Source organism: Pagrus major, chromosome 9 (genome assembly GCF_040436345.1).
Source record: "Pagrus major chromosome 9, Pma_NU_1.0".
Taxonomy (NCBI): Eukaryota; Metazoa; Chordata; class Actinopteri; order Spariformes; family Sparidae; genus Pagrus; species Pagrus major.
In genome coordinates, this window is record NC_133223.1 from 30,825,558 (window position 1) to 30,969,736 (window position 144,179).

Below are 144,179 nucleotides of genomic sequence, written 5' to 3' on the forward strand. Positions count from 1 at the left end.
TTATCCTCTATTTTACTATAATAAACATCATGCTGCATTGAGGAAGACTTGAAACTAGCGATCGAGACCATAAACTCATCAGGAAACTGTTCACTGAGGTCGTAAATCGGCCAAGAAGAAGGGTCATTTTTTCATAAGCTCATATAGAATCAGACTTCTGTTTGAAACCAGTGGTGTTGCCCCCTGCTGGCCGTTAGAAAGAATGCAGGTTTTAAGGACCTTAACTTCACGAGCTACGTTAGCATTTAGCTCTTGGCATTGCCGTGCATTCGTACCTCCTGACAGAGCAGCTAGTATGACCATAAACCAGTGGTTCCCATAGATCCTTGAGGACGGGGCAGCAGCGCCAAAAGATTTATCATATTATTGCTCATGTATTTTATTTTATTTTAATAAAAAATGGCCACATTAAAAAGAAAAGGCTGCATTTCTATCAACTATACTGCAATAAATATCAGTAGCATTTGAATGAGCTTTGATTGTTTAATTCAAAGTATTTGCATTGTGTTTGTTGGGTTGATGTCAAAGCTCAGGTTGAACGCTTTCACTCTAATTTGTAGTATTAAAAGCGTATCAATGCAACAGTAGCACTAGAAAAGGTTGAACAGGAAACTAAAGTGCGCTAAACTCAACTAAAATGCTTTGCTTTGCTGTGTCTTTCAGTTTAAGTTGCTGCTCTGCAGTTGCTGCGCAGCCACAGCAAATCAGATGAAGATTCAGGTATGAAGCCGAGAGGCCACGTCACTGTGATGTCCACCAGTGTGGATCATCTGGACTGCCTGGTGTCATTCCAGCATATCAGTGTTTAATCCCGATAAGAGTGAGGGAAATCAAAGGAAATGGGATCACTGACGGATGGTACGCAGCTGCGCTCCTCATGTGTGCAACACATTTCCATTTTATAACTCCTCGTGGGCCTAAAACATTTTTGCTTTTGCTTTTTTTTTTTTTTTTCCCCCTTCTTGGCCAGCTGTTGGGCCTGTCTGCTTCCTATTTAGGTTTTGTCTTTCAAAATTTCTTTATTTTGTAGTGGTCCCTCAGAGGGTGTCAAGATTAATAGCAAAATCATTATTTAATGCAACAAATTCTCTTTTGTTTCTCAACATCACATAAATAATGTTCTGCATTTTAATATTTAATTCTCAGCTATAACGTTTTCCTTTCATCCTACTCGCTTTATGACCGAAACTAATCTATGATTTAGTCGGTTAATGAATGATTAGCAGCTCAGTGCAGATGATGGATTACTCACATATATCCAACAGCATGTTTTTCCAATTATGGTTGCCATTGTTTATTTCACAAACAAAACAACATGCCGAAATAAAAGACTTTAGAGCCCAGATACAGAGGTAGGTGGGAGCCTCCCACTGAGTAGAAACAGCTAAATAAAAGACTGTTGTATACCTTCCTCCCACCTCAGTGACGATGACATGCTTCAGTTGTTTGTCTATAACCTCCTCAGATGTTGAAATGCGGAGCGTTAAAGTTTGAGATGACGAAGCAGAAAAAGAGGACAAGCCACGTGCCTCTCCGCCTCTCCCTGATCATCGCTGCTGATCTGGAGAACTACAAATAAACGGAGATGAAGTGCAATTTTGGAGGATTTGAGATTAAACAGATGCACAATGTGAAGAGTTCATCTACAACAGAATGTCAAGTCTTTGGCAGATTTAAGGGGCTGGGTTCATCCCTGTAGAGGAAATGGTCTGTATAAATAGTTTTGGGTCTTTTTTTTCTGGGTTCGTCCCCTAGCAACCCTGACAAACACCGCAGAGAATGCAGAAACCTGATCCACAAACAGAGTTTCACACACACAGGTTTCTACTTCTACACTTGTAGAGAAGACCGTGACAAAATAGGGAGACACAAGACGAGTTGGCAGCGAAGACAACTCATTTATTTACAAAAGAAACATAACATCAATCAAGACAACAAAAGATCTCACCAACTAAAGGATTCACAGCTGCAGACGGGTCATCGGAGGAGCGGGAATCTCCCCCAGACAGAGACGGGCTGCAGAGCGACGGTGATATTTATTAGCCGAGCACACCGGTCCAGCTGACGACCCATCATTCAGCACCTGCAGCACCAAAACAAGCAGAGCAGCGAGGAGAGACAGATACACCCCATTTGAACCTGGTATTAAAAAACCCAATCTGATCTCGCCTTTGCATTTAAACCTGATATTTTTAATTAGTTCTCGTTATCTCTGTTGAGATCAGACCTTTGTCCTCTGTCAGTATTTTTAAGTGGCTGCAAATCAGCCCCAGACTCCCCTGAGAAATCACCACTTCATGGATTGCTGAGTTAAGGGAAACTTTATAAACTTTTTGAAACAATGTCTGCAATAAATTCTCAATTATCTGTTCCTTCTTGTTAGTTCGTCACATGTAATATATTACGTATTTCCAGCAAAAATATGGTGTTGGAGAACTGGTGTGTATTTTCTACTCTGTGACTAGATAAAATATTTGCTATGTTAACAGCAGATCAGCTGCATGGATGAGTCGCACACGCAATTATATGATATTGTTTGTATATGATTCGTTTTCCACCTGCATCACTTGAATTTTTTTACTGAGAGTTATATTGTTACCACTCTCGTGCCTTTACGGTAAAATATGACGCTATCGCCAGCAGCTGATTGGACTATCTTAGCGCAAAGATGGGAAACAGGAGGAAGCAGCTAGCCTGGCTCTGTCCAAAGGCAGCAAAATCCACCTACCGCTCTCGTACCTTTACAGTAAAATATGACGCTATCGCCAGCAGCTGATTGGACTATCTTAGCGCAAAGATGGGAAACAGGAGGAAGCAGCTAGCCTGGCTCTGTCCAAAGGCAGCATAATCTACCTACCAGCACCTAAAATACTTGCTAGTTTATAGTGTGAGTTACGCCCCCTGCCATGCAGCTAGATGTCAGTAGCAGACTCTGTCCAATACAGTATCAAGGTGGTTTTCTTGCCAGGAGCCAAACCCAGGGCCTGATGTTAGTCAGCTGATAGGACCGCTAATGTTAGCTGTATGAATAAACAAGCAAGTGGTAACCGCCTAACAGCATCTAAACTGAGTTAACGACTGCAGAACTGGATTCCCAGTCGTCACGCTGGTCGCAGTTGGCCGGACTCTGCGTCCGGTCCCGACGCTGGCCGTGTTCACTTAGGTCCTGGTACAGTTAGCCTCTGTTAGCGGTTACGTTGGCAACAAGCACAGCCATGTGTTCATCAGGGAAGGTCTTTAAATCACCCAGAGTTCAGGCAGAGCAGCCAGAGGACACTCTGGAAAAAAAAACAGAAAACATTGTCTTCATAAAGCATGATCCAGTTTCACCCAAAACAGCGTGTAATCAGTGAGGAAATGAAATGTTAGCTGTGTGCCACTCGCTCACCGCTCAAAGTTAAAAGACTGATTGATGGGTTGATGGCATGATGTTGTTTTACAGGAAGAAAACATGGCTGGGGTTGGATTTAAAAGAAATTCGTTGATGTGATCTAAATGGGTTGAATCCATCATTGTTATACAACAGCTCATTACATCATTGCACATCCGATCACATTTAAACTATTAAAGTATTCAGGCGGTATAATCAAGAACATTTTAGATAAGAGTTTGTATCAATAAAACTCAGAGAATGCTACTGTTGACCCTTGATAAGTCTTATTATAAATCTATTTTCAATCCTAAGACGAAGCCAACGCTCGCTGTCTGGCCGGGATGACCTCACTTGACAAAAATGCTGTTGTTTTAACGGCCTAAAACCCAAATTGGTTTACACAAGGAGAGCAAAACACTCATATGCTCTAGTGCAGCCTGTGCACAAACACAAATACGGAGCTCACAAGCACAAATGACCTTTTAGAGAGAGAAGAAACACTGCAGACTGTGAAAAGTTTTTAAGAAATGCCCGAAGAGATAAGTTTCTGTTTCCTAACTCACGGAGGACCAATGAGCTTCCCCTCTGCTGCCTTCCGCTCTCAATCCCCACTCTGCTCTCCCTACAATGTCATCTGCAAGCAGTTTGTTTTAACACCTGAACACACACACACACACACACACACACACACACTGGTGCACATCTGCTGCATCTGTCAGAGTTAAGAGCTGCGTCCAGTTCTGAATCTTCTGCCTAATGGAGATCACAGCCACAAGTAACAGCATCAGGGTAAACTTAGTAAGAGATGATTGAGTTTCTGCTGTGTTCATTATGTTTGTCCTGAATGAGATGAACTGACAACACAATGTGTATATACATTAGTTCATACAGTCAGTCGTGCAACATTAAATGGAATAAGTGCAGATAAGATGTTCAATGTGTATTGTGGGTTTTTGGGTGTGACGTGTGCCAGGAAGTTTGGGGTTTTTCTGTGACTAATCAGTTGATTACATTGTGACCGTGTTAGATAAACTGCAGGGGGTTTTCTCACTGACTGGTGAGTGTCTCCACCTCTGTGGAAAGCCTTGATAAGATAAATATGTTGATTATCTGGTCTGGAAAGCAGTAACTTTTGGCTCAATTATTTCTTCAGAATCAGAAGCAAATAAAACAATGTTATAAGTTATAAGTTGAAAATCTCTGTTAAACCTCCTCATACCAAACAAAAAGGATGGAAACTATTAAAAGTATTCAAGCAGATTCATAAGTTACCATTTGAAGTGATGGCACAAACCCCCCAAAACAGGATAAAATGATCTTCACCTCGTGTGTTTTGGTCCCACACATTCAATCACAAGCAGCCACTGCCATTTGAATAATGAGGTCCGAGCTGTACTGCTCGCTTTCTCAAGATAGTATACCTCAGTCACTTTCATTTTTGGCAGCTCTTCAAAGCATCGAGATTAATTAAGAGCCATAGAGAGCCGAAGTCAAGACAAACTTTGTATGAGAGTGAATGGAGAGAGACAAATAACTCCTCTATTGTGCTTGAATTGTGTCATGAATCACACATGTGATGTTTGTCAATTTAAAAGATCATTTTTCAAGTCAAGAAAGTCTCAGTTTGTCATAAATAAAGTAAAATATCATGTAGTTTTCTACATCGTCTCTCTCAACACACATCATCAACACCAACATGGAGCCAACTGGGCTCAGAAAAGGTGCTAAAAAAGATGAAAATCACAATAAATCTGCTCATATTGACGACTGCAGTTGTGTGAAAGGAGAGATCTGATGACCTTTCAGCGAGACGACGTCACTAACGAGACTGTTGGCTGTCGTCTTTATAATGACGTATTTTCACAGTCTGATGTTTCATTAGTTTGATGACAGACTGAGACTTTATTGACTTCATCTACATCTTATGTGTGATTCATGACACAATTCAAACGGGATCAGTAAATTATTTGTCTCTTCATTCACCACCACACAAAGTGCTTCTGAGATAAAGTCCCATGAGTGAAACCAGAACGGGCGTGACTTCAGCTCTCTATTGTGTTTTTAAAGATTAATTTTCAAAGTTTATACATCTAATTAATCTAAAATGCATGTTTGATGCCGTCATATCTTGTTAGTACAGTGATTCTGTCTATTGTATTTGAATAATGGCATTTGATTTTTATGTTGTTATTATTGTATCATTTGTGTTTCCAACTCAGCTGAGTTTGCAGTTACTTCTAAAGAGTGAAGTCACTGAAGATCAGCTGACTCACAACTTATCTCTGCGTAACACACGGTGGTGACAGGAATGAAAAATAAAGAAACTCCAGCTCTCACAGAGAACAGGATCCTATGAAGCAGGATTTGTGGTTATCAAGGTAACTTCAGGGTTATCTGTGTGTTTTCAGTGTTTCGGTGTCATACACACAGCGAAGGAATACATCGAAGCAACATATTTATTTTATGGGAGACACAAACATAGCTGTAGTCAGATCTGCTCTTGGCTTAATGAATGGACAGTGATGTTATAAGCCTTTAATTTACACATTCACACAGGCTGTGATTTTTTTGTCAGCTGCCCTTCCTGCTGTTTTTAGCCTGGATGATGTTTAACATCCTCTTCTGTCTAATAGTTTGCTCCTCTTCATGAAGTGTCCTGCTCTGTTGCCAGTTCTCCCAATTCATGTGAAAGCACTCATGGCAAGATGAGGAAAGCAGGGTTGGCTATTCGAGTTGATAACCAGCTTCGTGTGACTGCTTAGTGTGATTGCGATTGAGGCGAGTGAAGCTGAAGAAATGCATCCTGGGTATGTTGGCCTCAGGTCTTCTGAGTTGTTGTGGGCAAAAAACCAAATGTGTTTCAGTTTAAGCCATGATGTCGACAATAAATCAGAAGACCAGTTCTCTGAGTTTTGTTTATTTTTTCCTGGTTAAACTTTCAGATCCATATATTCTCATGAAGCAATATTTGTTACAATGTTGCCATGTGCTCTTTTTAGGCCTGAAGTCAGACACTATCTCAGAATCCAGATTGAACGGAGATCAGAAACAATGGCACAAATTTGCAAGGTAAAACACAATTATTACACTTAAAAGTTTTCATTTGGTTTGTCTTGACTCTACCCTTGTGACCTTTCAGTGTGAAAGTCTATGATAATCCGTTTATATTTGTAGAAAAAACATACAAAAACCTCTGTGAGGGGAGATTACTGCTCTAACACCACGCTCAAATTGCTCCTCAAACAACAAAAAGCTTCCTAAGCACTAGCTTGGCCTCCATCACCCTGTCAAGGAAAGCAGGAGCGATTACTCAGCATTTTACTCCAGCGAATGAAGCCTATAATCTAACCACTTATTCGAGTCAGGGCTCATAAGAATTGTCTTTAGATAAGTTCCATATTTAGACTGATGCCTCGGCTTGTATGGCCAGATGTGATCGCTATATCCCCCTTCAGGAAATGAACAGTAGCTCGGTTTCTGGATGCGGCCACCTGCTGCAAGCACAAAGAGTGACTCACTCCAGCGCGAGCGTCGCTTCTTCAGTTCATCGTGCTACACGGTGGACTTGAAGTGGTCGCACATCCTTGTGAGTGAAATGACAAAAAAAAAAAATGCTTGTTTCATATTTTTATGAGTCACTGGGTGTTACTGAGTCAAAGTCATTGAGACAGTGGAAAGTACAGCACATGTGCCAGTCAGTATTATACCATACAGGAACATAAAAAAAACCCACAGAAAAGATTTGACTATGATGATTATGACTTTGCGTTTCAACTATCCGTGTTTCTGGTGTTTTGTCAAACACAACACACCATTACGACGATTATTACAGACTATTCTGTCGAAGTGAAGCAGACGAGAGACGGCGCGGCTGCTCGTGTGCCACATGCTCGCGCTGTCACCCCATCGGGGACTGGACTGTAATGCTCGTATGATCCGGCTCTGAAGGAGAAGCAGACCACCTCACCAGGCATATCGCTGGCTTTGATTTAAATTCTCTGGAGCTCTGGCGTACTTTTGAACCTGGCCAAGTGTAAAACGGAATATTTGGCATCTGACCTCTTATACTGAACTCCGTTAACTCGCTCCTGCTGGAGGGCAGTGAGCGCTCGTTTCTCAGTTTTTCATCACATGCTGACTTTTATTCACTCATGTTGCCAAGTGGATCTCAGATTACAGGAGTCTTATCTCTATTTCTGAGCTGACAGTGCATAAGCTGTGAGGCCTTCAACATAAACTGTTTTCAAATACAAATGCATCATTTGCCACCGTAACAATTTAAAGTATTGTTATATTAGTCGTTTAGTTTAAGAACCTAGTAACAAGTGATTATTACTTTCCTCACCTCAACTTAAAGCAGAAACTTTTCAGCTTTCCTCCCTGCTAGTGTTTCCCTGAGGTTATACTGTCGGCCCCACTGTCGCAAAGAAAGCATTAGCAACATGGCTACCGCTAGCTATCAGCCTGGGCAAAGCAAAAAACTTAAGAATCAGTGAGCTTTCTTTTTCTTTCCAGTTATTCCAGTTGTTCCACCGTTATCTGAGGATAGCGACCGGGTAAAACAATGCCTCTTCCTGTTGTGGCTGCTCAATGGCAGACACACTTCCTTTGTAATTCAACATATATCCAGGAAAAAATGGAGCCCAGTGGCAAACAAAAGGCTTATAGGGACCCAATCCATATGAAGTCAGGTGAAGTTTTCCCATCTAGCTTGGTTCTTTTGGGCTGATGTCAAAGCTCTCAATCCATCTCTGATCAGGAGGAAACAACCGGACCAAGACAGAATAATGGCAGAATAAGCCACAGATGTATATGAGAGTAGAAGCATGAAATAAAAAGTTAAAGGGCTGATCATGAACTGGTTTGTTTGTAAGAAGTCCTGGTGAACATGGACCCAAGCTAAAAGCCACCGAGAGCTTAGGAGAAAAATCGAAAATAATGTTGCCAGTGTAATGTTTCTATGCAGATTATCCTTATATGCATTATACATTACTATTGGGACTTTAGGCTTGAGCTGGATAAAGTGATGCAGCTTTAAAAAAGTTAAAAATGATGACTGCTTAATGTTATTCTCGCCTATTCGCACCTCCTTCTGTTGAACGTTTACCGTTGCTGTGGAGTATTAATACTTTCCTCATCAGACACGGGTGGAGTGAGGTAAGGCCGAGCATCTCCACCCATTTATTTGCTTATGCTCCAATGGAAATAAGTGTGTTGGTGGAATCAACACATGCCTTTTTCCCGGTGAACAGTTTGTTCCTAATGGTAACGTCTTCACAGGCAAGAAAAAGCAACTTCAAGAATACTCCAGTTATGTGCAGGGGAGTCTCCTGCTTTCATTTGAGAAAAGAATAAACACTGACAGTGTGTTCAATGTTTTACAGCGCTTCAGGACACATTTCCTTTTGCTTTTTCATAATTTCCACAAACTGTAGAAAACTCGTGACATTACAGCCAACACCCAAAAACATCATCGAGATGCTGAAGAAAACGTCCGTTAGTTCAAGTTTCTTCTGTGTAAAGTTGAACGATTCTGTCTCGTGTCACGTACCTGTCTGTATTATGAAAGCTGACAGTTATTAATGAGAAACAATCTGTACTTTCATCCACCCGCATGAAGTCACCTTGGTGGCATGCATCAAAGGATCACCTTAACACAGATGTCAGCTCTGCCCCGCTTCGGCAATCGTTTAAAGCTGTGAGCAGGATACTAACAACACCCAGCAACTTCATTATCAGTCCTTGTGACACTGCGACTGGGAAAGGTTTTAATTTTGAAGGGTCTGTGTCGGGTTAGAGCTCGCTCACGAGGGAATGTATGTAAGACATGTTTCCTTAAGCGATGAGGGAATATTTGGATCGAGTCGATCAGTCAGCCTCTCGCTTTGATCTTAACTCTGAACATCCTGCAGACGAACGCCTAAAAAAGCACAAATTAATAGTGACCGAGTTTAAAAAAAGTTGAATCGTTCATAATTTTGGGGCACTTTTCTGCTTATCAGATCTTCGTGTTCTCTCAGAACATGCAACAGCTTGTTACTCAATGACTATTACACCAGTGGTTGCCTAGCACCATCATAACAGCGCACCGCTTTGCAGGAAATATTGGTGGCGTGAGTAATGACCTACAGACAACAGAACATGGATGCAATTGGCCAGTGTTGTAAATACTTCCATATGGTGCTCGTAGGAGTCGGTCGTTCTGCATCTGATGACTAAAGAAATACAGTATAACTGCAGATGGTTCAGTGGGGCAGCAGAGATTAATACTCACCTGCTGTTTGTGCTCAGCTTTCAGCTTTAATTCACACGGATACAACTAGAGTTAATTTCACAGCACACTGTCCTCTGGGAACGACGTCTGTTTTAGCTCACTGACAGAAAAATGCAGCAGCAGTCCTCCCTTAATTAATAATGCTGCCAAGGTTTCTTTTCCTGTTGACGTTAGTGTATTGTGCAGCGAGCTGTGTTTATTCCAAAGCATTCCATGCTGCTCTATACTGATGTTTTGTATACCGTACATATGATTGGACAATAACAGCAGTCAAAAAAAACACTGTCAGTTAAAGAAATAATGTAGAACTTCAAAATAATAAGCTGAAATGTTTAAAGGTCCAGTGTGTAGGATTTAGTGGCCTCTAGCAGCGTGGTTGCAGATTACAACCCTCCCCTGCAGTGGCCACTAAAAACACGAAAGGCCCTCTCCAGATGTTTGGTTTGTCTGCTCTGGGCTACAGTAGAAACACGGCAGTGCACCTCTGCTGACCCAAGCCCTCAGTTATAAGTGCTGGACTTTGAAGCCAATTTGAACCAGTGGACAAAATGGTTGGATAGATTTTTTTTGAGCTTCACAACCCTGTAAAAAGTATTTGATTCCTTCAGCTCCAATAACTGTGGAAAGTTTAGAAGAGTCCCACCATTACATTCTTTTATTCTTATTCAAGTTAACTAGAAGTTAGTCACTTGGCTGGCTGAAGTCTCTAGTGTGCGTCCTCCACGGACCACAGGATCCGGTTAGTTTTATACCGAGGAAGTTGAACTTTTTTGGCTTCAAACGCAACTGAGTAACTTTCCTGAATGAATCCGTGGGTGAACTTGGAGAGGACTTACTCCCTCTTCAGATATAAAAGGCTCAGGTCAAGGCAACAAAACATAACGATTGTTAGTTTCAGGTGATATTTGAATATCTAAGTGTTTTCTTTTTACACTAATGAAAAAGTATTATATAATATTATATGATTTATTTATTTTTATTAAATTTGCTGCATATTATCACCCTATTAAGGATACAATGACATTTTTTGCTCTGCACCAACTTTAAACTAAAATGTCTCTTTAGCTGCTTTACTATGTTCACCAGCTAATTTTTAACTGTCTGTCGTTTATTGCTGGGTAGCATGATTATTAAAAAATATACAAAACAGCATCAAACTTGGGCTGAAAACAAGGTTTGATTAAAGCAAAGTCGCAGGAGGGAAAACCGAAAGAATGAGCTAAAAGAGGCTGAAAGGCTTCCTTTAGTCGCGTCGGGTGATAATTCCCCGAGAGGTCATCACCATGAGAGACGTCTGTCACTTTACAGTCATGTGATCCATCGTAAATATAGAAATATTGATTCGTGCAGCTAAGACTTCCACTCAAAACTGAGCAAGTCTGGATTTTTTAAATATACTTTCTTTAGTCCCACTTATGAATTTTATGAATTCATAAGTGATGTCATCGGCTGCATTTGCTGATTTTATTTTGTTGTTGTGGGACAGTCACATTCATGGCACTGCATCGCTGCTTTTCCTTTACAGCATTCACATTTTGATTGAGTGAGACTTGTTGTCAAATTGGCCGACAGACAATACGTCAAATTATAGTAAATCAGTCATTATCGACAAACATGCATGTCCTCGATCATTTTATCATAAAATGCTAGTTAGTTAAACCACAGTAAGTGTAATTTCAATCCAACTACAAGAGGGTGGAAGAAGGTTTTCTGCCACAACTTGAATTTTTTTCTTGGGTTTTTAAAACAAAAACCAAAAAGAAACTCAAACTAGCTGACATGTAAGAAAAAGGGCCCCACAGAGGTGGATGGAGAAATGGCAAAATGTAGGAAAAGGTAAAGAGAAAATCCCGCTCCGGATTTGTGACATCATCCTCCCCACTGCTCACGTCCAGACCAAACAGGGCTATGTGTCTGGTTTTCATTTACGTCTTTTCTTCCCCCCCGCTCACCCTCTTCTCTCCCTCCTCTTTTCTCTTTTTTTCCCTTTCTTCAGAGAAGTGGGAGGAGGAAGAGAGAGGTGGCAGAACTCCAGGAGTTTGGAAGTTTGTCCCATCCCAGCCTTGAACTCAGCACCACAGCTCCTCTGGTTTGAGACCGGGCGGGTGTCTGTCTCTTTCTCTCTCAGCCGTTTCCCCCCTTCACTCAGGACCCCTCTTTCTGCACATCTCTCATCAGTGACCTTATCACTGCTTTGCTCGGCAGCCTTCCTCTGGAAGGTGCTGGAAAAGCCAGCAAGGGGAATTTACCAGGAGGATAATGATCATAAGTCCAGCTTGCAGTCAATTTACATAACTGAATTTTCTTTTTTCTTCAAAAACAAAAACAGTGGAGTACAGCTACTTCAGCTCAGGGTAAGTTTGAAATCTTCTACTTCTTGCAAAAAGAGGTTTCCGCTTGCATTTTTACAGACTTGCTCCATTTCTCAGTTTTTACTCCTTCAAGGATTCACCTTGTTTGCACTGTATTTTAAAAATAATGCACTGACCTTAGCGCAACTTCTGCTCACAACATGATGAGTGTCATAATCACAAGGTTGCGCAGAGTTTTTGGCTTATAGCTTATAAATATCAGACAGCATGCGTTTAGCAGCATGGCTGCAACCTATACTTTAGTGGTGAGAGTGCTGCAAGGGCAAGAGGTGAGCCGCAGTTAGGGAGAGGAAGGAGACCTCAGCAATGTTATGTACGCTCCATGTGAGTTTAGAGGGGCGTGTGTGCTCTCTTTTCCCTTTCTTAAAACGCTAGCCTTTCTGTTTGACATTCTTGGTTTGTGCAAAAGTTTAATTTACTGCACAGGTGTCAGGTAGAAAAATGTAAAATCCCTAAATTGCTCTGAAGTGTCAAGCTGTCATCTCAGATCAGCGTTACAGCTGCGAACCAGCTGCTTTGCACTGAGTAACTGATTAGTGGTTTGTAATGTACTTTGTACGCTAGAATGCAGTTTTTCATGCAGTGATCATCAAAAACAGCAGATATGGAACAGACCGTATTTAATGCTTATATCAAAACCCGCCAAAAATGCTGTATCTTACGTTAAAAAGTGTCATTGATCGTCTTTCAAGAGCTCATTTTTTAGTTAGTTAGTTTTCTGGAATTGCTCATTCAATTACGCTAAATAGGGAATTTGTTAGTAATGGTGCAGCCACATCCAAATGTTTAAAATCTCCACACCCACATGTGAGCTGTAAAGAAGAGTAGTTGGTTGGGAAGATGTTTCCACTGCAGCAGTAGCCCAAAACCACACCCTCTATGAAACTAGTACAGGAGTGGAAAAGTGTGAAGAAAGTGTTTTCCACACTTCTGGCCAGATGAACCAGGAGAACCAGAGAGGGGTTTGGTCCACTGGACTGAGGAGGTGGGAGTGGGTGGTGGTGGTGGTGGTGGTAGACTGCAGGGTTTAGTGGACCAGGTGTGAGCTGTTAATCTTCCACTTCTCCTCCAAAGACTGTCTAAGTAGAGACAGAGGAATTCAGTGCCTTCACTGCAGTGTTTCACTGCGAGCAATGTGGGATTTGACGGGCAAATTAAGTTAGTTTAGTCTTCCACGTCACAACTAATGACATTAAATTGGACATTTGTCATAAATACATCTCATGAGCTACTGCTTCCACGTATTTTTATGTTTGCATGTCACCCGTTGCTACGACACAGGGAGGAAGAACTTGGTCGTCGTTCAAAAGCAGGAGGAAACTTTGTGCTCGCTCCAGATTTGGTTTTATGTGCTTTTTACATAATTTACTAGCTGCATTATGACGATGCTTCAGCTCCCCTTTGGAAGCTTATGTCTTAAAATCTTATTGGCAGGTCTTCATCAGGAGGAATCTTAATAACAAAGGATTTTTTAAATATACATTATAAATCAGCATCAGTGTGTTTTATGACTTGCTCCGCTCTCTCCAGCTTTTAGTCTTTTTCCATGATGCAGCACAGATGTCTGGAAGGTCGGAACATTTTTCAGAGAGGTCTCTGGTCTCAGTGAGCTGCTGCTGCTCCAATGTGCTCTTTTAATGGAAGCTGCCACCTTTAAATTGCAAGGATCAAATCAGGAGTATCTCTGTAACATTATGTATTGATTAGTGAGGTCTGTGGGCGGTGATGGCATCAATTTTCTGTCGTCTTTGTCCTTTTTATGGTCATTTTGAGGTGTTGATTGATTGATTGATTGACTGAGATCACAGGACCCCAAATTGAGGAAAAAATAGATTTTAGTGATGACCTCACCTTACTATCTGATCTTACCGACTTCAGCACTTGAACTCAGGCCTCAACCTCGCAGGCTTACATTGGCCATGTGTGCTCGAACACACATCTGCTAGGTGTCAGACGAGCTAATACGCTCCAGCTGTGTGGAACTGCCCGCCCCAACCTGCCGCCCCCCTCCCTCTTTTAAAGTCATCATCGATCCTCCTCCTCATCTGCACCACACATGTCACATCAGCATCCTTCCAGCTGAAGGGTGGGTCGGGCCGTGCAGCTCCACACGGATTGATTCATACATGTGGAGGCTCACTAGAGCAAAGTCAGACATGCTGTATGAACAAGTTCCCTCGCAACGCTGCCAGTAAGTGGCAGTGTAGAGTTGTCTCGCCCTCAGAAGCTGCATCAGTAGAAATGACTCACGTCCCTCGTGCCTTCACTTATTTTTTACTGATCTCTCAGCTTGGATTTATGCATATTGCCTTCAATAAGTGCTGCTGACAGTATAATTGATATGTACAAGGGTTCAGTCTGTAATAAAGTATTCGACAGTTTGACCAATTAGGCTCAGAGGCAAAACTTGTGGTTTGCATTTTGGATGAATTCCAGTTACTGAATATAAACTGTGTCGTTTCATCTGTATATGTTTGTGTGTGTAAGCTCGACCTGTAACATCTTTTATAGTTAATGACATAATTTAAACAAATAACAGCATCTGCAAGTCAAAGAGAGGGCTCAACTGTGACATCTTTAATGACTGATGATGAACTTTGTAGGTGTTGATCAGGCTTTAATATAATCACTTATGCGGAGTAGTTACATTTTAATTCAGTGTATGGAGAATGCATTGGTCTGTTCAGCGTGTATGGGACAGGTCTGTATTTAATTTGGAGTTAAATCTGATTTATTGGCCACTCGGGGGCAGTGGAAACAAAAAAAAGTGACTCATCACACTTTAGGTTGATATGGCGAACGTGTTAGCAAATAACAGTTTTTTCACACTCAGAGCTTCATTAAAATTAATTTAGATGTATGATTCTGATCAGCTGATGAATCTGAGCCCAATAATCACTCTACTTTCAGCTCTGTGTTAGTCTCTACTCACTCCTGAAGTAAATATCTGGCTCTTGAGCTGCAAAATGCTCCACTATGTTCACCATCTAGCTGCTAACTTTGTCAGTCTTGCTGCTGGTTATAAAGTGTTTTTTTTAAAAATATATATTTTTCACTTTTTGGCTGCATGTTGCATATTGATGAGAGAGGTGAGAAGTGAACCAAAACAGTGAAGCTGCAGGCCTGAACATTTAAAGACACTGACACAAGTACAAGTAGTCCTGTGGTCCACTGCTAATATAATGCTGAGGGTATTTTCCAGTTGTAAAACACTTTTGGCTTTGCTTTTGCAGCCACTTTTTTGTTTTGTTTAAACCTGTTATGTGTCAGAAAATCATCTTGATGTTTGATTGTGAAGTCAAGCTTCTCTATCTTGTAACTTTAGTCCGCTGTCATCTAAGGCGGGGTGCTCTGCATGTTTGTGTGAGGTGACTGAGCCACGTTCCTCCGCCTTTCCTTGGAGGTCTGCTTTCGCAATTAATAACAGCGCTATCTGTCTGAAACCGATGGAGTTTTGTGCTGCTCTGCACTGTAAGCTTGTCTGAGTGTGTTTATGTGTGCATGCCTGTGTGTGTGCGTGTTTATGTGGTATTTGCTATAAATGAGTGTGTGAGGTCCAGCTGCAAACGTGCTTGCAGCGTCTATCTTGCTCTGTAGATGCAAAGTGACACCGGCAACTATAAATAATACCACTGAGCAAGATCTACTGCTGTATACAGTGTCAGAGCCGTATCTCCTGCTCACTGTATAATATAAACTGCTCATTACTTCTACTGCTACTCTGCTAAGCATGTCAATTTATGGTGGTGACTGGATAACACAAAGATTAACTGGTGACTCAGCATGTCGAGTCACAGCTAAGTCGACCTCAGCACTCTCTCTGCTGTGATAGCAGCTCAGTAACAAAAAACCACACATGGATCTCACTGAGGGGCAGTGATATGAAGCAGCACATAGATTGAACTACGTGTGATCGTCATTGTCTCAGTCCTCTCCGATAAAAACTAAATCCTTAAGTTGCTCATCACACAGAGGGATCTGAGTCTGGAGGGATGGCAGTTTCGAGGCCCTGATCTGTTGTGTGGTTAACATGTGCATGCAGTGAGAGAGTGAGAGTATAACTGACACACAGGTTTGTCCAGAAAAAGAGGAACGGCTTTAAAATGGAGTTACTGAGTTCACTGTGAATTCCAGACTGCATGTTTGGTGCAGATGATTTGTCATTTTGTGAAGCTTAAAGGAAGTAAGACTCATACCAGAGAGCTTCCAGCGTTACATAATGAAATTAAAGAGCAAATCACAATTTATTTTGTCCTTTATTTCTAATATTTCTACCTTTTTTCTTTCATTGCACTGCTTTTATCAATATTTTATATTAACAATAGGTTCAATGACAATACATAATGGTAGGTTGTGTAGGTTACAGATTATCAGTTACCCTGTTGAAAATAACTGTTTTAATCCCTTCATCAAAGTCATGTAACTAATTACCTTTAATTACTTTGTATTACTTTTCTAACAAATGCTTTAAACTGAGCGATAAAGAGTGATAAAAAAAAGCCTTCTGGATGGACACTGACAAAATATAAAGAGCTAAATTAAATGCTGAACACATGAATATCAATCAAATCCACCAATTTCATCAATGCAAAATTGATTTTTATTGGTAAACGAGCGAGTGTAAATTCAAATGAGGGAACCAATCAAAACCCTCGATGGTGCTGGAGAACAAACAGTGTACAGTTTAGTTACATGTAACTAGTTACATGTCCTCATAGTGACAAACCAACACACAGCTTTTAACCAGCTCAGCAGGTGATATTTGTTAAAACAGTCCTGTTGCATCTTTTAGCTCATTCTTCAGATTTTTTTTGGCAAGTTTATGGTTTTGGTTCAGTATCACCGCTCTCATTAATCTCAATTAATGATCAATTAATAAACCCCACGACATCCCCAGCACCAAACAGCAGACAGACACAGGTAGAGACTAGCTGGTGAACACAGTGGAGCATTTAGCAGCTACAGAGGCAGATGTTTCCTCAGGAGTTAGTGGAGACCAAATGGTTGCCATAAACACAGTCCACAACAAATGCTGTTGTTGCTCCGTGTCTGTAAAAGTAGTGAACAACATGTCAGCCATGTGTGTGATTTAGAGTTCTGCCCTCCCAAAATTACCAATGCAGTTTTAAGATATTAAAGTGATCTGGAGACTGTGTATTTTACATTCTTGTTATCTTCCCTCTCCAACCGCATGCTGCCATTGTTTTGGCTGCTCATATCAGTGAAAACAGGACTCCACTGTGCTACTATGTTTTCCTCTGTGGCGGTGAGGGGAACCCATAGTGTTGACACACTGGCCAGGCCTGGCAGACTCTGCAGAGAAGTGGCTTTTGAGTGACCTGAAATCACATGACCATGAGTGGAGAGCACAAACATCTGTTGCAGTGTCCAAGATAGCTTCGATTTCCTTGAAGTAGAGGAACTTGGTGATTTAGGCCCTATATCTGGACAGTGACAGCAGGGGATGAACATTTCTCACTGCAAGTGGCAGTTCTGTTCAAAGGAGACTTTTTAAACGTTCCTGAAACATATTCTCAAAACACTTCACATGTTTGTTTTATGATGAAAAGATCATCACGTCATGTAATTATCACCATCCTGTAGGGCACCGTAGGATGACCCCACCCGGGTCTGAGCACTTATATTTTGTGCGAGACGACTCTACAGATGTCCAATAACTCCTGCAGTTATTAAGTTTTGTCTGGTCAGTGTGTTTTGATGACAGCAACAGGCCTGTAAAAAGTGACTACCAATGCAATTTTTTATTCTCCGACTAATTCATCATTCTCATCTGCACAGAGCAGTCTGCATAAACAGTGGACCCAGCGTAGTCTAAATACGGTGACTCAAACGAAAGAAACTCGCTGCAGCTTCACGCTAAGTACGACAGCCATGTGTTTATAATTAATTATCGCTGTGTATTGTGGCGTTGATTCAAGCCGAGCTGACCCACAGTTTCCTATCCTTGTGAAAGGGTCTCTTTTTTTACTCCACAGCAAAAAATCATTTGATTTAAAAAAGGACTGAAGTGCACATTTGGTCAAGATCAGAGGGTTCAGGTCAACAAAAGTGACTTTAGTGTGATCTGTTCTGCATTTCTAAGACCTGCACAGCCCGTGCCTTGTCTCAGTTCTGACTCATTCTGATTTACTCTTAGTTTTTGTTCTTAATTGCTGCAATTTGAAGCTCAATTAGCAATTGGAAAAAACACTTAAATGAAAACGATCTATGTGCCCAAATACATTTTGTTGTATTCGTATGATTGTCAAGGTTTTCTCCGGGGCACTGATGGAAGTAACCTAAAGTTTATGGAAGCATTCTTATGACTGGAGGGTTGCCAGTTGGATTCCTGGACCGCCAGGATACATCTGAGCAAGAACCTGAACCCACAACTGCTCAGTGGTTAAACAGATCGGGCTGTGGTTGTGACAATATATGCATGGGTGGTTCAACACACACCCACTGCACTCGTAGATAAATCAGGATCTATCGCTCCCTGTAATGCCTACTTTCTCCACCAGAGGGCATTATTAATTGCCTCCACAGCCTCAGTATCCATGAAGGACTCCTCCGTCATCATAAAAACTCACTGGATAAACAAAACACAACATTGTTTACATTGTCGGGCACTGGAAAATGAAAAACTTGTTGCACATTCTAGAAGAAGTTCTCCTCGTCTGCTCTCATTAAAGTAGTAAATCTCTAATTACCAACATACCACTTTACTTACAGTGCACATTAAAGCTGCCCTTAATGCTTGGCTTTTATTGTGTGCGTGTGTGTGTGTGTGTGTGTGTGTGTGTGTGTGTGTGTCAGCAGGCACAGAGGCTGTTAAAGACTCTGGGACACAAGTTTTCTACCTTCACTCCATCATTAGTTTAATGGTGACTCCACTTAGTTTAAGGACTCCACTGGTTACTGGATGTCTGCGCCATCTCAGGCCTTTTTTATTCTTTTTCTGTACAAGTGAAAATTATTCCTCATTGCAGAGTGGTAGGTTGGAAGTTTGGGTTCATTTCGGTGCCATTTGTTTTTCTCAGATCTTTGCTTCAGTGTGTTAAATGTACTTTTTTCCCTTTTCTAATAATTGCTTGGGTGGTCCTGCTCTGACTGCTCTTGTGTCTTTTTGGATCTATTTTATTACCTCTGGGTGGTCTGAAAGTTGAATAGGTTATATGTGGCTGTTCTCTTGGCGGTCCACTATTGTGAAGACCATTGTGACTTTCATACCGAGAGAGTGAGGAAAGTGAAAGCAGCCTTCAACTCTCAAAGGGCTGTTTGAGGTTTAAGACTTGGTTTAGATTGAGGATATAGTTACACCTTGTGAGTAAGTGAGTCAGCCCGAAGGCCATTCATTCCTATGGTCTCTTCCATCCATCCGTCCATCCATCCACCCCACATCTGGGGTCAGGTTGCAGTGGCAGAAGGCTAAGCAGGGTTTTCCAAACATCCCTTTCACCAACAATACAAGAGGTTCCCGGGCCAGATGAGTTATGTAATCCCTCCAGCAAGTTGGTTGTGCCCAGAAAACCTCCAAAGGGAGATGCTGAGGAAGCATCCTAATCAGAATCAGAGCTTTAGCTGGCAACACACCTGGCGGGCCAACCTCCTCACCTGCCTCGACGATGCTCCATTAATATATAAAAACAGAGAAAATTAGCTTCTCTATATAACAAGTGGTTGTGTAAGGGCTGGTGTATACCTGTGATGGTTAACTTTTAGGACACATGGAAGGGATAATGTAGAAAAGAGTCCTCACAAGTATAAAAGTGCGACAAGGACATTTAAGGCTCTCAATAGGACTTGATTTTAGGATTATCTCTGCTGTGGCTGCAGAACAAAACAAGTGTCTCTGTGGTTCAGACATTATTTATTTATGGATAGCAAAGGATTGATGGACAACTGTGTTGTGTGTGCTCTATCGGCTGAATAAGTACATATACCATGCACACTTGATGAGCTAAACCTTTTAGGTCAGTGATGGTGACCTTTCTTTAATTTCCTGTGACATTGCTTAACATCACAATGGGGGAAAATCTGACTAAATAGAAAACACACACCCCTGCTGTGGAACCAGACTTTCCAGTCCAACACTCCTCCTGAGAACACATTATTTTGTGAGTTGGAAAATAGAGTCCTTGCCAAGCAGAGTCAATTGCTAAAGCACACTGGCTGGTAGTTTTAACAGGTGGTTCTGATCATTACCACTCTGCAGGTCTGCTACTGATACCAGCGCACACTGCAGCTCCCTCACTTACAAAAGCAAAAGGTTAGAAAAGGGACGCTGATTCAATTTAAATTTTTATTGAAACATAACTGCATTTAAAACCAGATACCATGCCTGCTTTTTAAAGTTTGCTAATGCCTAATGTGAAAAATGAAAAAATGCTCATCCCAGTGTTACGTAACTGGAACATGGTGACACTTCAGCAGCAGAAGCAACGAGGATTTCTGATATTCTGGCGCACGCTGAGAAAAAAGGCGTATTTTCCTCTTGTGTGTTGTGTCGAAGATTAAATGTTGCGCTCTTGGCCAATAAGACGAGCTTATGTAATGCTATGTGATATATTTAGAGAGGCAGTGCAATAGAAATAGGGAAAGACAGGACATTAAAAGCCTTAAAGGAGGCCTAGCTTGTACTGGAGTATACAATGTATACTGTGTAAACTCACAGTGAGAACATTTTACTTGAATTGAAATTTACTCATCATGAAGTGAGGTTTCATGAGACAAGGACTAAAATGGAGGGTTCAGACAGAGGGTGAATAGAGGTGCTGCAGCAATAGACAGTATGAGAAGGTGTTTTTTAACATTAAAGCATGTAAACATTTTCTATTAGACACCCAAAATAAAAGTATTTTCCTAAAAACTATCACAATATGGGACCTTTACATTTTGTTTGTACTTTCTGGTTCATATTGATATCTGTTTCTGGTTTTACAGGTGTCCCCTTTGCTGTTTCGGTGTTAGAAGATGAGGCGGCATCGGTTGTTACCGCTGTGTGCCCTCCTGGGCGTCCTGTTCGCAGGACTCCTCCCTAACCTTGATGCTCAGGAAGGTAAGTTGAACTGAATCAATCTCAGCTGCAGTCAGCAGTGTGTGCTCATTTAGCAGATCGATCTGTTTGGAAACACTTTTTGTCCGGTTTTCAGCAATGCTCAATGAGGTGTTTTTTCGTGTTTTGCTCTCCTGAAATTATATAATCTACATCTGAAGGAAAGTGAGCTTATGTGCTTATGACATCCTAATAAAAAACACACTCATATCGATAAAGTAACAAGATATTTCACCTCTAATGTACATTGTTGGTAAACTGGATATTTTTCAATTATTGTTATTTTGTTTTTCAATCTGGATTTAAACTGTGTGTCTCAGCATGGGACAAAAAAATAAAACAGAGGCGTCAGGAGTGTCCAGTCTGATGCTCTTGACAAACAAAGCAGAATGATGCTGTCAAGCTACCTAAAACATTTCAGTTGTATTGTGCAACTGCATTATTGTTTGGCACCAAAACAAAGCATCGTTTTACTGGTCTTCACTTCTGTCCTCCAAACACTCTCTTTTAAAGATTGTGCACACGGGTTGGCAGCTGATATATACTTTCTAGTGGATTCATCCTGGAGTATTGGAGAGGAGAACTTTGAGCATGTCAGACAATTTCTGTACAGCTTGACACAAGCGCTTCACCAGGTTGGAGGGGGCAGGTTCAAATTTGCCCTCGTGCAGTACAATAACAAGCCCACGACTGAGTTCCAGCTCAACAGCTACCCGACAACACAGGGAGTCCTGGCACACATCAAGGTTATGTCGTACCGCGGTGGGGGCACCCGGACTGGCCTGGGCCTGGATTTCCTGACTCGTACACACATGACCACTGCTTCGGGCAGCCGTGCTGTTGAAGGAGTTGCCCAGGTGGTGGTGGTGCTAACCGACGGGCGATCTCAGGATGACGTGGCCATGCCAGCTCAGGTGCTGCGGCTGGCGGGCGTGGAAGTCTTTGCGGTTGGAGTTCAGGATGCGGTGGACTCTGAGCTCAGGGAGATGGCTAGCCAGCCCTATGACACTCATGTTTTCAGTGTAGACACTTTCCTGTCGTTGCGGGATGTAATTCAAGATTTAGTAGTGGGGCTTTGCGGCGCCGTGACCCAGTCAGGGGGGGCTCCTGTGGCAAACGAGGCCCCCGTGGCTGGAGGAGGGACAGGTAATGAAATGGGACCAGTGTCACTACCATACTAATGTGGCTACATGTGCAGGGAGGAGTTGCTGCATATGTGGCCGTGACTGGATTTTATTATTAACACAATCAAGTATTTTTTTAACCATAATAACCTTTCACTATCTACCTGCAAAATTAACATCACTTGTTTTGTCTTAATATACCCCTAATGCTTTGAAATCACAATGAGATCTGCATGTGATTGACACCCTTACAGCATCTTATGGTGCTAAGTAGGGTGGGATATGCTTGTGCAAGGTCAGAACAAATCCAACGAGTTGGGACTGAGAGAACTATTCTGTACCAGGTGCCTTTGAATTTGGTAGATTTGAGTTCTGCGTCAGTAACCTCAGTCATAATCTATTACACAGTGTTCAGATGATGCATGTTTGTATTACAGCCACAACAACAGAATAAAATCTATATAGCGACACCTCAGATTAACAACACTCCTGTGGGAAGCCTTTGGAGAAGAACTTGCCTCCAAGATGGCTTCCCCTTTAAAACACCACATTGTAAAATCAATAGGCTTTTAACAATAGCTAACCATGCACAACTGCTTATGTGTCTTGCATTTTGTATGTTTGTCTTTATCAGTCACAATGTCTATCTGTGTAAAATATGTGCAATATTCTGTATTTGAAACAGTGATGAACCTGCCTGATCCCATCCTTGACCTGCAGAGGAAGTGCTTTGAGAATGTTTTCATATGTAGATGTCCGTGAATTGCGTGCAATATGTTATAATAAGTTACTGGAAGTTATTGGAATGATGAAATACATTCCTATGAAACTCAAAAGTAAAAAGACATCACATTTGCAAACGCGATTCGCTTCAAAAACTAATTGGAAACATAACTAATATACAAAATTTTACATGTCCTTACATGTAATACATTCTCAAGTACTTTAGCTTGTGGGCACCAAGGATGGGACACAGGATCATGACTGGTCACTTTATCTGAGGTCCGTAACAAGAGTCTGCATTGGAAGGCTGAACTCAATGGAGCTTAAATACAAGAAACATGTCACACAGATTTAAAAAGGGACTTTTTAAACAATTGTAACAATTATGAACAGTTAAAATTATATTTTTTCACAAGTTTTTATAAAAAAATAATTGTTCATGCAACAGTCACTCCGATCATTTTTTTGGGCTATTTAGAACAAATTTTCACTTTTTCCTGTAACAATTAAAATAATGTCAAATTCAGCCCCTGTATTGTATTGTAATGTATTCTGCCCCTGATGTGGAAAAACATTAGTTTTTTGAGAATTGGAATATATTTTTGGTTCCCAGAGAATTAGCTTAATCATTCGGTAACACGTTCTATAAATACCACATCAGTAGCGCATTATGGGAACATTTAAAGTGTACCACAGTGCATTCATAATGCTTAGTGACCACAGTCACAAAACACAAATAATGCTTCCTGATGCACTATATCAACATTATAGATGGGACTAATCAATTCCAAGTTCCAGTGTTTGATACTCATAATCACCTGAACATACCTCAACAATCAACAGTAGGAATTACTCACAGTGTGCTATAATGGCCCACACAGTATCATAAGTTATCATTGTATGTTTTAGGGTAAAGTATTGGCTAATGCTACGTTTAGAGGGGAAATAAATCTAATCACATCACTTTAGGACATCTCCTTGGTTCAGCCTACATGCAGTATGATGTGTTTTGCAATGTTGTAATTGATGTGTTCACTTGAATGTCACTTGACACATGCAGTGATATGCTAGCACGAGTTCTTGTCTCTGTCTCACGATGTTAACGCTTTCACACGTTCCATTTTGTTTTGTTTTCTCTCTCTCTCCTTAAAGCGGAAGATGCAGCTGACCTAGTACTCTTAATTGATGGATCAGAGAACGTTGGAGCAGCAAACTTCCCCTATGTGCGTGATTTGGTTTTGAGAATCATTGAGCGCCTTGATGTGGGCAGGGACACTGTTCGGGTGGCAGTGGCCCTGTACGGCGCAGACCCAGCGATAGCGTTCTATCTAAATAGCTATGAGAGCAAATCATCGGTCCTGGAGGCTGTGAAGGGCCTGGCCTACCCAGGGGGCGACACAGCTAACCTGGGTGCTGCGCTGGAGGAAGTGGCCCAGAGCCTTTTGAGCGAAACAGCTGGGGGCAGAGCAGAAGAGGGTGTGCCCCAGATGTTGGTGGTTATCAGTGCTGGGCAAGCCAATGATGATTATGGCGCCGGTGACCGGGCCCTTAAGAGGGCCAGCGTTATCACATTCGGCGTGGTGATTGGTGACTCTGCCACTGCAGATCTGGAAACGATTGCTACAGATAGAAGTTTTGTCCTGTCAGCCCCTGATTTCAGAGCAGTGGCAAACATGGGTGACCAGCTGCTCCCATACATTAACGGGGTGATCCAGCGCACCATTATAGTTCAGAATGAGTTCACAGAAGGTATGTAACTTTTCTGTAAATGTTGGCGGTGCATTGTGCTTGTTTAAGGGCCCTAAAAAGCTCACAATGAATGTAATGTAGCATGCAAGGTAAGATATGCTTGTGCTAAACTTAAAATTACATATTCTCAATCATAATACAGACTTTTGACAGAGGTGGCAAAAACACAGTGAAAGTGAAGCGTAAATATAAAATCTTAATGTTCTGAACTAAACTGCTGCAAATGTATAGATCCACAAAGTTTCATTAAGACACTGTAGAGGTAAACAGCCTCATGGTTAACAGATATTACACGAACGGAAGGAGGTTTTTCATCCATTTGTCTTGGTTACCAGGGTGACTAGTAAATCCCACCCTATCCAATGTATGGCCTGAAAAACAGCAGCAGTTAAAACACCAGCACCTTTCTGAAAAGTCAGAGGTTTTCAACTTGAAGTGCTCAGAGGGGCTGCACAAAAACGGCGCAGTGCTCTGAAAAAAGATCCTGGGTTCTTTACCACTTGTCCAAAAATATCTGATTCAAATTGCCGTGATAAATGTGATCTTCTAATCCAAATCCAAATACACTGTCAACTTACTACAAGCTACTACTACTACTAGCTACAGCGGCAAACTTTGAAGCATTGGGCCACTGACCAGGTGGCTGTATTTGATGTGTTGGGAGTGAGAACGGGCTGGATCTGTATGAGCAACTTAGTCATAAGTCATAAAACTAACACTTTGTTTCATGGCCGAGTGCTGAGGATGATAAAGAAGTCTCCGAAGCTGCTCTGTAGTCTGGTGGTGCGGCACTTAAAGTTGTTTCACCGCTGTCATCTTTTGTCACCAGTGGCCGCCAATTAAAGTTCCTTGGAGTAGCTTTAAATACATGACCTACCTTTGTAAAATGAAGTTAAATGATTTTATGAATCTTATAAAAGACCAAGACATAAAAAGCAACTGTCTCCAACAGCTGTTCATAATGAGCCAGAGTCTGTTACAGACTTGTCTCTGCTCTGCAGAGTATTTTTATTTCAAATTTCGTGTATTAATTATTAATGTTATTGAGTTTTTTAATTCATATTCTAAGCATAATTGATACCTTCTAGGGTACCATATGTTGCGTCCATATGCAGCTGTTAAAACAATTAAATATCAATTCTGATCTGAAATCGTACATATGAGAATCCAACATCAAGACAAAACATTAAGAAAGCGTCCCTCTTTGTCTAGTATGTCAATTAGTTAACAAATAACACAAATAATTCAATATAAATATAAAATGTGAATTTAATCATAGCGTATCATTGGTTGTCTCTGTAGGTTGATTATTAGAACCTCACTTAAAATCAGCTGTTAATGTTTTTTCTTGTCTTTTCAGTCTTGACAGTTGGAAACCGAGACGTCATTTTCCTAATCGACAATACAATGGGTACACAGAGCATTGCAGCCGTGCGTGAATTCATCAAGCGGTTTGTCGACGCCATGCCAATCGGTCCAGACCAAGTTCAAGTGGGTGTGGCCCAGTTCAGCACTGCCCCACGACTAGTGATGGATCTCAACACTTACGGAACCAGGGATGAGATAAATGCTGCTTTGGGTGGCATCAAACCACGACCCGGGCAGACAGTCAACATTGGAGCAGCCTTGGACTTTGTGCGGACGAACATGCTGCGAGCTGACAGAGGCAGTCGTATTCAACAGGGGGTACCCCAGCTTATACTGTTATTGACCAGTAAAAAGTCCAGTGACGGTGTGGAAGAACCTGCGAGGGCCCTGCTGAGAATGGGCGCACTGACTTTAGCTGCAGGTGCCAGGACTGCAGATGGAGATGAACTGAAGCAGGTTGCCTTTTCCGAAAATGTTGTGTTCATTCTGAAGGACTTCCGCGCAATTCATCGTAGCCAAAAGCCAATTTTGGATTCACTCTCAACACTAGCTGGGGTGGTGGTGACCGAAGTACCTACCGAGCCAGGTAACTAACCACATTCATTACATTTCAAGGGTAATTCAGTTAATGAATTGTCTGATCTTTGATGAAATAGAAAAATACATCTGAGTGACAAATTAAATGAGATCTTTAATGAGTAAGCGGAAAAACAACAAACGCAGATTCTCCTGAACAACGGTGTCGCATCTTAACCCAACTGAACGTGTAAGGAAAATTTCCAGGAACATGTTAGACAGCACTCTCCACCACTACCATCACACCACAAGAAGAGGAAAGGTCTTTTGCAGGAGTGGTGTCCCATAAAAAGATGAGACATTAAATACCACATGGATGTTTTGGGCAAGAAGCCCTTCTGCAGCATGTTCTGGCAATTGCCAGAAATTTAGCTTGAGTAACAACTCTTAAGGTCTGAAGGCTTCTTAGATGCCAGAACAATACACAGCAGAGTAGACTACCCAGACAGCATAACTCTTTAGAGTTATGATGGTGGCAAATATTTTGTATCTGTAGCGATACTTGCTATACGTATATCTGGGTATTTTCTACAAAGTGGGCTAAATGAGAGAGAGAGAGATGCATTTTCAAAAAACAAATCTGTCATCTGCATCCAAGCATTGTCTGACTGTCAGATGATAGAACACAAGCAAACACAAAAACACTCGCCTCACATAAACAAGGAGCTCTGTTATACTGACTTGTGCTCAACGAACATTTTATTCAGATACCTCATGTTTTTCTTTTTATTATGTTTTATATTTATGTTTTTATTTGTCACCCATTTGCAAAGTGAGGACTCTCACTACTAGCGGCAGGTTGGGGTGTGGCTACATGTTGTTCACATGGGGAGAGACCATCACCTTGACTTTCAGCTTGCAGTGAGAGTAACTTGTATCAAAGAATCAACTTTATAGCACGTTTGGATAATAGTTTCAGAGGGCATCATTTTAATCTATAAATGTGTTACTAATGAGTACATACGTGTGGTATATCACAGAAAATAATTGTTTGTTTTTGTGCTTCTTTCTTAGTGGTGGAGATAACCACAGTGCAGACTCAAAAAGTGGTTAGAGACATTGTCTTCCTTGTGGATGGCTCAAACTACATTGGCAGCAGCTTTCCCTATGTGAGAGACTTCATCATCAACGTGGTCAACCAGCTAGAAGTACGACCTGACAGGGTCCAGATTGGTCTCCTGCAGTTTGCTGAGCGCCCCAGAATTGAATTTTATCTGAACAGCTACAGCAACAGGCAAGATGTTGTGAATAAAATCTCTCAACTGAGGCTAACTGGAGGCACAGTTTTGAATACAGGAGCTGCCATGAATTATGCCCTTTCCAACATGTTCCAGCCATCAACTGGGTCACGCAGAAGGCAGGGAGTCCAGCAGGTGTTGGTTCTGATCACAGGTGGCCCAGCCCAGGATGAGCTTAAAACTGTAGCCGATCGATTGGCTCTGGCTGGGGTTTTGACCTTCACAGTCAGTTCTGGGCAAGCAGATCAAGCCCTACTGCAATCCGTTGCCTTTGTTCCAGATTTGGCTTACCATGACGCACAATTCTCTAATTTACCAGCTATGGCTGAACTCGTCATGCCAAAGTTGATAACAGTGGTTGGCGATACGGATGTGACAACATCAACTTTCCCTGAGGAAACTGGTGAGTTTGGTATTTCTCTTTTTCTGTTAATGAAATAAATGTGACAAACAGAAAAGGTTGGTTCGTAACAATACATTTTGTTTTTTTGCTCTTGTTGTTTTCCCTCAGCTGCTGGAGGTGAAAGGGATGTTGCCTTCCTCATTGATGGCACAGACAATGTCCGAGCAGATTTTCCCTACATCCGGGATTTTATCATTAAAGTAATTGAACCACTCGACATTGGGATCGACAGGGTACGAGTTTCAGTGGTTCAACACAGCGAGAGGCCAACTGCAAGCTTCTACCTTAACAGTTATCAAACCAAAGATGAGGTGATAAGAGCTGTTAACGGACTGACAGTGGCTGGTGGACGTAGTCTGAACACAGGATCTGCTCTCAGATTCATGAAGGACACTATCTTCTCTGAAAGGCATGGCAGCCGGACTGGGCAAAATGTCCCTCAGTTTCTGATCGTTTTGAGTGGAAGCAGGTCCAGGGATAACGTGAAGGAACCTGCTGGTTCACTGAAGACAGAGGGAGTCGTTCCATTTGGCGTTGGTGTCAAGGATGCAGACCCAAGGCAGATTGAGGCCATTTCACACAACCCTTCGTTTGCCTTCACCGTGAAGGAATTCAGTGAGCTCAGCACCATACCACAAAAGCTCAACACCTATGTGAGCCTTCCAAAGGAACAGCTGGAGGTCGTCATACGGCAAGGTAGGAACAATCTCTTTTGTTTTTGGCGTGTGGATTTGCTTTCAGAAAAGTGTTTCTGCTGATGTTTTTGGTGTTTTATTAGAATGACTGAATCTTATTTGTTGTGTCTCAGTCCAAAGCAATGCTGTAAAAAGAGATATTGTCTTCCTACTGGATGGCTCTGATAACACAAGAGATGGATTCGAAGAGATAAAACTCTTTGTAAAGAGCATTGTGGAGACCCTCTCTGTCAGCGAGAGCCAAGACAGAGTGTCTGTGGTTCAGTTTGCTGATAAAACTGAGGTCAACTTTGATCTGAATTCTCACAAGGCAAAGAACGACACCCTAAATGCCATAGATAACTTAAGACACAAGGGTGGGAGGCGCCTTAATGTCGGGGCAGCTCTCCAGTTTGTAAGGCACAGTGTCTTCACTTCCTCAACGGGCAGTAGGAGACTAGAAGGAGTGCCCCAGATTTTAATTCTTCTAAGTTCAAAACCGTCCACTGATAATGTGAGAGGCCCAGCTTTTGCACTTAAAGAGCATGAAATTGTGTCAGTGGGGATTGGAGTGGGAAATGCCAGCCCCTCAGAGTTGGAAATGATTGCCTTCAAACCTGGTTTCACACACAAGGTCACTGATTTCTCAAAGTTGCGCTCAATCCAATCACAACTTGTTGCTACACTGAACATGAACAAAGACACTGAGGAAACCCTGAATGGAATCTCTGATTTAGTAGGTAAGAATTCAAAGAGTGCAATATTTCATTATTTTTTCTCAGAATGTTTTACTCTCACTTGTTTTACTCTGTGATGAACAATTATGAAATGTTTTGGCACAGATCTGCTGCATGACATTCATGACATTACCCTTGCTAGAAAATCTATTCTGTTGAAAAATAAACAACTGTTCTATATATCTTAGGCTTTCAATAATGTAGCCCTCTTTTACACCTCTTTCCAGTTGTCCACTTCAGTGTTGAAGACGAGTCGACAAATTCTTTCATACATCTTTTTGATAAAAAAGATGGTTCTTTAGCAGTTCTGCTTGAAATAACACTTTCAGAGCCATGGCTCGTCTTTCTTTTCACGCTCAGTTCATTCCTCTGAACTTGCTCATGCAATAAATATGCATGGACGTAGAAAAGACGTGAACGTGCAGTTCGTGAATTCTCTCTTTATCCATGTATCACCTTGTTGACACAGGGAGCAACAAGAGGGACATAGTGTTTCTCCTTGATGGGTCGGATGAGTCCAGAAATGGACTTCCAGCTATTCGAGAGTTCATCAGAAGAATGGCAGATGAGCTGGACGTTGAAGAAGATAAAGTTCGAGTGGCTGTCGTACAGTATAGTGATGACACCAAAGTTTACTTCAACCTTAAAACTCACCGATCCAAAAAGGCTATTATCTATGCTGTAAGAAGTCTTCGCCATAAAGGTGGAAGACCTCGGAACACTGGAGCTGCTCTACAGTTTGTTCAAGACCATGTTTTTACGGCTTCATCTGGGAGTAGACGTCTGGAGGGAGTCCCTCAGATTCTGTTTTTACTGACTGGTGGCAAATCCCATGATGATGTTTCAGGAGCTGCCTTAAGCCTGAAACAAATCGGTGTTCTGTCTTTCGCCATTGGAATGAAAAACGCTAAACAGGAAGAACTTAAGAAAATTGCCTTCTCCTCCAGATTTATTTTCAACCTTCCTGTCTTTGGTGAACTTTTGTCCATTCAACCAGAGATAGCTGCATTTGTCCAAGCGGAAATACAAATTGAGCCTCCCACTGTTGTAGGTAAGAAGTGTCACTGATTAGTAGTTGAGAATCAAACTTTCTCCTCCCTTATATTTGATTACATTTGATCCTTCATAGTTTGAATTGCAATGAAACTGCATCATCTTCTCGAGGATATCAGTTGATCAGTTTCATGTTTCTCAAACTGACTCCACTTGCTAGAGGCAACTTCATGGTTATGCTGTCTCTTGTTTGGCTCTCGTTCCTTTTTTGTCTTGTGCCCTGGAGAATCTTTCCTTGACTGATCCACATCAGCAATTAGCCTTTCTTTCTATTCTTTAGCTCTTCCTTGAGCCAATGATAATCAAATCATTGACCGCATTGGAGTTGAAGATTATTGAAGTCTTTTTTTTCCAGCTTTCTCCAACTTTCATTTGTGAAAGTGGAATATGCTCCTATTTCCAAGTTTCTCAATATTTCTTCATCTACCAGTTTTCTTAATTGCTCTGACATCTATCTTGTTTATTGCATTTATTAGTGTAAATTCTGATTACCAGCTCTTATGGCTTTACCAACCATCCAATGTGTAATAATTGCACCACTGTATCTTTTAGCTTGTGTAGTATATGTCTGACTCTAAAACAAAGTTTTCCTGTTCTTTTTTAGTTGAATTAGAGTCCCCTCAAAGAGACATAGTGTTTCTATTGGATGGGTCAGATGATACACGGAGTGACTTTCCAGCAATGAAAAGTTTTGTCCAAAGAGTGGTAGATGCACTCAATGTTGGTGAGAACAAAGACCGTGTTTCTGTGGTGCAGTATAATAGAGACCCACAGACAGATTTCAGTTTGAACACCTACACAGAAAAACAAGATGTTCTTGCTGCTGTCCAGCAGTTGAACCATAAAGGGGGCAGCCTGCGCAACACAGGGGCAGCTCTCAACTATGTGAGGAATAATGCTTTCGCTGAATCCTCTGGGAGTCGGCATCAAGAAGGTGTCCCTCAGATATTGATTCTGTTGAGTGGGGGAAGATCTCAAGATGATGTTGCAAGCGCTGCTGCAGCTCTAAAACGGGACAAAGTTGTTCCGTTCTGTGTTGGCACAAGAAATGCAGACATACTCGAGCAACAAATGATTGCACATAACCCTTCCTATGCTTTCTCTGTGATTCGATTTGACAATGTTGGGAGCATCTATCCACAGCTTGTGTCATTTGTGAAAAGGGTGCCTCGACAGCAGCCAAGACTGAAAGCACAGAATGGTCTAGGTAAGACTATCTATCTATCTATCTATCTATCTATCTATCTATCTATCTATCTATCTATCCTAATCTTTTTCTTATATATCACTTCATGTCTCACTGTAATTGAGTATGATCTTTGTGTCAGTTTCTGCAGTTCAAACTGAATCCATTCAGCATGATATTGTATTTTTACTGGATTCTTCGGATGAAATGCAAAATGACTTCAAAGCAATGCTTGGCTTTGTTGAGAGAATGGTGGAGAAACTCAATGTGGATGAGGACAAAGATCGTGTTTCAGTGGTGCAGTACAGCAGAGAACCCAACGTTGAATTTTTACTGAACACATTTCAAACACAGCAGAGCGTTGCTGGCAATGTGGGAAATCTGAGGCATAAAGGAGGCAGACCCCGTAATACTGGTGCAGCGCTCCAGTATGTCAAGGATAATGTTTATACAGCCTCTTCTGGAAGTAGGCGCCAACAGGGTGTCCCACAAGTTTTGGTTCTCTTTACTGGCGGACGGTCCAGTGATGATATCAGAAATGCTATTGAAGGCTTGAAACAAATGGGTGTGATGGTATTTGTTGTGGGAGCAAAGAATGCAGATACCCTTGAGATTCAGTCTATGCCACAGGAAGCCAGTCATGCCTTCTTTGCGGCAGACTCCAGTGATCTGCCAGACATTGAAGAACAAATACTTTCTGCCATCCAAAAGAGTGAAACCCCTGTTATCAAACAAGCATCGTATGGTAAGACTGTAATGACAGTAATGACTTCATGTTGTATGCTATATACACAACTTAATGTATTGTCATAATAATAATAACCAAACTCCTTGCTGTAACCAGACAGTCTGTACAACTGTGAGTTGCAAGTGAAAATGGGAGCTCCATTGTAAATTAAATATTTTGGCTTTATTCAAGCAAAAGATAATTATTTTGAGTTTTTTCGAGTGACATTTTTGATTATGATTGATTATGATTGATTGATTGTGCAGAGCATGTGCACTCAAGGTTACCAACATTTGTGGCAATAAAACCCTTTTCATCACACTTTTTATCATCAACTTATATGTGTAAATGCCTGTGTTGTTACAGATCCCACCAGGAAGGATGTTGTTTTTTTGCTTGATGGTTCTGATGAGTCTCAGCGAAGATTCCCAGATATAAAAGATTTTGTGCAGAGAGTAGTGGCGGACCTAAATGTTAGTGCCAACAGAGATCGTGTGGCAGTGGTCCAGTACAGCAACACGGCAGAGACTAGTTTTACCTTGAGACGTTACTCAACAGAAGATGATGTTCTTGATGCAGTAAGAGGCCTACGTCACAAAGGAGGTTATCCTCACAACATTGGAGCTGCTCTCCAGTATGTGAGGGACCATGTATTTACTTCTGACTCAGGAAGTAGACTCCTTGAGGGAGTTCCACAGATACTAATACTGTTGAGTGGTGGAAGATCTGGAGATGACATAAGAACCCCGGTCAGAATGCTGAAAGAGATGGGCGTCATTTCGATTGCCATTGGAACAACTGACGCGGACACCCTGGAACTGCAGACAATATCTCATGAGCCCAATTATGCTTTGTCAATTAATGATTACGAGGAGCTTCCAACTGCTAAGCAGGATGTGTTTTCATTGTTAAGCGAGACTTCCCACCATGTAGAGCAAACTGCTCCCTCTGAGAGCTTTGGTAAGATGTCATGTTCTTACGTTTTAGCTAAAAAAATGTTGATGATTTGTATTTAGGTCTATGGCTCAATTATAGGGGGCTGCCATAAGTTACCAGCAGAAAATCATATTGCCTTTGTTTCTACATCTTTTGTCTTTGTTGCAGATTCTAAGAAACAAGATGTTGTGTTTCTTATTGATGGATCATATGACTCACGAAATGCTTTTGAAGAGATCCGAGGCTTTATTGGAAAAATTGTTGAAAGTTTAAATCTAGATGAGAACAGAGACCGAGTGGCTGTTGTCCAATACAACCGTGACGCCACAGTCAATTTCTACTTGAATTCCTATTCATCCAAGAACGATGTGCTCAACTCCATCGGAACAATGAGGCATAAGTTTGGAAGACCCCTCAATATTGGCAAAGCACTTGAATTTGTCAGAGACAGTGTCTTTGCTGCTTCAGTGGGAGGCAGACGTGCAGAATCAGTCCCTCAATATCTGTATTTATTTAGCGGTGGGAGATCTGGGGATGATGTCAGAGGACCAGCACAGTCACTCAAGGAAAATGGAATTAAGACTTTCAGTATTGGAACAAACAATGCTGATACCTTGGAAATGCAAACCACCTCCTTCACGCCAGCTCATTATTTTCATGTCACAAACTTTAACAATCTGCAAAGCATACATCCATCTGTGGAAGCCACATTGAGGGGTGTTAAAGAAACAACTGAATTTCCAACTGTTATTGGTAAGAAATAGAAACATAATTTGCATTTAAAAATTCTTGAGACGTCTTCTGCATCAACATAAAAGTTGTATGATTTCCATGGTTATATTGGTTTTGTAAAATGTTTGTTTTTATCCATTTCAGACTCTTCCACAATTTCAGATTTAAAACTCCAGAGTGCCGATATTGTTTTTCTTCTCGATGGATCTAATGATATGAGAGCAAGTGAAAGACACATTTTGGATTTTGTCAGAGAGATTGTAAAGCAAATAGAAATTGGGCCAAGCAAAGTACAAATTGCTTTGACTCAGTACAGCACAAAGCCCACCACTGATTTTCTCCTGAACACATACTCACAGAAAGACGATGTCTTGAGTCATTTGAGCAATGTGAAACTGAAAGGAGGGTTCAGTTTAAACACCGGTGTTGCCCTTGATTATGTGAAAAACAATGTGTTCAATGCTTCAGCTGGAAGCAGAGCCCAACAGGGAGTCCCACAGATACTGATTCTGTTGAGTGGGAGAAAGTCAGAAGATGATGTCTCAGGTGCAGTGGACAGACTGAGAAATGCTGGAATCATCATTTACAGCATTGGAGTCAATAACGCAGATAGGTTGGAGATAGAGCAGTTAGCACACAGTCCACGAGCCAAGTATTTTATCAAGGAGATTTCTGACTTTCCTCTTGTGAGAGAACAGTTACTATCAACCATTACATCTCACAAAGATACTGTCACCCCTGGTGTAGGTGAGTGAAAACAACTATTAATAAATTGTACTTTATCGTAAATAAATCTAATTAATAGATACATTCCGTAATCTCTACATTTATTCAAATCCTGTCCATGCATTTATTTCAATTACATTACCAGTGATGAGATTTCTATTGGATTGTAAACTAACACAATTTATATGATTGTGGACTTTTCTAGGTTCAAGCTCCAGTGTGAGTAGAGATATTGTCTTTCTCATTGATGGATCTGATGATGTCAGGAATAGATTCTCTGCTATAAGAGAATTTGTTGCAAAAATGGTTGACAACTTTGACCTGAACCAAGGAAAAGATAAAGTTGCTGTTGTACAGTATAGCAACAATGCTGAACTCAGTTTCAATCTGAATACTTACAACACAAGAGATGATGTTCTTAAGCATGTTGCAAGCCTACAACCAAAAGGTGGAAGGCCGCAGAATATTGGAGCAGCACTGCAGTTTGTGAAGGATAAAGTCTTTGTTTCAAATGCTGGAGGTCGACGTCATGAAGGTGCCAAGCAGATACTTGTCATGTTGGCTGGTGGAAGATCTAGAGATTCTCCTAGAGGTCCAGCAAGTATGCTTAAGGCTGCAGGGGTTGTCGCATTTGCAATTGGATCAAGAATGGCAAATTCAGCTGAGATGCAAGTCATTTCATCAGACCCAAATTATGCTTACTCAGTCCCTGACTTTGTAAATCTCTCTCGTATTCAACAAAGTTTGATGGGTCATCTTACACAAATGGGAGTTGAGGAAGAAACTAAAGCAGGTAAGAATTTAGATTATTTGAATAATTATTTAAATTAGCTGTGATTACTTATAATGATTGTGATTAATATAATAAGAATTATATCTATTTTTGTTAACAGAGCAAAGTGATGAAAAAGGAAGGGACATAGTTTTTCTTTTGGATGGATCTGATAATACAAGAAATGGATTTTCAGCCATTCAAGATTTCCTTTACAAAGTGATAGAAAGACTTGACATTGGACCAAACAAAGACAGAACTGCTGTGATTCAGTTCAGCAATGAAGCAGTTGCCAATTTCTTTTTGAATTCATTCATGAGGAAGGAAGATGTCCTAACAGCTGTCAGAAGACTCTCCCACAAAGGGGGGAGACCTGTCAAAATGGGTGCAGCTCTAAAATATGTAAAAGAAAATGTATTCACAGCTGCCTCGGGAAGCAGATACACTGCCAATGTGCCACAAATTCTTGTTGTTTTAAGTAGTGGTGCATCAAGTGACAGTGTGGACTTGCCTGTCGCTTCTCTTAAAGAAAGCGGTGTTACAATATTAACCATTGGCACAAAAAACTCTGACCACAAGGAAATGGAGAAGATATCACATGCTCCAGGTTACACTTTATCAGTTGCTGAAATGGCTGAACTTCCAAGTATACAAGAGCAAGTTGTTGCTGCAATTTCAGAAACAGAAGTGATTGGTAAGAATAATGCATAAATGTTTCATGATTCAGTTTATACACTTTCTAACAACAGTTAGGACCACTTCCATCTCCAACATTGTCTAAATACATGGTTCCCGAGTAAAACTCACTATTGGATATTGCTTATGTCCCTTACTCTGATATGTAGAATAGGGGTAGGTGATAAAAGGGCCAGAATCACCAACTTGGATTCAGACAAATATTGCAGTATGATTTGCCAAATATTAAGCATTTCTTTTTACTGTCCTTTGCCAAACCTAATTAAACACAGGACCATTTGTAAAAGTGTAAAAGTGTTAGATGTGTGAATTCTCAGAACTAATTCGATCACAGATGCAAATGCACCCAACTGCAGCAGAGAAGTTTCTAGTTTTAATACTGAAGACTTATTGTTTTGTATTGCCAAGTACTTATACCCTTAACAGAAACAGAGTGTGAATTATATTTACCTTGACTCAAAAAATATTTCAATTGGAACATTAAATAATTTAAAACATATTTACTAACTACAAATATAAACGACGATAAAGGGACACAGTCATCCTTAAATGGGCCAATAAAAGTATTTTACAATATTCTGTCTTACAAAAGTAAGACATATTTCACTGTACCTTCCTTTGTTATCCTATCTCTAAATTACCGTGTCTCAAATTATTTTTGAGTGTTTAATTTTGTCAAGATTTCGGGAAAAAAACATGTCTTTCAGTAACTTAACCTTTACATGGGCTAGCCACTGTATCAATCTTTAAAAAACTAAAATCTGACGAAATGACAGTAACAGGCTCCAATTGTGCAGCTAGCAAAGCTTTTTGTTGATTCAGATGAAATTAAAAATGAAAAGACATATATAAAAAAATGATAAAAATAAAATACAACATAATTTAGAAAAAAACCTGGAAATGGATAGTTTCCGCATTGTAAATAGAACTATTAGGTTATTGTTATTAGTTATCAATGATTACTCTCACTTGTTCTTATATAACATTTTAGCTTTATAATAACATCAAATATTATTAAATATGATTAAATCTACATTTATATCATACTGTTGATGTTAAACTTTCTGCTGATGGCTGGTGTAACACACTATCTACATAGAAAAAAAAATATGGGAATGCTCACTGCGGTTAAGAAACGTCAAGTCATTATTAATTTCTTGTGTGTTATGATAGATACCAGTTATGTTTGCAATTTCTGAGGCAAGCAGAAATACTTGTCTTGGCACAAATTAGGTAAATGTACTTTTCATGAAGTTTAATCTCTATTGTTGAAAACCATATGTAAACCCATGACAAACAATGCTAGGAAGGAAGTGACTGATCTCATGTCCCATCAGGACGCAAAATTGAACTGTAAAATTTTTTTAATTTAAATGAGATGGGGTAAACCAGTATCAGCTTGACACAACAGGTCGAGACTGGCTTTAATTCTCTAAATTTATCATGTAACATGTAATGTGACACATCAACCTAAATATGTCTCAAATGTTATGTTCCCTAGTGGAGAGACAGCCAGCAGGAAAGGATGTTGTGTTCTTGTTGGATGGATCTGATGGTACCAGACGTGGATTCCCAGCTATGCGAGACTTTGTCCAAAAGGCAGTAGAGAAACTCAGTGTGGATGACAACAAAGACCGTGTCTCAGTGGTTCAGTACAGCAGTGATCCAGCTGTCCAGTTCTATCTGAACACGTACACAACAAAAGGCGATATCCTTGACACTGTCAGAGGTTTGAGGCACAAAGGCGGAAGCCCCCTCAAGACTGGAGAAGCTCTCCAGTACTTGAAGGATAATGTCTTCACGACTTCTGCCGGGAGCAGGCGCCTGGAAGGCGTTCCACAAGTCCTAATATTGTTAACTGGCGGAAGGTCTTATGACAGTGTTGATGCCCCAGCCTCGGCTCTGAAGCAGATGGGTGTCTTGATGTTTGCAGTTGGAACCAGGGGCTCTGATTTGAGGGAACTGCAGAAGTTATCCCACGATTCCCGTAATGCTGTATCTGTACCTGAATTCACTGACCTTGCCCGTGTCCAAGATCAAATTCAGTCCTCTGTGGAGGCTGTGGTTATTGATGTCACCCCAGAAACACCAACTGAACCTGGTATGTTAACTGGCTTGAAAGGCTACCTGACTTATTCCACCCACACCGAAGGAAAGATATGTAGTGTGATGCTTGATTAGCTTTACGTTTGCATTTAAGGAGAGGTTGTGGTCTGCTTTCCTACTGTTTAAAATTGACGTAGGCTGCCTTAGGTGCTTTGAAACTAATAGTCCACAACTTGATGAGTATTCCCCCAGCTTACTTTTTGCAAAGGTTTTAAACTGTTTGTCTCAATGTCTTTTCTCAGTTGGCACCGGTAAAAAGGATGTTGTCTTCCTTCTGGATGGCTCTGATGGCACACGGAATGGCTTCCCTGCCATGCGTGATTTTGTCGAGAGAGCTGTTGAGAAACTCAATGTGGGACAAAACAACGACCGTGTCTCTGTGGTGCAGTACAGCAGAGATCCAGAGGTTAATTTCTATCTGAACACATACACCACAAAAGAGGATATTGTGGATTCAGTCAGAGGACTGAAACACAGAGGGGGCAGTCCCCTCAATACCGGGGCAGCCCTCCAATACGTTAGGGACAACGTCTTTACAAACTCCTCCGGGAGTAGGCGCCTGCAAGGTGTCCCACAAATGTTGATCCTGCTGAATGGTGGAAAGTCTTCTGACAATGTAGATACCCCAGCCTCTGCTCTCAAACAGCAAGGCATCTTTGTGATTGGCATTGGAACAAGGAACTCTGACAGAAATGAGCTGCGGAAGATTTCACATGAGCCTAGTTATGCTCTTTCGGTGTCTGAGTTCACTGACCTGCCCGGTGTCCAGGAACAGCTCTCCACTGTAATGAGCACAGTGCGAGTGAGGGGCACACCCATGACACCAACAGTAACTGGTAAGAAAGTGACTGACTTTTACACACCAATGTCACTGTAGCACGCACATCGAACTGCATTCAGTTGTATTTTACCACGTTAAAGTTAGGCAGTGCCACTCTGACAGAACAGGTGTGCTAGCATCGATAGACTCATATGTAAACACTGAGGTTAGCTTTCGTTGTCTAACTTTCATATGGGACACATTGGTCACATCAACCTAAATATGTCTCAAATGTTATGTTCCCTAGTGGAGAGACAGCCAGCAGGAAAGGATGTTGTGTTCTTGTTGGATGGATCTGATGGTACCAGACGTGGATTCCCAGCTATGCAAGACTTTGTCCAAAAGGCAGTAGAGAAACTCAGTGTGGATGACAACAAAGACCGTGTCTCAGTGGTTCAGTACAGCAGTGATCCAGCTGTCCAGTTCTATCTGAACACGTACACAACAAAAGGCGATATCCTTGACACTGTCAGAGGTTTGAGGCACAAAGGCGGAAGCCCCCTCAAGACTGGAGAAGCTCTCCAGTACTTGAAGGATAATGTCTTCACGACTTCTGCCGGGAGCAGGCGCCTGGAAGGCGTTCCACAAGTCCTAATATTGTTAACTGGCGGAAGGTCTTATGACAGTGTTGATGCCCCAGCCTCGGCTCTGAAGCAGATGGGTGTCTTGATGTTTGCAGTTGGAACCAGGGGCTCTGATTTGAGGGAACTGCAGAAGTTATCCCACGATTCCCGTAATGCTGTATCTGTACCTGAATTCACTGACCTTGCCCGTGTCCAAGATCAAATTCAGTCCTCTGTGGAGGCTGTGGTTATTGATGTCACCCCAGAAACACCAACTGAACCTGGTATGTTAACTGGCTTGAAAGGCTACCTGACTTATTCCACCCACACCGAAGGAAAGAAATGTAGTGTGATGCTTGATTAGCTCTACGTTTGCATTTAAGGAGAGGTTGTGGTCTGCTTTCCTACTGTTTAAAATTGAAATAGGCTGCCTTAGGTGCTTTGAAACTAATAGTCCACAACTTGATGAGTATTCCCCCAGCTTACTTTTTGCAAAGGTTTTAAACTGTTTGTCTCAATGTCTTTTCTCAGTTGGCACCGGCAAAAAGGATGTTGTCTTCCTTCTGGATGGCTCTGATGGCACACGGAATGGCTTCCCTGCCATGCGTGATTTTGTCGAGAGAGCTGTTGAGAAACTCAATGTGGGACAAAACAACGACCGTGTCTCTGTGGTGCAGTACAGCAGAGATCCAGAGGTTAATTTCTATCTGAACACATACACCACAAAAGAGGATGTTGTGGATTCAGTCAGAGGACTGAAACACAGAGGGGGCAGTCCCCTCAATACCGGGGCAGCCCTCCAATACGTTAGGGACAACGTCTTTACAAACTCCTCCGGGAGTAGGCGCCTGCAAGGTGTCCCACAAATGTTGATCCTGCTAAATGGTGGAAAGTCCTCTGACAATGTAGATACCCCAGCCTCTGCTCTCAAACAGCAAGGCATCTTTGTGATTGGCATTGGAACAAGGAACTCTGACAGAAATGAGCTGCGGAAGATATCACATGAGCCTAATTATGCTCTTTCGGTGTCTGAGTTCACTGACCTGCCCGGTGTCCAGGAACAGCTCTCCACTGTAATGAGTACAGTGCGAGTGAGGGGCACACCCATGACACCAACAGTAACTGGTAAGAAAGTGACTGACTTTTACACACCAATGTCACTGTAGCACGCACATCGAACTGCATTCAGTTGTATTTTACCACGTTAAAGTTAGGCAGTGCCACTCTGACAGAACAGGTGTGCTAGCATCGATAGACTCATATGTAAACACTGAGGTTAGCTTTCGTTGTCTAACTTTCATATGGGACACATTGGTCACATCAACCTAAATATGTCTCAAATGTTATGTTCCCTAGTGGAGAGACAGCCAGCAGGAAAGGATGTTGTGTTCTTGTTGGATGGATCTGATGGTACCAGACGTGGATTCCCAGCTATGCGAGACTTTGTCCAAAAGGCAGTAGAGAAACTCAGTGTGGATGACAACAAAGACCGTGTCTCAGTGGTTCAGTACAGCAGTGATCCAGCTGTCCAGTTCTATCTGAACACGTACACAACAAAAGGCGATATCCTTGACACTGTCAGAGGTTTGAGGCACAAAGGCGGAAGCCCCCTCAAGACTGGAGAAGCTCTCCAGTACTTGAAGGATAATGTCTTCACGACTTCTGCCGGGAGCAGGCGCCTGGAAGGCGTTCCACAAGTCCTAATATTGTTAACTGGCGGAAGGTCTTATGACAGTGTTGATGCCCCAGCCTCGGCTCTGAAGCAGATGGGTGTCTTGATGTTTGCAGTTGGAACCAGGGGCTCTGATTTGAGGGAACTGCAGAAGTTATCCCACGATTCCCGTAATGCTGTATCTGTACCTGAATTCACTGACCTTGCCCGTGTCCAAGATCAAATTCAGTCCTCTGTGGAGGCTGTGGTTATTGATGTCACCCCAGAAACACCAACTGAACCTGGTATGTTAACTGGCTTGAAAGGCTACCTGACTTATTCCACCCACACCGAAGGAAAGAAATGTAGTGTGATGCTTGATTAGCTCTACGTTTGCATTTAAGGAGAGGTTGTGGTCTGCTTTCCTACTGTTTAAAATTGAAATAGGCTGCCTTAGGTGCTTTGAAACTAATAGTCCACAACTTGATGAGTATTCCCCCAGCTTACTTTTTGCAAAGGTTTTAAACTGTTTGTCTCAATGTCTTTTCTCAGTTGACACCGGCAAAAAGGACGTTGTCTTCCTTCTGGATGGCTCTGATGGCACACGGAATGGCTTCCCTGCCATGCGTGATTTTGTCGAGAGAGCTGTTGAGAAACTCAATGTGGGACAAAACAACGACCGTGTCTCTGTGGTGCAGTACAGCAGAGATCCAGAGGTTAATTTCTATCTGAACACATACACCACAAAAGAGGATGTTGTGGATTCAGTCAGAGGACTGAAACACAGAGGGGGCAGTCCCCTCAATACCGGGGCAGCCCTCCAATACGTTAGGGACAACGTCTTTACAAACTCCTCCGGGAGTAGGCGCCTGCAAGGTGTCCCACAAATGTTGATCCTGCTAAATGGTGGAAAGTCCTCTGACAATGTAGATACCCCAGCCTCTGCTCTCAAACAGCAAGGCATCTTTGTGATTGGCATTGGAACAAGGAACTCTGACAGAAATGAGCTGCGGAAGATATCACATGAGCCTAATTATGCTCTTTCGGTGTCTGAGTTCACTGACCTGCCCGGTGTCCAGGAACAGCTCTCCACTGTAATGAGTACAGTGCGAGTGAGGGGCACACCCATGACACCAACAGTAACTGGTAAGAAAGTGACTGACTTTTACACACCAATGTCACTGTAGCACGCACATCGAACTGCATTCAGTTGTATTTTACCACGTTAAGGTTAGGCAGTGCCACTCTGACAGAACAGGTGTGCTAGCATCGATAGACTCATATGTAAACACTGAGGTTAGCTTTCGTTGTCTAACTTTCATATGGGACACATTGGTCACATCAACCTAAATATGTCTCAAATGTTATGTTCCCTAGTGGAGAGACAGCCAGCAGGAAAGGATGTTGTGTTCTTGTTGGATGGATCTGATGGTACCAGACGTGGATTCCCAGCTATGCGAGATTTTGTCCAAAAGGCAGTAGAGAAACTCAGTGTGGATGACAACAAAGACCGTGTCTCAGTGGTTCAGTACAGCAGTGATCCAGCTGTCCAGTTCTATCTGAACACGTACACAACAAAAGGCGATATCCTTGACACTGTCAGAGGTTTGAGGCACAAAGGCGGAAGCCCCCTCAAGACTGGAGAAGCTCTCCAGTACTTGAAGGATAATGTCTTCACGACTTCTGCCGGGAGCAGGCGCCTGGAAGGCGTTCCACAAGTCCTAATATTGTTAACTGGCGGAAGGTCTTATGACAGTGTTGATGCCCCAGCCTCGGCTCTGAAGCAGATGGGTGTCTTGATGTTTGCCGTTGGAACCAGGGGCTCTGATTTGAGGGAACTGCAGAAGTTATCCCACGATTCCCGTAATGCTGTATCTGTACCTGAATTCACTGACCTTGCCCGTGTCCAAGATCAAATTCAGTCCTCTGTGGAGGCTGTGGTTATTGATGTCACCCCAGAAACACCAACTGAACCTGGTATGTTAACTGGCTTGAAAGGCTACCTGACTTATTCCACCCACACCGAAGGAAAGAAATGTAGTGTGATGCTTGATTAGCTCTACGTTTGCATTTAAGGAGAGGTTGTGGTCTGCTTTCCTACTGTTTAAAATTGAAATAGGCTGCCTTAGGTGCTTTGAAACTAATAGTCCACAACTTGATGAGTATTCCCCCAGCTTACTTTTTGCAAAGGTTTTAAACTGTTTGTCTCAATGTCTTTTCTCAGTTGGCACCGGCAAAAAGGATGTTGTCTTCCTTCTGGATGGCTCTGATGGCACACGGAATGGCTTCCCTGCCATGCGTGATTTTGTCGAGAGAGCTGTTGAGAAACTCAATGTGGGACAAAACAACGACCGTGTCTCTGTGGTGCAGTACAGCAGAGATCCAGAGGTTCATTTCTATCTGAACACATACACCACAAAAGAGGATATTGTGGATTCAGTCAGAGGACTGAGACACAGAGGGGGCAGTCCCCTCAATACCGGGGCAGCCCTCCAATACGTTAGGGACAACGTCTTTACAAACTCCTCCGGGAGTAGGCGCCTGCAAGGTGTCCCACAAATGTTGATCCTGCTAAATGGTGGAAAGTCCTCTGACAATGTAGATACCCCAGCCTCTGCTCTCAAACAGCAAGGCATCTTTGTGATTGGCATTGGAACAAGGAACTCTGACAGAAATGAGCTGCGGAAGATATCACATGAGCCTAATTATGCTCTTTCGGTGTCTGAGTTCACTGACCTGCCCGGTGTCCAGGAACAGCTCTCCACTGTAATGAGTACAGTGCGAGTGAGGGGCACACCCATGACACCAACAGTAACTGGTAAGAAAGTGACTGACTTTTACACACCAATGTCACTGTAGCACGCACATCGAACTGCATTCAGTTGTATTTTACCACGTTAAAGTTAGGCAGTGCCACTCTGACAGAACAGGTGTGCTAGCATCGATAGACTCATATGTAAACACTGAGGTTAGCTTTCGTTGTCTAACTTTCATATGGGACACATTGGTCACATCAACCTAAATATGTCTCAAATGTTATGTTCCCTAGTGGAGAGACAGCCAGCAGGAAAGGATGTTGTGTTCTTGTTGGATGGATCTGATGGTACAAGACGTGGATTCCCAGCTATGCGAGATTTTGTCCAAAAGGCAGTAGAGAAACTCAGTGTGGATGACAACAAAGACCGTGTCTCAGTGGTTCAGTACAGCAGTGATCCAGCTGTCCAGTTCTATCTGAACACGTACACAACAAAAGGCGATATCCTTGACACTGTCAGAGGTTTGAGGCACAAAGGCGGAAGCCCCCTCAAGACTGGAGAAGCTCTCCAGTACTTGAAGGATAATGTCTTCACGACTTCTGCCGGGAGCAGGCGCCTGGAAGGCGTTCCACAAGTCCTAATATTGTTAACTGGCGGAAGGTCTTATGACAGTGTTGATGCCCCAGCCTCGGCTCTGAAGCAGATGGGTGTCTTGATGTTTGCAGTTGGAACCAGGGGCTCTGATTTGAGGGAACTGCAGAAGTTATCCCACGATTCCCGTAATGCTGTATCTGTACCTGAATTCACTGACCTTGCCCGTGTCCAAGATCAAATTCAGTCCTCTGTGGAGGCTGTGGTTATTGATGTCACCCCAGAAACACCAACTGAACCTGGTATGTTAACTGGCTTGAAAGGCTACCTGACTTATTCCACCCACACCGAAGGAAAGAAATGTAGTGTGATGCTTGATTAGCTCTACGTTTGCATTTAAGGAGAGGTTGTGGTCTGCTTTCCTACTGTTTAAAATTGAAATAGGCTGCCTTAGGTGCTTTGAAACTAGTAGTCCACAACTTGATGAGTATTCCCCCAGCTTACTTTTTGCAAAGGTTTTAAACTGTTTGTCTCAATGTCTTTTCTCAGTTGGCACCGGCAAAAAGGATGTTGTCTTCCTTCTGGATGGCTCTGATGGCACACGGAATGGCTTCCCTGCCATGCGTGATTTTGTCGAGAGAGCTGTTGAGAAACTCAATGTGGGACAAAACAACGACCGTGTCTCTGTGGTGCAGTACAGCAGAGATCCAGAGGTTCATTTCTATCTGAACACATACACCACAAAAGAGGATATTGTGGATTCAGTCAGAGGACTGAAACACAGAGGGGGCAGTCCCCTCAATACCGGGGCAGCCCTCCAACACGTTAGGGACAACGTCTTTACAAACTCCTCCGGGAGTAGGCGCCTGCAAGGTGTCCCACAAATGTTGATCCTGCTAAATGGTGGAAAGTCCTCTGACAATGTAGATACCCCAGCCTCTGCTCTCAAACAGCAAGGCATCTTTGTGATTGGCATTGGAACAAGGAACTCTGACAGAAATGAGCTGCGGAAGATATCACATGAGCCTAATTATGCTCTTTCGGTGTCTGAGTTCACTGACCTGCCCGGTGTCCAGGAACAGCTCTCCACTGTAATGAGTACAGTGCGAGTGAGGGGCACACCCATGACACCAACAGTAACTGGTAAGAAAGTGACTGACTTTTACACACCAATGTCACTGTAGCACGCACATCGAACTGCATTCAGTTGTATTTTACCACGTTAAAGTTAGGCAGTGCCACTCTGACAGAACAGGTGTGCTAGCATCGATAGACTCATATGTAAACACTGAGGTTAGCTTTCGTTGTCTAACTTTCATATGGGACACATTGGTCACATCAACCTAAATATGTCTCAAATGTTATGTTCCCTAGTGGAGAGACAGCCAGCAGGAAAGGATGTTGTGTTCTTGTTGGATGGATCTGATGGTACCAGACGTGGATTCCCAGCTATGCGAGATTTTGTCCAAAAGGCAGTAGAGAAACTCAGTGTGGATGACAACAAAGACCGTGTCTCAGTGGTTCAGTACAGCAGTGATCCAGCTGTCCAGTTCTATCTGAACACGTACACAACAAAAGGCGATATCCTTGACACTGTCAGAGGTTTGAGGCACAAAGGCGGAAGCCCCCTCAAGACTGGAGAAGCTCTCCAGTACTTGAAGGATAATGTCTTCACGACTTCTGCCGGGAGCAGGCGCCTGGAAGGCGTTCCACAAGTCCTAATATTGTTAACTGGCGGAAGGTCTTATGACAGTGTTGATGCCCCAGCCTCGGCTCTGAAGCAGATGGGTGTCTTGATGTTTGCAGTTGGAACCAGGGGCTCTGATTTGAGGGAACTGCAGAAGTTATCCCACGATTCCCGTAATGCTGTATCTGTACCTGAATTCACTGACCTTGCCCGTGTCCAAGATCAAATTCAGTCCTCTGTGGAGGCTGTGGTTATTGATGTCACCCCAGAAACACCAACTGAACCTGGTATGTTAACTGGCTTGAAAGGCTACCTGACTTATTCCACCCACACCGAAGGAAAGAAATGTAGTGTGATGCTTGATTAGCTCTACGTTTGCATTTAAGGAGAGGTTGTGGTCTGCTTTCCTACTGTTTAAAATTGAAATAGGCTGCCTTAGGTGCTTTGAAACTAATAGTCCACAACTTGATGAGTATTCCCCCAGCTTACTTTTTGCAAAGGTTTTAAACTGTTTGTCTCAATGTCTTTTCTCAGTTGGCACCGGCAAAAAGGATGTTGTCTTCCTTCTGGATGGCTCTGATGGCACACGGAATGGCTTCCCTGCCATGCGTGATTTTGTCGAGAGAGCTGTTGAGAAACTCAATGTGGGACAAAACAACGACCGTGTCTCTGTGGTGCAGTACAGCAGAGATCCAGAGGTTCATTTCTATCTGAACACATACACCACAAAAGAGGATATTGTGGATTCAGTCAGAGGACTGAAACACAGAGGGGGCAGTCCCCTCAATACCGGGGCAGCCCTCCAACACGTTAGGGACAACGTCTTTACAAACTCCTCCGGGAGTAGGCGCCTGCAAGGTGTCCCACAAATGTTGATCCTGCTAAATGGTGGAAAGTCCTCTGACAATGTAGATACCCCAGCCTCTGCTCTCAAACAGCAAGGCATCTTTGTGATTGGCATTGGAACAAGGAACTCTGACAGAAATGAGCTGCGGAAGATATCACATGAGCCTAATTATGCTCTTTCGGTGTCTGAGTTCACTGACCTGCCCGGTGTCCAGGAACAGCTCTCCACTGTAATGAGTACAGTGCGAGTGAGGGGCACACCCATGACACCAACAGTAACTGGTAAGAAAGTGACTGACTTTTACACACCAATGTCACTGTAGCACGCACATCGAACTGCATTCAGTTGTATTTTACCACGTTAAAGTTAGGCAGTGCCACTCTGACAGAACAGGTGTGCTAGCATCGATAGACTCATATGTAAACACTGAGGTTAGCTTTCGTTGTCTAACTTTCATATGGGACACATTGGTCACATCAACCTAAATATGTCTCAAATGTTATGTTCCCTAGTGGAGAGACAGCCAGCAGGAAAGGATGTTGTGTTCTTGTTGGATGGATCTGATGGTACCAGACGTGGATTCCCAGCTATGCGAGACTTTGTCCAAAAGGCAGTAGAGAAACTCAGTGTGGATGACAACAAAGACCGTGTCTCAGTGGTTCAGTACAGCAGTGATCCAGCTGTCCAGTTCTATCTGAACACGTACACAACAAAAGGCGATATCCTTGACACTGTCAGAGGTTTGAGGCACAAAGGCGGAAGCCCCCTCAAGACTGGAGAAGCTCTCCAGTACTTGAAGGATAATGTCTTCACGACTTCTGCCGGGAGCAGGCGCCTGGAAGGCGTTCCACAAGTCCTAATATTGTTAACTGGCGGAAGGTCTTATGACAGTGTTGATGCCCCAGCCTCGGCTCTGAAGCAGATGGGTGTCTTGATGTTTGCAGTTGGAACCAGGGGCTCTGATTTGAGGGAACTGCAGAAGTTATCCCACGATTCCCGTAATGCTGTATCTGTACCTGAATTCACTGACCTTGCCCGTGTCCAAGATCAAATTCAGTCCTCTGTGGAGGCTGTGGTTATTGATGTCACCCCAGAAACACCAACTGAACCTGGTATGTTAACTGGCTTGAAAGGCTACCTGACTTATTCCACCCACACCGAAGGAAAGAAATGTAGTGTGATGCTTGATTAGCTCTACGTTTGCATTTAAGGAGAGGTTGTGGTCTGCTTTCCTACTGTTTAAAATTGAAATAGGCTGCCTTAGGTGCTTTGAAACTAATAGTCCACAACTTGATGAGTATTCCCCCAGCTTACTTTTTGCAAAGGTTTTAAACTGTTTGTCTCAATGTCTTTTCTCAGTTGGCACCGGCAAAAAGGATGTTGTCTTCCTTCTGGATGGCTCTGATGGCACACGGAATGGCTTCCCTGCCATGCGTGATTTTGTCGAGAGAGCTGTTGAGAAACTCAATGTGGGACAAAACAACGACCGTGTCTCTGTGGTGCAGTACAGCAGAGATCCAGAGGTTCATTTCTATCTGAACACATACACCACAAAAGAGGATATTGTGGATTCAGTCAGAGGACTGAAACACAGAGGGGGCAGTCCCCTCAATACCGGGGCAGCCCTCCAACACGTTAGGGACAACGTCTTTACAAACTCCTCCGGGAGTAGGCGCCTGCAAGGTGTCCCACAAATGTTGATCCTGCTAAATGGTGGAAAGTCCTCTGACAATGTAGATACCCCAGCCTCTGCTCTCAAACAGCAAGGCATCTTTGTGATTGGCATTGGAACAAGGAACTCTGACAGAAATGAGCTGCGGAAGATATCACATGAGCCTAATTATGCTCTTTCGGTGTCTGAGTTCACTGACCTGCCCGGTGTCCAGGAACAGCTCTCCACTGTAATGAGTACAGTGCGAGTGAGGGGCACACCCATGACACCAACAGTAACTGGTAAGAAAGTGACTGACTTTTACACACCAATGTCACTGTAGCACGCACATCGAACTGCATTCAGTTGTATTTTACCACGTTAAAGTTAGGCAGTGCCACTCTGACAGAACAGGTGTGCTAGCATCGATAGACTCATATGTAAACACTGAGGTTAGCTTTCGTTGTCTAACTTTCATATGGGACACATTGGTCACATCAACCTAAATATGTCTCAAATGTTATGTTCCCTAGTGGAGAGACAGCCAGCAGGAAAGGATGTTGTGTTCTTGTTGGATGGATCTGATGGTACCAGACGTGGATTCCCAGCTATGCGAGACTTTGTCCAAAAGGCAGTAGAGAAACTCAGTGTGGATGACAACAAAGACCGTGTCTCAGTGGTTCAGTACAGCAGTGATCCAGCTGTCCAGTTCTATCTGAACACGTACACAACAAAAGGCGATATCCTTGACACTGTCAGAGGTTTGAGGCACAAAGGCGGAAGCCCCCTCAAGACTGGAGAAGCTCTCCAGTACTTGAAGGATAATGTCTTCACGACTTCTGCCGGGAGCAGGCGCCTGGAAGGCGTTCCACAAGTCCTAATATTGTTAACTGGCGGAAGGTCTTATGACAGTGTTGATGCCCCAGCCTCGGCTCTGAAGCAGATGGGTGTCTTGATGTTTGCAGTTGGAACCAGGGGCTCTGATTTGAGGGAACTGCAGAAGTTATCCCACGATTCCCGTAATGCTGTATCTGTACCTGAATTCACTGACCTTGCCCGTGTCCAAGATCAAATTCAGTCCTCTGTGGAGGCTGTGGTTATTGATGTCACCCCAGAAACACCAACTGAACCTGGTATGTTAACTGGCTTGAAAGGCTACCTGACTTATTCCACCCACACCGAAGGAAAGAAATGTAGTGTGATGCTTGATTAGCTCTACGTTTGCATTTAAGGAGAGGTTGTGGTCTGCTTTCCTACTGTTTAAAATTGAAATAGGCTGCCTTAGGTGCTTTGAAACTAATAGTCCACAACTTGATGAGTATTCCCCCAGCTTACTTTTTGCAAAGGTTTTAAACTGTTTGTCTCAATGTCTTTTCTCAGTTGGCACCGGCAAAAAGGATGTTGTCTTCCTTCTGGATGGCTCTGATGGCACACGGAATGGCTTCCCTGCCATGCGTGATTTTGTCGAGAGAGCTGTTGAGAAACTCAATGTGGGACAAAACAACGACCGTGTCTCTGTGGTGCAGTACAGCAGAGATCCAGAGGTTCATTTCTATCTGAACACATACACCACAAAAGAGGATATTGTGGATTCAGTCAGAGGACTGAAACACAGAGGGGGCAGTCCCCTCAATACCGGGGCAGCCCTCCAACACGTTAGGGACAACGTCTTTACAAACTCCTCCGGGAGTAGGCGCCTGCAAGGTGTCCCACAAATGTTGATCCTGCTAAATGGTGGAAAGTCCTCTGACAATGTAGATACCCCAGCCTCTGCTCTCAAACAGCAAGGCATCTTTGTGATTGGCATTGGAACAAGGAACTCTGACAGAAATGAGCTGCGGAAGATATCACATGAGCCTAATTATGCTCTTTCGGTGTCTGAGTTCACTGACCTGCCCGGTGTCCAGGAACAGCTCTCCACTGTAATGAGTACAGTGCGAGTGAGGGGCACACCCATGACACCAACAGTAACTGGTAAGAAAGTGACTGACTTTTACACACCAATGTCACTGTAGCACGCACATCGAACTGCATTCAGTTGTATTTTACCACGTTAAAGTTAGGCAGTGCCACTCTGACAGAACAGGTGTGCTAGCATCGATAGACTCATATGTAAACACTGAGGTTAGCTTTCGTTGTCTAACTTTCATATGGGACACATTGGTCACATCAACCTAAATATGTCTCAAATGTTATGTTCCCTAGTGGAGAGACAGCCAGCAGGAAAGGATGTTGTGTTCTTGTTGGATGGATCTGATGGTACCAGACGTGGATTCCCAGCTATGCGAGATTTTGTCCAAAAGGCAGTAGAGAAACTCAGTGTGGATGACAACAAAGACCGTGTCTCAGTGGTTCAGTACAGCAGTGATCCAGCTGTCCAGTTCTATCTGAACACGTACACAACAAAAGGCGATATCCTTGACACTGTCAGAGGTTTGAGGCACAAAGGCGGAAGCCCCCTCAAGACTGGAGAAGCTCTCCAGTACTTGAAGGATAATGTCTTCACGACTTCTGCCGGGAGCAGGCGCCTGGAAGGCGTTCCACAAGTCCTAATATTGTTAACTGGCGGAAGGTCTTATGACAGTGTTGATGCCCCAGCCTCGGCTCTGAAGCAGATGGGTGTCTTGATGTTTGCAGTTGGAACCAGGGGCTCTGATTTGAGGGAACTGCAGAAGTTATCCCACGATTCCCGTAATGCTGTATCTGTACCTGAATTCACTGACCTTGCCCGTGTCCAAGATCAAATTCAGTCCTCTGTGGAGGCTGTGGTTATTGATGTCACCCCAGAAACACCAACTGAACCTGGTATGTTAACTGGCTTGAAAGGCTACCTGACTTATTCCACCCACACCGAAGGAAAGAAATGTAGTGTGATGCTTGATTAGCTCTACGTTTGCATTTAAGGAGAGGTTGTGGTCTGCTTTCCTACTGTTTAAAATTGAAATAGGCTGCCTTAGGTGCTTTGAAACTAATAGTCCACAACTTGATGAGTATTCCCCCAGCTTACTTTTTGCAAAGGTTTTAAACTGTTTGTCTCAATGTCTTTTCTCAGTTGGCACCGGCAAAAAGGATGTTGTCTTCCTTCTGGATGGCTCTGATGGCACACGGAATGGCTTCCCTGCCATGCGTGATTTTGTCGAGAGAGCTGTTGAGAAACTCAATGTGGGACAAAACAACGACCGTGTCTCTGTGGTGCAGTACAGCAGAGATCCAGAGGTTCATTTCTATCTGAACACATACACCACAAAAGAGGATATTGTGGATTCAGTCAGAGGACTGAAACACAGAGGGGGCAGTCCCCTCAATACCGGGGCAGCCCTCCAACACGTTAGGGACAACGTCTTTACAAACTCCTCCGGGAGTAGGCGCCTGCAAGGTGTCCCACAAATGTTGATCCTGCTAAATGGTGGAAAGTCCTCTGACAATGTAGATACCCCAGCCTCTGCTCTCAAACAGCAAGGCATCTTTGTGATTGGCATTGGAACAAGGAACTCTGACAGAAATGAGCTGCGGAAGATATCACATGAGCCTAATTATGCTCTTTCGGTGTCTGAGTTCACTGACCTGCCCGGTGTCCAGGAACAGCTCTCCACTGTAATGAGTACAGTGCGAGTGAGGGGCACACCCATGACACCAACAGTAACTGGTAAGAAAGTGACTGACTTTTACACACCAATGTCACTGTAGCACGCACATCGAACTGCATTCAGTTGTATTTTACCACGTTAAAGTTAGGCAGTGCCACTCTGACAGAACAGGTGTGCTAGCATCGATAGACTCATATGTAAACACTGAGGTTAGCTTTCGTTGTCTAACTTTCATATGGGACACATTGGTCACATCAACCTAAATATGTCTCAAATGTTATGTTCCCTAGTGGAGAGACAGCCAGCAGGAAAGGATGTTGTGTTCTTGTTGGATGGATCTGATGGTACCAGACGTGGATTCCCAGCTATGCGAGACTTTGTCCAAAAGGCAGTAGAGAAACTCAGTGTGGATGACAACAAAGACCGTGTCTCAGTGGTTCAGTACAGCAGTGATCCAGCTGTCCAGTTCTATCTGAACACGTACACAACAAAAGGCGATATCCTTGACACTGTCAGAGGTTTGAGGCACAAAGGCGGAAGCCCCCTCAAGACTGGAGAAGCTCTCCAGTACTTGAAGGATAATGTCTTCACGACTTCTGCCGGGAGCAGGCGCCTGGAAGGCGTTCCACAAGTCCTAATATTGTTAACTGGCGGAAGGTCTTATGACAGTGTTGATGCCCCAGCCTCGGCTCTGAAGCAGATGGGTGTCTTGATGTTTGCAGTTGGAACCAGGGGCTCTGATTTGAGGGAACTGCAGAAGTTATCCCACGATTCCCGTAATGCTGTATCTGTACCTGAATTCACTGACCTTGCCCGTGTCCAAGATCAAATTCAGTCCTCTGTGGAGGCTGTGGTTATTGATGTCACCCCAGAAACAACAACTGAACCTGGTATGTTAACTGGCTTGAAAGGCTACCTGACTTATTCCACCCACACCGAAGGAAAGAAATGTAGTGTGATGCTTGATTAGCTCTACGTTTGCATTTAAGGAGAGGTTGTGGTCTGCTTTCCTACTGTTTAAAATTGAAATAGGCTGCCTTAGGTGCTTTGAAACTAATAGTCCACAACTTGATGAGTATTCCCCCAGCTTACTTTTTGCAAAGGTTTTAAACTGTTTGTCTCAATGTCTTTTCTCAGTTGGCACCGGCAAAAAGGATGTTGTCTTCCTTCTGGATGGCTCTGATGGCACACGGAATGGCTTCCCTGCCATGCGTGATTTTGTCGAGAGAGCTGTTGAGAAACTCAATGTGGGACAAAACAACGACCGTGTCTCTGTGGTGCAGTACAGCAGAGATCCAGAGGTTCATTTCTATCTGAACACATACACCACAAAAGAGGATATTGTGGATTCAGTCAGAGGACTGAAACACAGAGGGGGCAGTCCCCTCAATACCGGGGCAGCCCTCCAACACGTTAGGGACAACGTCTTTACAAACTCCTCCGGGAGTAGGCGCCTGCAAGGTGTCCCACAAATGTTGATCCTGCTAAATGGTGGAAAGTCCTCTGACAATGTAGATACCCCAGCCTCTGCTCTCAAACAGCAAGGCATCTTTGTGATTGGCATTGGAACAAGGAACTCTGACAGAAATGAGCTGCGGAAGATATCACATGAGCCTAATTATGCTCTTTCGGTGTCTGAGTTCACTGACCTGCCCGGTGTCCAGGAACAGCTCTCGACTGTAATGAGTACAGTGCGAGTGAGGGGCACACCCATGACACCAACAGTAACTGGTAAGAAAGTGACTGACTTTTACACACCAATGTCACTGTAGCACGCACATCGAACTGCATTCAGTTGTATTTTACCACGTTAAAGTTAGGCAGTGCCACTCTGACAGAACAGGTGTGCTAGCATCGATAGACTCATATGTAAACACTGAGGTTAGCTTTCGTTGTCTAACTTTCATATGGGACACATTGGTCACATCAACCTAAATATGTCTCAAATGTTATGTTCCCTAGTGGAGCGACAGCCAGCAGGAAAGGATGTTGTGTTCTTGTTGGATGGATCTGATGGTACCAGACGTGGATTCCCAGCTATGCGAGACTTTGTCCAAAAGGCAGTAGAGAAACTCAGTGTGGATGACAACAAAGACCGTGTCTCAGTGGTTCAGTACAGCAGTGATCCAGCTGTCCAGTTCTATCTGAACACGTACACAACAAAAGGCGATATCCTTGACACTGTCAGAGGTTTGAGGCACAAAGGCGGAAGCCCCCTCAAGACTGGAGAAGCTCTCCAGTACTTGAAGGATAATGTCTTCACGACTTCTGCCGGGAGCAGGCGCCTGGAAGGCTTTCCACAAGTCCTAATATTGTTAACTGGCGGAAGGTCTTATGACAGTGTTGATGCCCCAGCCTCGGCTCTGAAGCAGATGGGTGTCTTGATGTTTGCAGTTGGAACCAGGGGCTCTGATTTGAGGGAACTGCAGAAGTTATCCCACGATTCCCGTAATGCTGTATCTGTACCTGAATTCACTGACCTTGCCCGTGTCCAAGATCAAATTCAGTCCTCTGTGGAGGCTGTGGTTATTGATGTCACCCCAGAAACACCAACTGAACCTGGTATGTTAACTGGCTTGAAAGGCTACCTGACTTATTCCACCCACACCGAAGGAAAGAAATGTAGTGTGATGCTTGATTAGCTCTACGTTTGCATTTAAGGAGAGGTTGTAGTCTGCTTTCCTACTGTTTAAAATTGAAATAGGCTGCCTTAGGTGCTTTGAAACTAATAGTCCACAACTTGATGAGTATTCCCCCAGCTTACTTTTTGCAAAGGTTTTAAACTGTTTGTCTCAATGTCTTTTCTCAGTTGGCACCGGCAAAAAGGATGTTGTCTTCCTTCTGGATGGCTCTGATGGCACACGGAATGGCTTCCCTGCCATGCGTGATTTTGTCGAGAGAGCTGTTGAGAAACTCAATGTGGGACAAAACAACGACCGTGTCTCTGTGGTGCAGTACAGCAGAGATCCAGAGGTTCATTTCTATCTGAACACATACACCACAAAAGAGGATATTGTGGATTCAGTCAGAGGACTGAAACACAGAGGGGGCAGTCCCCTCAATACCGGGGCAGCCCTCCAATACGTTAGGGACAACGTCTTTACAAACTCCTCCGGGAGTAGGCGCCTGCAAGGTGTCCCACAAATGTTGATCCTGCTAAATGGTGGAAAGTCCTCTGACAATGTAGATACCCCAGCCTCTGCTCTCAAACAGCAAGGCATCTTTGTGATTGGCATTGGAACAAGGAACTCTGACAGAAATGAGCTGCGGAAGATATCACATGAGCCTAATTATGCTCTTTCGGTGTCTGAGTTCACTGACCTGCCCGGTGTCCAGGAACAGCTCTCCACTGTAATGAGTACAGTGCGAGTGAGGGGCACACCCATGACACCAACAGTAACTGGTAAGAAAGTGACTGACTTTTACACACCAATGTCACTGTAGCACGCACATCGAACTGCATTCAGTTGTATTTTACCACGTTAAAGTTAGGCAGTGCCACTCTGACAGAACAGGTGTGCTAGCATCGATAGACTCATATGTAAACACTGAGGTTAGCTTTCGTTGTCTAACTTTCATATGGGACACATTGGTCACATCAACCTAAATATGTCTCAAATGTTATGTTCCCTAGTGGAGAGACAGCCAGCAGGAAAGGATGTTGTGTTCTTGTTGGATGGATCTGATGGTACCAGACGTGGATTCCCAGCTATGCGAGATTTTGTCCAAAAGGCAGTAGAGAAACTCAGTGTGGATGACAACAAAGACCGTGTCTCAGTGGTTCAGTACAGCAGTGATCCAGCTGTCCAGTTCTATCTGAACACGTACACAACAAAAGGCGATATCCTTGACACTGTCAGAGGTTTGAGGCACAAAGGCGGAAGCCCCCTCAAGACTGGAGAAGCTCTCCAGTACTTGAAGGATAATGTCTTCACGACTTCTGCCGGGAGCAGGCGCCTGGAAGGCGTTCCACAAGTCCTAATATTGTTAACTGGCGGAAGGTCTTATGACAGTGTTGATGCCCCAGCCTCGGCTCTGAAGCAGATGGGTGTCTTGATGTTTGCAGTTGGAACCAGGGGCTCTGATTTGAGGGAACTGCAGAAGTTATCCCACGATTCCCGTAATGCTGTATCTGTACCTGAATTCACTGACCTTGCCCGTGTCCAAGATCAAATTCAGTCCTCTGTGGAGGCTGTGGTTATTGATGTCACCCCAGAAACACCAACTGAACCTGGTATGTTAACTGGCTTGAAAGGCTACCTGACTTATTCCACCCACACCGAAGGAAAGAAATGTAGTGTGATGCTTGATTAGCTCTACGTTTGCATTTAAGGAGAGGTTGTGGTCTGCTTTCCTACTGTTTAAAATTGAAATAGGCTGCCTTAGGTGCTTTGAAACTAATAGTCCACAACTTGATGAGTATTCCCCCAGCTTACTTTTTGCAAAGGTTTTAAACTGTTTGTCTCAATGTCTTTTCTCAGTTGGCACCGGCAAAAAGGATGTTGTCTTCCTTCTGGATGGCTCTGATGGCACACGGAATGGCTTCCCTGCCATGCGTGATTTTGTCGAGAGAGCTGTTGAGAAACTCAATGTGGGACAAAACAACGACCGTGTCTCTGTGGTGCAGTACAGCAGAGATCCAGAGGTTCATTTCTATCTGAACACATACACCACAAAAGAGGATATTGTGGATTCAGTCAGAGGACTGAAACACAGAGGGGGCAGTCCCCTCAATACCGGGGCAGCCCTCCAACACGTTAGGGACAACGTCTTTACAAACTCCTCCGGGAGTAGGCGCCTGCAAGGTGTCCCACAAATGTTGATCCTGCTAAATGGTGGAAAGTCCTCTGACAATGTAGATACCCCAGCCTCTGCTCTCAAACAGCAAGGCATCTTTGTGATTGGCATTGGAACAAGGAACTCTGACAGAAATGAGCTGCGGAAGATATCACATGAGCCTAATTATGCTCTTTCGGTGTCTGAGTTCACTGACCTGCCCGGTGTCCAGGAACAGCTCTCCACTGTAATGAGTACAGTGCGAGTGAGGGGCACACCCATGACACCAACAGTAACTGGTAAGAAAGTGACTGACTTTTACACACCAATGTCACTGTAGCACGCACATCGAACTGCATTCAGTTGTATTTTACCACGTTAAAGTTAGGCAGTGCCACTCTGACAGAACAGGTGTGCTAGCATCGATAGACTCATATGTAAACACTGAGGTTAGCTTTCGTTGTCTAACTTTCATATGGGACACATTGGTCACATCAACCTAAATATGTCTCAAATGTTATGTTCCCTAGTGGAGAGACAGCCAGCAGGAAAGGATGTTGTGTTCTTGTTGGATGGATCTGATGGTACCAGACGTGGATTCCCAGCTATGCGAGACTTTGTCCAAAAGGCAGTAGAGAAACTCAGTGTGGATGACAACAAAGACCGTGTCTCAGTGGTTCAGTACAGCAGTGATCCAGCTGTCCAGTTCTATCTGAACACGTACACAACAAAAGGCGATATCCTTGACACTGTCAGAGGTTTGAGGCACAAAGGCGGAAGCCCCCTCAAGACTGGAGAAGCTCTCCAGTACTTGAAGGATAATGTCTTCACGACTTCTGCCGGGAGCAGGCGCCTGGAAGGCGTTCCACAAGTCCTAATATTGTTAACTGGCGGAAGGTCTTATGACAGTGTTGATGCCCCAGCCTCGGCTCTGAAGCAGATGGGTGTCTTGATGTTTGCAGTTGGAACCAGGGGCTCTGATTTGAGGGAACTGCAGAAGTTATCCCACGATTCCCGTAATGCTGTATCTGTACCTGAATTCACTGACCTTGCCCGTGTCCAAGATCAAATTCAGTCCTCTGTGGAGGCTGTGGTTATTGATGTCACCCCAGAAACACCAACTGAACCTGGTATGTTAACTGGCTTGAAAGGCTACCTGACTTATTCCACCCACACCGAAGGAAAGAAATGTAGTGTGATGCTTGATTAGCTCTACGTTTGCATTTAAGGAGAGGTTGTGGTCTGCTTTCCTACTGTTTAAAATTGAAATAGGCTGCCTTAGGTGCTTTGAAACTAATAGTCCACAACTTGATGAGTATTCCCCCAGCTTACTTTTTGCAAAGGTTTTAAACTGTTTGTCTCAATGTCTTTTCTCAGTTGGCACCGGCAAAAAGGACGTTGTCTTCCTTCTGGATGGCTCTGATGGCACACGGAATGGCTTCCCTGCCATGCGTGATTTTGTCGAGAGAGCTGTTGAGAAACTCAATGTGGGACAAAACAACGACCGTGTCTCTGTGGTGCAGTACAGCAGAGATCCAGAGGTTCATTTCTATCTGAACACATACACCGCAAAAGAGGATATTGTGGATTCAGTCAGAGGACTGAAACACAGAGGGGGCAGTCCCCTCAATACCGGGGCAGCCCTCCAATACGTTAGGGACAACGTCTTTACAAACTCCTCCGGGAGTAGGCGCCTGCAAGGTGTCCCACAAATGTTGATCCTGCTAAATGGTGGAAAGTCCTCTGACAATGTAGATACCCCAGCCTCTGCTCTCAAACAGCAAGGCATCTTTGTGATTGGCATTGGAACAAGGAACTCTGACAGAAATGAGCTGCGGAAGATATCACATGAGCCTAATTATGCTCTTTCGGTGTCTGAGTTCACTGACCTGCCCGGTGTCCAGGAACAGCTCTCCACTGTAATGAGTACAGTGCGAGTGAGGGGCACACCCATGACACCAACAGTAACTGGTAAGAAAGTGACTGACTTTTACACACCAATGTCACTGTAGCACGCACATCGAACTGCATTCAGTTGTATTTTACCACGTTAAAGTTAGGCAGTGCCACTCTGACAGAACAGGTGTGCTAGCATCGATAGACTCATATGTAAACACTGAGGTTAGCTTTCGTTGTCTAACTTTCATATGGGACACATTGGTCACATCAACCTAAATATGTCTCAAATGTTATGTTCCCTAGTGGAGAGACAGCCAGCAGGAAAGGATGTTGTGTTCTTGTTGGATGGATCTGATGGTACCAGACGTGGATTCCCAGCTATGCGAGATTTTGTCCAAAAGGCAGTAGAGAAACTCAGTGTGGATGACAACAAAGACCGTGTCTCAGTGGTTCAGTACAGCAGTGATCCAGCTGTCCAGTTCTATCTGAACACGTACACAACAAAAGGCGATATCCTTGACACTGTCAGAGGTTTGAGGCACAAAGGCGGAAGCCCCCTCAAGACTGGAGAAGCTCTCCAGTACTTGAAGGATAATGTCTTCACGACTTCTGCCGGGAGCAGGCGCCTGGAAGGCGTTCCACAAGTCCTAATATTGTTAACTGGCGGAAGGTCTTATGACAGTGTTGATGCCCCAGCCTCGGCTCTGAAGCAGATGGGTGTCTTGATGTTTGCAGTTGGAACCAGGGGCTCTGATTTGAGGGAACTGCAGAAGTTATCCCACGATTCCCGTAATGCTGTATCTGTACCTGAATTCACTGACCTTGCCCGTGTCCAAGATCAAATTCAGTCCTCTGTGGAGGCTGTGGTTATTGATGTCACCCCAGAAACACCAACTGAACCTGGTATGTTAACTGGCTTGAAAGGCTACCTGACTTATTCCACCCACACCGAAGGAAAGAAATGTAGTGTGATGCTTGATTAGCTCTACGTTTGCATTTAAGGAGAGGTTGTGGTCTGCTTTCCTACTGTTTAAAATTGAAATAGGCTGCCTTAGGTGCTTTGAAACTAATAGTCCACAACTTGATGAGTATTCCCCCAGCTTACTTTTTGCAAAGGTTTTAAACTGTTTGTCTCAATGTCTTTTCTCAGTTGGCACCGGCAAAAAGGACGTTGTCTTCCTTCTGGATGGCTCTGATGGCACACGGAATGGCTTCCCTGCCATGCGTGATTTTGTCGAGAGAGCTGTTGAGAAACTCAATGTGGGACAAAACAACGACCGTGTCTCTGTGGTGCAGTACAGCAGAGATCCAGAGGTTCATTTCTATCTGAACACATACACCACAAAAGAGGATATTGTGGATTCAGTCAGAGGACTGAAACACAGAGGGGGCAGTCCCCTCAATACCGGGGCAGCCCTCCAATACGTTAGGGACAACGTCTTTACAAACTCCTCCGGGAGTAGGCGCCTGCAAGGTGTCCCACAAATGTTGATCCTGCTAAATGGTGGAAAGTCCTCTGACAATGTAGATACCCCAGCCTCTGCTCTCAAACAGCAAGGCATCTTTGTGATTGGCATTGGAACAAGGAACTCTGACAGAAATGAGCTGCGGAAGATATCACATGAGCCTAATTATGCTCTTTCGGTGTCTGAGTTCACTGACCTGCCCGGTGTCCAGGAACAGCTCTCCACTGTAATGAGTACAGTGCGAGTGAGGGGCACAACCATGACACCAACAGTAATTGGTAAGAAAGTGACTGACTTTTACACACCAATGTCACTGTAGCACGCACATCGAACTGCATTCAGTTGTATTTTACCACGTTAAAGTTAGGCAGTGCCACTCTGACAGAACAGGTGTGCTAGCATCGATAGACTCATATGTAAACACTGAGGTTAGCTTTCGTTGTCTAACTTTCATATGGGACACATTGGTCACATCAACCTAAATATGTCTCAAATGTTATGTTCCCTAGTGGAGCGACAGCCAGCAGGAAAGGATGTTGTGTTCTTGTTGGATGGATCTGATGGTACCAGACGTGGATTCCCAGCTATGCGAGACTTTGTCCAAAAGGCAGTAGAGAAACTCAGTGTGGATGACAACAAAGACCGTGTCTCAGTGGTTCAGTACAGCAGTGATCCAGCTGTCCAGTTCTATCTGAACACGTACACAACAAAAGGCGATATCCTTGACACTGTCAGAGGTTTGAGGCACAAAGGCGGAAGCCCCCTCAAGACTGGAGAAGCTCTCCAGTACTTGAAGGATAATGTCTTCACGACTTCTGCCGGGAGCAGGCGCCTGGAAGGCGTTCCACAAGTCCTAATATTGTTAACTGGCGGAAGGTCTTATGACAGTGTTGATGCCCCAGCCTCGGCTCTGAAGCAGATGGGTGTCTTGATGTTTGCAGTTGGAACCAGGGGCTCTGATTTGAGGGAACTGCAGAAGTTATCCCACGATTCCCGTAATGCTGTATCTGTACCTGAATTCACTGACCTTGCCCGTGTCCAAGATCAAATTCAGTCCTCTGTGGAGGCTGTGGTTATTGATGTCACCCCAGAAACACCAACTAAACCTGGTATGTTAACTGGCTTGAAAGGCTACCTGACTTAGTCCACCCACACCGAAGGAAAGATATGTAGTGTGAAGCTTGATTAGCTCTACGTTTGCATTTAAGGAGAGGTTGTGGTCTGCTTTCCTACTGTTTAAAATTGAAGTAGGCCGCCTTAGATGCTTTGAAACTAATAGTCCACAACTTGATGAGTATTCCCCCAGCTTACTTTTTGCAAAGGTTTTAAACTGTTTGTCTTGCTGTCTTTTCTCAGTTGACACTGGCAAAAAGGACGTTGTCTTCCTTCTGGATGGCTCTGATGGCACACGGAATGGCTTCCCTGCCATGCGTGATTTTGTCGAGAGAGCTGTTGAGAAACTCAATGTGGGACAAAACAACGACCGTGTCTCTGTGGTGCAGTACAGCAGAGATCCAGAGGTTCATTTCTATCTGAACACATACACCACAAAAGAGGATATTGTGGATTCAGTCAGAGGACTGAAACACAGAGGGGGCAGTCCCCTCAATACCGGGGCAGCCCTCCAATACGTTAGGGACAACGTCTTTACAAACTCCTCCGGGAGTAGGCGCCTGCAAGGTGTCCCACAAATGTTGATCCTGCTAAATGGTGGAAAGTCCTCTGACAATGTAGATACCCCAGCCTCTGCTCTCAAACAGCAAGGCATCTTTGTGATTGGCATTGGAACAAGGAACTCTGACAGAAATGAGCTGCAGAAGATATCACATGAGCCTAATTATGCTCTTTCGGTGTCTGAGTTCACTGACCTGCCCGGTGTCCAGGAACAGCTCTCCACTGTAATGAGTACAGTGCGAGTGAGGGGCACACCCATGACACCAACAGTAACTGGTAAGAAAGTGACTGACTTTTACACACCAATGTCACTGTAGCACGCACATCGAACTGCATTCAGTTGTATTTTACCACGTTAAAGTTAGGCAGTGCCACTCTGACAGAACAGGTGTGCTAGCATCGATAGACTCATATGTAAACACTGAGGTTAGCTTTCGTTGTCTAACTTTCATATGGGACACATTGGTCACATCAACCTAAATATGTCTCAAATGTTATGTTCCCTAGTGGAGAGACAGCCAGCAGGAAAGGATGTTGTGTTCTTGTTGGATGGATCTGATGGTACCAGACGTGGATTCCCAGCTATGCGAGATTTTGTCCAAAAGGCAGTAGAGAAACTCAGTGTGGATGACAACAAAGACCGTGTCTCAGTGGTTCAGTACAGCAGTGATCCAGCTGTCCAGTTCTATCTGAACACGTACACAACAAAAGGCGATATCCTTGACACTGTCAGAGGTTTGAGGCACAAAGGCGGAAGCCCCCTCAAGACTGGAGAAGCTCTCCAGTACTTGAAGGATAATGTCTTCACGACTTCTGCCGGGAGCAGGCGCCTGGAAGGCGTTCCACAAGTCCTAATATTGTTAACTGGCGGAAGGTCTTATGACAGTGTTGATGCCCCAGCCTCGGCTCTGAAGCAGATGGGTGTCTTGATGTTTGCAGTTGGAACCAGGGGCTCTGATTTGAGGGAACTGCAGAAGTTATCCCACGATTCCCGTAATGCTGTATCTGTACCTGAATTCACTGACCTTGCCCGTGTCCAAGATCAAATTCAGTCCTCTGTGGAGGCTGTGGTTATTGATGTCACCCCAGAAACACCAACTGAACCTGGTATGTTAACTGGCTTGAAAGGCTACCTGACTTATTCCACCCACACCGAAGGAAAGAAATGTAGTGTGATGCTTGATTAGCTCTACGTTTGCATTTAAGGAGAGGTTGTGGTCTGCTTTCCTACTGTTTAAAATTGAAATAGGCTGCCTTAGGTGCTTTGAAACTAATAGTCCACAACTTGATGAGTATTCCCCCAGCTTACTTTTTGCAAAGGTTTTAAACTGTTTGTCTTGCTGTCTTTTCTCAGTTGACACTGGCAAAAAGGACGTTGTCTTCCTTCTGGATGGCTCTGATGGCACACGGAATGGCTTCCCTGCCATGCGTGATTTTGTCGAGAGAGCTGTTGAGAAACTCAATGTGGGACAAAACAACGATCGTGTCTCTGTGGTGCAGTACAGCAGAGATCCAGAGGTTAATTTCTATCTGAACACATACACCACAAAAGAGGATATTGTGGATTCAGTCAGAGGACTGAGACACAGAGGGGGCAGTCCCCTCAATACCGGGGCAGCCCTCCAATACGTTAGGGACAACGTCTTTACAAACTCCTCCGGGAGTAGGCGCCTGCAAGGTGTCCCACAAATGTTGATCCTGCTAAATGGTGGAAAGTCTTCTGACAATGTAGATACCCCAGCCTCTGCTCTCAAACAGCAAGGCATCTTTGTGATTGGCATTGGAACAAGGAACTCTGACAGAAATGAGCTGCGGAAGATATCACATGAGCCTAGTTATGCTCTTTCGGTGTCTGAGTTCACTGACCTGCCCGGTGTCCAGGAACAGCTCTCCACTGTAATGAGTACAGTGCGAGTGAGGGGCACAACCATGACACCAACAGTAACTGGTAAGAAAGTGACTGACTTTTCTACACCAATGTCACTGTAGCACGCACATCGAACTGCATTCAGTTGTATTTTACTACGTTAGAGTTACGCAGTGCCACTCTGACAGAACAGGTGTGCTAGCATCGATAGACTCATATGTAAACACTGAGGTTAGCTTTCGTTGTCTAACTTTCACATGGGACACATTGGTCACATCAACCTAAATATGTCTCAAATGTTATGTTCCCTAGTGGAGCGACAGCCAGCAGGAAAGGATGTTGTGTTCTTGTTGGATGGATCTGATGGTACCAGACGTGGATTCCCAGCTATGCGAGACTTTGTCCAAAAGGCAGTAGAGAAACTCAGTGTGGATGACAACAAAGACCGTGTCTCAGTGGTTCAGTACAGCAGTGATCCAGCTGTCCAGTTCTATCTGAACACGTACACAACAAAAGGCGATATCCTTGACACTGTCAGAGGTTTGAGGCACAAAGGCGGAAGCCCCCTCAAGACTGGAGAAGCTCTCCAGTACTTGAAGGATAATGTCTTCACGACTTCTGCCGGGAGCAGGCGCCTGGAAGGCGTTCCACAAGTCCTAATATTGTTAACTGGCGGAAGGTCTTATGACAGTGTTGATGCCCCAGCCTCGGCTCTGAAGCAGATGGGTGTCTTGATGTTTGCAGTTGGAACCAGGGGCTCTGATTTGAGGGAACTGCAGAAGTTATCCCACGATTCCCGTAATGCTGTATCTGTACCTGAATTCACTGACCTTGCCCGTGTCCAAGATCAAATTCAGTCCTCTGTGGAGGCTGTGGTTATTGATGTCACCCCAGAAACACCAACTGAACCTGGTATGTTAACTGGCTTGAAAGGCTACCTGACTTATTCCACCCACACCGAAGGAAAGATATGTAGTGTGATGCTTGATTAGCTCTACGTTTGCATTTAAGGAGAGGTTGTGGTCTGCTTTCCTACTGTTTAAAATTGAAATAGGCCGCCTTAGGTGCTTTGAAACTAATAGTCCACAACTTGATGAGTATTCCCCCAGCTTACTTTTTGCAAAGGTTGTAAACTGTTTGTCTCGCTGTCTTTTCTCAGTTGACACCGGCAAAAAGGACGTTGTCTTCCTTCTGGATGGCTCTGATGGCACACGGAATGGCTTCCCTGCCATGCGTGATTTTGTCGAGAGAGCTGTTGAGAAACTCAATGTGGGACAAAACAACGACCGTGTCTCTGTGGTGCAGTACAGCAGAGATCCAGAGGTTAATTTCTATCTGAACACATACACCACAAAAGAGGATATTGTGGATTCAGTCAGAGGACTGAGACACAGAGGGGGCAGTCCCCTCAATACCGGGGCAGCCCTCCAATACGTTAGGGACAACGTCTTTACAAACTCCTCCGGGAGTAGGCGCCTGCAAGGTGTCCCACAAATGTTGATCCTGCTAAATGGTGGAAAGTCTTCTGACAATGTAGATACCCCAGCCTCTGCTCTCAAACAGCAAGGCATCTTTGTGATTGGCATTGGAACAAGGAACTCTGACAGAAATGAGCTGCGGAAGATATCACATGAGCCTAGTTATGCTCTTTCGGTGTCTGAGTTCACTGACCTGCCCGGTGTCCAGGAACAGCTCTCCACTGTAATGAGTACAGTGCGAGTGAGGGGCACAACCATGACACCAACAGTAACTGGTAAGAAAGTGACTGACTTTTACACACCAATGTCACTGTAGCACGCACATCGAACTGCATTCAGTTGTATTTTACTACGTTAGAGTTAGGCAGTGCCACTCTGACAGAACAGGTGTGCTAGCATCGATAGACTCATATGTAAACACTGAGGTTAGCTTTCGTTGTCTAACTTTCACATGGGACACATTGGTCACATCAACCTAAATATGTCTCAAATGTTATGTTCCCTAGTGGAGCGACAGCCAGCAGGAAAGGATGTTGTGTTCTTGTTGGATGGATCTGATGGTACCAGACGTGGATTCCCAGCTATGCGAGACTTTGTCCAAAAGGCAGTAGAGAAACTCAGTGTGGATGACAACAAAGACCGTGTCTCAGTGGTTCAGTACAGCAGTGATCCAGCTGTCCAGTTCTATCTGAACACGTACACAACAAAAGGCGATATCCTTGACACTGTCAGAGGTTTGAGGCACAAAGGCGGAAGCCCCCTCAAGACTGGAGAAGCTCTCCAGTACTTGAAGGATAATGTCTTCACGACTTCTGCCGGGAGCAGGCGCCTGGAAGGCGTTCCACAAGTCCTAATATTGTTAACTGGCGGAAGGTCTTATGACAGTGTTGATGCCCCAGCCTCGGCTCTGAAGCAGATGGGTGTCTTGATGTTTGCAGTTGGAACCAGGGGCTCTGATTTGAGGGAACTGCAGAAGTTATCCCACGATTCCCGTAATGCTGTATCTGTACCTGAATTCACTGACCTTGCCCGTGTCCAAGATCAAATTCAGTCCTCTCTGGAGGCTGTGGTTATTGATGTCACCCCAGAAACACCAACTGAACCTGGTATGTTAACTGGCTTGAAAGGCTACCTGGCTTATTCCACCCACACCGAAGGAAAGCTATGTAGTGTGATGCTTGATTAGCTCTACGTTTGCATTTAAGGAGAGGTTGTGGTCTGCTTTCCTACTGTTTAAAATTGAAGTAGGCCACCTTAGGTGCTTTGAAACTAATAGTCCACAACTTGATGAGTATTCCCCCAGCTTACTTTTTGCAAAGGTTTTAAACTGTTTGTCTCGCTGTCTTTTCTCAGTTGACACCGGCAAAAAGGACGTTGTCTTCCTTCTGGATGGCTCTGATGGCACACGGAATGGCTTCCCTGCCATGCGTGATTTTGTCGAGAGAGCTGTTGAGAAACTCAATGTGGGACAAAACAACGACCGTGTCTCTGTGGTGCAGTACAGCAGAGATCCAGAGGTTAATTTCTATCTGAACACATACACCACAAAAGAGGATATTGTGGATTCAGTCAGAGGACTGAGACACAGAGGGGGCAGTCCCCTCAATACCGGGGCAGCCCTCCAATACGTTAGGGACAACGTCTTTACAAACTCCTCCGGGAGTAGGCGCCTGCAAGGTGTCCCACAAATGTTGATCCTGCTAAATGGTGGAAAGTCTTCTGACAATGTAGATACCCCAGCCTCTGCTCTCAAACAGCAAGGCATCTTTGTGATTGGCATTGGAACAAGGAACTCTGACAGAAATGAGCTGCGGAAGATATCACATGAGCCTAGTTATGCTCTTTCGGTGTCTGAGTTCACTGACCTGCCCGGTGTCCAGGAACAGCTCTCCACTGTAATGAGTACAGTGCGAGTGAGGGGCACAACCATGACACCAACAGTAACTGGTAAGAAAGTGACTGACTTTTACACACCAATGTCACTGTAGCACGCACATCGAACTGCATTCAGTTGTATTTTACTACGTTAGAGTTAGGCAGTGCCACTCTGACAGAACAGGTGTGCTAGCATCGATAGACTCATATGTAAACACTGAGGTTAGCTTTCGTTGTCTAACTTTCACATGGGACACATTGGTCACATCAACCTAAATATGTCTCAAATGTTATGTTCCCTAGTGGAGCGACAGCCAGCAGGAAAGGATGTTGTGTTCTTGTTGGATGGATCTGATGGTACCAGACGTGGATTCCCAGCTATGCGAGACTTTGTCCAAAAGGCAGTAGAGAAACTCAGTGTGGATGACAACAAAGACCGTGTCTCAGTGGTTCAGTACAGCAGTGATCCAGCTGTCCAGTTCTATCTGAACACGTACACAACAAAAGGCGATATCCTTGACACTGTCAGAGGTTTGAGGCACAAAGGTGGAAGCCCCCTCAAGACTGGAGAAGCTCTCCAGTACTTGAAGGATAATGTCTTCACGACTTCTGCCGGGAGCAGGCGCCTGGAAGGCGTTCCACAAGTCCTAATATTGTTAACTGGCGGAAGGTCTTATGACAGTGTTGATGCCCCAGCCTCGGCTCTGAAGCAGATGGGTGTCTTGATGTTTGCAGTTGGAACCAGGGGCTCTGATTTGAGGGAACTGCAGAAGTTATCCCACGATTCCCGTAATGCTGTATCTGTACCTGAATTCACTGACCTTGCCCGTGTCCAAGATCAAATTCAGTCCTCTGTGGAGGCTGTGGTTATTGATGTCACCCCAGAAACACCAACTGAACCTGGTATGTTAACTGGCTTGAAAGGCTACCTGGCTTATTCCACCCACACCGAAGGAAAGCTATGTAGTGTGATGCTTGATTAGCTCTACGTTTGCATTTAAGGAGAGGTTGTGGTCTGCTTTCCTACTGTTTAAAATTGAAGTAGGCCACCTTAGGTGCTTTGAAACTAATAGTCCACAACTTGATGAGTATTCCCCCAGCTTACTTTTTGCAAAGGTTTTAAACTGTTTGTCTCGCTGTCTTTTCTCAGTTGACACCGGCAAAAAGGACGTTGTCTTCCTTCTGGATGGCTCTGATGGCACACGGAATGGCTTCCCTGCCATGCGTGATTTTGTCGAGAGAGCTGTTGAGAAACTCAATGTGGGACAAAACAACGACCGTGTCTCTGTGGTGCAGTACAGCAGAGATCCAGAGGTTAATTTCTATCTGAACACATACACCACAAAAGAGGATATTGTGGATTCAGTCAGAGGACTGAGACACAGAGGGGGCAGTCCCCTCAATACCGGGGCAGCCCTCCAATACGTTAGGGACAACGTCTTTACAAACTCCTCCGGGAGTAGGCGCCTGCAAGGTGTCCCACAAATGTTGATCCTGCTAAATGGTGGAAAGTCTTCTGACAATGTAGATACCCCAGCCTCTGCTCTCAAACAGCAAGGCATCTTTGTGATTGGCATTGGAACAAGGAACTCTGACAGAAATGAGCTGCGGAAGATATCACATGAGCCTAGTTATGCTCTTTCGGTGTCTGAGTTCACTGACCTGCCCGGTGTCCAGGAACAGCTCTCCACTGTAATGAGTACAGTGCGAGTGAGGGGCACAACCATGACACCAACAGTAACTGGTAAGAAAGTGACTGACTTTTACACACCAATGTCACTGTAGCACGCACATCGAACTGCATTCAGTTGTATTTTACCACGTTAGAGTTAGGCAGTGCCACTCTGACAGAACAGGTGTGCTAGCATCAATAGACTCATATGTAAACACTGAGGTTAGCTTTCGTTGTCTAACTTTCACATGGGACACATTGGTCACATCAACCTAAATATGTCTCAAATGTTATGTTCCCTAGTGGAGCGACAGCCAGCAGGAAAGGATGTTGTGTTCTTGTTGGATGGATCTGATGGTACCAGACGTGGATTCCCAGCTATGCGAGACTTTGTCCAAAAGGCAGTAGAGAAACTCAGTGTGGATGACAACAAAGACCGTGTCTCAGTGGTTCAGTACAGCAGTGATCCAGCTGTCCAGTTCTATCTGAACACGTACACAACAAAAGGCGATATCCTTGACACTGTCAGAGGTTTGAGGCACAAAGGCGGAAGCCCCCTCAAGACTGGAGAAGCTCTCCAGTACTTGAAGGATAATGTCTTCACGACTTCTGCCGGGAGCAGGCGCCTGGAAGGCGTTCCACAAGTCCTAATATTGTTAACTGGCGGAAGGTCTTATGACAGTGTTGATGCCCCAGCCTCGGCTCTGAAGCAGATGGGTGTCTTGATGTTTGCAGTTGGAACCAGGGGCTCTGATTTGAGGGAACTGCAGAAGTTATCCCACGATTCCCGTAATGCTGTATCTGTACCTGAATTCACTGACCTTGCCCGTGTCCAAGATCAAATTCAGTCCTCTGTGGAGGCTGTGGTTATTGATGTCACCCCAGAAACACCAACTGAACCTGGTATGTTAACTGGCTTGAAAGGCTACCTGACTTATTCCACCCACACCGAAGGAAAGATATGTAGTGTGATGCTTGATTAGCTCTACGTTTGCATTTAAGGAGAGGTTGTGGTCTGCTTTCCTACTGTTTAAAATTGAAATAGGCCGCCTTAGGTGCTTTGAAACTAATAGTCCACAACTTGATGAGTATTCCCCCAGCTTACTTTTTGCAAAGGTTGTAAACTGTTTGTCTCGCTGTCTTTTCTCAGTTGACACCGGCAAAAAGGACGTTGTCTTCCTTCTGGATGGCTCTGATGGCACACGGAATGGCTTCCCTGCCATGCGTGATTTTGTCGAGAGAGCTGTTGAGAAACTCAATGTGGGACAAAACAACGACCGTGTCTCTGTGGTGCAGTACAGCAGAGATCCAGAGGTTAATTTCTATCTGAACACATACACCACAAAAGAGGATATTGTGGATTCAGTCAGAGGACTGAGACACAGAGGGGGCAGTCCCCTCAATACCGGGGCAGCCCTCCAATACGTTAGGGACAACGTCTTTACAAACTCCTCCGGGAGTAGGCGCCTGCAAGGTGTCCCACAAATGTTGATCCTGCTAAATGGTGGAAAGTCTTCTGACAATGTAGATACCCCAGCCTCTGCTCTCAAACAGCAAGGCATCTTTGTGATTGGCATTGGAACAAGGAACTCTGACAGAAATGAGCTGCGGAAGATATCACATGAGCCTAGTTATGCTCTTTCGGTGTCTGAGTTCACTGACCTGCCCGGTGTCCAGGAACAGCTCTCCACTGTAATGAGTACAGTGCGAGTGAGGGGCACAACCATGACACCAACAGTAACTGGTAAGAAAGTGACTGACTTTTACACACCAATGTCACTGTAGCACGCACATCGAACTGCATTCAGTTGTATTTTACTACGTTAGAGTTAGGCAGTGCCACTCTGACAGAACAGGTGTGCTAGCATCGATAGACTCATATGTAAACACTGAGGTTAGCTTTCGTTGTCTAACTTTCACATGGGACACATTGGTCACATCAACCTAAATATGTCTCAAATGTTATGTTCCCTAGTGGAGCGACAGCCAGCAGGAAAGGATGTTGTGTTCTTGTTGGATGGATCTGATGGTACCAGACGTGGATTCCCAGCTATGCGAGACTTTGTCCAAAAGGCAGTAGAGAAACTCAGTGTGGATGACAACAAAGACCGTGTCTCAGTGGTTCAGTACAGCAGTGATCCAGCTGTCCAGTTCTATCTGAACACGTACACAACAAAAGGCGATATCCTTGACACTGTCAGAGGTTTGAGGCACAAAGGCGGAAGCCCCCTCAAGACTGGAGAAGCTCTCCAGTACTTGAAGGATAATGTCTTCACGACTTCTGCCGGGAGCAGGCGCCTGGAAGGCGTTCCACAAGTCCTAATATTGTTAACTGGCGGAAGGTCTTATGACAGTGTTGATGCCCCAGCCTCGGCTCTGAAGCAGATGGGTGTCTTGATGTTTGCAGTTGGAACCAGGGGCTCTGATTTGAGGGAACTGCAGAAGTTATCCCACGATTCCCGTAATGCTGTATCTGTACCTGAATTCACTGACCTTGCCCGTGTCCAAGATCAAATTCAGTCCTCTCTGGAGGCTGTGGTTATTGATGTCACCCCAGAAACACCAACTGAACCTGGTATGTTAACTGGCTTGAAAGGCTACCTGGCTTATTCCACCCACACCGAAGGAAAGCTATGTAGTGTGATGCTTGATTAGCTCTACGTTTGCATTTAAGGAGAGGTTGTGGTCTGCTTTCCTACTGTTTAAAATTGAAGTAGGCCACCTTAGGTGCTTTGAAACTAATAGTCCACAACTTGATGAGTATTCCCCCAGCTTACTTTTTGCAAAGGTTTTAAACTGTTTGTCTCGCTGTCTTTTCTCAGTTGACACCGGCAAAAAGGACGTTGTCTTCCTTCTGGATGGCTCTGATGGCACACGGAATGGCTTCCCTGCCATGCGTGATTTTGTCGAGAGAGCTGTTGAGAAACTCAATGTGGGACAAAACAACGACCGTGTCTCTGTGGTGCAGTACAGCAGAGATCCAGAGGTTAATTTCTATCTGAACACATACACCACAAAAGAGGATATTGTGGATTCAGTCAGAGGACTGAGACACAGAGGGGGCAGTCCCCTCAATACCGGGGCAGCCCTCCAATACGTTAGGGACAACGTCTTTACAAACTCCTCCGGGAGTAGGCGCCTGCAAGGTGTCCCACAAATGTTGATCCTGCTAAATGGTGGAAAGTCTTCTGACAATGTAGATACCCCAGCCTCTGCTCTCAAACAGCAAGGCATCTTTGTGATTGGCATTGGAACAAGGAACTCTGACAGAAATGAGCTGCGGAAGATATCACATGAGCCTAGTTATGCTCTTTCGGTGTCTGAGTTCACTGACCTGCCCGGTGTCCAGGAACAGCTCTCCACTGTAATGAGTACAGTGCGAGTGAGGGGCACAACCATGACACCAACAGTAACTGGTAAGAAAGTGACTGACTTTTACACACCAATGTCACTGTAGCACGCACATCGAACTGCATTCAGTTGTATTTTACTACGTTAGAGTTAGGCAGTGCCACTCTGACAGAACAGGTGTGCTAGCATCGATAGACTCATATGTAAACACTGAGGTTAGCTTTCGTTGTCTAACTTTCACATGGGACACATTGGTCACATCAACCTAAATATGTCTCAAATGTTATGTTCCCTAGTGGAGCGACAGCCAGCAGGAAAGGATGTTGTGTTCTTGTTGGATGGATCTGATGGTACCAGACGTGGATTCCCAGCTATGCGAGACTTTGTCCAAAAGGCAGTAGAGAAACTCAGTGTGGATGACAACAAAGACCGTGTCTCAGTGGTTCAGTACAGCAGTGATCCAGCTGTCCAGTTCTATCTGAACACGTACACAACAAAAGGCGATATCCTTGACACTGTCAGAGGTTTGAGGCACAAAGGCGGAAGCCCCCTCAAGACTGGAGAAGCTCTCCAGTACTTGAAGGATAATGTCTTCACGACTTCTGCCGGGAGCAGGCGCCTGGAAGGCGTTCCACAAGTCCTAATATTGTTAACTGGCGGAAGGTCTTATGACAGTGTTGATGCCCCAGCCTCGGCTCTGAAGCAGATGGGTGTCTTGATGTTTGCAGTTGGAACCAGGGGCTCTGATTTGAGGGAACTGCAGAAGTTATCCCACGATTCCCGTAATGCTGTATCTGTACCTGAATTCACTGACCTTGCCCGTGTCCAAGATCAAATTCAGTCCTCTCTGGAGGCTGTGGTTATTGATGTCACCCCAGAAACACCAACTGAACCTGGTATGTTAACTGGCTTGAAAGGCTACCTGGCTTATTCCACCCACACCGAAGGAAAGCTATGTAGTGTGATGCTTGATTAGCTCTACGTTTGCATTTAAGGAGAGGTTGTGGTCTGCTTTCCTACTGTTTAAAATTGAAGTAGGCCACCTTAGGTGCTTTGAAACTAATAGTCCACAACTTGATGAGTATTCCCCCAGCTTACTTTTTGCAAAGGTTTTAAACTGTTTGTCTCGCTGTCTTTTCTCAGTTGACACCGGCAAAAAGGACGTTGTCTTCCTTCTGGATGGCTCTGATGGCACACGGAATGGCTTCCCTGCCATGCGTGATTTTGTCGAGAGAGCTGTTGAGAAACTCAATGTGGGACAAAACAACGACCGTGTCTCTGTGGTGCAGTACAGCAGAGATCCAGAGGTTAATTTCTATCTGAACACATACACCACAAAAGAGGATATTGTGGATTCAGTCAGAGGACTGAGACACAGAGGGGGCAGTCCCCTCAATACCGGGGCAGCCCTCCAATACGTTAGGGACAACGTCTTTACAAACTCCTCCGGGAGTAGGCGCCTGCAAGGTGTCCCACAAATGTTGATCCTGCTAAATGGTGGAAAGTCTTCTGACAATGTAGATACCCCAGCCTCTGCTCTCAAACAGCAAGGCATCTTTGTGATTGGCATTGGAACAAGGAACTCTGACAGAAATGAGCTGCGGAAGATATCACATGAGCCTAGTTATGCTCTTTCGGTGTCTGAGTTCACTGACCTGCCCGGTGTCCAGGAACAGCTCTCCACTGTAATGAGTACAGTGCGAGTGAGGGGCACAACCATGACACCAACAGTAACTGGTAAGAAAGTGACTGACTTTTACACACCAATGTCACTGTAGCACGCACATCGAACTGCATTCAGTTGTATTTTACCACGTTAGAGTTAGGCAGTGCCACTCTGACAGAACAGGTGTGCTAGCATCAATAGACTCATATGTAAACACTGAGGTTAGCTTTCGTTGTCTAACTTTCACATGGGACACATTGGTCACATCAACCTAAATATGTCTCAAATGTTATGTTCCCTAGTGGAGCGACAGCCAGCAGGAAAGGATGTTGTGTTCTTGTTGGATGGATCTGATGGTACCAGACGTGGATTCCCAGCTATGCGAGACTTTGTCCAAAAGGCAGTAGAGAAACTCAGTGTGGATGACAACAAAGACCGTGTCTCAGTGGTTCAGTACAGCAGTGATCCAGCTGTCCAGTTCTATCTGAACACGTACACAACAAAAGGCGATATCCTTGACACTGTCAGAGGTTTGAGGCACAAAGGCGGAAGCCCCCTCAAGACTGGAGAAGCTCTCCAGTACTTGAAGGATAATGTCTTCACGACTTCTGCCGGGAGCAGGCGCCTGGAAGGCGTTCCACAAGTCCTAATATTGTTAACTGGCGGAAGGTCTTATGACAGTGTTGATGCCCCAGCCTCGGCTCTGAAGCAGATGGGTGTCTTGATGTTTGCAGTTGGAACCAGGGGCTCTGATTTGAGGGAACTGCAGAAGTTATCCCACGATTCCCGTAATGCTGTATCTGTACCTGAATTCACTGACCTTGCCCGTGTCCAAGATCAAATTCAGTCCTCTGTGGAGGCTGTGGTTATTGATGTCACCCCAGAAACACCAACTGAACCTGGTATGTTAACTGGCTTGAAAGGCTACCTGACTTATTCCACCCACACCGAAGGAAAGATATGTAGTGTGATGCTTGATTAGCTCTACGTTTGCATTTAAGGAGAGGTTGTGGTCTGCTTTCCTACTGTTTAAAATTGAAGTAGGCCGCCTTAGGTGCTTTGAAACTAATAGTCCACAACTTGATGAGTATTCCCCCAGCTTACTTTTTGCAAAGGTTTTAAACTGTTTGTCTCGCTGTCTTTTCTCAGTTGACACCGGCAAAAAGGACGTTGTCTTCCTTCTGGATGGCTCTGATGGCACACGGAATGGCTTCCCTGCCATGCGTGATTTTGTCGAGAGAGCTGTTGAGAAACTCAATGTGGGACAAAACAACGACCGTGTCTCTGTGGTGCAGTACAGCAGAGATCCAGAGGTTAATTTCTATCTGAACACATACACCACAAAAGAGGATATTGTGGATTCAGTCAGAGGACTGAGACACAGAGGGGGCAGTCCCCTCAATACCGGGGCAGCCCTCCAATACGTTAGGGACAACGTCTTTACAAACTCCTCCGGGAGTAGGCGCCTGCAAGGTGTCCCACAAATGTTGATCCTGCTAAATGGTGGAAAGTCTTCTGACAATGTAGATACCCCAGCCTCTGCTCTCAAACAGCAAGGCATCTTTGTGATTGGCATTGGAACAAGGAACTCTGACAGAAATGAGCTGCGGAAGATATCACATGAGCCTAGTTATGCTCTTTCGGTGTCTGAGTTCACTGACCTGCCCGGTGTCCAGGAACAGCTCTCCACTGTAATGAGTACAGTGCGAGTGAGGGGCACAACCATGACACCAACAGTAACTGGTAAGAAAGTGACTGACTTTTACACACCAATGTCACTGTAGCACGCACATCGAACTGCATTCAGTTGTATTTTACTACGTTAGAGTTAGGCAGTGCCACTCTGACAGAACAGGTGTGCTAGCATCGATAGACTCATATGTAAACACTGAGGTTAGCTTTCGTTGTCTAACTTTCACATGGGACACATTGGTCACATCAACCTAAATATGTCTCAAATGTTATGTTCCCTAGTGGAGCGACAGCCAGCAGGAAAGGATGTTGTGTTCTTGTTGGATGGATCTGATGGTACCAGACGTGGATTCCCAGCTATGCGAGACTTTGTCCAAAAGGCAGTAGAGAAACTCAGTGTGGATGACAACAAAGACCGTGTCTCAGTGGTTCAGTACAGCAGTGATCCAGCTGTCCAGTTCTATCTGAACACGTACACAACAAAAGGCGATATCCTTGACACTGTCAGAGGTTTGAGGCACAAAGGCGGAAGCCCCCTCAAGACTGGAGAAGCTCTCCAGTACTTGAAGGATAATGTCTTCACGACTTCTGCCGGGAGCAGGCGCCTGGAAGGCGTTCCACAAGTCCTAATATTGTTAACTGGCGGAAGGTCTTATGACAGTGTTGATGCCCCAGCCTCGGCTCTGAAGCAGATGGGTGTCTTGATGTTTGCAGTTGGAACCAGGGGCTCTGATTTGAGGGAACTGCAGAAGTTATCCCACGATTCCCGTAATGCTGTATCTGTACCTGAATTCACTGACCTTGCCCGTGTCCAAGATCAAATTCAGTCCTCTGTGGAGGCTGTGGTTATTGATGTCACCCCAGAAACACCAACTGAACCTGGTATGTTAACTGGCTTGAAAGGCTACCTGGCTTATTCCACCCACACCGAAGGAAAGCTATGTAGTGTGATGCTTGATTAGCTCTACGTTTGCATTTAAGGAGAGGTTGTGGTCTGCTTTCCTACTGTTTAAAATTGAAGTAGGCCACCTTAGGTGCTTTGAAACTAATAGTCCACAACTTGATGAGTATTCCCCCAGCTTACTTTTTGCAAAGGTTTTAAACTGTTTGTCTCGCTGTCTTTTCTCAGTTGACACCGGCAAAAAGGACGTTGTCTTCCTTCTGGATGGCTCTGATGGCACACGGAATGGCTTCCCTGCCATGCGTGATTTTGTCGAGAGAGCTGTTGAGAAACTCAATGTGGGACAAAACAACGACCGTGTCTCTGTGGTGCAGTACAGCAGAGATCCAGAGGTTAATTTCTATCTGAACACATACACCACAAAAGAGGATATTGTGGATTCAGTCAGAGGACTGAGACACAGAGGGGGCAGTCCCCTCAATACCGGGGCAGCCCTCCAATACGTTAGGGACAACGTCTTTACAAACTCCTCCGGGAGTAGGCGCCTGCAAGGTGTCCCACAAATGTTGATCCTGCTAAATGGTGGAAAGTCTTCTGACAATGTAGATACCCCAGCCTCTGCTCTCAAACAGCAAGGCATCTTTGTGATTGGCATTGGAACAAGGAACTCTGACAGAAATGAGCTGCGGAAGATATCACATGAGCCTAGTTATGCTCTTTCGGTGTCTGAGTTCACTGACCTGCCCGGTGTCCAGGAACAGCTCTCCACTGTAATGAGTACAGTGCGAGTGAGGGGCACAACCATGACACCAACAGTAACTGGTAAGAAAGTGACTGACTTTTACACACCAATGTCACTGTAGCACGCACATCGAACTGCATTCAGTTGTATTTTACTACGTTAGAGTTAGGCAGTGCCACTCTGACAGAACAGGTGTGCTAGCATCGATAGACTCATATGTAAACACTGAGGTTAGCTTTCGTTGTCTAACTTTCACATGGGACACATTGGTCACATCAACCTAAATATGTCTCAAATGTTATGTTCCCTAGTGGAGCGACAGCCAGCAGGAAAGGATGTTGTGTTCTTGTTGGATGGATCTGATGGTACCAGACGTGGATTCCCAGCTATGCGAGACTTTGTCCAAAAGGCAGTAGAGAAACTCAGTGTGGATGACAACAAAGACCGTGTCTCAGTGGTTCAGTACAGCAGTGATCCAGCTGTCCAGTTCTATCTGAACACGTACACAACAAAAGGCGATATCCTTGACACTGTCAGAGGTTTGAGGCACAAAGGCGGAAGCCCCCTCAAGACTGGAGAAGCTCTCCAGTACTTGAAGGATAATGTCTTCACGACTTCTGCCGGGAGCAGGCGCCTGGAAGGCGTTCCACAAGTCCTAATATTGTTAACTGGCGGAAGGTCTTATGACAGTGTTGATGCCCCAGCCTCGGCTCTGAAGCAGATGGGTGTCTTGATGTTTGCAGTTGGAACCAGGGGCTCTGATTTGAGGGAACTGCAGAAGTTATCCCACGATTCCCGTAATGCTGTATCTGTACCTGAATTCACTGACCTTGCCCGTGTCCAAGATCAAATTCAGTCCTCTCTGGAGGCTGTGGTTATTGATGTCACCCCAGAAACACCAACTGAACCTGGTATGTTAACTGGCTTGAAAGGCTACCTGGCTTATTCCACCCACACCGAAGGAAAGCTATGTAGTGTGATGCTTGATTAGCTCTACGTTTGCATTTAAGGAGAGGTTGTGGTCTGCTTTCCTACTGTTTAAAATTGAAGTAGGCCACCTTAGGTGCTTTGAAACTAATAGTCCACAACTTGATGAGTATTCCCCCAGCTTACTTTTTGCAAAGGTTTTAAACTGTTTGTCTCGCTGTCTTTTCTCAGTTGACACCGGCAAAAAGGACGTTGTCTTCCTTCTGGATGGCTCTGATGGCACACGGAATGGCTTCCCTGCCATGCGTGATTTTGTCGAGAGAGCTGTTGAGAAACTCAATGTGGGACAAAACAACGACCGTGTCTCTGTGGTGCAGTACAGCAGAGATCCAGAGGTTAATTTCTATCTGAACACATACACCACAAAAGAGGATATTGTGGATTCAGTCAGAGGACTGAGACACAGAGGGGGCAGTCCCCTCAATACCGGGGCAGCCCTCCAATACGTTAGGGACAACGTCTTTACAAACTCCTCCGGGAGTAGGCGCCTGCAAGGTGTCCCACAAATGTTGATCCTGCTAAATGGTGGAAAGTCTTCTGACAATGTAGATACCCCAGCCTCTGCTCTCAAACAGCAAGGCATCTTTGTGATTGGCATTGGAACAAGGAACTCTGACAGAAATGAGCTGCGGAAGATATCACATGAGCCTAGTTATGCTCTTTCGGTGTCTGAGTTCACTGACCTGCCCGGTGTCCAGGAACAGCTCTCCACTGTAATGAGTACAGTGCGAGTGAGGGGCACAACCATGACACCAACAGTAACTGGTAAGAAAGTGACTGACTTTTACACACCAATGTCACTGTAGCACGCACATCGAACTGCATTCAGTTGTATTTTACCACGTTAGAGTTAGGCAGTGCCACTCTGACAGAACAGGTGTGCTAGCATCAATAGACTCATATGTAAACACTGAGGTTAGCTTTCGTTGTCTAACTTTCACATGGGACACATTGGTCACATCAACCTAAATATGTCTCAAATGTTATGTTCCCTAGTGGAGCGACAGCCAGCAGGAAAGGATGTTGTGTTCTTGTTGGATGGATCTGATGGTACCAGACGTGGATTCCCAGCTATGCGAGACTTTGTCCAAAAGGCAGTAGAGAAACTCAGTGTGGATGACAACAAAGACCGTGTCTCAGTGGTTCAGTACAGCAGTGATCCAGCTGTCCAGTTCTATCTGAACACGTACACAACAAAAGGCGATATCCTTGACACTGTCAGAGGTTTGAGGCACAAAGGCGGAAGCCCCCTCAAGACTGGAGAAGCTCTCCAGTACTTGAAGGATAATGTCTTCACGACTTCTGCCGGGAGCAGGCGCCTGGAAGGCGTTCCACAAGTCCTAATATTGTTAACTGGCGGAAAGTCTTATGACAGTGTTGATGCCCCAGCCTCGGCTCTGAAGCAGATGGGTGTCTTGATGTTTGCAGTTGGAACCAGGGGCTCTGATTTGAGGGAACTGCAGAAGTTATCCCACGATTCCCGTAATGCTGTATCTGTACCTGAATTCACTGACCTTGCCCGTGTCCAAGATCAAATTCAGTCCTCTGTGGAGGCTGTGGTTATTGATGTCACCCCAGAAACACCAACTGAACCTGGTATGTTAACTGGCTTGAAAGGCTACCTGACTTATTCCACCCACACCGAAGGAAAGATATGTAGTGTGATGCTTGATTAGCTCTACGTTTGCATTTAAGGAGAGGTTGTGGTCTGCTTTCCTACTGTTTAAAATTGAAGTAGGCCGCCTTAGGTGCTTTGAAACTAATAGTCCACAACTTGATGAGTATTCCCCCAGCTTACTTTTTGCAAAGGTTTTAAACTGTTTGTCTCGCTGTCTTTTCTCAGTTGACACCGGCAAAAAGGACGTTGTCTTCCTTCTGGATGGCTCTGATGGCACACGGAATGGCTTCCCTGCCATGCGTGATTTTGTCGAGAGAGCTGTTGAGAAACTCAATGTGGGACAAAACAACGACCGTGTCTCTGTGGTGCAGTACAGCAGAGATCCAGAGGTTAATTTCTATCTGAACACATACACCACAAAAGAGGATATTGTGGATTCAGTCAGAGGACTGAGACACAGAGGGGGCAGTCCCCTCAATACTGGGGCAGCCCTCCAATACGTTAGGGACAACGTCTTTACAAACTCCTCCGGGAGTAGGCGCCTGCAAGGTGTCCCACAAATGTTGATCCTGCTAAATGGTGGAAAGTCTTCTGACAATGTAGATACCCCAGCCTCTGCTCTCAAACAGCAAGGCATCTTTGTGATTGGCATTGGAACAAGGAACTCTGACAGAAATGAGCTGCGGAAGATATCACATGAGCCTAGTTATGCTCTTTCGGTGTCTGAGTTCACTGACCTGCCCGGTGTCCAGGAACAGCTCTCCACTGTAATGAGTACAGTGCGAGTGAGGGGCACAACCATGACACCAACAGTAACTGGTAAGAAAGTGACTGACTTTTACACACCAATGTCACTGTAGCACGCACATCGAACTGCATTCAGTTGTATTTTACTACGTTAGAGTTAGGCAGTGCCACTCTGACAGAACAGGTGTGCTAGCATCGATAGACTCATATGTAAACACTGAGGTTAGCTTTCGTTGTCTAACTTTCACATGGGACACATTGGTCACATCAACCTAAATATGTCTCAAATGTTATGTTCCCTAGTGGAGCGACAGCCAGCAGGAAAGGATGTTGTGTTCTTGTTGGATGGATCTGATGGTACCAGACGTGGATTCCCAGCTATGCGAGACTTTGTCCAAAAGGCAGTAGAGAAACTCAGTGTGGATGACAACAAAGACCGTGTCTCAGTGGTTCAGTACAGCAGTGATCCAGCTGTCCAGTTCTATCTGAACACGTACACAACAAAAGGCGATATCCTTGACACTGTCAGAGGTTTGAGGCACAAAGGCGGAAGCCCCCTCAAGACTGGAGAAGCTCTCCAGTACTTGAAGGATAATGTCTTCACGACTTCTGCCGGGAGCAGGCGCCTGGAAGGCGTTCCACAAGTCCTAATATTGTTAACTGGCGGAAAGTCTTATGACAGTGTTGATGCCCCAGCCTCGGCTCTGAAGCAGATGGGTGTTTTGATGTTTGCAGTTGGAACCAGGGGCTCTGATTTGAGGGAACTGCAGAAGTTATCCCACGATTCCCGTAATGCTGTATCTGTACCTGAATTCACTGACCTTGCCCGTGTCCAAGATCAAATTCAGTCCTCTGTGGAGGCTGTGGTTATTGATGTCACCCCAGAAACACCAACTGAACCTGGTATGTTAACTGGCTTGAAAGGCTACCTGACTTATTCCACCCACACCGAAGGAAAGAAATGTAGTGTGATGCTTGATTAGCTCTACGTTTGCATTTAAGGAGAGGTTGTGGTCTGCTTTCCTACTGTTTAAAATTGAAGTAGGCCGCCTTAGGTGCTTTGAAACTAATAGTCCACAACTTGATGAGTATTCCCCCAGCTTACTTTTTGCAAAGGTTTTAAACTGTTTGTCTCGCTGTCTTTTCTCAGTTGACACCGGCAAAAAGGACGTTGTCTTCCTTCTGGATGGCTCTGATGGCACACGGAATGGCTTCCCTGCCATGCGTGATTTTGTCGAGAGAGCTGTTGAGAAACTCAATGTGGGACAAAACAACGACCGTGTCTCTGTGGTGCAGTACAGCAGAGATCCAGAGGTTAATTTCTATCTGAACACATACACCACAAAAGAGGATATTGTGGATTCAGTCAGAGGACTGAGACACAGAGGGGGCAGTCCCCTCAATACCGGGGCAGCCCTCCAATACGTTAGGGACAACGTCTTTACAAACTCCTCCGGGAGTAGGCGCCTGCAAGGTGTCCCACAAATGTTGATCCTGCTAAATGGTGGAAAGTCTTCTGACAATGTAGATACCCCAGCCTCTGCTCTCAAACAGCAAGGCATCTTTGTGATTGGCATTGGAACAAGGAACTCTGACAGAAATGAGCTGCGGAAGATATCACATGAGCCTAGTTATGCTCTTTCGGTGTCTGAGTTCACTGACCTGCCCGGTGTCCAGGAACAGCTCTCCACTGTAATGAGTACAGTGCGAGTGAGGGGCACAACCATGACACCAACAGTAACTGGTAAGAAAGTGACTGACTTTTACACACCAATGTCACTGTAGCACGCACATCGAACTGCATTCAGTTGTATTTTACTACGTTAGAGTTAGGCAGTGCCACTCTGACAGAACAGGTGTGCTAGCATCGATAGACTCATATGTAAACACTGAGGTTAGCTTTCGTTGTCTAACTTTCACATGGGACACATTGGTCACATCAACCTAAATATGTCTCAAATGTTATGTTCCCTAGTGGAGCGACAGCCAGCAGGAAAGGATGTTGTGTTCTTGTTGGATGGATCTGATGGTACCAGACGTGGATTCCCAGCTATGCGAGACTTTGTCCAAAAGGCAGTAGAGAAACTCAGTGTGGATGACAACAAAGACCGTGTCTCAGTGGTTCAGTACAGCAGTGATCCAGCTGTCCAGTTCTATCTGAACACGTACACAACAAAAGGCGATATCCTTGACACTGTCAGAGGTTTGAGGCACAAAGGCGGAAGCCCCCTCAAGACTGGAGAAGCTCTCCAGTACTTGAAGGATAATGTCTTCACGACTTCTGCCGGGAGCAGGCGCCTGGAAGGCGTTCCACAAGTCCTAATATTGTTAACTGGCGGAAGGTCTTATGACAGTGTTGATGCCCCAGCCTCGGCTCTGAAGCAGATGGGTGTCTTGATGTTTGCAGTTGGAACCAGGGGCTCTGATTTGAGGGAACTGCAGAAGTTATCCCACGATTCCCGTAATGCTGTATCTGTACCTGAATTCACTGACCTTGCCCGTGTCCAAGATCAAATTCAGTCCTCTGTGGAGGCTGTGGTTATTGATGTCACCCCAGAAACACCAACTGAACCTGGTATGTTAACTGGCTTGAAAGGCTACCTGACTTATTCCACCCACACCGAAGGAAAGATATGTAGTGTGATGCTTGATTAGCTCTACGTTTGCATTTAAGGAGAGGTTGTGGTCTGCTTTCCTACTGTTTAAAATTGAAGTAGGCCGCCTTAGGTGCTTTGAAACTAATAGTCCACAACTTGATGAGTATTCCCCCAGCTTACTTTTTGCAAAGGTTTTAAACTGTTTGTCTCGCTGTCTTTTCTCAGTTGACACCGGCAAAAAGGACGTTGTCTTCCTTCTGGATGGCTCTGATGGCACACGGAATGGCTTCCCTGCCATGCGTGATTTTGTCGAGAGAGCTGTTGAGAAACTCAATGTGGGACAAAACAACGACCGTGTCTCTGTGGTGCAGTACAGCAGAGATCCAGAGGTTAATTTCTATCTGAACACATACACCACAAAAGAGGATATTGTGGATTCAGTCAGAGGACTGAGACACAGAGGGGGCAGTCCCCTCAATACCGGGGCAGCCCTCCAATACGTTAGGGACAACGTCTTTACAAACTCCTCCGGGAGTAGGCGCCTGCAAGGTGTCCCACAAATGTTGATCCTGCTAAATGGTGGAAAGTCTTCTGACAATGTAGATACCCCAGCCTCTGCTCTCAAACAGCAAGGCATCTTTGTGATTGGCATTGGAACAAGGAACTCTGACAGAAATGAGCTGCGGAAGATATCACATGAGCCTAGTTATGCTCTTTCGGTGTCTGAGTTCACTGACCTGCCCGGTGTCCAGGAACAGCTCTCCACTGTAATGAGTACAGTGCGAGTGAGGGGCACAACCATGACACCAACAGTAACTGGTAAGAAAGTGACTGACTTTTACACACCAATGTCACTGTAGCACGCACATCGAACTGCATTCAGTTGTATTTTACTACGTTAGAGTTAGGCAGTGCCACTCTGACAGAACAGGTGTGCTAGCATCGATAGACTCATATGTAAACACTGAGGTTAGCTTTCGTTGTCTAACTTTCACATGGGACACATTGGTCACATCAACCTAAATATGTCTCAAATGTTATGTTCCCTAGTGGAGCGACAGCCAGCAGGAAAGGATGTTGTGTTCTTGTTGGATGGATCTGATGGTACCAGACGTGGATTCCCAGCTATGCGAGACTTTGTCCAAAAGGCAGTAGAGAAACTCAGTGTGGATGACAACAAAGACCGTGTCTCAGTGGTTCAGTACAGCAGTGATCCAGCTGTCCAGTTCTATCTGAACACGTACACAACAAAAGGCGATATCCTTGACACTGTCAGAGGTTTGAGGCACAAAGGCGGAAGCCCCCTCAAGACTGGAGAAGCTCTCCAGTACTTGAAGGATAATGTCTTCACGACTTCTGCCGGGAGCAGGCGCCTGGAAGGCGTTCCACAAGTCCTAATATTGTTAACTGGCGGAAGGTCTTATGACAGTGTTGATGCCCCAGCCTCGGCTCTGAAGCAGATGGGTGTCTTGATGTTTGCAGTTGGAACCAGGGGCTCTGATTTGAGGGAACTGCAGAAGTTATCCCACGATTCCCGTAATGCTGTATCTGTACCTGAATTCACTGACCTTGCCCGTGTCCAAGATCAAATTCAGTCCTCTGTGGAGGCTGTGGTTATTGATGTCACCCCAGAAACACCAACTGAACCTGGTATGTTAACTGGCTTGAAAGGCTACCTGGCTTATTCCACCCACACCGAAGGAAAGCTATGTAGTGTGATGCTTGATTAGCTCTACGTTTGCATTTAAGGAGAGGTTGTGGTCTGCTTTCCTACTGTTTAAAATTGAAGTAGGCCACCTTAGGTGCTTTGAAACTAATAGTCCACAACTTGATGAGTATTCCCCCAGCTTACTTTTTGCAAAGGTTTTAAACTGTTTGTCTCGCTGTCTTTTCTCAGTTGACACCGGCAAAAAGGACGTTGTCTTCCTTCTGGATGGCTCTGATGGCACACGGAATGGCTTCCCTGCCATGCGTGATTTTGTCGAGAGAGCTGTTGAGAAACTCAATGTGGGACAAAACAACGACCGTGTCTCTGTGGTGCAGTACAGCAGAGATCCAGAGGTTAATTTCTATCTGAACACATACACCACAAAAGAGGATATTGTGGATTCAGTCAGAGGACTGAGACACAGAGGGGGCAGTCCCCTCAATACCGGGGCAGCCCTCCAATACGTTAGGGACAACGTCTTTACAAACTCCTCCGGGAGTAGGCGCCTGCAAGGTGTCCCACAAATGTTGATCCTGCTAAATGGTGGAAAGTCTTCTGACAATGTAGATACCCCAGCCTCTGCTCTCAAACAGCAAGGCATCTTTGTGATTGGCATTGGAACAAGGAACTCTGACAGAAATGAGCTGCGGAAGATATCACATGAGCCTAGTTATGCTCTTTCTGTGTCTGAGTTCACTGACCTGCCCGGTGTCCAGGAACAGCTCTCCACTGTAATGAGTACAGTGCGAGTGAGGGGCACACCCATGACAACAACAGTAACTGGTAAGAAAGTGACTGACTTTTACACACCAATGTCACTGTAGCACGCACATCGAACTGCATTCAGTTGTATTTTACTGCATTAGAGTTAGGCAGTGCCACTCTGACAGAACAGCTTTACTAGCATTAATAGAGTCATATGTAAACACTGAGGTTAGCTTTCGTTGTCTAACTTTCATTTGGGACACATTGGTCACATCAACCTAAATATGTCTCAAATGTTATGTTCCCTAGTGGAGAGACAGCCAGCAGGAAAGGATGTTGTGTTCTTGTTGGATGGATCTGATGTTACTAGAAGTGGATTCCCAGCTATGCGAGACTTTGTCCAAAAGGCAGTAGAGAAACTCAGCGTGGATGACAACAAAGACCGTGTCTCAGTGGTTCAGTACAGCAGAAATCCAGCTGTCCAGTTCTATCTGAACACGTACACAACAAAAGGCGATATCCTTGACACTGTCAGAGGTTTGAGGCACAAAGGCGGAAGCCCCCTCAAGACTGGAGAAGCTCTCCAGTACTTGAAGGATAATGTCTTCACGACTTCTGCCGGGAGCAGGCGCCTGGAAGGCGTTCCACAAGTCCTAATATTGTTAACTGGCGGAAGGTCTTATGACAGTGTTGATGCCCCAGCCTCGGCTCTGAAGCAGATGGGTGTCTTGATGTTTGCAGTTGGAACCAGGGGCTCTGATTTGAGGGAACTGCAGAAGTTATCCCACGATTCCCGTAATGCTGTATCTGTACCTGAATTCACTGACCTTGCCCGTGTCCAAGATCAAATTCAGTCCTCTGTGGAGGCTGTGGTTATTGATGTTACCCCAGAAACACCAACTGAACCTGGTATGTTAACTGGCTTGAAAGGCTACCTGACTTATTCCACCCACACCGAAGGAAAGAAATGTAGTGTGATGCTTGATTAGCTCTACGTTTGCATTTAAGGAGAGGTTGTGGTCTGCTTTCCTACTGTTTAAAATTGAAGTAGGCCGCCTTAGGTGCTTTGAAACTAATAGTCCACAACTTGATGAGTATTCCCCCAGCTTACTTTTTGCAAAGGTTTTAAACTGTTTGTCTCGCTGTCTTTTCTCAGTTGGCACCGGCAAAAAGGATGTTGTCTTCCTTCTGGATGGCTCTGATGGCACACGGAATGGCTTCCCTGCCATGCGTGATTTTGTCGAGAGAGCTGTTGAGAAACTCAATGTGGGACAAAACAACGACCGTGTCTCTGTGGTGCAGTACAGCAGAGATCCAGAGGTTAATTTCTATCTGAACACATACACCACAAAAGAGGATATTGTGGATTCAGTCAGAGGACTGAGACACAGAGGGGGCAGTCCCCTCAATACCGGGGCAGCCCTCCAATACGTTAGGGACAACGTCTTTACAAACTCCTCCGGGAGTAGGCGCCTGCAAGGTGTCCCACAAATGTTGATCCTGCTAAATGGTGGAAAGTCTTCTGACAATGTAGATACCCCAGCCTCTGCTCTCAAACAGCAAGGCATCTTTGTGATTGGCATTGGAACAAGGAACTCTGACAGAAATGAGCTGCGGAAGATATCACATGAGCCTAGTTATGCTCTTTCGGTGTCTGAGTTCACTGACCTGCCCGGTGTCCAGGAACAGCTCTCCACTGTAATGAGTACAGTGCGAGTGAGGGGCACAACCAGGACACCAACAGTAACTGGTAAGAAAGTGACTGACTTTTACACACCAATGTCACTGTAGCACGCACATCGAACTGCATTCAGTTGTATTTTACCACGTTAAAGTTAGGCAGTGCCACTCTGACAGAACAGGTGTGCTAGCATCGATAGACTCATATGTAAACACTGAGGTTAGCTTTCGTTGTCTAACTTTCACATGGGACACATTGGTCACATCAACCTAAATATGTCTCAAATGTTATGTTCCCTAGTGGAGCGACAGCCAGCAGGAAAGGATGTTGTGTTCTTGTTGGATGGATCTGATGGTACCAGACGTGGATTCCCAGCTATGCGAGACTTTGTCCAAAAGGCAGTAGAGAAACTCAGTGTGGATGACAACAAAGACCGTGTCTCAGTGGTTCAGTACAGCAGTGATCCAGCTGTCCAGTTCTATCTGAACACGTACACAACTAAAGGCGATATCCTTGACACTGTCAGAGGTTTGAGGCACAAAGGCGGAAGCCCCCTAAAGACTGGAGAAGCTGTCCAGTACTTGAAGGATAATGTCTTCACGACTTCTGCCGGGAGCAGGCGCCTGGAAGGCGTTCCACAAGTCCTAATATTGTTAACTGGCGGAAGGTCTTATGACAGTGTTGATGCCCCAGCCTCGGCCCTGAAACAGATGGGTGTCTTGATGTTTGCAGTTGGAACCAGGGGCTCTGATTTGAGGGAACTGCAGAAGTTATCCCACGATTCCCGTAATGCTGTATCTGTACCTGAATTCACTGACCTTGCCCGTGTCCAAGATCAAATTCAGTCCTCTGTGGAGGCTGTGGTTATTGATGTCACCCCAGAAACACCAACTGAACCTGGTATGTTAACTGGCTTGAAAGGCTACCTGACTTATTTCACCCATACCGAAGGAAAGAAATGTAGTGTGATGCTTGATTAGCTCTACGTTTGCATTTAAGGAGAGGTTGTGGTCTGCTTTCCTACTGTTTAAAATTGAAGTAGGCTGCCTTAGGTGCTTTGAAACTAATAGTCCACAACTTGATAAGTATTCCCCCAGCTTACTTTTTGCAAAGGTTTTAAACCATTTGTCTTGCTGTCTTTTCTCAGTTGTCACCGGCAAAAAGGACGTTGTCTTCCTACTGGATGGCTCTGATGGCACACGGAATGGCTTCCCTGCCATGCGTGATTTTGTCGAGAGAGCTGTTGAGAAACTCAATGTGGGACAAAACAACGACCGTGTCTCTGTGGTGCAGTACAGCAGAGATCCAGAGGTTAATTTCTATCTGAACACATACACCACAAAAGAGGATATTGTGGATTCAGTCAGAGGACTGAGACACAGAGGGGGCAGTCCTCTCAATACCGGGGCAGCCCTGCAATATGTTAGGGACAACGTCTTTAGAAACTCCTCCGGGAGTAGGCGCCTGCAAGGTGTCCCACAAGTGTTGATCCTGCTGAATGGTGCAAAGTCTTCTGACAATGTAGATACCCCATCCACTGCTCTCAAACAGCAAGGCATCTTTGTGATTGGCATTGGAACAAGGAACTCTGACAGAAGTGAGCTGCGGAAGATATCACATGAGCCTAGTTATGCTCTTTCTGTGTCTGAGTTCACTGACCTGCCCGGTGTCCAGGAACAGCTCTCCACTGTAATGAGTACAGTGCGAGTGAGGGGCACACCCATGACAACAACATTAACTGGTAAGAAAGTGACTGACTTTTACACACCAATGTCACTGTAGCACGCACATCGAACTGCATTCAGTTGTATTTTACTGCATTGCAGTTAGGCAGTGCCACTCTGACAGAACAGGTGTGCTAGCATCGATAGACTCATATGTAAACACTGAGGTTAGCTTTCGTTGTCTAACTTTCATTTGGGACACATTGGTCACATCATAATAAATATGTCTCAAATGTTATGTTCCCTAGTGGAGAGACAGCCAGCAGGAAAGGATGTTGTGTTCTTGTTGGATGGATCTGATGTTACTAGAAGTGGATTCCCAGCTATGCGAGACTTTGTCCAAAAGGCAGTAGAGAAACTCAGTGTGGATGACAACAAAGACCGTGTCTCAGTGGTTCAGTACAGCAGAGATCCAGCTGTCCAGTTCTATCTGAACACGTACACAACAAAAGGCGATATCCTTGACACTGTCAGAGGTTTGAGGCACAAAGGCGGAAGCCCTCTCAACACTGGAGAAGCTCTCCAGTACTTGAAGGATAATGTCTTCACGACTTCTGCCGGGAGCAGGCGCCTGGAAGGCGTTCCACAAGTCCTAATATTGTTAACTGGTGGAAGGTCTTATGACAGAATCGACGCCCCAGCCTCAGCTCTGAAACAGATGGGTGTTTTGATGTTTGCAGTTGGAACCAGGGGCTCTGATTTGAGGGAACTGCAGAAGTTATCCCACGATTCCCGTAATGCTATATCTGTACCTGAATTCACTGACCTTAACCTTGTTCAAGAGCAACTCCAGTCCTCCTTGGAGACTGTGGTTATTGATGTCACTCCAGAATCACCAAGTGAACCTGGTATGTTAAAGAGCACGTCCTCTTGCTGGCTTGAACAGCTACCTGACTTATTTCACCCACAGCGAAGGAAAGAAATTTAGTGTGATGTTTGATTAGCTCTACGTTTGCATTTAAGGAGAGGTTGTGGTCTGCTTTCCTACTGTTTAAAATTGAAGTAGGCTACCTTAGGTGCTTCGAAACTAATAGTCCACAACTTGATGAGTAGTCCACCAGCTTACTTTTTGTAAAGGTTTTAAACTGTTTGTCTCGCTGTCTTTTCTCAGTTGACACCGACAAAAAGGATGTTGTCTTCCTTCTGGATGGCTCTGATGGCACACGGAATGGCTTCCCTGCCATGCGTGATTTTGTCGAGAGAGTTGTTGAGAAACTCAATGTGGGACAAAACAACGACCGTGTCTCAGTGGTTCAGTACAGCAGAGATCCGGCTGTCCAGTTTTATTTGAACACATACACAACAAAAGGCGATATCCTTGACACTGTCAGAGGTTTGAGGCACAAAGGCGGAAGCCCTCTCAATACTGGAGAAGCTCTCCAGTACTTGAGGTATAATGTCTTCACAGCTTCCGCTGGAAGCAGGCACCTAGAAGGAGTTCAACAAGTCCTAATATTGTTAAGTGGCGGAAGGTCTTATGACAGAGTTGATACCCCAGCCTCGGCTCTGAAACAGCAAGGCATCTTTGTGATTGGCATTGGAACAAGGAACTCTGACAGAAGTGAGCTGCAAAAAATATCATATGAGCCTAGTTATGTTCTTTCGGTGTCTGAGTTCACTGACCTGCCCGGTGTCCAGGAACAGCTGTCCACTGTAATGAGCACAGTGCGATTGAGGGCCACACCCTTGACACCAACAGTAACCGGTAAGAAAGTGACCAATTTCAACATATCGGTGCCATGGTTGCATGCAAATTGAACTGCATTCAGTTGTATTTTACAAAGTTGAAGTCAGACAGTGCCACTCTGACAAAACAGGTGTACTACCATTAATAGAGTCATATATAAACATTGAGGTTAGCTTTCATTGTCTAACTGTCATACGGTCACATGAACCTAAATGTGTCTCAAATGTTATGTTCCCTAGCGGAGAGACAGCCAGCAGGAAAGGACGTTGTGTTCTTGTTGGATGGATCTGATGGTACTAGACGTGGCTTCCCAGCTATGCAAGACTTTGTCCAAAAGGCAGTAGAGAAATTCAGTGTGGATGACAACAAAGACCGTGTCTCAGTGGTTCAGTACAGCAGAGATCCAGCTGTCCAATTTTATCTGAACACATACAGAACAAAAGGCGATATCCTTGACACCGTCAGAGGTTTGAGGCACAAAGGCGGAAGCCCCCTCAAGACTGGAGAAGCTCTCCAGTACTTGAAGGATAATGTCTTCACGACTTCTGCCGGGAGCAGGCGCCTGGAAGGCGTTCCACAAGTCCTAATATTGTTAACTGGTGGAAGGTCTTATGACAGTGTTGATGCCCCAGCCTCGGCTCTGAAGCAGATGGGTGTCTTGATGTTTGCAGTTGGAACCAGGGGCTCTGATTTGAGGGAACTGCAGAAGTTATCCCACGATTCCCGTAATGCTGTATCTGTACCTGAATTCACTGACCTTGCCCTTGTTCAAGAGCAACTCCAGTCCTCTGTGGAGGCTGTGGTTATTGTCACTCCAGAAACACCAACTGAACCTGGTATGTTAAAGAGCATGTCCTATTGCTGGTTTGAGAGGCTACCTGACTTATTTCACCCACACGGAAGGAAAGAAATTTAGTGTGATGCTTGATTAGCTCTACGTTTGCATTTAAGGAGAAGTTGTGGTCTGCTTTCCTACTGTTCAAAATTGAAGTAGGCTGCCTTAGGTGCTTTGAAAATAATACTCCACAACTTGATGAGTATTCCCCCAGCTTACTTTTTGCAAAGGTTTTAAACTGTTTGTCTCGCTGTCTTTTCTCAGTTGACACCGGCAAAAAGGATGTTGTCTTCCTTCTGGATGGCTCTGATGGCACACGAAATGGCTTCCCTGCCATGCGTGATTTTGTTGAGAGAGTTGTTGAGAAGCTCAATGTGGGACAAAACAACGACCGTGTCTCTGTGGTTCAATACAGCAGAGATCCGGCTGCCCAGTTTTATCTGAACACGTACACAACAAAAGGCGATGTCCTTGACACTGTCAGAGGTTTGAGGCACAAAGGCGGAAGCCCCCTCAATACTGGAGAAGCTCTCCAGTACTTGAGGTATAATGTCTTCACAGCCTCCGCTGGAAGCAGGCGCCTAGAAGGAGTTCCACAAGTCCTAATATTGTTAACTGGTGGAAGGTCTTATGACAGAGTTGATGCCCCAGCCTCTGCTCTGAAACAGCAGGGAATCTTTGTGATTGGCATTGGAACAAGGAACTCTGACAGAAATGAGCTGCGGAAGATATCACATGAGCCTAGTTATGTTCTTTCGGTGTCTGAGTTCACTGACCTGCCCGATGTCCAGGAACAGCTGTCCACTGTAATGAGCACAGTGCAATTGAGGGCCACACCCTTGACACCAACAGTAACTGGTAAGAAAGTGACCAATTTCAACATACCAGTGCCATGGTTGCATGCAAATTGAACTGTAGTCAGGTGTATTTTACAAAGTTGAAGTCACAAAGTGCCACTCTGACAAAACAGGTTTATTAGCACTAATAGAGTGTGTAAAATATATGTAAATATGTAAATTTTGAGGTTAGTATTGTTGTCTAAGTTTCGTATGGGACATGTTGGTCACATGAACCTAAATATGTCTCCACTTTTATGTTCCCTAGTGGAGAGACAGCCACTCGGAAAGGATGTTGTTTTCTTGTTGGATGGATCTGATGGTACTAGACGTGGATTCCCAGCTATGCGAGACTTTGTCCAAAAGGCAGTAGAGAAACTCAGTGTGGATGACAACAAAGACCGTGTCTCAGTGGTTCAGTACAGCAGAGATCCGGCTGTCCAGTTTTATCTGAACACGTACACAACAAAAGCCAATATCCTTGACACTGTCAGAGGTTTGAGGCACAAAGGCGGTAGCCCTCTCAACACTGGAGAAGCTCTCCAGTACTTGAGGGATAACGTCTTCACGGCCTCTGCTGGAAGCAGGCGCCTGGAAGGCGTTCCACAAATCCTAATATTGTTAACTGGCGGAAGGTCTTATGACAGAGTTGATGCCCCAGCCTCGGCTCTGAAACAGATGGGTGTCTTGATGTTTGCAGTTGGAACCAGGGGCTCTGATTTGAGAGAACTGCAGAAAATATCCCACGATTCCCGTAATGCTATATCTGTACCTGAATTCACTGACCTTGCCCGTGTTCAAGAGCAACTCCAGTCCTCCGTGGAGGCTGTAGTTATTGATGTCACCCCAGAAACACCAACTGAACCTGGTATGTAAACAAACAGGGGCCCCCACCATGACATTTTTGGCTCTGGTATTTCAATGTATTCTTGCTTCACACACAGTAAGTGAATCATCGTGAAAGTCCTTTTACACAACGGCAATTAAACCTTCTAGCAGTGTTTCGACAGTTTCTTTTCTTTTCTTATTTTAACATGTAGTCACATGACGACGCACAATGCAAATTCTTGTCACGTCTGTGTCTTCATGTTTCACTTCACTTGCATTTTGTTTCCAAATGTAATATTTACAGTGGTTTTCAACAACCCCCTCCACTCTGATCATTTTATTAACATACATCAGCATCAGGCTGTCATAAGATTAACTACACCCACCTCTGTATTTACAAGACCAGTTAATTATTACTTTTTTTCTCACTGTATGCCAGGCTCTCAGTGCTTATCCCTGTTCTTCCTTCTGTGATGGCTTCCCCTCCAACATCATCAGTAATTTATTCTCCTGTGGTGTATTCTTGAAATGCATTGTGATGCTGTCTTGCATCTACAATTGTGGTATCTATATCACAACAATTAATGATGTACTTTCCACTCCATCCAGTCCTTCAGCATGGATCACTGTTGCGACTAATGACCCCTTACTTTTGTAGTCATTTGATTTTACTTTATTGCAATTATTAATATTCTTTGTTTTCTAATCAATCTTCCATGTGTGGAATTTCTTCTCTTTTTTGGCAAACAAAAAAGTTCTTATTTTGGTCAAGAAATGGTGTTGCAGATATTATTCAAGATCTTTACTCTTCAAACAATGAAGACATTCTTGATCCTGAGGATGCTCTTGATTCTGAGTCTCATCAACATTGCAACAGTCATTTCACAGTCATTCAAGATCAGAATGTTGAACCGCATTCCTTCTTTGCCTGCAGCTGCTCGTTCAATTTTCATCTTATTCATGTTCTCTATTATTCTCTCTTTTGTAGTTTTCTATTTATAGTCACATTCACAATCTGTGACAATATGTCTTTGCAAAACACCATGTGTCTTTATAAGAGACCAAACTAAATATTATTTCAATTTCTTGTAACTGAACTCAGTTCTTTATAATGATACACCTTAATCGTTTCATCTATTTTTGCAGTTTTATTTTTGAATCATGCTCAGATTCAGGGATATTGTATTTACCATGCACAAATAGCCCCATAAACAGGTTTCCTGGACACATAACTGTAGTCCAGAAAAGTTAAATTACAAATGTGCAGTTCCTCTCCTTTTCAAATAAAATGATTATTATCACCATAGTTTTAACATGGCAGCACAAGCAGTGAAACAAAAGGCTCTCATCCATTTTCAAGACTAAACTAAACTAGATTTATAAGACAGATATTATCACAACAAGCAGTTTATACAAGAAAAAAAAATGGCCAACTGACTTAATCATGAGACACAGTGGGCAACTAATATAACTGGCAATAATGAGTATATGATTTATTATAGTGTTTAAATCGAGATAATGTTGTTTTCATGTGGTCCTAACAAGTTTCTGACGGTAGAAATTTTCCTTTCTCATGTGTCTGGGTGGCTGACACTTGATCTTGTGAAATCATCTCTGACATGCAAAACACGAGAGTTGGCCGCAAAATAGATTGCATACACAGGCTTTGGTGTTGGAAAACTAAACTCACAAGCAATGTCCACATTTTTACAATGACTGAAGTCATTCAGATAATGTCAGCTATCAGTGCATTGTAGATCTATGGTAAATAACAAATGTGCAACAGTAAGGAGATAGCAGTTAAAACCCACATACGATAAAAAAATTGAAGCAAAAATTTCTTTAAATGTTTTATAATTTTAAGAGATGTCTTTAAGATCTGATTAAAAGGGTACTGATTGATATCTTCAAAATAATAATGGGGGGATAACACCACTATTATTGTGAAGAATCATGTGAATCAGAGACTTTTCTTATTAAGACAATTGAAAAAATGCAGTGTTTCCAGCAATGGTTTGGTGCTGTTTTAACTGAGCAGCAGCAGAGATCATCCTTACTTTTGGAATAACTGTCTGGTTTTGGAGTTCGTCAGCAGAGGATGGGAGGCGATTGAATAAGGTGGTGCGCACTGCATCAAAAATGACTGGGTGTGACCTTCTACCTCCAGCAGCAATCTATAATGCTAGACTACTAAAGAAGGGCCTTAAGGTTGTAAAGGACTCCTCCCATCCAGCTAACAGCCTTTTTAATTTCTCCCCTTTTATGTATTTTTACATTTTCTGAGTGAGTTGTTCCCTTGTCTGTGTTTGGGGGAGCCAGATAAATTCCATTACGCTGATGTGGCTATAAAGTATTGATTCTTGAATCTGGCTAAATATTTCACAGTACACCAAACCACTCCATTATCCAGGTGAAGGTGTCCTTCATTTTAAAACTATATCACCTATATTTTAATTAGCAGTTGACAAAATGTAAGATTTCCTTGAATGTGTGTAAGAAATGTTCACCACAATTTACATGGTCCTCTGGCAATGATGACAGTTCAGAAAATTGATTCACTGACCTTTAGTTCCATACTTTTTTTCCCCAAAACATAATATTGCCATATCTTTTTCTCTTTTAGCTGAGTCACAGGGCCCCCGGAAGGATATCGTTTTCCTGGTTGATGGATCTGATGGTGTTGGACGGGAATTCCCAATCATCAAGGAGTTTATCCGCCGCGTCGTGGAGACCCTCAATGTTGGCGAGAATAAGATCCAGATTGGCGTGGTCCAGTACGGTGACTATGCTCAGGCTGACATGTATCTGAACTCACATACAACCAAAGAGGGCGTTCTGAATGCCGTCAGGGGAATGAGGCAGCGTGGAGGAAGACAGCGTAACCTGGGTCAGGCCTTGCAGTTTGTCAACCAGGATGTTCTGACAGCAGCACGTGGCAGCAGGAAGCAAGACGGAGTGCCGCAGTTTGTAATTGTTGTCTCCAGTGGGCCCTCAACAGATGACATCCGTCGTGCAGCCTCTACCCTCAAACAATCAAGAGTTCTTCCCTTCAGCATCGGGACCAGGGATGTTAGACCTTCAGAGCTCCAGGTGGTGTCGTACGTGCCCAACTTTGCCTTCACTGTAGATGACCTCCCTGGCCTGTACACAGTCCAAGAAAACTTGATCACCACTCTCACTGAGTTGTCAGATGATGACATCGCCAGAATGCGTCCTGTATTCCCAACACATGAAGGTAATTTTACTCGATCAGATTATGTCCGAAAATTGTCTATTTTACTACAATATGTGTTAAAGTCAAATTTCAAGTTTAATATTTCATTCTCTGGTCATAATGCATATCCTTTATATCTATGAGGAACTCTGTAGTTTGTAATCATACCATGCTACTGTGCTTGTATTCTTTCTGAGCAGTAATCCCAGAGCCAGCACCTACGGAAGGAGAAAAGAGGGATGTCGTATTTCTAATTGATGGCACGACAGCTGTGCGTAGTGAGTTTCCCTCCATCCGTGACATGATAAGAAGAGTAGTGGAAAAGCTGGATGTAGGATTGGATAAGGTCCGAGTTTCAGTGGTACAGTACAGTGATGAACCCAAGGTAGAATTTCTTTTGAATGAATTCTCCACTAAAGAAGAGGTACGCCAGGCCCTGCAGAGACTTCGAAGCAAAGGTGGGAACCGCCTCAACACCGGCCGTGCTCTTGAGTACGTCTCCAGAAACATCTACCAGAGATCAGCCGGAAGCCGCATTGAGGAGGCCGTGCCCCAGTTCCTCATCGTAGTTACAGGTGGCAAGTCTTCAGATGATGTATCCACTGCAGCTGACCAACTGAAGAGAAACCGGGTTGCTCCTCTTGCCGTTGGTTCAAGGAATGCAGACCCTGATGAACTGAGACAGATTTCCCTGAAGCCTGAGCTCGTATATACAGTTGACAGTTTCCAGCAGCTTCCAAGAGTGGAGTCGCAGCTCATTACTTCAGTCAAAACAATATCCAGCACTGATATCAGCAATTATGAACCTCCCACAGTGGACTTAGGTAAGAAAATACTATCTGTATTCAAGTTATAAGTTCTCAAAGCTATAACCGATTGTTTTCATCATTTGCTTTTTAGCATGTTTTTAATTTCTCATCTAATTATAAAAATATGCATCATGGCACACTAGTGGTGCAGGAGTAAAGTTCCTGTCCACCAGTAAGCCCTAGAGCTTGATTCTGTTATGGAGTTGGTAGATGGTAGATCTTTAAAATAATGTGCTAGTCTTTTCCAGTTTACTTCAAAATAAAGTCTCCTTGTTTTCCTTGTTGTGCTTATTTCTTCAGAAACTCTAAGTCTTGGGAAAAAGGACATTCTCTTCCTTATTGATGGCTCAGACAATACAGGTGCTGCTGGCATTGCTCATATCCGTGACTTCATCCTCAACATTGTCCAACAACTCGACGTGCAGCCTGATCAAGTGCGTGTGGGTGTTGTCCAGTATGCAGACAATGTCAAAACAGAGTTCTCACTCAACTCACACAACAACAAGCCCGCTGTTATATCTGCTATCAAAAGGCTTCGTCAGATGGGTGGCCGGTCATCAGATTTGGCTGACGCCATTCAGTACGTCATAGACAATGAGTTAAAACCCTCCTCTGGCGTTCGTCCGGTTGAGGCCTCCCAGCATCTTGTGGTTCTCACAGGTGGTCGTTCCCCTCAAGATGTTTCCCTCTATGGACCTCTGCTTAAGGGTTCCCGAGTCAACTGCATTGGTGTCGGAGCTGGTGGTGCTAACACAAAGCAGCTGACACAAATTGCTACCAGCCCAGATGATGTCCTTCAGGTTCCTACATTCCCTGGTCTGCCAGCAATCAAGGAGAGGCTTATTGCCAGGTTCAGTGGGACCATCCCAGACACAACACCCCCATTCATAGAGGAGCCTAGTAAGTTGTGAAAATGTTTTACTATATTACAGATATTTAAATAACACGTTTTACCCTTAACTAATTATATGGTCTAATAACTCATTTTGTCTCAATTTCTTCTCCTGTTGTCACCTTTCTTCACCTTCTCCTCTTCAATATACCATCTTCTTTCTCACAGCATCAGGACTGCCTGCATCCAAAAAGGCTGATATAGTGTTTTTAGTGGATGGCTCCATTAACTTTGGCAGGAGTAACTTCAAAGAAGTAATGATGTTTATCGCCAACCTTATTGATCTGTTCTTCACTGAGAGAGACGACCTGCGGTTTGCCCTGGCACATTATGCTGCAGATGTGAATGACGTCTTCTACCTCAACACTTTCAAGAGCAGGCAAGAAATTGCTGATGCCATTATCGAAACAGAATACAAAGGTGGAAATAAAATCAACACCGGTGCAGCCATTCGCCACGTTCAAAATGTTCACTTTACCAAAGAAAAAGGCAGTAGGGTGGATGAAGGAACTCCTCAGATCCTGATGGTTATCACTGGAGGACAATCGGCTGATGACAGCAAAACTGCAGCCCTTGGTCTGAAGCAAAGGGGTGTGAGAGTCTTTGCTGTAGGAGTGGGTGACATTCAGACTGAGTTAGAAAACCTGGCAAGTGAGTCTACTACTGTGGCTAGAGCAAGCACCATTCAGGAACTTTCAGAGCTCAACGAGCAAATTCTGGAGACTTTGGATGATGAAGTCAAGGGGAAGCTGTGTACTGGTGCAACAGATCCTACTAAAAGTAAGGGGCATAGTATTATGTTTTCCTGCTAATGGACATTATAGCTGAATTGTTTTACATTTAATTTGCAATAGTTGTTTTCCGTGGTTCACAAAAATAAAACCATGCTCTGTTTTACAGCCTGCAACATAGAGGTATTGGTGGGCTTTGATGTCAATGCCCAGAACATCTTCAGTGCTCAGACCAACCTCCAGAGCAAGATGGGTGCTATTCTGCAGAGAATTTCCAAAATGGCAGCTATCAGTTGCACATCTGGGCAGATTCCCTCTGTCCAAGTGGGAATGCTGGCCATGGACTCTGCCTCCGAGCCTGTCCAGCTGGACTTCACAGACAATGCTGATGAGCTCTTTGAGGCCTTCAGAGCCCTGCGGACTCGTGGCCCCTTTGTCCTTAATGGCAAGACCATATCAGCTTACACCAATAGGTTCAGAACCAGACAGGACAACGCTGTCAAGGTTGTATACTCAAACAGCTTAAACTAGAGATATCCTGAGCAAACCCTAAGCATGGTAGTCACTCTGGACATATTTGAAAGGATCAGTATTGGCTAATATACATAAAGCAAATTAATATAAGATCCTTCCGTTCCTTAACTACTGTGTTAAGTCCACCTAAGCATGCTAGAACTCACTACTGCGTGAGTGGAGTGAGTGTTTATTTACAATAGTGCCACAAAGTGCAACTCATTGTCAAGTTAATCTTTTATTCATATCATATGAGTAATTTAAGTAAATGTAAGTATAAAATCTGGCATTACTGAAGGACTTGTATCAGGATCACAGCCAAAAATAAACAAACAAAAAAAAAAACTAGCTCAGGACGTCTCTAGTTTTCACTTAACAATGACAATTAATGGGAAATATAAGGACATATGGAACTGAATTGTGTTTTTTTCCCTGAAGGTTGTCATTCATCTGACTGATGGTGTTGATGCCCCATTTACTGAAATGAAAAGGCGAGTTGAGGAACTTCGACAGTCAGGTAAAAAGGATGACACAAAATGGGCCTTGAACCTTAAACCTTTGTGAAACTATTCCAATATCATACGAAAATATTCAGTGATGATGAATCTAGTCCTGAAGTTCTTCTATGTACAAAACAGGAGTAAAGAGTTTCATCCTGGTCGGACTGGAGCGGGTGCCCAAATTTGAGGAGGCTCTGCAACTGGAATTTGGTCGTGGCTTCAGGTACACCAGACCCCTACGAGTCAATATCATGGACTTGGACTATGAGCTAATGGAAGAACTGGTGAGTACTAATCAGTCAGACTGATGACTTTTGTGAGCTTTATTTTTTCCCCCTTAAATTACTTAATATTTGCTATTTTTTTCTGTGTAGGACAATATTGCAGAGAGGGAGTGCTGTGGAGTGCCATGCAAATGTGTCGGCACCAGAGGAGACAGAGGAGCAGTTGGACTTTCAGGGTCTAAGGTATCCAAAGTCAAAAAAGAAAAACATATTTGTTTAAAACCTTCAAAATATACAAAAACTCTTCCTTTAATTATACCAAAAATCAAACTGTTTATCAGAAGCTAACAGTTGCTTGTTTTGTCTTTCAGGGTGGTCCAGGATCACAAGGAAGCCAAGGACATCCTGGAGATGAGGGTGGACCTGTAAGTTTGAATGCCTTGCTTAAATATGTGGACAATGTTCCCATGACACCTGTAAACTGCCCTGACCTGTAGCTGCTGTTTAACCATCTATTTTGTTCTCAAGAAGTTCAGTAACAACTTTCCACCACTTCACGTGCCTTCATATTTAAACCAAGTGTTTTATTGTCCTTACTCTGTGACAACAGGGAGAAAGAGGTCCTCCTGGTGTGAATGGGACTCAGGGTTTCCAGGGATGTCCAGGACAGAGAGGTGTCAAGGTAAGGACTTTAATATTAACTTTAACATTCAACTTAAACATATTTGTTTTTGTAAATTGTCAGTTTTGTTATTTATTAAATTTAATAATGTGACACTATTTGCTTTTTCTGTTCAGGGTGGTCGTGGGTATTCAGGAGAAAAGGTGAGTGTCTTTCTTTCTTTTAATAAAGTTCTCATTATTACGTGAAACTGTAAAGAAAAAACTGATTACCTAACCAACTGCTGCCATGTTGCAGGGTGAATTTGGAGAAATTGGCCTCGATGGAATCAACGGAGAAGAGGTAAGTGTGTGTTACAGTGGATTTAGTCTTTAAGTCCATTTGTTTTATAGGTAACACAACGTACAGAATCGTGTATGACCACTTCTTGTCTTAAGCTGTGTGTCCCTCATTTATTCATATGTCAAAAAACATGTTAATCTGCTCTGGTTTATGCATGATTGTGGGCTTTAACTGGCATCTGATGTATGCTTTCAGGGCAAAAGCGGAGTGGCTGGACCCCCAGGAGACAGAGGAAATCCTGGAAGAACAGTGAGTGTTTGGATGCCATTTTAGCTATTCATTTTGTCTACTGATTTTCTTTTGATCTTGGTCAGAATTGCTGCAACTAACTATTATTTTTCTTATCTATGAATCTGCCGATCATTATCATGATTTTGTCGATTAAACGTTTAGTCTATAAAATACTTAAAAATTGTGGAAAATGCTCACTTTGTCAGATTACTTTATCCAACCAGCAGTCATAAACCCCAAGACTCTTCATTCACTATCATAAATGCCGCAGAAAATTAGTAAATCCTCACACGACTGGAACAAGCAAATGTTTGACTTTTTTTCTTGAAAAATACCTGAAACAATTAATAGATTATAGAACTAGTTGGTGACCAATTTTCTGTCTATGGACTCGTTGATTAATTAAGTTATCGTTGCAGCTCTAATGGCCATTAATGACGAATGATCACTAAACATGTTTATTGCTTCCAGGGTCCCAAAGGTACCAAAGGACAAGCAGGAGACAAAGGCGAAATGGGAATCAGCGGAAATCCAGTGAGTATTATGGAAACTGGTTATAATGCCGATTACTTTCTTAACAAATATCTTTAAAGTGACATTGTGTTGAACATTCATACCTGAACCAAACCAGATTAGACTGCCGTAAGTTGAATTCCTGGCTGTGAACTAGACTCTCAATAGCTGCCAGTAACGTAAACTGCCGTGTCTGACTGTAAACATACATCCTTCAGAGTGCTATTTTAAATAAATAAGAATGTTTCTTTTCATCTCTGTTGGGCAAATAGTATTTTAGGGTGTTTAAATGTAGCCGAAATTGAAAAAGTGATATCTGTCCAACAGGGTGCAACTGGAAAAGATAACAACCGCGCAGGACCTAAAGGAGACCCCGGTGATGCTGGACCACCGGTAACATTTCCCCTTCACACATTGTCTTTTGTCGCCAGTTCATTTTCTGTTACATACTTTGGCAGTTTAACATTACATGGTTGCGTTTGCGTGGGTTTGTTTAACTTTGATATCTGCTCTGGAACGACAGGGAGAGCCTGGTGACGATGGAAAGAGGGGAACAGCTGGTGAACCCGGAAGAAGGGTAACGATTGTACCATGTGTTCATTATCTGTGCTTAATACTTATTTTCCACTGTCTTTGTTAATCAGACTTATTTCTACTCAAACGTTTTTAGGGAGCTGATGGCAGAAGAGGCGCACCTGGACAGGCTGTAAGTCCCTTTTTGGTGATAACGTACATACAGGTGTTATATAGTATTGCAGTAACTCTCGTAACGGCAGTAAGTAACACTGTGCTGCTCGCATGTCATTAAAGGGAAATCCCGGAAAGCCAGGAACTGATGGTGTCGTGGGAGAGCCTGGTGTCGGAGGATCTAGAGTAAGTGTGTCATTCTTTAATGCATTCGCCAAAACATATAAATCATAGTGAATGTTGTGATTACTGTTGATTTTTTTCTTGGCTGCTTTAGCACATATGACAAAATGTTTTGACGGAACTGAGGCTGGATTATTTATAGATCTAGAAAATGTGTGTTCATTCTTTACTTGCAGGTTTGCAGTCTATGTCAAACATAAAAGAAACTGGTGGCTCATCAATGTCTGGTTTTTATCTTTTTTAAAGGGTCCATCTGGACCGATTGGTGCACCAGGAGGCAGAGGAGAAGATGGAAACCCTGGACCCAGAGTGAGTGAACCTATTAAAGATCTATTATAACTCAGGTTCCCATTGGGATTCTTTGTTGCACAATAATCATTTCCAAATCCTTTGTGACATACACTCAATTGCAAAAAGACAGTTTATTTATGACACATAGAGCAGACATGTTAAAATTGCAGAAGCACACTGCACACTTTAAATGACTGAGAATCATGTGCTCGTTATCATTTTATTTTTATTATTCATTTTGAGAAAAAGCAATGTCTTCCAATGTCCTAATGTTGTGTTTTCTAGGGTCCCGGAGGACTCCCAGGTCCCGCTGGAGAGAAGGGCAGGAGAGGAGCTCTTGGTCGCAAGGTACTGAGTGGAACATGATTTGGCCTGGCTTACAGTATATTCTTCCATAACAGCCTTGTTTCATTTAAAAACACACTGGCCTAAGCCTAGCGCTCTCTCTCTCACATTACTGGACACACATGTGAAGTCTCTTTGAGCAAACATGAAAGGGCTATAAGAAAACATCAAGGCTCTGCTTGAGATCTAATGAAAAAAAAGCGTATAATGTAATTAAATGTATAGAAACTGACCCTCCAGTTTAAAGAACAATGTCACATTTCACTCTTAATTTAAACTCTTGGAACGCCCTTGAGTTTTTAACCGTTTTTGTCTCATTCTCTGTATCTCTGCCTGTGTAGGGAGAGCCAGGAGAGCCAGGACCGAAGGGTGTTGTTGGACCTCTTGGTCCTCGTGGAGAGCCTGTAAGAATGAAACCACATCTTCTCTGCATGTACTGTAAAACTGGGTGAAAAATGAGCAAAATAATAAGACCTAACCCAAAATATCACTTGCATGGTTAGTCACATTGTTTATGAAACCGATTGTCTGTACTTTAAGATACAGTAGACAATAATTTGCTAATCTATTTAATAACCGTCCTTGTGAAAGCGAACACCGCTGGCAGGAGAACGTCTGCTTCAGGCTGCGAGTTGAGGAGGTTTTCATTTGCATCGCTGTCATGTGCGGTTTAAAGCAAGACTTATGTTGCTTTGTCTTTTATATCTGATAATGTATGTGGTGTGTTTTTAATCAGGGAATTGGTATTGCTGCCGAGCTCTCTCTTGAACGTTACATACTGTGACACCGTTAAGCTGGGACAAAGGGGAGGTATTAATGAGCATTTTATGAAGACGACAAATCAGAAGAGCAATTTCTTTTTCTTGTTGTTTTTCTTGTAGGGTGAAGATGGCAGAGATGGCTTCGGCACCCCAGGGCCTACTGGAAGAAAGGCAAGTGAATTTTGACCTCTAGTGATATATATGAATATATGGTAATCAGATAGATTTAACTTCAAATATCCAGTGACATTTTAGAAATTGAATTTGGAGAAACAGACAGGAATTATATGATGAGTTATTGAACTGTTAGTGTAGCTACTATTGTCGTTCAAGACATCTAAAGTCCTTGGTCATGGCTGTGGCCCATTTAAAGATACAATTATCAATGCAACCATACACTCAATGGGACAATAATGATATAAATAACACTTAAAGTGTGCATCCGTTTTCCTCCACAGGGCGACGAAGGCTTCCCAGGATTCCCAGGACCAAAGGTAAAGAAAACACAGAGGATTCAAACTAAAGTGTTACATTGTACACTTCGGCAAAGTGCCTTCCTTTTGATGTTTGTCATTTGCAATAATTCTCTTTACCTCCATCATTGCAGGGAGCTGCTGGTGACGCTGGCACCAAGGGCGGACCCGGACCCAGAGGAAATCGTGGACAGAGGGTACGTTTTCAGACCCCAGTTAGATTTGGTGTATATGAGCATATAATCTAGATATGAGGGGTACAGTGCAGCGATACGGTACTGTATGGTATCACTTAAAGTCCTCCAACTGGACTTGAATTGACTGGACACATATGTTTGGTAATAAAATAAAGGATTGGATTTGTTTCAAACATATACTATGCAGTCTTGGCAGTGATCGGGCTGCGTTAACATGTCTGTGTTGGATCAGTCTTTGAAGAGAGTGAATTGTTAAAATCAAGCTCTTCTTGAACTATTGATGCAGTGAATAATTTTTCTCTCACTGTTTATTCTTTCCAGGGTATCTCTGGGGATGTTGGTACACCCGGACAGAAGGGAGAGGTTGGATATCACGGGCCAGATGTAAGCAAACTTAAATTCCACTCTTTTCTTAACAGCTGTGTAAATTCCATTTAAATGACATGGTGCCACCATAGCAGAACATGATTTAGGATATCTACTATCACTGCTACAAGGACGTTTCAACTGGTTCGTTAACAGTCTCAGTTTAATACTGATGATGAGCAAACAAAATCATCAGTAAGAAGATTGGTTATTTCTATATACTTAACGCCTGCCAAGTCCTGAGGATGAATTGAGAAATCTCACAACCTGAAGAAAAAGAAAGCTCTGTAGCTAATACATGCCATGCTACCAAGCTTTACCTTGCTATTAGCTTATTATGAGGACATAACATTACCCCGAAATGTTGATAACTTTAAGTTTACTTTGTCCCACCCTCATCATATTACAGTTATTCTCACATACCTCGTGGCTGTGCAAAAATACCATAAAAAATATGTTTCCAAAACAAATGCATGCACTGGCCAGATCGGGATCTTAATGACGAGACGCTGTGGTGCTCGTACCACTTTTGTCCACAGGGGCCGCCAGAATATACACAAAATGAAAGTTCCTTGTAGCAGCTTTAAGTTCTTAACAAAAAATAATCCTGTTAAAGAAATCCAAAAGAGTAAAGCATCAGCCACGTCCAGCTGTTCACACAACTGTTATTGCTGTTTCAACAGGGTCAGAAAGGACCGAGAGGACCAGGTGTCGTGGTACGTTCACTTATGTCACACTGTCGTATTTAATTGTTCACTAGATTATATTTAATCCACAGAGCAAAACTCATCTTCGAAATCTTTTTAACATTTTTCTCAAAATGTCTCTCTGTCCTCAGCAATGTGACCTGGTCAAGAAAATCAGGGACAACTGTCGTAAGTATGATTTAATAACTATCAGCATGTGAGCGCATCACAATGAAAAGCAATAATGTTCCAGTGTTACAAAAATGTCTCACCACATTTTGTCTCTTTTTTCTACCAGCTTGCTGTTTTGGTAAGTACAAACAAAATAGTATCAATTGGATAATAACTGTTTACATGACTGTGTATGTACTGTATGCACGAGTATAGAGAATAAAATCATCTACGTTCACACCATCAGGTCAGCAGGAATGTCCGCTCTACCCCACCGAGCTGGCCTTCGCCCTGGATGTCTCTCAGGCCAACGGCCGCCCATCCTTCAACAACATGCGTGACACAGTCCAGCGCCTCGTCAAAGACATCACCATCTCTGAGAGCAACTGTCCAAGAGGAGCTCGTGTTGCTTTGACCCTGTACAATGACGAAGTGACCACTGTGGTCCGGTTCGCTGATTCAATGAAGAAACGTGCCCTGCTGCAACAAATTGAGGGACTGCAGACCCTGCAGACGAGGAAGGAGCGCAAGTTGGACAACGCCATGAACTTTTTGGCACAGAACACCTTCAAGAGAGTGCGCAGTGGTTTCCTCATGAGGAAGGTGGCCATCTTCTTTGTCGGCACTGGATCAGCCGGTCAGGCACAAGCACTCACTAGTGCAGCTCTTCGCCTCCATGATGCTGGAATCGCCACTCTGTTCTTGGTCAATCGTGAGGACCGAGCGCTCAGCAGAGCACTGCAGGTAAAACAAACAAAACAGGGCAGATATCACAAAGGGGAAGTTTGCATTACATACATTTGTAAGACATATTCTTCTTTTTAACATTTTTTGCTTCTTTTTTTTAACACCAGGTCAACAACACAGCCCTGGCCCAGGTTATTGTCCTTCCCAGCCCTGGAAATGCACAGTACGAATCAGTCATCAAGAAGGTTATGAACTGTCATGTCTGCCTGGGTAAGAGCTCTGTGTTTGTACACTAACACCGACATCACAGTTAAAGCTTATAGTTTCAATTTTACACTGAAGAATACCCATTTTTTAAAGATTGTCTTAATCTGATCTGATGTTCCCTCACTAATCCAGTAGTTACTCTATTTCCTGTTTAAGAAGAAACATGGACACAGCACCAAATTTTTATTTTGGGGAAAATTAGACAATTTTGCCTTAATGTTAGGAACTTTCTGTTGTATACCTGTTGCACAGAAAATCCAGGGGTTTGACATTACATCGGCTTAAAGGTCCTATTTGTAAGAAAAGTTGATTTTTGAGTCTCATTGGGGTACATTATGTGTTTTCCTTTTGTAGACTCCTGTTCTCCGGACCAAATGTGTGACTATGTGCCCCCATCAACCGGCCGAGACAGGAGATCTTCCACCACAGATGTGGACATCGACATGGCTTTCGTCATGGACAGCTCGGAGTCGACCTACCCAGCATTCTTTACAGAGATTAAACGCTACATAGCGCACATAGTGGAGCATCTACATGTGTCTACAAATCCCACATCATCCGTTCATCACGCCAGAGTGTCTGTGATCCAGCAAGCACCTTACGGGTTCATCAACAACAAAACTGGCTCTCCCATCCAGGTGGATATCGGTTTGACGGAGCAGAGCTCAGGTCAGGATATTGTCAAATTCCTGCTGGAGAAGACGCCGCAGTTGGAGGGTGGCCGGGCACTGGCAGCAGCTATTGAATCCACAGTGGAGCAGGTGTTTGACAAGGCACCTCTGCAACGAGACAGGAAAGTACTGGTGCTCTTCGTAACAGGAAGTGTGGTGGAAGAGGAGGCGCAGCTGATGCGTATCGCCACCGAGGTCAAGTGCAGAGGCTACTTCCTGGTCATCCTGGGTGTGGGTGAGAAGCTGACTGCAGAGGATGCTCGTGTCTTGTCACACATGGCGAGCGAGCCTGCTGATGTCTTCTTCAAGCGGCTGAACAGCATCTCACACTTCTACGACAAACACATCCTGAACTTCGGCCAGCTGATGCCAAAGTATATCAGCAGTAAGTTCAGGATCGATATCAATCTGCCAATCAAATTTTTAATGACTTTATGCTCACTTTTTTTTTGTTGTGTGGTGGTTTTTGACAACCTGGGAATGAGACTTAGTGGCGGCTCCTCAAGAGTTTATCGTAGATGCTGCTAGCATCAGTCATATCTTAACTAAAGAGCAAAGAACAACACTGAAGGCTTTTGAAAAAATGTTCTTCACTTTTCTGTAGGCTGACTTCAGTAAGCGTTTGATTTCCAAACTGCTTCTAGTTGCTCCTTTCCAGATGCTTTTGTGTAACAAACCACTGGGCCATCAGGTCACAGAAACATCCCTAAAACAGCAAAATACGGGGCGCCCTAGTAGCTCATTTGGTGGAGCGTGCACCCCATGTACAGAGGCTGTGTCCTCACTGCAGCAGACCACGATACAATTTCTTCTTGTGGCCCTCTGCTGCATGTCACCTCTGCTGCTTTTTAGAGGAAATCCTGCATAGTATACTTTTAATGCCATTCAATTCATCAGTTAATCCAAGTCACTGTGAGTGACGTGCTCTGTTGTTTTTCTTTTCAGTTGAAAACGCCTTCTACATGTCGCCCGAGGTCTCCAAAAACTGCTCGTGGTTCCAGAGCGACCAGCCACAAAAAAACCCCTTCACATCATCACAGCAACAGGAGTAAGTGTATCGTGAGATTTTTATGACGTGTCATTGGTTGCTGTTAATTTCCTGGAAACATTAATGGTCTTATCCACCGATCATTGGCCCTTTTACAGGAAACACCAGAAACAACATGAAAATCACCAAGCAGTCCATCAGAGAAAGCACAAAGGTAAGATTGTGGATGTATTAAAATGACCTTAAACTACTTCAGCAGGCGAAGTCAGATTAAAGTGCTGTTTGATTTGGACTGTTTCATTCTGTTTTCTTTACTGTGAGTCATGCAGAGCTAACCGCTAACGCTGGCTGCACATAAATCAGCAATCAGCACCGCTGTTCACACTTCTCTCAGACTTGTTATCACAACAGAAAAATGAACTCTAAAATGATCTTTTCCATTGCTCTGACTTTATCCACAACAGCTGCTGGCCTCCTGTGAACATGTGATTTTATTGAGCCTTCGTCTTTGTTACCCCCTCAGATGCAGATGTGCTACACGTCTCTAACGTCACCTCCAGCAGCTTGAAACTGCGTTGGAGCAGCCCGGACCCCAAGCTCTTCGTCTACTTTGAGGTCATGGTGACACGGTTGAGCGACCATTCCCTGGTGCTGAAGACCAACGTCTCAGGAACAGAGCTTTCAGTGGACAACTTAGAGAGCTCTCAAACATATCTCGCCGTGGTCACTGCCCACACTGCTGAGGGTCACGCCGTCTCCACCCGCAAAGGCATCATGACTACCAGTAAGTGCATAAACACACACGTTGTAAGCTTCTTTTTTTAACCACAAGATAAAATATTATTATTATGCCTTCACTCTGTTACTGTAGCTGCTCCATGACTGTTGGTTTCACTTTTACAGAAGCAGCAGAGCTGAAGCCACCCAGCCAGGTCACCCGTACTGTAAACACCACGCCACTGGACAAACCAGAAACTGGTTAGTGACCGTGCATGCACATGCATATCTTTATATTTTAGTAGAAAGGATGCATATAAACATATACTATGTATACAGCTTGCAAAATGTTTCTATTTCTTTATGTAATTGATATGTAGTGACCAGTAACTTGTGCTTTGGGGACGTTTCAGCTTGAAGTGAATCTCTGAGAGTGTAAATATAACATTTAACTCATCACAGAGAAATAGGAATATATTTTTTCTTCTTCTGGCCTCATCGACCACATGTCAGAACAACGCACAGCGATATGAATCAGAAAGGTTTAAGCAAAAATGTGCTGACTTTAATCTTTGTAGCACAAATCTATTCAATATTTACTTTGTATCTGCCTGCTGCATTAATGCCGATGGCCTCTATGGAGTTGTGTTTGGCCGTGTTCCCTCTGCAGAGTGTTGGTCATATAAATAAAACCTGATGGTTCAACTCAAAGAACATAACAAGCTATGCTCTAATGCAGCATTGTTTCAGCTCAACTACAACACAAATGTGCTATTAATCAGCAGTACTGGCACATGCCTAAACATACTGTGGGTCATGCAGGAAAACTTACGAAATCTACAGCTCAACTCGTGGAGTCTTGATTTGAAGATTTAATCTTTTCTTGTAATATGTTGTGACAAAGAGAAGAGTTGAGGTTGCAGTATCTGAGGCCTCACAGCTGCCGCTTCTTAACAAAGACACAGCGGGAGGACGGCTTTTCCCTCCCCTACTATCATTCAGTTGATTAATAGAATAGCAATGTCGTCTTGTGCTGTACTTTGAGACCCCAGTGTGAGCAAAGAGTATGTTTTTTACCAGCACTCTGCAGCAGGAAGGAGTTAACCGACAATGCAGCCAATACTCCAAAGGATTTTTATCATAATTACCTGTGAGGAAGTACTTCTGGTGTCGATTTCTTGGATTGGTCTCATGCAGATAACACAGCTGGACCACACAGCCGTTCAAATCCTAGATGACTAAATGAACTAACAGAAAGCAGAAACTGTAGTCACAACAAACTAACTTTTCAATTCACTCACGGAAACCCAATTTTAAACCTTTTTCCTTCTACTGACTGTAAGTTTTTAAATATCCAAACCCCTTAATCGGCATGTTACTCCGTTACGCTGAATGCTATTTCCTCTGCACTTTAACAATGAACTATATCAGCACTCATTTGACCCCGTTAGACCCTTTAGGAAACCCCCGAGCTTCTAATACAGTAGTTATTTATCTATTACCAGCGCACAGTAACTGCTGTTTTTCCTCATATAGTCGTACATTAATTTCTAACACAAACTCATCCTCTCTCCCTGTCTGTCCTCCATCACTGCTGTTGTTTTTTTGTTTTGTTTTTTTTGTGCATGTTCTAGTTAATGAGTTTGCAGACCCATGCTCACTTGACTATGACCCTGGAATGCCCTGCAAAGACTATCAGGCTAAGTGGTTCTTTGACAGACAGAGCGGGATCTGTACACAGTTCTGGTACGGAGGTTGCGGAGGCAATGACAATAGGTTCGACACTGAGGCCCTCTGCTTGAAAAACTGCATGAGGTCAGGTGAGTGTTCGTCAGAGTCAGGTTCCTCTGAGGGGACGAGCTGCCGCCTGGTGTGATGGTGATGGTGTAATATAGTGCAGCACATTATGAGCTTCATCTCTGGATACAGAAACTGACAAATGACTGTTCGCTGAGCCTTACGCCAGAGAAATCACAGTCCAATCAAAGCAAAGCAACCTCGACAAAAGGCAATGATTGATACTTCTCTAGTTTGGAGGAAAACCTTCTTTTTAATCACCACTTAAAAAGCAAAAACCAAAGAAGAAAAACAGAAATTAAACATTTATCTGCTCTAATGAAAGCTACCGACAGTAGTAACCTAGCTTAATCTCCAGAGGTAAGGGGCATGTCAGGTTTACAGATTTTGTTTTCAGAAGAATATCTGATTGGAGCTGAAACATTCACCTTGTAGAGGAAGTTGTTGGCACAGCTAGTTGCTTATAATTGATTCAGAAATTACTGCAAACCTTTAAATGGAAAACCTGCCAACATTATCATTTTAAACTGCAGATATGTTGCGCCAGAATTTGAAGCTTGACGAGTGTAGCAACAGTAATTAAAGCAGCAGGTTTCATTTCCCATCTCGCTTCAGATGAAACCACGCCCACTCGTATAATAAATCCCTTAATGGCTGCACTCACGTGGGTCCTGTGAAATATGACAGCTACAGTAGCTTGGAAAATAGACAAGAACTAGCTCACTAATGTGCTATTTCCTCACTGTATTTTCAGTGCGTTGTATTTTTAAGAAATGCGAAACATTAATTCTGAAGGACTATGAGTTAACAGTTCAAATCAAGCATAGAGGCTGTAATATGTGTAGCTTGGAAACTAGTGGATCCGATTTTAATGTTTATCAGACCACAAATGAGAGCAGTGTGAGCTCGCTAAAAGGCTTTCATCATACGCAAGTGGGCTGGAAACACTACAGATGCTGGCAGGGCTTAGCAAACAGTCAATTAAATACACACAATTCATAGAAACTGAAGGAATCTAAATATTAATCCTGATATAACTTTTTAACTGTCACTGATCACATGAGTTTTGGGGAAAATGTGGATTACATCTTAATACAGAGGGGTGATAAGTGCGCCGGGGAGTTTAGTAGGAAAAGAGACGCGACCTGCCAGCGCGGATCATTTGTGTCAGATAATGAGGTTTACATCTGTGTAAACGCCTGTGGTCATTTAAAATCCACGTTGCATTACATGTTTTTTCAGCAGCTGGTGAAAGTCTCTTGCTTTAAGCTATTTTCATATTTCCACAGAGCCGGAGCCTCAGCCAAACGTGCAGCAGACTGAGCAGGTGGAGATCCTCCCGGCCCCTGGTGAGATCTGATATACAGTCGCCACATGGCATGAATAGTTTTCTGTAGACTTACAGTATTATGTTACTGTCTCTTCCCTTCAGCTCCTGGTTCTGAAGACATAACTGGCTAATGTGCTTGTGCATGTGTTATGATATGCAAATGCTAGCCAATAGGAAAGAAAAAGCACTTCCTTCCAAGTAAATCCACATCCTCAAAATTTGAATTAAACCTTGCAGACCCCCCCTAATGTCTGGGCATATATCTGGACAAGCCACATGTGTTACATGTTATATCACTGTTACATAATTTCCACGATCTTTGCTCGCTTTGCAAAAACAACCACTCCTTTGTGTTAAACCCACCCACCTCCTCCGCTGCCCCTCCGATGATCTAAACGACTGACGGAACAAGTGAAGTGCCAAACGTGGAAAAATGAGAAAGGTTATGCTTTTGTCACAGGAGCGAGCCAAGTCATAACCACCGAGAAAATGAATGGAAAGCCTTGTTCATTGCTTCATTGTTTTTCTGGCAGCCGTCCTCACACAGAGCAAGTTCAATTTGTCAGTACCTCATCAGCGTTGGAGGCAATTGGCACGAGATGCTTACAGTAATACGAAGTCTGCTTTAAACCAAATGAGCTATATCTCATGATTGTGGAGGAAGAAAAGTCTTGCGGGGATGGAAGTGCTTTTGGTTTTTCCTTGAAACATTTATGAGGATTATACTGTTTTCCATCCCACAACACAAACAAGTCATCGGCTAAATTCTGCAATCATGTCTTCATTACTACTCATTATGTATAATGGTGATGATATATTCGCTGCTGATTGCACCGCTCATTGTTGTACATACTAAAAAAAATCTAATTTAGTGGCGGCCTTGCCAGATGCATGTGCTCATGTGTTCTCATACTTTTTTCCTGATTGTTTTTCTTTGTCACTTTCCCCCACAGCGGCCTCTACAGCCGTGGACATTTGCCAGCTTCCCAAAGAGGAAGGTACGTGTGCCAAATTTGTCCTCAAGTGGCACTTCGACGCCCCCAGCAAGAGCTGCACGCGCTTCTGGTACGGAGGCTGCGGAGGAAACCAGAATCGCTTCAACACACACGAGCAGTGTGTGAAGGCCTGTGGAAAACCAGGTACATGTCTTGTCCATGGCAATAATCTCCCAGTAACAATGAGACGTCAGATGATGGGAAAGCAGCTGCGTGGCGGCTTTTCTACAGTAGAGGACACATGTCACAATAAATACAGCCGACAATCAACCATCAGGAGTGATCTCTTATTTACAAACATCATAAAAGCTGCGACAAAATATATTAAAAGAAACTTTATTGTGCTTTTAATTCTTATTTTGGCAGTTGTCTGAAACAGCGAGCCAAATAAACTAAGATCATGCAATTTGAGTTGGCACGCTCAGTCGCCAACATAAATTAACAAATTTACCGTCTCAGGGGAGCAATTACAGCACTCACAGCATACAGTATGAGTCACGCTGAGAAAAACTGCTTCACTGTCTTCTATTAGGCTAATTTCTATGGGTGCACATTGCATTCATCAAAGAAAAACAATTTAACGTTGACCTGTAATAATTTGATCTCCCTTAAAAACAAGTTACATCTGTAAACATGATGTAAAACCAAGTTAGGACGCAGAGTCTGCCAGTAGTCTGCTTGTGGGTTCACACAATGGTAGAAAATAACACAGTACAGTTAGTCAAGTACTGCACTTAAGTACAATCCACTACATTTAACAGATTTAGTGGCTAAGATTGTGCATAAAAACACGTGTGATAAGCTTATAAAATAGTAATAAAAAGTTCAGTTTTGGTCTGTCAGTTGTCAGCAGCAACACCAAATTCAATCCAATTCAAACCTTTATTTAAGCAATGATTTGTGCAGGGATAGAGATACACAAAAACATGCAGAGTTACAACATTACCCTGTGAAAACACCTGCACACTGAGGTGAAGTGTTAAGAGATCATCACCTTGAATAGCTCAGGCGTAGTAAGTGTGTCAGTTGTTGAGAATTCCATGTGTTCGGTGCACAAAGACTAAAAGCAGATTTTCCAAGTCCAGAGTCGACCCGTGGGACTTGTAGCATAAGTTTGATCGGGTCCTGGGCGACATTCCAGTATAGATGTTATATAGTTTGGTGAATGTCCAATATGTCCCTCCAAACCTCCCAGATGGCCTCCATTAAATAATCATTTGAACACAAAAGAGGTAAAACTGTCCAATATTTCAATGATAGTCTGGACTCAGTAAACCAAGCTGGCTGCTCAGCTAACTAAGCTAACTAGCTAAGGGCAGCTACAGTCATGAATATATAAAGAGTATACCTGACCATGTTTTTCCTTTTCCCATTCATCCGCAGCACCCATCAAACAAGTCCTCGCTGCAGTAAGAACATAGGACCAAAGTGACACACGGCCAGCTTTCGCCTCCGTTTAGGGGATTCTGAGGAGAACCATCCAAAATGGCCGCACTGTCAGGATGCAATACCAAAGCAATGGTGGCTGCACTGGATTCCACAAAACATGGACTTTTATCCCCAAAATTCTTGAAGTAGTTTTTTTTTCACGACGAGAAAAGGAAGGCAACACGATTTGCTGCATGATTTGTTTTAACCTACTGGTGCTACATAGTATGTTTGTTTTACAGATGAGTTGTTAAAGTGCATTCAGTCAAGTTTCCTGGAACAATGACATCATACGAGTTTTTTTTTTTTAAATGCAGTTTTATGATTAAGCAAGAAACATATATGAATATCTTGGACAGAGATAAATTAGTACGTGCAGGACTGGCATTAATTAATGCAGTACCGTTTTTTTGTATTGTGTTTTATTTTTGTTTTTTTTTTACATTCCACACTCACATAGCAACATCGGCTTTTATTGATTTATATTGTTTTACACTCACTTGATCCCTGTGGAATCGTTCCTTCACTATGTTACAGTCACACAGTCCACAGTAATGTTTACACAAGTCTTGTACGGCGGTGTGTGTATTTTAAACGACAGTGACCAACTGCTCGGATGCTAAAACATTGACGTAATGTTAAGTGCACTTCAGGATCCGCTGCCTCAAAACACACACTCACGTTCCAGCCATCGAGAAGAGGAATGTACTTGTCAAGCTGTTTTTTTTTTTTATTTTTGTTTCATTTGGTTTTTACTGAAATTTGTGTTTCATCTGGGTATAGGGGAAATAAAAATGAATTAGACTTTCTAATAAACATGAGCAACTGATTCTTTTCTTTCTTGTTTTGAATTAAACACACGAGACGGTTACAGAGAGTCAGAAGCATAAACGATATATGTGACATCCTGTGGAGCTCAAAGAGGAGATGAAGATTTATTTGAAACCAGAAAATAAAAATTCTCTGAAGGTCATCTTTCATTTATTTAGGATTATTTTACTCCTCAGGTGGAGTTAAGATGATCTTTCTGGCTATTAAGTGAATTGATTTCTTAAATCCAGCCAAGTGTGTTTACAGGTCTTGGGGAGGAAAAAAAAAATAGTATCAAGCCTTTTGTGGCTCCAGAGGAAGCTGCAAGATGATAAATTGTCTCCAGTGATGTCACTCAGTGGCTCAGTTGCATTGTGGGTAATGTAGGCACCAGGGTCTGAAAAGTAAGAAGAGCGTGTGGAGTAAAAAAAAAGTGATATCTCTGGTTCTGCTGTATCGATTTGTTTTTAAACTGTCCACAACAGTGTTGCTACAAGACCAGTGGACTGCTTGGCCAAACCTGGTGCCTACATTACCCACAATTCACTGGGTGTTGAGGTCTTTATGATTCTAACAGTCTGACAGATCCTACTTTTAAATTGGACTGAGTGTCTTTATTTCATCCAGATTTGGATCCGCAATTTCTGACCACATGGACCTCTAGGGACAGTCTAGTACATTGTTTTACCATTTTAGATTTATTGGCCTTTTTTTGTTTCACAACTTTACATATTCACAGCAGCAACAGTACTCAAGAACGCCCATCATTACTCTTTAAACATTAAAAATGACTCCACGGTCAGTTTTACTGGCTGAATTCACTTCAGGCACAACAAAAATAAACCTGTTACACTAGATTTGGACAGTTTGGACAAACATCTACTGCAGATATTCCCTCAGAGATCAAAACTAAATCAATCAAAGTCAAGAGAAGAGGAGTGAAAGCTGTGTCATTGTCTGGAGAGGAGAAGATTAAATATTTGGTCAGTAAATTTTAAACTTTAAAAGCCTGGGGACGTGTTCTCTGTCCAACCGCAGCAGGACGTCCTAATGTCATTTCTCCGGGGTGTTTGAAATATTCATAGTTCTGATAAACTCACCAGATTTCCTCCAATAATCATCAGCTCGCTTCAGTATTTCATCACTTCATTTGACGCCACAGTCCATCACTTTTTCCCCCAACGTGAGACACACTGTGACATTTGTAATGAAGAGTAAATAAATCATGTTGTGACTCAAACTTTTACACACTTAGGCCAGAAGTATATGGACACCCCTGTCCACAGTGAGTAGGTCCAGTTATATTTCAGTCTCAACGATTGTGTTTGAAAAGTGGTTTCCCAGTTTTGAGTGGAAAAACGTGACCTGCCTGCACCGAGCTTGGACCTGAACCCGATCCAACACCTTTGAGATGAACCAGTGGAGCGGCCGACCTTACTGCCAAAGATCAGTGTTTGACTTCGCACATGGTTTTGAAATGAGATGTTCAGGTGTCCACATACTTATGAGCATGAAATGCAAATATAAATAATTATGACAGACAGGTGGAACAATTTTTGGACGAGCAAAGCTTTCATGATTAGTGAGAAATCTGATTTGGGTTTTGCACGGTGTGCAGCTGAAGCCTTCGGGCACTGTGGGTGCTTTGAATATCTCACATCACAATGGGTAAAATCTCGTTAACACGTTAAAACTTTACACTGTAGGACGATTATTCAAATCCTGAAACCAAAACCGAGAACAACTGCTTACAATTAGTGGTGAGACTTGACATATTTACACTTGTGCTGTGTACTGTCTCTGTGGGTGGGAATTTGTTCTTCTGGACAGATGTGATGAATATCCAAACAGCTGTATGGGACTTGAGTGTAATGAGTGTAATATCTCTTGTTGACATGTACACACATGCAAACCTCATTTTATACACTGAACATACGTTAACATGTAGGTTGACATGGTGGTTGATCAGTAACACACTTCTGTCTCTTTGTCGTGATTACCAACTCATGCTGTCATCATTGCTCCAAAACCATCCACCCATTCATCTTCATACGCTTATCTGGGGTTGGTCGCGGTGGCAGCAGGCTGTTCCAGATGTCTCTATCCCCAGCAACGCTTTCCAGCTCCTCCTGGGGGATCCCGAGGCGTTCCCGGGCCAGATGAGATGTGTAATCTCTCCAGCGAGTTTTGGGTCTCCTCCCAGTTGGCGCCCAGGAGGATCTTGATCAGCTTCCCGAACCACCTCAGCTGGCTCTTTTCGACACATGGGAGCAGCAGCTCTACTCTGAGCTCCCTCCGGATGTCCGAGCTGATTGGACCTGGGGCAACATGCCACCACCAACGCAGACTTTGTTTTTTTTGTCAAGTAGTAAAACTCACAGCCATCGTCCACCCCTAGAAGGTTATTCTTAAAACACCAACATACAAAAAAACAGCAATTTTTCCAGTGACGGATTTTTTTTTATGAGAAACAAACTCAATAAAAGGGATTACTTGAATTGCCGAACTAACGCGTAACATTACTCGTTACAACAACAAAAAAGGAATCCGATAACAAGTTACCCCCAACGCTGCCCAACAGGATGAATCCCAGCTAAAAGCACATCAGAACCATTTTTACCAAAACAAAACACAATTCCAATGACAATGTTACAATGTGTCGGTTTGGTAGGACCCAGGAGCTGACAACAAGGCAGGGAGCTGAGTGCAAGGAGATTTATTGAGGCTTCACAGGGGTTAAACAGGTGAGAGTAGAGAGAGGCCCTGGCTGGAGACTCCGTCGGAGAGGAGGAGGAGGAGGAGGAATCTCACGGTGGCGCTGGTGGATAGCGTGGGGTGGGGCTCAGGAGAGCTCAGGGCAAGGCTGTTGGCTGCAGAGGTGCTGAGGGCTGATCACAGGAAGCAGAGCCGGTGATAGTTGGAAACCAGGTAGATCACTGAAGGCAAAAACAAAGCAAAGTTAGATCTCTTTGAGACAGGCGCAAAGAACAACGAGAGAAAACTCTTAAAGTGGTCAGCACTAGCAGGAGCCATGTACCACATAGTACTGATGAAATCACCTGGCAGCAGGTAGAGTGGAGACCAGAGCTTTTCAGCAGGTGCTGATTGCCAATCTGCTGCAGGTGTGTGTGTGTGTCAGCAGCTCCGGTGAGGGGAAACCCTGCCCAGACTCTCAGTGCAGCTCTGCAAGCACAACAGCAACACCACAGAAACATGTCTGACTGTGACAGACAAGCAACTAAAACAAAAGAAACAAAAATGGTGCATCCCTACAAAGCTAAAGCTAGCAGTCATAGTATTTCATGCTAACAATACAAACGATATGCCATATAAAAGCTGAGACTGTACGTGATCGAGGCCAAAACAGTTGCATTTATACAATATATTTAGTTATAAATAAGTTTTACTAGCTGTAACATGAGGAATCTAAAATGGCACATTTGGAGATTGAGCCAAAATATGTCTCGAATAAAATCTCTCTAACTTTGCTCAGCTGCACTTAATTAGCATCAATCCTGACAGAAGTAATGTTCAGATGTTGTGCTGTGGTACTCTTGGGCTGCAACTGCAATAAAATATTTTATTTACGCTGTGTTCCTGTGAGATCTGGACCGATGCTTACACCTCTGCAGAAAGTGTTACCTTTATTTTGGCACCAAGGTTTTTCTTGTAGACCTTGTAGTTGCAGAGATACACTCAGAGTGGATAGCTATCATTGTCATTTCTCCCTGTTGTGACAGTCTGTCAGGTTTACTTCAGAGCCGCAGGAGTTAAAAAGCAGAGAGAAAGAAAAAAAGAAGAAAACCTGCCAGCTGCCCGTTTACAGCGGCCGGTAACTCTGTCAGAATTTCCACAATGAGCAGAAAGTGACTAACGGCAGCTCACTGTGGTACACTGCCGAAGCATTCAGCACATGCCAACGAAAACCACCTTCTCTCCTCCAGCGTGCACCCACCCAGCAGCAGAATGTGAATTAAACAAATAACCTCAGGGACGTTAAACAGGGCGAATCGTTATTTAGGTTTCCGTGAGGTGATGAGTGGGTCATGAAGAACGTGTGAAAGAGCGGGAATCCTCCTCTAACCTCTCCTCCCTTTCAAGCCCAACTCCCAGCTTTTATTATTTCATTTACAAGCCGACGTTTCTCTCTGGCTGTTTTTTCTCCCCCTCTTTCAAACCTCTCTATCAAATTGTCGGACATTCTTGGGGAACCAGGAATGTGCTGCATCCATTGTTCAGGCAGTTTCTGGATCCTCTGGGCCGTTACTTCAGTACGCACGGTTTCACATAATAACCCACTGGGGGTCGTCCAGTCATTCTGGAGATCTTTGTTGATATGAACGCAGCTCAGAGTTTCCACAGTAGATTTCCCGGTGGATACCTTCATTTGGGTGTTTTATAAATAAAGAAAATGAGCTCTGAAGTAAAAAAAAAAAAAAAAGACTGCACAGATTTTGTTTGAATGCATCTGGAGCTGGAGAAGCCTTTTTTATTTTAGCCACACTTTAAAAACAAATCTGTAATTTTATTGACTTTTCCTGTATTTTCTAAATACATGAAAATATTGATTAAATTACCAGATAGTGGGACGCACCTAATAGCTCAGCTCATCCCCCCTTCCTTCATCCGGTTTCCTGTTGCTGTTCCAGCTGAACACTAAAGCCATGAAGAGACCAAAAAGTTGAAATAAAATAAATGTAAAAATGAAATGTACATGTCACAAGTAAAACATCATGAAACGTCTGTCATTGAATAACCATGACATTTCCTTTTCTAAAACAGAAAATTGTCTTTTTTCTGCATAAAAATACTTAGGGTTAGGGTTAGGGTTAACCCTAACCTGTCAAATTTTCAAAAAAAAATATTTTTAGTTTAATAGATATATTAATTTTTGAGCATTTATGAATGAATTTTTGATTTTTTTTTTTTAAATCAACTTTCCTGCTATGTATTTCACAAATACCACGGTGTGCTCAGCTGTGATGCTTCTCCTGATACAGACAGTGCTGAGAGTTGGAGTCAGACAGCCCACTTTGTATATCATTTGTATTCTCATTGTTTTCACATGTAGAAATATCTGTAATTAAACATTAAAAAGCCAAAACAAAGACAAGATCTCATGTAAAAATTACAGCTCAAAACTGTATTTTCATTATGGAAAATTACTGTTATTTTCTGTACAGTACTTTATTCGGGGTGACAGCGTCATATTATCAGGAGCTGAATAGACAAGAGGCGCTCTCATCTCTTCCAGTGAACTGAAAGTCTCCTTTGGTTCCACCATATGTTGCCTTCACCAAACCCGCGGTTGTGTGGTCGCCTCCGCATGCCGATGATTCATATAGGGCCCTGGGAGTGCCAGTGTAAACATTGTCGGAGGAAAAGACCGTCACTGAGCTTTGTGCCACAAACTGTTCAAAGACATAATTGAGAAATGAGTCTGGAGAAACTTTGAAAACCAAAGTGCGTCGGTTTCATCTGCATGAAGGTTTTTCTGAAGACGGGTGAAATAATAATTGGGGGTTCAAACTGTGTTTTGATGTGAGGAAACCCAAGAAAAAGAGGCTTTTATGGGGCCTTGAAGCTGCCGGTGGAGGATCATGTAGTTGCGGTTCGCTCGACTACTTTTCAATTGATGAACTTGGCGAGATGAGAGTACGAGCGTGGGAGCTGCGCTGGTGGATTAATGCTCCATGCGGCCAAAAGAACAAGAGGAGGGGAGAGCAGCGAGGAGGTTTTACTGCTGTAGCTGCACACATGCAGTCGTTCCATCGATGACTCACACCGCTGGCTCTGCATCTTTCCACAAGAGCCATAAAAGTCAGGGGCCTGTAATGACTTTCACATTGAGCAGCAGAGCTGTAAATGCACTCCCACTATCTGCAGCTCCTGAGTCACAGCACAAACCACCAGCAGACTCATCTCTTCCCTCTCCCACCGCCTCCTCTGGCTCCCTTCAACTGAAACTGGGTATTCTGTGGCATCTCCGACATGTTTGTCAGCTATTGCCCATTCATGGTCAGGGATGAAATGCTGAGCGTGCAAGTCTGCAAATCTCCCTGGACCGAATGTTGCCAAGTTAAATGTCAAACATGAAAGAGCAAAAATGATCTGAGGGGAATAGAGGGAGAAAATGTAGCTCGACTGCAAAAAAAAGTTCTGTCCTCAAAAATGTCATAATGTTGTGGTGACAGCAGGGTCAACACGGTCCACATGGTTCCCACAGGATGACACAGAACCAACGACATGATAAAAGTATCTGTCAGTTGGCATTTTACAATATGTAAACCAGAGAAAATCTTACTTTATTTCGTTTTCTAGTAAAGGACTACAAATATTCTCATGCGATTAAATCCAGGCTGTATAAAGTCCAACGATTTCATCATGAGCTGTTACAAGAGATCTCCAGTGTCCTTTCAAAAAAAATAACTACTCATATTAGTCTGTTTCTCCAAAGAGCAAGAAAATAAAACAGGAACCTGCCCTGATGTAAAAATGCAAACAGATATTCTTTATTTTGGCCGGACAGATTCTCGTGTAAGACTCTTTAATTTACTTTCTAATCCAGGAGGCTTGTTATCTGAAGCTTATCACACAACTCTGCTATTATCTGACAAATCATTACGGAAGGAAATTTAAAAACACGGCCAACTTTTCAGTGAGTGTGTTGTGACTCCACCATAAACCGCTGGATTCAGTCTGAGCCAAACAACGTGACGTCCTCTCGTGAGCTTCGTGGTGACTTTTCCAGCTTCGGGGCCTCTTCTGGCTCCTGCAGAGGCAGTTTTTGGGTGAAAGACAGTTTAAAACAACAAATCAAACAAATCACCTTTCAGCATATCGGTGTGACAGAGCAGAACGCTGTTGGTCTGCTGGCAGCCGACAGGTGTTTTACATCAGGGGCTCATTACAGGTCAGAGTGGATCAGCTGATCGTGCCCAAACAGTTTGGTATTGTGGACATATGTAGCCGTTTTGGGAGAAGATTGGATGCTTAGATATCAAGGATGCAGGGCTGTAGCATGGATGTTTCATTATTCTGTCTGTCACTTAGCGTTATGCTCTTTCAAACAACTTTGAACTTGAAAATGTTTTACCTCCTACAAGAAAAATGACAACGCAGCGCCATTCAAAGTCAGAATCCCTGTTTGTAAACTCAGAAATCCATCGACTTCAAGAAGAAGCAAGTTTCTGACATCACACATCGATGGCAGCACCACCGCGAGTGAATGCAATATTTTGATACATTTGCAGGTATAAAACTACCGTGAAACAAAATGTAAAATGCCGTTTTCCCTCCTCTGTCTCGTTTGAGGATGCACTGAGGGTTCAGCTGTGTGTAGACTTTTGTCCACAAAACATTAAATGACCTCATAAAGCTTGAGGTTGGGGTCACCTGGAAAGACCTGAGTCATTCTGATTCTGACGCTGTAGACCTCATCCAAACAGACTGTCAGCCAGAAACTCTGCTCTGTTTAGGCCCAGTCGAGGGGAAGTCGCCCTCTATACACCTCCAGTTGTTCCCAGTTACATCCTGAGTATTTACTTTAGTTTGTGCCACGCAGCCTTTCGCCTGTTTCCAAGTTAATAAGGCTGGGAAGAGACGCTTTCACACAAGACAAGCCAATATTTCTGGCCGGAGGGAAGAAACACACCTGCTTTTTGAAACATTATGAAAGACTTGGATAGCAACGAGGTTTTCAGAAATGCACAAAGATCTCGACACTGACCTTTTTTAAGAAGGTGGTTGAAGGACTAAAAGAGGGAGGCTGTGAATATTAGTCAAATATTCACTTTCAACAGCTGAACAGGCTTTTTTTTTTCAGAATAAGGACAAAAATCTGGATGTTTTGTCGTCAGTTGTACATTGTGTTGATAAAAATTAAAAGAGCGGCCACCAATAATAAGATTAACAGAAGAAAATGACCAAAAAACATCTCATCCAGCAGTAGAGTATATTTTTTACTCCTCAAACACAACCCTTCTCTGAAATCTGAATATGAAAACATCAATTAGTGGTAACCGTTTGCAGTCATGGGCTTTTATATTTCATTGTTTTTATGCTCCATGAAACACACCTCACTGTACAATTAGATTATCTCAACAGTCTTTTATTTCTCTTTTCTTCCACATTCATATTGTATTAGTCTGGTTCGATGATCTGCGCGTCGTTAAGTTCCCACTGAGGTTTCCAACAGCGAACACAAACAAGCTGTTTGTCTGTGCCCTCTCAAAAAGCACAAACACATACATTAAAAACCACAAACACACATGTGGCCCAAACATATGTTTGTTAGGCACCACAACTGTCGTTTCCGAGGTCGGTTAAGAAACTTCAAACGGCACCGAGGTGAAGAGGCTCCAGTTTATTCACGGCGCTGCGGCTCCTCGAGGCCCCTGACCTCCAGTTAAGGTAACGGCGTCGTCGCGAGGAGGAATTCAGGCTCGTTCTGCAGAGCGAGAGATTAAAAACACATTCTGATAAGACGAATCTTTTCTGAGTGCATTCTTCGGATACTCCCGAGGGCGACAGATGTTTTCACTCTGACATCCTTCAACTGTGTGTGAAGGTTGCCATGAAAATGTAGCCGATGGAAACAAAACACTACAGTCTGCTGTTTATGAGCACACGCAGCAGCGCTTCCCACTTCAGTCGTATTAACATAAAGCTGAAAGCTTTTACTGCTGATTGGACTCGACTGTGTTTGTGTAATAGATTTTTACTTAAAGGGTAATTCCCATTTATTATAATTGAAGTCTTACTTTTGTTGTTTTGGCCATTATTTATTTTATACTGTTATGATAACACTGCACGTACCAGTTTATGAACGTGTGCCACTTTCAGCTTCACCTTCAAATAAAGTGGTTTAGATAATCTGTTGCTTCTTTACAACCTGACTGACTGACTGCTGGTGTTTCTTGTGTTTCTTGTGTTTCTTGTGTTTCACTGGACGGCAAACAAATCAGATTTGTTTCTCATATCCAATCTTTAAACCTTGTTCAGACTGTGGGAGCAAATTATTATTATTTTTTTTGACATATCCAGATTGAATTTATGAAATCTGGAACGCAAAAAAATAATGGGCATGAAATTAGATTTTTGCAAATCAGATCAAAACTACATTCAGTGGTTTTGAAATGCGTTCAGGTCAGATTTCTACAGATGTGTCTCAGTCTGGCCGCTCACATCAGATTTCAAAAGTGTTTTTTGGAGCGTGACACACAAGCAGGGACTTTTCAGGAGTAAAAGTAGATCCTGGGAACTTAACTTAGCCCTCAGTGGAAAATTATTCTGAATATTACAATATTCAGAATTTGATGCAGGTCATGTAAATAGGAGACAACACGCTCAACTCACGAATTAAGCTTCAGTACGGGGTGCTGAATCCCTCTTGTAGTGAATGAACAAAAGAAAAATAAAGGACAGCACTCCCATCAAACTGTTTATTGTAGCCACATGGACGTTTTGAGCAACACGCCCTCCTTCAGCGTGTATTCTGGCAAAATCACAGTTGCCAATCACATGCAGGTCACGTAAACAGCATATTCTGTTTGGATGTTTCCTAATTAGGCCAAATTCTGAATGTAGCATTTTCCGGTGAGGAGCATTTTTTAGGAGCATGTGCACAGTGCAACTTGGGCCTCTAATGACGTCACCTAACGACGTCATTAGAGGGTTAGCTAACGACTGAAACACAACAGAAAAGGTATACAAACTCCTTCACCGTACATTTATGGATCACATAGTGGTCAGCAATGATGCAACACTCACCCCAAGTACAGTACCCAACTTGGACAGGGCTACTGCTACTCACATGGGGAGTTTTTCACTGATGGTCTCTTTTAGGACCACTCTCTCTTCCAGCAATCCTTGCTGCACACTCTCATCTAATATCTCTGCAGGAAGCTCGCTGTGCATCATGAAAGAGTAGGCTGCCTGCCGCATAAGTTGTAAGAGCCTGTGTCTGTTCTGGCACATGGCCTTAAACAGGATCACTTGAAGAGCACAGTTTTGCAGAGCTTCCAGAAGGGTTACAACGAGGAGCAGCACCACGGGAGTGACACGACTGCACTATGAAGGAATTTACTCCCTTTTCATGGTGCTTTAATAGGACGTGCATCACTCTGTTAAATCAGAGTGTGTGAGGCTGCACGTAAACGGGAATATTGGCGAAGTATTCATTTTCATTTCCCGTGTAAACAGCTTCATCGGAAAGAATTTACTTTTTCAGAATAAGGGCAAAAACAGGAATGTTGAGCTCATGTAAACGTAGCTACTGAGTTTCTCCAAAGGTTCCTGCAGTGGAAACAGGACTTTTGGTGTCCTCTGTAATTCAATTCTGTCCAACTTTACACCTGAGCAAGAGTGAAAACACCTGTGTGAGTGCAGCCACCAGGTTGGTTACAGTGAACTCAGGTGACAGGTGGATGTGTGGAAGCTGAGGGCAGTTCGGTTTCATGTTGACTGGTTCTTGACACATTTAAAACAATTCCTTCATAAAAACGATTATAATAAAATATTCTCAACCTAATTTTGTCAATAATTCCCAAAAAAAACAGCTATTGAAAAAGTATTTAAAGGCATCTCGTGTCACCTTCACGTCTCTATTTTCTCTTAACTGCCGCAGCATGAAGTGGAAAAAATAATCAGACGGCAGTAAAACTGAAGTTCAACCTCACGAAACATTCTTTCCATCCTGAGTCAGCGGTGTGAGAAGTGTTTCTCAGAGAAGTTAATTAGATGAAGTGATTAATCTGAGACGTCTTTATCTCTGTCTGCAAATAAAGAAGGGGGCTGATAACAGGTCACGTCACTGCCGTCCCCGTCTGTGTATTATGTGACAAATATTTTTAGATCTGAGCGGACGTTTACATCATAGTTCATGTGAGGTGAGACTGCAGATATTGTTGCTTGTGCTGCAGATATTGGCTTTACAAATTAAATGGCAGTAACAGCTTTCCATACTCGCCCTGTGTTTGTCGGAGGATATTGAATTATTCACAACTGGAAACAATCGTGCTAACAAAGAGGGAAACTGGCACACAGAGAACAGAGAACAACAGCAGCTTTCTCCAACCAGCTCTCTCTGTCAGTTGAAGTTTTTTGGCTCGACGATATTGATGCCAGATTGCCGACTGGTGTGAAGTCACATGTGTGCACGGACCCTCTGGAAGAGGTTTTGTTGACTCCTAACAGAGTCGGTCTGCAGTCCAGATTTTTGTCTCTATTGAATTTCCTAAAGCAATTTAAACAGCTAGCTCAGCTGTCAGCTATGTGCTCACATCAAAGTCTTCTTACAGGTGTTGAAGAAAAAATGTCCTCAAGTGATGCGACTTGAGTCAACGTCGATTAAAGCTGAAGAATAAAAGTTTGGAAAAATCTGTGGATGTGAAGCGAACCAGGCGTCTGCAGCTGCCGGAGGCTCAGGGATAAATTAATCACTAACAATGACTGTATGAAACATGGACGAAGCTGAAAAGTGGTGCCAATGTAGACGTGACTTAAACCAGCATTCTTTCCAATGGCCACTGGTTTCAAAAGAGGTCTGATTTGTATGTAAGCTTATGAGAAAATGATCCTACTTCTCCCTTGTTTTATGCATGCTGATGCTGATTTTGCTTCGCCACCATTTATTTTTTATTTTTGCCCCTTCTCACACAGAACGGAAATGAACGGGAGGCGAAGGTTGATTTTTTTTTTTTTTGCATATGTGTGACTGCGACTAACACACCAGAAACTCAGAGCAAATTATTTGCGATCGAGTTGCATTGTGGGTCATGAGGTGCCAGATTTTGACAAGGAAGAAGAATGTGAGGAATAAAAATGATGATATCTCCCCTCACTGCTCGATTTTGATCAGTCTGACAGTGTTATGTGAGTGTAATGGGCTCGGGTTAGGGTCATTGAAGGGGTCTAACTTCACTTTCTGCAGTGATATTGAAGCGTACTCCAGTGACGTGATGTTACTGCTGCAGATGTCCTACTTTTTGCCCATTTCTGCATTAAAATGTCTAAAAATAAATTTTTTGTATATTTTATTGACTTACATCATCCCAAATCTTTCCAAAAATCTACAAACCCAGAGCAATCTGGGTGTTTCTTTTGGTCACATAGATCATCAGATGATACATCAGAGAACGACGAAGAAAGTTGGCGAACGTGACTAAACACAGCATGAACAAAACGTTCATACATTACCTCGCCTGTGAACATTTCTGTTTGAGTGTCGTCAGAAAGATTTTAGACAACTCCCATGATCCCACGCTACTTTACAATGTCTTTGTTGTTGTTTTTGGGGTGTGGACGTGAAACAGACTTGAATTTTTTTGACTAGAGAGGCAGTGAAACTTTTCAGCCTTGTAAAAAATGTACTCAAGTCTCACTTGTTGGTGTTTGTTTCTACGTGACGTATTCGACACCTCGCTCCCTCAGGTTGTCTTTAACACATTATGAAATGAATAAAGCAATGTGCCAAACAATAAGCAGAAACTGGATGGGATTAACTTCACACAACACCTAAATGTTTCCAGATGTCCTTTCTGTGAAACCAGTCACATTCTACAGACACATTTATTTAAGTTTTTAATGTATTTTGGATTATTTTAATTGGGGAGCAGCAGTTTAGCTGAAATTAAAGCGAGTCCTCGTATTGTAATTATTCTGCGATTGATCTTAAACACAGCATAGACATGTTTACCAATCAGAGTCACACTGACCACAACGAAATTAAAAGGGAAAAATGAAAATGACATAAATCTGTTTTACATTTGGACCGTTTTAAGTAGCCTCGTCTTGTGAAGTGTGTGACCTCGTCTGTGGGAGTTAACCTCCTTTAGTCTCCACTTCTGTGTAAAGTGGGAGTTTTAACATATGTCAGCTCGGCGCTTTCCAACTACTTTGTTCGGTTTATTTTTTTGTCAGCCTGTCACATATTCCATAAATGTTTTAAAGCAGAACGTCTACAGATGTGATTCAGACAAACAATCTCTAATTGTGCAGCTGTGCCTCTTAAACTGAGACAAACGAAACTTGGAGACAAACTTCATGATACTTTTCATATTTATTCAGGTTCTATTAATGACAGTTTATAAATATAAATACTTTACCAAAAGTTTAGCTGGAAAAATGAGTTCAAACCTAATAAAGTCCTGAAATTTTGGTCACGGCTCATTTTTCTTTATTTGAGTTGATTTAGAGGGAAACTCCTGAGTATACTACTACGAATCCACAAAGTTGAGACTAGCAAGTGACACACTGAAATGAAAAAAAAAACAAAAATCATCAGGGTTATTCTGTGACCCCTTTTCAACCAAATCAGCTCCGGTTCTTGAACCGATTCTGTTTGAGATTCTTGGAAACTTGGTATCCAGTGAATCAGCCCACGTGTTACAATGTGTCGGTGTAGTAGGACCCAGAAGAGGACAACAAGGCAGGGAGGAGAGGCTGCAGAGGTGCTGAAGCCGCTGGCAGATGAAAACGAGGTAGATCACTGAAGTTAGAACTCTTAGTAACATGCACGGAGAACAACATGTACCACTCAGCACTGACGAAATCCTCTGGCAGCAGGTGGCGTGAAGACCAGAACTTTTCAGCAGGTGCTGACTGCCAACCTGCTGCAGGTGTGTGTGTGTGTGTGTGTGTGTGTCAGCAGCTCCGGTGAGGGGAAACCCCGCCCAGCCTCTCAGTGTAGCTCTGCAAGCACAACAAGAACAGAAAGCAAAACACCAAAAACACAAATCCAACACAGACAATGACTGACTGTGACTCCACGTTTGCACCAGTTTTGAATGGGACCATTGTAATCAAGGATGCATCATCAACAGAGGGCGTCGCACAAAAAGTAAAAAAGTAGCAAACCTGCTCTTTTTTGCCTCTAAACCAATTTTTTTGGGGGTGTAAATGCTCCGAATGGTCCAGGGCTCTCACAGACCAGAAACTGAGGCGTAGCACTAAACATGATGAGCAAACTGAACTACATGTGTAAAGTTGGTGGAGTGCCTCTTTACTTTTTATCCTTCACTGTGAGCCTGCACATTAAAGATGATGCTCTCTCAGCATGTGCTGGTGCCTGTTAAATGCTCTGACTTGAGGTGGCACACAGATTAAACTAATAGCACTGTAGTCAGTTTCCTGAAGGGGGGAAAGTTGGATTTGTGCCTTTGCACCTGGTGGAGCCTGTGGTGGAGGGAAAAAGGCAGAACAAGCTCTTCAACACCAGGCTTAAGGAACTGGCACAACCTCCATGGTCGTGTGTTTTTTCCAACAAAAGGGAAAAGGGAGGCGGAGTAGAGATCCGACAACCTGCTCAGACGCTGAACCTCGGGGAGAAGAATATCTTACATCAAATATAACTTCCTGTGTCGGTGTAATGTGACGTCACGCTCCTGAGCCCGCTGGGTGACTCGTACCTTCAGATATTCAGAGAATTCAGAGAAAGTGAAAAATAATAACATGGGACAGAGACGCTGTGGCTCGCTGCGAACCACAGTGAGATGGTTGGATTCATCCTGTGGGAACGCTGCAGGACGGTGAGTTAAAGAAACAGAGAGACACTACGGTACACAGTGATGTGCTGATGAGCCTTTTAACTAGTGCTTCTTCTAGAGCTTCTGCGCTCCTGAAAGAACAAGACTCGAGCTTATGGCTGTTTTTACTATTTTCAACAAATCCTACAAGAATGGCAAGACCAACGATGTGTCATTTTTCCTGGCAATTCCTTAAAACTAACGATAAATTGTGAAAAACATACAGTTTTATTGAACATGCAGCTCTGTGAGGCTGTACTGCACTTGTGCTGTCACCAGAATAAAATGTTAGCACTTAACTTTCCTGCAAACGACAGACACATTCATATTTCAACACATCAGTGGTTTTGCTTAGACATTCACTGCAAACATTTACTCCGGTTTGGTCGTGTACATTCATGCTCACCATGACAATGCTAACTTAATACTGACGTTTACCATGTTCACTGTCTTAGTTAATAAGCGAGTTGGCATCATACTAAAATTATAGCTGAAGCGACGAGAATGTCGCTGGTTTTGCAGGAATTTAAACCAAAGTATTGGACAAATAAAATGTCTTAATGAATGTATGTTATTATCACCCTGAGGGGACAATGAACGTCTGACATATCATGACAGTTGACCTATTGTATGAAATTTGGCACAGTCTGGACCAAAGTGACCAACGCTGCCATCTCTCGAGCCGTGCCACTAGCATGGCTGCCACTGAGCATTGAGTAAAATAAGCTAAAAACAACAAACAGCAGTATATTTTTTTGCACATTTGGTGTCTCTGGGATTGAGTCCAAATTAAAATACAGTGTGTGTGTCACCCAGTACAACTGTGAGGTATATTAATGTCTTTCTGGACAACACTGGAGCTCTATGGCTCAGAGAAATAAGATACATGAGGCTTCAGATGCACAGACAGTATTTATTAAGAGGATCTATTCAAGGTTGGTTTTAGTACTTTCCTGGGATTTGTTGACAATTAGACGGAGATACAGATCATTACCAGACGTATAAAATGTCCTATTGTTTCTGAAAGCAAAGGAAGAAAGAAATAAGGAATAAAAATGAGTATCATCCAGCTGGCTGAGGCTACGTACTGCAGGAGCCGCGGCCCGCAGCCTGATGTTTTCCACAAACCATTATGTAACACTGAAGAAGTCTTAATTTGAAAAACACTTTTGGCATCAAGGGGGAAATTTATACTTAACTCCATGTCTCCTACAGTCTGTTAAAGTGCGTCCTCGCTCCTGTCTGCACTGATCTGTGCTCATTTTACTTCACTTCATTTCCTGCAATTACACAAAGGTGACGTCCACCAGCAGCAGGACACACGGGGGGTAAAACATTCATTCATTCATCCGTTCAGCTTGGGTTGGCAGCAGGAAAGCTCAAGCCAAGTCGAGTCCTGCTGGATATCTTGACTTTTTTTCAATAGTGAAAGCTCCAGGATGAGAGATGTGAGGAGCCCCTGGTCATTATCTGGGAACTCTTACCGAGGTCACATGACGTGGAAAACAGCTGCAGCGAAGAAACTGCATCTAATTCTCCGTTCGTGAGAACGAATTTTCACGTTGTGTTGGTTCTCATGAGCCCGCCGACGATGCTGCACAGATCTCATTTTTAGTCCTTAAGTGTTTTTCTGTCTGTATATAAGAGAGGAGCTTTTATTTTCCTTTTTAAAAAAATGTCAGGCTAAACAGACGTGATTTATGAACCACACACTGGAATCTGTTAGGATTTGGCTTTTAATGAGACAAACTGTAATGCAATGTCATAAAGCTGCTCATTTTTGTGTTTGAGACTTTTTTCTTTTTTCTGTTTTCTGTAACTTGCTGGAAAATTCACTTGTACCTCCGCTGCACTGAACTTTTTATCTCCATCTTTGTTGGACATCCTCTGCAGCAGATATTCATCCTCCTGGCACTCATGCAGCCGTGCCTCCACAGTGTTTCCTTCACTCTTCCTCCCACCTACTTCTCTTGCTTTACTACTGGCCCTTCGTACCACCTCTCTCTCCTCCTCCTCCTCCTCTTCCTCCTCTTCTTCTCCCATCTCCCTCTTTTTCTCATCACCCTCTCTCTCTCTTCAGTCTCCCACATCCTCCTTGGACTCAGCTCTCGGTCTCATGCTCATGACTCATCATCCCACATGGAAACATTTTCTCTGTGGATGTGAGGGAGCTTTTACTGCTGTTAATGAAAATTTAAACAACGCCGCCCCCGCCCAGCCCCACCAGTGTTGGAGGGGGGAAAGCAGGAAACCAGCTTTTTCTCCTCTCATCCAAATATTGCCACTTTTGATGAAGGTTTTATAAACTTCTATGATGCATTTTAGTATCTGCTAATGGCGAGCAGTGTGTGTCACGTCTCTGAGATCACACCAACTGTCAGTGAAGACCGCCCCCTGCTGGTTCATCTCAGGAACTTCCTGTCAGATGAAACCTCTCCACCTATCTCCACCTGATGTAGCCACAGACAGAACAGCTGTGTCATCAAAATACGAGCCAAACTGCACAAAGTGCTTTTGAGAAATAATCTGCATTGTCAAATACATCTCAGGATAATAGATTATGGATATGTAATGTGTATATATTCACACTAAAATGTGCCAATTCATTAATTTTACCCAGAAAGTGTGTTATTAAAACTTCATGTGCATGATTTACAACCAAAACAAATGATAAACATGAAAAAATATAACATCTGGAGCTTTCTTTAGAGGAAAGATGGTTTCATTTGGCTGCTTATCAACAATCAGAGGCAGCAGTGGTTGTGACGCACAGCTCATGGAGGCAGTAAAGATATTTTTTAAAACGCCTACGGTCCAGTTGCTGCAGTTTACCGGAAAATTCATACAACTTCTCTGAATCATAAGTCAAAAACATAATCAGAGCACGCAGATGTGAAGCCGTAAATCTGCTCGGAAGATACCTCCTCCTCCTCCTCAGGACTCCAGAACCTCCAGAACCTCCAGAACCTGCTTTAAATCCATCACATTTTTAAGTTTTCATCAGTATCGCAGTAATCCAGTGATGGTTATCGCTCCATACATGGGTACAGTACAAACAGGAACTACAAGTAGGTGATTCTGCATACTTTTAAAGGAGCAGTTTAACCAAAAAATGAAAATTCAGTCATTATCTACTCAGTCAAAGTCAGGTGAAGTTTTATAGTCCACAAAAAATTTCTGGAGCTTCACAGCAAAACAGTGTTGCAGCATTCATCACCAGTAGCTGGAGACTTGATTTAAACATAGATGAACAGATGAAAAACGACAACAAGAGGGCTTCATACAGCTCATCTGACATAATCCAAGTCTCCAGAAGCCCCGAGATTCAAAACTGATTCAAAACAAGTCTCCATCAGTTGTTTGGGAGGATGCTTTAAGGCTGTTTTGCTGTGACGCTTCAAAAATGTTTTGTGGACCACGCAACTTCACCTGACCTTCCATCGGCATGGGAGGGGAGAGTTGGCTGAGTTGTTCCTTTTTCTGAGCACATTTCTTTTCATTTCTGGGTGAACTTTTCCTTTAACAGTTACCAATTTGACAAAATGTAAACAAATGTAGGCTAAAATACAGTACAAACAGCTCAAGATGTAGCCCACAGCTAACAAACTGACGCCATGGCAACACTTTACTTCCTGTAAATAGAAAAGACAATGTTGTCGGGGGGTGGGGGTGAAAAACAAAATGCCTTAGCATAACTGTACATGCACCACCCTCACAGTCCTCTGTAACATCATGTCAGTGGCATGTATGAGGCGAGGCAGAAGTCACCTCTGACCCCTGGAAAACATTACCTCATGAAGAAGAGCCCCCGGGTCCTTGAGAGCATCTGCGCAGAGGACATTGATGCTGAGCACTGAGATCCCAAGAGTTTTGTTTTGTTTTACTCAAACATACCTCAAAAAAAGAGAGAAAGAAGAGACATGAAGAAGAAAAGATGTCCAAACTTTCCTCCTCTGCTTCTCTGTTTCTTCTTGTCTTCATGTTAATTGTCTCTAAAAATCTGCTATCTGTCTGGAGGCTCAGTGCAAACAAAAGTAATTGTAGAAATAATGCAAAACAGTGTTCTCAGCCACTTGAAAGGCAGCAGATCGGAGTGGAAACATGTGAATGGCTGAGACTTTCATGGTGAGCTGTGAGAAACTCAGCAAAGATGAGACTGCTTTTGCATCAGAGGCTTCGGTGCATTAATTACAGAACATCTGGCACAAACAGCAGCGACCTGTGAAAATGAAAAATGACACCAGAGTTCAGCACTCCGTCCGACAGAGGTATTGACCTCTACGCAACCTTTAGCCTCTACGAGAGACGGTATTTACTGCTGTTTACCTTCAGGCTGGCGTACAGCTCCTGCATACATCAGAAGAAGAGATCACGATTTTAAAAAGTCTAAAGACTCACTGGCCTCGAATGAACCAACACGTGACTATTAAAGTTGCTGCTGGACCCGCAGCAGTAAAAATGCAGCAGTCTGACCTCGTGTCCTCGCTTCAAAGCGTTCCCCCAGCTGCTTCACGACGCAGCCCTGACATATTGTATATATCATACAAACCTGTAAAACTACGCTGGTTATCCACAAGCATCAAGTTACTCAGTATTAATGATCTGAAAGCATTTAAAGAGCACCAACAATGTTCTGTAAAGACTGATTTATACCCACATGAACTGCAAGATCAGAGATTTCAAATGAGCTTGTTTTATTTATTGGTTTCCTTGAAGATGTCAAGAGTTTTATACTAAACAGGAGTTGTGTGTGTGTATGAACGTCGTCAGTGTAAAAACTTCAGTTTGCATTTGAAGCACTGAGGAATTATTTTATCCCTTAACTATTTACTATATATTCAATCACCCATGCACACATTTTTACGTAAAGACATTTTTACGGCTGATATTTTGCAAAACGCTGGAACTCCAAATCAATCTAGATGACTTAACAGCACTACAGGTAAGAGGAAAAATATGTATTTATGATTTTGGGGGTGAACTGTCCCTTTTAAAAACATATTTTTAACGTTTGCACATCAAAATTCAATAAATCTTTATTTGTGAAGCGCCAATTCACAACAAAAGTCTCATGACACTTTCCAAAATGAACAGGTCTACACCATACTCCTTGATTAATTTATTTACAGGGACCCAACATTTTCCCCACGAGCAAGCACTTAGCGACAGTGGCGAGAAAAAAGTGGGTGAACCCTCGTGCAGAACCGGACCCAATGGGCGGCCATCTGTCTGGACCGGTTGGGTCGAGAGCGACAGAAAGACAGAAATTAAAATTAATTCTTGATTGCAAGTGAGATTTTTGTCCTGATGTATACGCTTTGAAATAGCATCTTTAAAAAAGAAAATTAAATTCTATTTAAGGAAATGTAGGGTTTTAGTAATTGCAAACAAACACTGGGATTCAGTCTATGACTTCATGTTAGCATCTATATTTGTTAGTGCTCTCCTCCATCAGTAACTTGCTGGAGGAATCTTCCACACGGGGTCAGAAGACGACAACCCTCCACCAGTGAAACACCTTCCTGCCCTCAGGGTATAATAACTTTGGCCCGATTGAACCCGCGACCTTTGCATTAGCACCTCACTCTAACCAACTGAGCTGACCGGCCATACATTGCTTGTTGAAGTTTTGCAGACTCATAACACCTTTTCAATTAACACGGACAGACTCTCACAGCAGCAGCGCATTTAGTCTTTACTTATCAATAAAACTAAAATCAAATCTATTTCCTGCACTGACGTACCTCTGGATTTGCAGCTTCAGCTCAGACCTTCATCAGTCAGATATATATATATATATATGCATGTATGTATGTACATGTGCTGCTGTATCCACATTCAGTGGTGTTGTGACAGAGTGGAGGTCAGCAGCACCACAGACAGCAGAGTGATCAGGATCAGTTACCTCCTCACACTCGTGCTGACTGATCCTGGCTCGCTGTGTGCCGCCTGTCAGCAGGCCAATGCTGCTTCAACACATGCCTGGACGAGTCAACACGTGTTGATACAGCAAATGCACAAACACATATACTGTATCATGTCTATATATAGGAGAGGGAAATCTGAACCGGCACGACGCGTTTCAAAAATAAAGATTTCCATTTTCATATCTGAAGATGAGGCTTCGATTGTCACTAAAATAGATTCAACAAGGAGAGCAAAGAAGAGCAAACGCAGCAAATACAAACCGAATGTTGATTTTTCATGTGTGCAGTCGTCTCCAATGTGTCGTTTTATTAACAAAGCAAACCGTGTCAGGAAATAAATGAGTTCCTCGCCTTCACAAACACGCAGGGAATGGGCCTGATGGACGCGGTTTCACACTTAATCACATCAAATGTCTGTCATTTCCCTTCAATGTCGAGCGACACTGCAGATCAGATAACTACAAAGTAAATAAGCAGTGTGTGTTTCACATTCCTCTTCGTAACAGGATGCAGTCGGGACAGAAAAAAGAAAAAAAAAAACAATTACCACCAGACTTTTATTTTGTAGCATTGATGTACAGATGGCAGCCAGACACGCCTTTACAAAATAAAATGTCCACCACTTCTTTATGATGTTAATTAAAGCAATATAGCATAAAGCAATTTCAAATCTCTGCATAAAAGCTCCAGGACTTAAAGTTTGATGTAACTGCAACTCCTGTAACTATCCAAAGCATCTGAGGTGAACATGTGAGCGAACCTAAACGGCTCCGAGTCTCATAATTAGCTTTTGTGCTTCCTCACTGTCTAATGTGGCTGCTCACACACTGCTGTGGGATGGCATCCCATTCTTTAACCAGCGTTTGTCGCAAGTCAGCCAACGTGGTTGTGTAAGTCACTCTGGCACGAACAGCACGCCCAAGCTGATCCCACAAGTGGTCAATGGGGGTTGAGGTCAGGACTGCTGGCAGGCCATTACATCCTCTCCACTCCCAAATTCTGGAGGTAGTCTCTGAGAAACCCGGCTCAGTGTGTGACCAGGCTGGTGACCAGCGTGAGGAGGAGGTGCCAGGCTGTTGTGGCTGTGTATGGTTCCTCCACACGCCACCGAGGCTCCTGTTTGTTAAATTAATATTCTTTAATTGCCAGTATGTCTCGTTTCTTCAGACATCAATCATCCAATCCACCAAACAAGAGTCAACAGCAGAATAAGATGTTTGGCAGAGAAGATTTGGCAAATTTTTCATGGGCGCAACTCACATACTCAGCTCTGCTGCTCATCCCACAAACGCATGTTCCTTACAAATATGGCACCATTGAAAAGGGAAATAAACAGGCTTTCCACCGGTATAAGATTTATTGCCAAGAAGCATCGTTACAACAAAGAAATAATCTACCAAACACAAATTTCCTTACTTTTGTGCTATGTTAGCTTCACTTGTACTTTTTATACATAAAAACCTAAGAAAATTACTTTTGATAGTAATTACAGTTATTCTTTGATCCAAATAATCTTAAAATGTGCTACTTTGGCTCTGAAGCAGCATGAAACCTGCAAAATAACTAGTCACAAAAGTAATCGAATAAATGTAGTGGAGTTGAAGTTTGAACTAGCAGAAAAGTAGATACGCAAGTAAAGTACAGGTACCTCAAAACTCTACTTAAGTACAGTACTCTAGTAAATGTATTTAGTTACATTCAATCATTGTTCTGTAGGGTACGTGACTTGTTAATGGCAGACTATATAAAGAGACGACCAAGTGGCCGATCACACCGAGACACGTTGCTGACAACACGTCACCAGCCTAACAACCTTTTCCAGGTACAGCCCGGCCGGCATGCGCTCCTCTCTCACACTGCACACGTTTCTAAAAGTTGAAATGTTAAGCCCAGGCCCCATTTGCTGCATGACTGGTGCGTGTGCATTGCTGATCCTCTTGTTTATCATTTCAGCAACAATGTTAACAGGGCAGAGCAGCCACACAGCCTGCATGAGGCCTGCTGCAGCGCATCAGCTAGAGATTTGGAGTCACAGGCGCAATAATAGACCTGAAAAAAGATGTGTGGCGAGTCATATCAACAGCATACCAGCGCTTCACTAAGCTTTCAATGTTTATATCTGTAGAATATGTCACAGATCATCATTAGAGAAGAGAGATCGGGCTGGTAACGCAGCAGAAATGCCGTCCCGTGTGGACCGACTCATGCGTGTGTGTGCCACGCAGGTAATGTGGTCCAGACACTATTTTAATTCTCATGTGAGACAAATGTGATGCTGTTAAGCCCCGAAGGCAAAACATTATTATTCATCCCTGATTGAGCGCAGCTTTCCCTGTGAAGAAACTCTTGAATAAAAGAAATAAAACTGAATTAGAAACAGCAAAATATTTATTCACCAGTCAAAACATAAACTTCAAAACATGAGGTCTGAAATCCACACGTTGATGCATGCACGCCAAGACTTCTATCACCTGACAAATGAGTTTCAAGGCAACCTTTTAAGCGCTGAAACAGAACGGACGTGCTGTACATACTAGTCTGTATTTCTATAGTGAGTGACGGGTTTGTTAGGTTGATAAAAACATACTGTCAGTGATGGGAAACATAATTCCTGTAATACCTCCTTCAGAATCAGACCCATAATGAGACCAAGAGAAAAAAACAATAATATAATACAACAGTGTGTCTGAAAGATAACCAATGAATGAACAGGGGAAGCTTTATATTAGTCATTGAACATAAATATGCATGTGTTGGAGAAGAGCTTGCAGCTTTCATGCAAGATGATGGGTGTGTTTTTGGTACGTCTCTATCAGGGAGTGGGTCTTTTGCAGGAAGGAGGAAGAGTCTATCCAAACTTGTGTTCCCCCCTCTGTACCAAGCAAGCGAAAAAAAAAGGGGTGGCAGTGGTTGTGGAGGGTTATCAGTTCTCGAGGAAAGCCACGTAGTCAGTGAGTCTGGCCAACTGCTGCTCATTTGGAACCAATGAGACGGGGGGAGGATCTGTTGAGAGAGAGAGCGAGAGGAGAGAGAAACAGAGGAGAAGTTGAGTCAGACGGGGATTCCTCGTTGTGCCAAGTGCTATCGATCTTCTTACATCTCCCCGGCTTCAGCTCGGTGGCCACAGCCCACGTGTCTCAGCTCAGAGAGACTCAACAGGTCGCTGGTTTCAAGTGACCTCACCGCCTCCCCGCCTCCCCCCCCACCCCTGATCTGTTTAACAACACTACCTACAGAGTCTCCCCATGACACATGTGAGACATTCAGCCTGGAGATCATTACAACACTTTACATTTTAACCCGACCAGAATGATTTCCTGTGTGAGATCAACTCTTTAACCAAAATTACCAGGCGCTATTAAGTCTCTGTGGTGGTGGTGTGGAAGAAGGGGGAAAAAAGCCGACACGTGAGGATTGTTGGTGAGTGGGTTAGCGTGTTGTGCAGGACATGTGTGCAGCAGATGCTTCAGCAGCAACGTCCGATGATTACAGAGAGGAGGACGGACCGCGGCCTCCTTCTGCGCTACATTAATCTGTAGGTTTCTCTAATGAGATGGATCAATGCAGGACTCTCTGGGCTTGAGGACGTGATGATGTGATAAAAAAAAATTGATGAAATAAGGGAGCACAGGAGAAGAAGAGGAACAGATGGAGGCAAGTTTTGGAATTATGGCGACTCGATAAGAGTGATTTAAGCAAATCAAAACGTTCAAGAGATTCTAGGAAAAACAAAAATGTCATCCATCTTTCATCGAGATTATAATCACTCTTAAATCCCTGCTCTCAACATTTTTATGTGTGTAATATATCTAGGAGGAAGAGTATCAGGACAGTGGGTGCAGAGTTACTCATGAAGAGAAACAGAAAGGCGGGTTGATGATAGGTCCAAATTTCAAAGAGCAACACTGCCACCTACCTGGCTTTTTGGGCATCACCATCCTGGTAGCAGGGTCGGCCTGCCAGCCCTGGCTCACCACACCTTTGGGCAAAGAAGGTGGGAAAGGAGAAGAAAATACCCTCGTCAGCAAAGATTTTAAAGGTTATGTAATTCAAATTAACCTCATTACACCCCTGTGGAAATACTGCAATACTACAGCTGTTCTTATTTTACCAGACAATCATTCCCTGGTTGAGGTTGTGTTACATTCAGTCTCACCTTTTACTGCCTCTTCCACAGTGTATCCCACAAAGGCAGCGAAGTCCTCTGCTCCGATGGAAGTGTACGCCTGGGCCACTAGGCTGTACGCCCTTTGTCGTGTGCTCTCTGTAAAGGACACATAAACCACAGAGACATTGATATCAGATAGGTACATATGGAGCACATACAGCACATGCTACAGCTGTGGTCTGCTTCTATTTAGAGTGCGTACAGTACACGGCAGCAGGAGCTCACTCTGTAAGTTTAACAAGGAATTGAAGAGTTAAGCTTCTTGTAAACAAAGCTGCTAATTAGTAACAGCGCTGGAGGTTGTAAACTGTGAATGACAGTCAATCAACAGTGACAGGCGCTGTTTTACTCTGCCATGATCCTTAGAGGTCACAGGTGATTTGGGAAAATGTCAAATAAATGCTTGAGGTCGACATCTTAAAGGAAAACTCAGTCCACCAAACATTTCTGGAGCTTCACAACAAAACAAGGTTGTTGCATTCTCAACAATTCATCATCAGCACTCCATTTTATAAGATAGGTTGGGTTTTTTTTTTTCTGTAAATGTAGCACAAAGGACTCAACTGAAGTATTAGCTGGGGACTTGTTCTACAACATTAAAGTAAACCCCATGAAATGGCTCCATTCAGCTCGTCCAAGGCTCCGGAAGACCCGAGATCCCAAATTGATTTGAAGAGACTTTATTTACATCCTCACATCCTCCTTAGCAGTTACAGTTGAGCTTCGGCTTGAAAAAGTGTGCAAACAATGTCCTTTCAAATCAATCTGGGCTCTCAGGTCTTCCAGAGACTTGGACTAACCAGGACCAGCCACGAGGAGAGGAAATGGGGAGATAATGACTGTATTTTCATTATTGGGTGAACTTTCCTTTAAGGTTGGTAACTCTGTGTCTTTGAGTTTATGAAGTCACTCCCTCAGAAAAGCACACGATCACGAGCAACTTAACATCTCACAGAAGTTGGTTTTGAATAAAATGAAGCTATTGTGAATTAATGTCTGGTTTGTCTGCCTGTTAGCATCTGGACGTGTTCTGAATCAAATGGTGCATTTTGTTAAGAACTTTTTGATTGTGATTGTTTCTCCATAATTAATAATAGATCTTGTTTAATGAATCACGGACGCTGTGTGACGCTTACACAACAAACCACTCAGGTCTTTATCAGCAGGCACCGACTGAGTCTATTTATCGTGGCTGACCTGACATGGTGCTGCAGTCTGTGGAGATAACTTTAGTGACAGGGCCTTCACTACAGCATGGATCCACGTACACCGGCACGTATTGCTGCTGCTCCTGTGGCTATCACGTAAAAGCCTCGGGGTTGTGGCCTTTGGTGTTTTATAGCCTAGCAACGGTTCATGTGTACCAACAGTCGGCCCCCGGTCTGTTGCGGCGGTAACAATAACAAGTGGGATGAGAAAAGACAGCTGTGAGGGGAAGGCCGGAGATTTGTCAAGAGCACTTTCCCATTCGGCCGTCCAAGGAGCTTCCTGTTCTCCCTGTTATTGTACTCGTCTCAAAGGAGGGAAAAAGGACCAGAAATATTAACCTGGAAACTAAATCAAGCTGTGTTTATGTCTCAATTGTGTTTGAAGGTACTTAACTTTTATTTTGGTCTGGTTTTAATCGAAGTTATGATTGTAGAGTAATTAAGTTGTTCTTTAAGCGCTGTGATGATTAAAGCAGACTTCTTTAATGGCGTCGTTACAGAGAAATGTGGATGAAATACAACTGTTTTGTCATTGTGGTGTCTCGCGGCCGATACATAACTAGAGAGGTTGTTTTCCCTCTCTAGTCAGTAGAAAAGTCCCATCTGTTAAACGCGAAGGATTAATCACACTTCATAAAACTGCTTCTTGTGTTGGAACAACTTCTCTGCACCTGGACTGGCTTCACATTAGAAAAGAAATGAGGTCTCTGAGCAAATGTTCCTAACACAGACAAGCAGGTCATCTCAAGGGGCTTTTCGTAGCCCGCCCCCCCCCCCACCAGGCAGTCGGGTATTTTTACCACTGGCCTCTTGACCGTTTGGAGATGACTCGTGTGGCAACTGGACCGGCCTTTCTTAGTTTGCCCTTCTGACACTGTGCAGTTGGGTTGGGAGCTGCTGAGCAAGACATCCATGAGTGGGAGGACGGGAGTTTTTATGGAGGAGAAACAGGACCTGGCCTGTCCTTTCCTGACGGTCTATTCCAGGGCTGCTATCATCTCTCACCCTCTCACCTCTTAAAAATAGCCCCCACTTTTCACCGGCAAAGGCAAAGCAGACAGGACATGGCAAGGGCTTTTATTTTTAAATACAGTCTATTGCCAAGTAAGAGCAGCAACAGACCGGGGAACATTTTTTATGGAAACCCTCCAAAGAAACTCCATACGACCAAAATAACATCAGATCTTCATATGTTTTCTTTCTTTGTTTAGCAATAAAGCAAATGGATGTTTAACTTCATGCAGCTTTATTCCACGTTCCAATAAAGACAGACTTGGTGATTACAGGTAGATCGGCTGATCGCCAATTCAACAAAACCTTAGACAATGTGAGAAAAAACATTTCTATAAGCTACATTTGAGGAAAATGACGTGTAATCAACCCTCAGACATTCTGTATTTACATTTATCTAAACCCATTTTCCATTCAAATGGCTTACAAGTACAAAAGTATAAAAACAAAAAAGTACCAAAAAGTACGAATACGACATTGAATTTAAATATTGCACTGAAAGTAAGGGCAAGCCATTTCAGCCCACAACCACCGTAACCTTACATTTCTTTCAACATCAGTCCCCGCCATGAACACTTGTGTCAAAAACCTTCAAAAGCACACATTAGATAATTTCCTACAAGTCCATGACCACTTTTCATTATTCCTCCTCCTCCTCCTCCTCCTCCTCTTCCTCCTCCTCCCCTTCTGCATCCTCAAACTCATCATCATCGACCGCTCCAAAGTCCATTTTTGACAGGACCGTTTCAACGTGCTCTGTTGACAGAGTGAAGTGGTCCATCTTCTCGAAGCCGGGCTCTGGCCTCTCTTCCCCAAGTGAGCCTTTAGCTGCATCTTTGGTCTGCGTGATAAGGCTCTTGGAGGCTAACAGGAACTCAGCGGCGCCGCCCTGCTCCAACGCCCTCACAGCCGTGTCTGTGAGCTCTGTGCTCGACTGCAGTCGTTCGCCGTAACGCTGGGCCAGCGCCCGCAGAGCTGCCACCTTTTCATCTTGCTCTTTACCGACCTGCTCCAGCAGAATGGTCTTGCGCTCCTCCAGGACGGCATATAACAGGTCAAAGCGTTCAGCGAGCCCTTGTTTAGCACGTTGAGCGTTGTCCTGCACGGCGCGGCAGGCATCCTCCATCTGGTTGA

General features: G+C 43.7%; 4 protein-coding genes across 4 annotated transcripts in view; 2 read left to right on the forward strand and 2 right to left on the reverse strand.

Annotated features, from left to right (window-relative positions):
* The first annotated feature begins 11,818 nt into the window (after window positions 1–11,818).
* On the forward strand, window positions 11,819–116,225 carry col6a3 (collagen, type VI, alpha 3). Its single transcript, XM_073473441.1, has 44 exons — window positions 11,819–12,001; window positions 20,963–21,077; window positions 26,031–26,624; window positions 27,629–28,255; window positions 28,364–28,951; window positions 96,389–97,000; window positions 97,180–97,803; window positions 98,089–98,688; window positions 98,849–99,460; window positions 99,581–99,915; window positions 100,363–100,441; window positions 100,563–100,708; window positions 100,799–100,891; window positions 101,020–101,073; window positions 101,259–101,330; window positions 101,447–101,473; window positions 101,568–101,612; window positions 101,808–101,861; window positions 102,315–102,377; window positions 102,684–102,749; window positions 102,880–102,933; window positions 103,027–103,062; window positions 103,167–103,229; window positions 103,473–103,535; window positions 103,803–103,865; window positions 104,204–104,266; window positions 104,744–104,794; window positions 105,082–105,117; window positions 105,231–105,293; window positions 105,615–105,677; window positions 106,343–106,375; window positions 106,498–106,534; window positions 106,644–106,655; window positions 106,764–107,260; window positions 107,371–107,473; window positions 107,825–108,526; window positions 109,087–109,189; window positions 109,288–109,343; window positions 109,653–109,913; window positions 110,033–110,107; window positions 111,481–111,666; window positions 112,933–112,992; window positions 113,927–114,112; window positions 115,352–116,225. Exons 2-44 carry the CDS (start codon window positions 20,993–20,995, stop codon window positions 115,387–115,389), a joined length of 8,280 nt encoding a protein of 2,759 aa, XP_073329542.1. The 5' UTR covers window positions 11,819–12,001; window positions 20,963–20,992; the 3' UTR covers window positions 115,390–116,225.
* LOC141002520 (collagen alpha-3(VI) chain-like) lies at window positions 89,905–93,813 on the forward strand. Its single transcript, XM_073473873.1, has 7 exons — window positions 89,905–90,427; window positions 90,691–90,800; window positions 91,218–91,284; window positions 91,506–92,102; window positions 92,366–92,645; window positions 92,739–92,959; window positions 93,206–93,813. Exons 1-7 carry the CDS (start codon window positions 89,905–89,907, stop codon window positions 93,811–93,813), a joined length of 2,406 nt encoding a protein of 801 aa, XP_073329974.1.
* Window positions 116,226–139,028: 22,803 nt separating the features above from the next.
* cops8 (COP9 signalosome subunit 8) overlaps window positions 139,029–144,179 on the reverse strand; it is a 10,371-nt gene continuing 5,220 nt past the window's right edge. The window contains exons 5-7 of the mRNA XM_073473524.1: window positions 140,815–140,922; window positions 140,575–140,637; window positions 139,029–139,661 (exon numbers count right to left, since the gene is read on the reverse strand). Coding sequence (XP_073329625.1) covers window positions 139,582–139,661; window positions 140,575–140,637; window positions 140,815–140,922 — 251 coding nt within the window. The 3' untranslated portion in view covers window positions 139,029–139,581. The remainder of the gene's footprint in view (window positions 139,662–140,574; window positions 140,638–140,814; window positions 140,923–144,179) is intronic.
* Window positions 143,264–144,179, reverse strand: part of trim63b (tripartite motif containing 63b) — a 1,597-nt gene continuing 681 nt past the window's right edge. Inside the window, exon 1 of the mRNA XM_073474306.1 lies at window positions 143,264–144,179. This exon is cut by the window's right edge and continues 681 nt beyond it. Within this exon, the coding sequence (XP_073330407.1) occupies window positions 143,686–144,179 (494 nt within the window). The 3' untranslated portion in view covers window positions 143,264–143,685.

Coding starts and splice junctions, on each gene's coding strand:
- col6a3 (XM_073473441.1), top strand. CDS start 20,993: ATGAGGCGGCATCGGTTGTTACCGCTGTGTGCCCTCCTGGGCGTCCTG. Junction 109,190..109,287: donor ACATCATCACAGCAACAGGA/GTAAGTGTATCG, acceptor GCCCTTTTACAG/GAAACACCAGAAACAACATG. Junction 112,993..113,926: donor GGAGATCCTCCCGGCCCCTG/GTGAGATCTGAT, acceptor TTTCCCCCACAG/CGGCCTCTACAGCCGTGGAC.
- LOC141002520 (XM_073473873.1), top strand. CDS start 89,905: ATGCGAGACTTTGTCCAAAAGGCAGTAGAGAAACTCAGTGTGGATGAC. Junction 90,428..90,690: donor AGAATCACCAAGTGAACCTG/GTATGTTAAAGA, acceptor GTCTTTTCTCAG/TTGACACCGACAAAAAGGAT. Junction 90,801..91,217: donor GAGTTGTTGAGAAACTCAAT/GTGGGACAAAAC, acceptor CCCGGTGTCCAG/GAACAGCTGTCCACTGTAAT.